This window comes from Misgurnus anguillicaudatus, chromosome 22, assembly GCF_027580225.2.
Source record: "Misgurnus anguillicaudatus chromosome 22, ASM2758022v2, whole genome shotgun sequence".
Taxonomy (NCBI): domain Eukaryota; kingdom Metazoa; phylum Chordata; class Actinopteri; order Cypriniformes; family Cobitidae; genus Misgurnus; species Misgurnus anguillicaudatus.
The window spans coordinates 43,082,132-43,226,310 of NC_073358.2; the positions used below are offsets into that span (position 1 = coordinate 43,082,132).

Consider the following 144,179-nt stretch of genomic DNA (forward strand, 5'->3'; position numbering starts at 1 on the left):
TCTTTGTTTGTGTGCTTCGTCCAGGTGGCGGAGGCCAAGCTGGAGGCAGCCCATAACCGCAGACACTACAGGGCAGCTATGCTGGAATTGAGCGAGATTAAGAAAGAGCTACAGACCAAAGAGGAACTTGTGGAAGCACTGCAGAAAGAGGCTAAGACGCTGGCGTAAGTTCCAAAACGCTACAATTCACACAAAACATTATCCCACTATCTCTGGACAACTTATGATTCCCTGCATGTTCATGTTGTTTACATTATATGCACTTACGCGCCGATTGCCAACAGTTTTACTTAACGCCTGTGCCTCAAGACCCATTTCAACGAAATCCAGTGTCAAACAAACACGCATGCACAACTCTGCTCCTTCCCCAGATAAACAAACTATATACATTGTTTCCACAATATTGGGTTCATTGGGAAGCTGAACAAGCTTAAATTTCCATCACAAACAAAACGCACTTCTTTGGTGAAGTTGATGTCTTGTCAGCACTTGGTTGGTGTGTGTGCCTGTGCTATTCCGGGTCAAGTACCCATATAAGGACTTCCACTGTACTTCCGTCATTGAAATTGCCCATAAAAGAAATAAAGCATTTTTGTCATGTTCGAAAAAATCATTTGAAACTTGTACGACCCCTAGCGGGGTGCATTCGGCACAGAAATACTCTCTCATACGTCCAACTGCTTTTTGACACGTTGCCTATGTTTAGCATGAGGAATGCAACTCTTTAACTGTGTTAATAAGTCAGAATGCCTAAAATAGCTTTAGACTCCCCTTTAAGGATCATCTCTTGCAGTTTAATTCAGGAAAAGTTTTCATTTTTTTTAAATGGCTATTAAGTTATGCTTTGGGATTTCACTTTTTTTTAGCTGTAATTTGTAATGTTTTGGTTAAACGTAAAAATCAGGTTGGGTCCTGTATACATTAAGAATGTTTTCTTTCCCTGGACAGATCTCAAGATGAGAAGCACTCGGAGGAGGTTGCACGTTTCCAAGAGGAGTTAGCCGATGCTCGCGGACAACTCCAGATTCTTCAAAAGCAACTTGACGATGAGCTCAGTAAACAGCCGCTCACCAGTCAAGAGGTAGGGCATGTTTAGGATATCAGCGTTGATGAATTAAACATTAAAAACTTTCAAGTCCCTCTTGGACTCCATGTATCTCCTATGCTGTGTGCCTGCAGGTGGAAGATCTCAAGTGGGAAGTGGAGCAGAGACAGCGGGACATCGAGACACAGAAACAGCAAATGGAGATGGTGGAACAGTGCCACCAGAGAGAGATGGACGCACTTCAAGAAACACTTCAGGTCAGATGCTCCACCACATGGTTTCGCTTTTCTCAGTTCATTGTCAGGGAATGTAACACTGATTTGTTTGATAATAGCTCTTCATATGAGTCTTGTTTTTTTTTCATGCCATGTGTAGAGGATAAAGGTGGAGCTGGAGATTGTACAGGAAGAACTGAATGGCTCACGTAAGGATAAGTTCATGCTGCAGGCTAAAGTTGTGGAGTTGAGGAACAGCATGAAGACTGTTCTTCAGCAAAACAACCAGCTCAAACTGGACCTCAAAAACAGCAGGCTTAGGAAGGTAATGTTGATCCACTGTGGATGTGTAGCTGACCTTTATAACTGGTTAACTATCCACATGCCATCGGAGCTGATGGTTTAGTGGACAGTGCTCCGACATATGGTGCACACACTTTCGGCATCCCAAGGTCCTTTGCCGATCCCATAACCCTCTCTCCACCCTGTACTTTTCTGTTGTCTCTATAAAGGGGACATATTTTGAAAATCTGACTTTTTTTCCATGTTTAAGTGCTATAATTGGGTCGCCAGTGCTTCTATCAACCTAGAAAATGTGAAAGATCAAACCAGTAACTTAGTTTTGGTAAATCATTCTCTGCAAGCATGTGAAAAAATAGGTCATTGAAATTTGGCTCCCCTTGTGATGTCAGAAGGGGATAATACCGCCCTTTAATCTGTACTATTCAACCACAGCACTGCCATTTAGTGCAGAGATCAGCTCTGTTGCATTTAAAAGGACACACCCAAAATGTCACATTTTTGCACATACAAATTGGCAATTTTAACATGTTATAATAAATTACCTATATGGTATTTTGAGCTAGAACTTCATATACATACTCTGGGGACATCAAAGAATAGTTTGACATCCTATAAAAATCTTGTGAAATGTCCCCTTTAAAGGAACAGTATGTAAGAAATTTCAAATACTTATATCACTCACAACAGTGGTCCGGCCAGGATATTGTCATTTTAAAAAGTGGAATTGCAACCCTCAACTGATGTTTATGTTGTCATGTTGTGTATTGGCCACCAGTTGTGTGATTACCAGTTTTGGCCACAATCCTACATACTGTTCCTTTAAATACTGTCTATCAAGTAAAGGCAAAAATGGACCAAAAAATAACCATCCACATGTCAAAAATTTTATGTTTGTCTGTGTAAACTTGAGAACAATCAATAACTTAATGAAATGCCAAATGCGTGTTCTGTTTATATTCTTGCATCCAGCGATTGGAACTAAAGGGGGAGTCGACCCCAGTGACGCCAGTAAAAATCCCAGACTGTCCTGTTCCGGCTTCGCTTTTGGATGAGCTACTAAAGCCCTCGACATCCATCAATAAGGAACCTCTCAATAACCTCCACAACTGTCTGAAACAGCTAAAGTAAGGCTTTCACATGTCTCACAATATCTTTCCATGCTAAATATAAAAAATCATTTAAAGGGACACTCCACTTTTTTTAAAGATATGCTCATTTTCTAGCTCCCCTAGAGTTAAACATTTGATTTTTACTGTTTTGGAATCCATTCAGCCGATCTGGCGATAACACTTTTAGCATAGCTTAGCATAATCTATTGAATCTGATTAGACCATTTAGCATCGTGCTCAAAAGTAACAAAAAAGTTTCAATATTCAAAATGAGAGTATAGTTCCTAGCCATATCGGCCAAAAAAATCTCAACTTTTAATTTTCTGTCTGTGTTAGTTTACGATGTAACTACAGAAGAGTCAAGTTTTAAATAAGAAAAATATCTAAACACTTTTTGGTTATTTTTGAGCGCGATGCTAATGGTCTAATCCGATTCAATGGATTATGCTAAGCTATGCTAAAAGTGGTACCCCCAGACCCGGATATCAGCTGAATGGATTCCAAAACGGTAAAAATCAAATGTTTAACTCTAAAGGAGCTGAACAATTAGAATATTTTCAAAAAAAAGTGGAGTGCCCCTTTAAACATGTTATAAATGTGACGCTTCAACATCCAGAGAGCAGTTGGTGCTTGTCGTCTTTCTTATTTCCCTGATCATCTTTTCTTACAGGCTTGAGATGGACAGCCTTCAGAAGCAGATGGAGGAGCACACGGTCACAGTGACGTCATTGAACAGCGCAGAGGAAGAGCTCAACAAATTAGGACTCCATGACAATAGTAGCAACGAGTCATCTAATAAAGAGGAAAACAATGACGCAAAGCGAGAGATGCAGCCCTCATAATCCCAAAAAATCTTTTAGAGACACTAGCCGGGAGAGTTTAGTTTTATTTTCACGGGCACTTTCTAAAAAATGAGTTTAACTTATCAACTGCCAATATTTGGCTTTCCCAACTGTTTGGGTGGAAAATAGTTTTTTTTTGCACCACGGTTTTATTCTTTCGGGGTAATTTTGGTGTTTGTATGTTTTGTCACTATTTATTGTCAGATTAATTGAGCTGCTCTTTGTTTATCTCTGTTTCACAGTCGTCTCCCGCCGTTTTGATTTTAAATCGTTTCCTTTCTCATCTCACGTGAGGTGCGGAAACGGAACTGTGAGGGCTACTGCTAGGCTGCTAAGTTCTGCAGGAGTGAAATAAGTCTGCAATCAGATGACATCCAGGGCACCAGACGTCCAGTGTTATAGTAACTAGCGACCTGATTGGTCGGCACGTATCTGTCTGGTGGAGATTCTCACTTCCTGCGTTAAGAATTTAGCAGCTGAAATGTTCTTCCATTCCTCTGTGCCTGTGAATGCGCTTATCTCTCATTCAGTCACTGTACAGATTCCTGTTTGAGCTGATCATGATCTGCAATATAATGCATTTTTATCAGCAAAATAATAAGAGGTCCTATATCGATTAAACATCGCAAGCACATATCAGCTTTTCCTTATTCAGAATGATATTAGTGGCAAAAACAGATCCTGGATCAGCACTTGAGGATTTGAGGAATTTTAATAGCAATGCTATTCAACTTTAGTCCTGTGGGGGCGCTGTCCAACCCTAATCAATTTTATTGCAAACCTAAAGACTTTAAATTATGTTTTTGATGGGTTTGGAAGCACACTTGCCCTGTAGTAGTCCTGAAATAAAGTCTATAGCGATGCTGACAACGTCCTGTCTTTAAGCACTAAACTGTGTTTCGCTTCATCTGCGGGATGTTTGTCTCATTGTGAGCATTAATGGGACCTTCATGGTGGTGATTCCAATACTATAATTCTCACCATGGCCTCTTTTTTTTAGTCCTGTTATGCCCACAGCTTCAAACTCAGGACATGAAGCCCCAAGAATGTGTCGATATTTGTGTAAGATTGGGAGAAAGCAGTGGCCCTTTAGTACAGGGTATTAACTCATGTATACATCACAGTACATCAGGTGCTCATCTAATATCAACAGACGTCTGAAAGAGTTTCTGGTTCGCAAATGCGAGATCCTAGATGTACACACTACAGTCAGAAAAAATGGTCAAGATGTGTTCCCCACGTATCTATGGTGCAGTACCCTTTCAAAAAGTACAGCTTTGGACCGAAAAAGTTCATATTTGGTACCTCAAATGTGCATATTGGTACCAAATGTATACATATCTCTACCTAATTAGTACCTTTTTAAAGGGTACTGGCCCAGTGAAGGCTGGGGTATATATTTTGACATTTTTTCAACAGTGTACTGGTCTTGATGCTGTAATAAAACAACAGCTGTTGGTGTGACGTAACTAGTTTTTTTTAGGGCTGCGCCTTAAAATTGAAACTGAATCTTCTTGCTTAAACAAATTGATAAATATTTCTGTTAAAAGATTTTGAGTGAATGTGCTCTTGAAAGTGCTGTCGAGTGTGTGTTACGTTATGTATATATTTATAATATATATGGCAGGTATTGACTTACATTGCACAACTGCTATAAGAAAGCAAACTGACGTTCAGGTATGGACCCGTGTAAAATTGTTACTTTTTGATGCCCTTTTTTTGCCCGTGTTGATACGTTCACTAATTTAAAAAGTTTTCACTTCCAGAATTCTTATGTATGGATGGTTTGCCATTACAGCCTTAAATATTGGAGATGTATGCGCGTGTATATTTTGAATAATGTATTATAATTGGGTAATATTTTTGTCTTTCCCCTGACATCTGTATTTGACATAATCGTTGTCTGTTCATGTGGAGCGGAACTTAACTGTCATTGGCTTGAACTGTTTACGTTTTGAGATATGTAATGATGTTTAAACTGCTTTAAATGACTAAGGCATAATGGGAAATGAAGCTTTGAATGCTAATATGTACATTTATCATAATTCATATACATATTCAACAAACGGAAGGGAACTGTTTTTAATTAATTGAAAATATACTGTGTGTAATTACTGTACTGTCCGTTAAAAGCACGAGTTTCTCTTCAACGTTTCAAAGCAAACCGTTCAATGCTTAATTATTTGCTTGCTCAAGATTTTTATGGAATTTGCCATATTGATAATTCAGTGTAAAATATAAATCATTCTGTAAGTCGATCACTTGTTTCTTTATTTCTGTGCAATGTACTGGAGATGAATGTGATTTCTAAAAATTATCAAAGAAAAGTTAGGTTTAAATCTCTTTTACACTTAAAAATTAAACGCACTAAAAAATGTTGGTTCAAATTGAACTTTAAGAACCCACTACCAATTTTTTGGTTTAACTTGGTTGCCTTAAAATTTGTAATTAATTCAATTTAATAATATTAGTTGACAATTTAGTTAACCTATATTTTTGAATGAATTCCGATAACTTGATAAGTGAAACAACAAAACTTGTGTAGGTGTACACTGTAAAGTTGTTGTTACTATTTTTTACTATTTTTTATCTTCTATAAATCTATAAATTATAAGTTGATATGACAAAAAAATGAAGGCAGCAAAACTTTTTTACAGTGTTATTTGTTCTTCATGCTATAAGAAACATTTTAGTTAAACGATTTTTTATTTCATTTTTACAGTTTTATCATGGTTTTAATTAAAACTATTACAAACAGAAAAGCCATTTTATTTTGAAAGTTTGCTAAATCTACACTAACATTCAACATTTTGCATCTACAAAGGAACACAAATTTTTATATATGAAGAGTTTCGTTGCAAAACGAGATAAATCCTTTTTTTTTTAATTTTTTAGAAATCTCGTTTTATGGTTAGCATTCCAATTAATATCAATTCAACTGCAGTTTTTTTTATTTAAATCTTCATAACTTAAAAAATACAGCTATGTAGCACCATAAAACAAAATAAAAACATGATAACATAATAATAAACATGTTTTGACAAAAATGTTAAAAACGGAGTTATCGCGTTTTGCAACGGAACTCTTATATATTTATAGAGTTTGGTTCCAAAACGAGATAACTCCATTTAAAAAAATAAATCAAAACATGTTTATTATTTTATCATGTTTTTATTGTGTTTTATTATGCGACTTAGCTGTATTTTTTTAGTTATGAAGGCTTAATCCAAAACAAACCAACGGCAGTTTTATATTGTTCGATATTAATTGGTATGCAAAATCAATAAATCATTATTTTTGGAACCAAACTCTTAATATTTTTCACAGATCTCCAAACATTTTTCAAAGGTGTACTTTCTGTAAATCATGAACATTAAGAAAAAAATATAAAATGAGATCTGTTGGATGTTGCATATTTAATGTCCACGTCATGTATGTTTTTTGTTGTTGTTTTGCACCATAATATTTAATTCTGTGTAACTGGAACCTGTTGTACACAAGCATGGACAAATACACTGCTTCATGTTCTAAGAAAAATATTTGGTTGTTATATTTATTGGTTTTTCCTAACCCCTGAAATAGCTGGTAAAAATCTGAAAAAAAGACAAACCAAATCTCTGGTCGTAGGTGGTTAATACATTTTTCCCCAATATTTGAGATAGGTACGATTAATGACTCTTTTAATTTTAGGTTAATTCTTTTTCACAATTCTTTCTAATGAAATACAGTATATACTGTGCAGGATGCATTGCAGCCACTGTCTTGTCATATTTATTAATAAATACATATGGCGACCATTGGGAGCGCTGCTAAAACCCGTTCATATACCAGCAAGTATGCAACGAGTAAGAGACTTCCGGGAAGCACGTTTTATTTAAACGTCAACTTGAAACGACAGTCGTGCTCGGTTAAACCCCATTTGTTATTTTCTGTATGATTATCTTTTATAGAAAGAGTCTTTAGTGGCCATTGTTAAATAATTATTTATTTTCTGCTACATTAATTGTCAGTTTATCTTGCCCGGAAACTAAATATGTGAGGAGCTCTCGGTTTGAATCCCTCCACCTGCATTCTTCATATATTTGCTTGCAGAAGCAAAGGTAATGCTTAGATTTACTTGTCAGGATTGGTGGTTATAGTAGTTTTGTTGTAAATATTTTTATGTTAATGTCATATAAAGCAAGTTAAATTTAGATGTTGGGAATTGTGGTGTAAATTTTGCATATGAATGTATGTGTGTTGCTGCTAAGGTTTATAAAAATATTTTTATATTAAATAACTTACCTAATGTTATTCGTGCAAATAATAAATAATATTTTTCGTTTTTACAGCTCTATTGCAAAAGTCAGAAATCAGCCACATGCAGATTTTTAAATCTTAAAGATAAACTTTAAATACATGCTTACTCTTACTAAATTTACACTTGTGTATACTGGTTTTACTTAAAGTTAACCAGTACCTCTACCCGGCATACACGTACTTGCACATGAACCTGCCCGCGGCACTGCGCAGGCGTAGAGTGTATCGCACGCATGCGCAAACCGAGCTGTAAACAATGCGACCCTTCCAGGTCGTCCGAGCGATTCACTTTTATATAATTAACGTTTAATTAATCGCATTCAGGTCACACATGGCATCGCAGTTCAGCTGATAGATGGTAAGTGCCGCCAAAGCGACGGATGACATTTTTATCACATTTGTTTTGGCCTTTGTCATCACCATTAATTACGATCGTGTTACAGACACAAAACTACAATGGATGGTAGTTGGGCGTGACGCTTCGGTTTCGGTGAACTTTTTAATGTCGAATGGATGATGTGGAGTTGATTTATTGGAGTTTGCTTTAAACGTGACTGGTACCATGAGCAGCTGTACTTTACGTCTTTTAAAAATGAGAAAGAGCTTGACGCTGTCAGTAAGACTGTTGCTGTGACGTCACATCGCATTTTATAAAGATGTAGGAAGTAAATAAATATTTGTCCTACATCGTTATTATGAGTCACTGAAGATCCTGATCACATTCCATTGCATTCTGTCTTTGTTATTGCATTTGTGTTTTAAAGGTCCCCATGAAATCATAATTGACGTTTTTTTTTTGCTTTAAGTATTTATAATGTCAGCTTTTAAAATATTTATAAACTAGTATGCTCCAAAACACTGAAAAATCTGATAACATGATAGGCATTGAGGTAAACTAAATGCTGTTGGATATTTTAAAAGGGGTAGGAGTTACACAAAGTGTCCCCCTGTCAATAAAACAAAGCTACACATTTCAAAGGGTTTTCATCTTTTAAAAATCCACTTTTTGTAACCCCAAGACTGATGTGTGTGTTGCATTAGGTAACAGAAGCATGGACGCTGTCCTGAACAGGTTGAAAGGTCTCAGTGCCGATGAGCTGCGGGAGGAGATCCTTAAAGCCAACCTGAAGTGTGGCCCCATCACTGCCACGACAAGAGCCATATTTGAGCGGAAGCTCGCCAGGGCTTTGGTGGAGAAAGCTGGAGTTACAGAACCTGACAGCAATGGTTCCTCGGTGGGGACGGGCGATTCTGGGAGCGTCACGCCAACCAAACAGCCTACCGGTGCCACATTGGCGGCCCCAGATTCGGATGGGGATTTTGGGTACGGTATGGGTCTTAACCCACCAGAGGAGGAGGCTCTGATGGAGCGGAGTGGAATGGCGTGCTCCTCTAATGTGGAGAACTCGCAGTCTGAAGCACAGACTCCCTCAAAAACTGCACAGGTGTCACCTACCTCTTTTTACGGGGTGTGTCCGTTATGGGAGGATGTCCTGGCGAGGAATGGTAAGGATTTTTGGTTATATTTAATATGCATTTGAAAGATGTTTTATACAAAGGTTACAGTGCATTTGAGATACACAATGTGGGAATCTTTGGGAATCAAACCTATAAACTTGGCATTGCATTGCTAGCGCAGTGTTCGACCAATTGGGAAGCAAGAGCTTTAACATTTTCTGGTTATGGAGCATTTCATGGGCATGGATTTTCAGTTTTCCTGTGTGAAATGTTGCTAGTGCTTAACTTTTTCAAAAACGTACTGTGGCGGTATCATGGCACTGTAATGGTACCAAATGGTAACTGTATGAAACTGAATTGTATTCATATACAATATTGATTTATTTTTTGTTAACTGATCTTAGATTTACAGTTTAATAGACTTCCATGTGTGTATATATGATTTTTAAACCTATCACAGTGTTGTAATAAAGTTGCTTTCTTTGCATCTGTAGAAAGAGCCCACGTGTATACAGATAAGAAAGAGGCTTTGCAGGCTGTTAAAATGATGAAGGGGGCCCGATTTAAAGCTTTCGCCAATCGTGAGGATGCTGAAAAGTTTGCCAAAGGCATTTGTGACTACTACCCTTCACCTAGTAAAAGCACGCCATGTGTATCTCCCATCAAACCCGGTCTGGTGTTTGGTAAAGGTGAGTCAGAGTCTGTGTCTGAAATAGCCCCCTATAGACCATTTCATCGGACGTACGTGATACACGTCTGGATCCGAACCTTACTTCCGGTTCCTTTTTTTTAAGGTCTGGCTAGTTGCTAAACTGCCTCGTCGAAAATAACAAATGTATTGGTTTCCTAGGTAATCTATGCGTTGTTTTTTTGCTTGTTATATAAATAAACTACGTTTAAAGAACTTTGTTGTTATTTATTCTTAGCGGAGTTTACCGGAAGTTACGTGCAGCCGCTTGTTTATGTTGTTACTGCTGAAACGGTCTATACCCTCATTGGCTATTGCTAATATAGTCCACTTGAACAAAATAAAAACCAGTGAGTAAATTTTGAGGCTAAGTGTCGGGTGCCATCTTGTGTCGAGACGTGGGAGTTTATTTGGCTAGCCGTTGCGCGTACATCAGTTGTACACTCATTATTGGGGTTCATTTATAAGGGTACTTGATAATGTCTACTATAATTTCGTACACCACTACAAATGGCTGTTCCCTCAAATAGTGCACCATTTAAGGGTATAAGGAGTTATTTTGGTCTTTACTATCTCAGATGCATGTTTGCTACTGTATGTTGTAGTGTAATTGATTTCAAACTTTAAATGAATCATAAGAAAGTGTAGAAATGTTATTCAATAGACAACTGGCCCATGGATCAAATTGAACTTTTCTTGAATTTCCAAAAAAACAGATCACACATCTTGCGCAGAGTCGGACACGATCAACAGGGAGAAAGCGAACAGTTTCAAAAGCCCTCGGACGCAAGATTTGACTGCCAAACTGAGGAAAGCTGTGGAGAAGGGAGACGAGATAACCTTTTCTGAGCTTGTCTGGAGCAACCCTCGGTACCTCATCGGGTCCGGAGACAACCCTACCGTAGTTCAGGTAAGAGCTGAACCTGCAGTCACTAATGTACTTTACAGTTATATTGACTATGTAATGTGTGGGAAGACTTAATACTAATCAGATTGCATTCAATTGAATTGCCTGAATATGCCGAGCTATTGGCTCCTTAGTGCAACATCTCTTAAATGTTTTTCAGATGATATGTAATATTCAAGTTATTTACGAATTGCAAATACTTTAACCTTCATTCATTTTTATGATTGCAACATCCGTCACTATGCCATAAATCCAGTAACAGACTGTCAGGTCAAAGACTTGTCAAGTTTTCCCACGCCTATAAATTCAGCTAAATTCATTTCTTTTTATCATGTACAAAATCTCTGATGTTTCTGTGTGTCTGCAGGAGGGTTGCAGGTATAATGTGATGCATGTGGCTGCTAAGGAGAACCAGCCGGGCATCGTCCAGCTCCTGCTGGACACCATGGAGAACCCAGATTTCATGCGCCTCATGTACCCGGACGATACGGACAGCATGCTGCAGAAACGCATCCGATACATTGTGGACCTGTATCTCAATACTCCAGACAAAGCTGTAAGGACCTTTTAAAATTTTTATTCTAATGCGTGCATACACAATGTTTAAATGTTGCCACACAAGTAGTGCTCCAAATGCATAAGAAATGGATAAGGCCTTGTGTCCTTCAAAGCGTGTGTACACACTTCTAAAAAAGCAAATGCAAAAAAACGTAAACCCTACGCAGTAGCCTACGGCGTATCCTGACGTGCACCTCTCCCAAAATGTAACGGCGCGTAAATGCTATGCAGACCACAAACGCTGTGATTGGTCTGCTAGAGGTGCATTGATAAATCGTCCGATGATGCTTGCAATGCTTCTCAATGAATTATGGTGAAATGCTGCTACATCCAAAAGCCAGAGGGCGCTCTTGTGCAGAAATTCAATATGCTGGGCAGAAGAAGAACCATAGTATGAATGAAATCCGATGGTAGCCTATGGCGCTGAGGCTACGTTGTAGACCTTATGCAGAAGCATGATTGATATGATACTTTTATTTTGTTTATCAATAATTGTGCGATGCGTCGGTTGGTTGGTGTGGTATTTTTTTCACCCCTCGTTTACTGCGATTGGACGGCTGAGTAAAAAGTGACATTGACAAGACCAGTGTCTTTTCCAAAGTTTAAATTTTTTAAACTCCCTTCACAATTAAACAAAATACACTGGACTTGGGGGAACATGGCCTAATGCTTACATTTTAAATGTTCAGTTTTACAGTGCATTCACACCAACCGCGGAAGAGGCGGCAAGCGCGGATGATTTACATGTTAAGTCAATGCAAACATGCGATTAGGCATCCTGCGGCGCGGTACACGCGGTAGCCGCGGCGCGGAGGGCGCGGAAGGCGCGGGGCGTTCCGCGCGTTCCGCACGAATTGAGCGTTGCCGCGGGAAACGCGCGAGTTCAAAAATCTGAACTTTGGCGGAATTCCGCGCCGCGTTAACCAATCAGGAGCTTGCTGTAGTAGTGACGTGATTACAGGAAGCTAGCGGAGTGGTGTAGTCTCCGGGGAGTCGCAGAAGCCCCTCCCTTGACGCGGATTTCCACGTGAATTTCTCGAATGACTAGAATTTCACCCGCGGCTTTCACGCGAGAATGAAGCGAGTGAACTCAAATATTCAAGCGGCCAACTACGCGCGAATAGCGCGTTTTTGCCGCCTCTTCCGCGGTTGGTGTGGGCCCACAGTTAAACATTTTATAAAACTAACACCTTCAATTATATTGTATCCAAGTGCAAGTATTTTGCTGCCTACAGTTTGTATCATGAGTGTTGATGTGACAAATAAAATGAATAGGAAAACAGTGTGCTTGATTTCAGGACCGCACCATTATATTAACTCATTCACCGCCATTGACGAGTTATCTCTTTTATGAGTCATTTATGAACGAATTTCAAAGTGAAAGTGTACCGCTTTTATCCACCAGATGGCGCCAAATCGAATTTATCAAAAACGGAAGTTAAAAAGAGATTATGATTTATTTTAACTGCCTTTATGTTTGATAGTCATTCTGAGTCTGATCTCTAACATAAATTCCTTTACAAAAACGCAATTTTTTAAGCTTTTTGCTCAAAATGTTGTATTTTTGAAAAGAAATATCCATATTTCAGTGGTTAAATTAAGTAGAACAAGTAAATATATAATGAAAGTTTTTTCCCCATTTTGTTTGTTTGTTTGTTTATTGTTTGTTTGAAAGCGGAGGGTGTGTTCTTTAATTTAATATGATTTGTATGTTTATATATTTATAGAAAATGATTTTTCCTGCAAGGAATTTTGTGAAAATTTTGTTAAAATCACAAAAATGCAGGTGGGCAACTTTTCTCAAAAAGGCTGGCAGTGAATGAGTTCAAATGAATTATATTATTTTAAATAGTTTGCAATCTGTTCTGTATTTCATAGGGGTTTGAGACGCCTCTCCACTTTGCATGTAAGTTTGGTTGCCCAGATGTGGTAAATATACTCTGTTCTCATCCTGACATTGACAAAAACTGCAGGAACAAATACGACCAGAAACCCTCTGAGGTATATTAGCCTTAATATATTTGCTTTTATCAAGATTTTATTGTTTATTAATGCTGAATTGGCAATTATCTAAAATGTTCTTTCAATTAGGTTGTTTGTGAAAGAATGAAAGAAAAGGGTAAAAGTCAAGAAATCAAACAGAAGATAAATGAATATTTAGAAGGTAAGCGAACAGAAGTTCATTAAGTATTTATGTATTAATTGAGTACAAATAAGCTGTATTACATTATTGTGATCGCTCACAGATCGGTTATACATACCGTTATTGAGAGCCACTGATAACTCCTCCCAACCTGTCATTGGTGCTCCTTGGTCCCCTGAGCCAATGGAAAACCTGTCACCGCGGTTACCCAGAAGTCCAAAGGATCCAGTTATGGCAGTAAGGGCCTTTGCTGGGCCTTTAAGTCCATCTAAAGTAAGTTTTACGCAAAGCACATACGTATTACGCAAAGCGTATTGCCTTTCATTAAATTGATTTACATTGTGTTGTCGTAGGCTGATGAGTTCAGACGGGCGTGGAAGACGCCTCCCAGAGAACGAGCGGATCATTTTCACAACATTTTAAAGTCAGATCCAGACCGCGGTGCAGAAAGAGTTGGCCGGTCAGTGTTAAGCAATAACTATAGAATCTGGAAATTATTTACATTATCCAACACATATTTCATGTTATACGTTTGTGATTATATAAATGATTATATGCAGAGACCTGGCCCATGAACTCGGCCACTCCTGGGCAGAATACTGGGATTTCCTGGATAGTTTTGTGGACTTGTCATCTGCTGAAGGCCTCAAAATGCTTGAAGAGTACCTCAGTAAAAAGGACTTTAGGGAGCGCGCTTACCAGGAAGCGGGAGAGAACGAAACTAGCAACAAGTTTAAAACCCCATCTCCAGGTTAGTCCTTTGACCCTTAAAGGGACACTCCAACTTTTTTTGAAAATATGCTAATTTTCCAGCTCCTCTAGAGTTAAACATTTGATTTTTACAGTTTTGGAATCCATTCAGCTGATCTCCGGGTCTGGCGCTACCACTTTTAGCATAGCTTAGCACAATCCATTGAATCTGATTAGACCATTAGCATCGGTCTATAGAAATAACTAAACAGTTTCTATATTTTTCCTATTTAACACTTGACTCTTCTGTAGTTACATCGTGTACTAAGACCGACGGAAAATTAAAGGTTGCAATTTTCTAGGCTGATATGGCTAGGAAGTATACTCTCATTCTGGTGTAATAATCAAGGACTTTGCTGCTGTAACATGGCTGCAGCAGGCGCAATGATATTACGCAGTGCCCGAAAATAGTCCCCAGCTATTGAAAGTTACTAAGTGGACTATTTTCGGCTGCTGCGTAATATCATTACGTGTCCCTTTAAAGGATTAGTCCATTTTCTTAAAAAAATCCAGATTATTTACTCACCACCATATCACGCAAAATGTTGATGTCTTTCTTTGTTCAGTTGAGAAGAAATTATGTTTTTGAGGAAAACATTCCAGAATTTTTCTCATTTTAATGGACTTTAATGGACCCCAACACTTAATAGTTTTAATGCAGTTTAAAATAGCAGTTTCAAAGGACTCTAAACGATCCCAAACGAGGCATAAGGGTCTTATCTAGCAAAAAGATTGTCATTTTTGGCAAGAAAAAAAATTCACTTTTTAACCACAACTTCTTGTCTTCCTCCGGTCCTGTGAGGTGCCAGCGCAACTTCACTATAATACGTTGTTGAAACTACTGTTTCAGTGTTTACGAGTGTGGAGAAAGAGGACCGTTCCGACGTTGTTGTATGTGGAATGATACTAATTAATGTCTTTGTGTCAGTTTATTGTTTAAAATGGTCCGCAAATGTGCGTTTCATATATGTAACACGTGACCTTTCCACAGCATTACGCAATTACGTGAGGTCGCGCTGGCGCGTCACACAGCCGGGGGAGGATGAGAAGTTGTGGTTTAAAAGTGCATATTTTTTATTTTTCTTGTCAAAAATGACAATCGTTTCGCTAGACAAGACCCCCATGCCTCGCCCGGGATCGCCCAGAGTCCCCCGAAACTGCAATTTTAAACTGCATCAAAACTGTTAAGCATTGGGGTCCATCAAAGTCCATTAAAATTAGCAAAATCCTGGAATGTTTTCTTCAAAAAACTTAATTTCTTCTCGACTGAACAAAGAAAGACATCAGCATTTTGGATGGACATGGTGGTGAGTAAATTATGTGGATTTTTTACGAAAATGGACTAATCCTTTAATGGGCATGTTAAGCCTAATTTATACTTCTGCGTCACGTCTACGGCATAGCCTAGGGCTGGGCGATTAATCGAAAAATAACCGAAACCGAAATTCAGAACCTCTAACCGACATTATTTTATCATGTCGGTTATTTCGGTTTTTAATCCTGTTAATACTTTCCCTTTAAAAACAAACTGCTGCGTGTGATGTTGCGTAACTCCGCCCCGTCCTGTCAGTGGCACAGCGAAACATGGAGGAGAACTCAAACACTGTTTAACTGAGCAGCAGGATCATCTAGTGCCCAAAAGAAGCACAGTACTTTTTTTTTAAGAAGTACTCGCGAATGTGCAGGCACCTGTGACAAAAATACGGAATGCGCGATCGGGTTTTTACCGCACACGCGCTCAGTTTAAATTTACCGATGGGTCTCTAAGCAGCCCGGGTAATGTCATCACATCTCACTCACTCAAAACCGCGAAAAGACGCGCCCGCGTGAGTTTAATTAGACACTTCAGAGATGACGGAGAGAGAGAACGGGAGAACTTCTAGTCTACATTAACACCAAAAGCATTACAGATGAGAATAAATGGCTTAGACATCAGTGCCCAGTTAAGAAAAAATGGATTGAATACAAGAAACGTGTAAAGGATACAGTCCAAGTATGTATTTTGCCCTACTCATCTCATTACAATATGCTATCTGGATACAACTTATTATGTATGTATCTTATGTCTATAATTAGTCATGGGGGTTGTATGATTCTTTGGTTCATAACTTCCCATTCTGAAAGTTTCATCAATTGTACATAATGACATGCAACATCTGCATAGAGTTAAGTCTATTTAATATTTTTCAGTAATGCAGTTATTTTGGGAAAAATGTGAATAATTGCATTGCAGGCTGATTTAAGGTGTGCCCTAAACTTTCCAACCTTGTCAGTGAACTATGAGGCAAAAAATAATCGTTTATTAATCGTAACCGATGTCAAATGTTAGATTAACCGAGGTTTTGATTTTAGGTCAAATCGCCCAGCCCTAGCATAGCCTACTATGCACCCTGATGCGCACCTCCCCAAAAAATTTACCAAATTGTCAATTCTACTTGGACACAAGCGCTGTGATTGGTCTGCGATTTATATATATATAGTGTCGCATTTACTCATACGCTTTTCCACTTGTGACGGTAAAAACAAAATTGAAGCAAGTTGATATTAAACAACTCCGGTTGTAATGATAGATGTTACGGCAGATGTCATTGTACGGAATCAAATATCGGTACTCGGCACCAAAATTGAGTATCGTTGTTGTTTCCCTAGCATTATTAATATGCTATGTGCATGACCTGCTGTGTGTGTTTGACTGGTATGGAAGCATTGCATTGTGAGCTTTATGTGTAAGACATCATATCTTCTCCTTAATTTTAGGCAAACTGAAGAAGTTCTGTAACTCCATCTCCGTGGGTGCATTTCTGGACGAGGGTGATGACATCAGTCTGGAAGAGATTAAAAACAGACAGAACGCTGCTCTCACCAGCATCTCTTCGGTCTGCTCCAAAGATGGCCTGCAGGGGGCGGTAGGAGGAATCGAGTTTCACATCCTACCCGTATCGCACAGCGCCGATCTCATAGAGGTTGCGGCGGAGCAGGATCTGCTGCTCTCTGAAAAAACTTTAATCTCCGGCATTAAAAATGGCCTGTGTGAGCACGGCCCCGGAGACGGGACTCCGAACGGGGACAAAATGTCCCCTCGTATCTGCAGTGCCTCCAATTCCTGTATGCTGTCACCCATCTCAAACCTAATGGCGGAGTTTGAGAGGATGTCCCTCCACGATGATCTAGACAGGACCAACCGGGAAAGAAGAAGGAGCGGGGGCAAACGTAACCGGGACGCACAACCCACAGAACTCACTTCCGGGTTGGTCCGCCTCTCGTTGACCTCGGATGATGACTCCGTGTTTGATAAAAACAGGACATCCCTCGTGGAGACGAGAAATGAAGAAGACGGGAGGTCCAGTGCGAGTTCGGATGAATACTATCTAGCCAACGAAAGGCTCGAACTTCTGAACCAACGGATTGCAGAAGCATCGGGGGGAGAGCGCACTTTCTGTGCCAGATCGAAGTCATGGGATCACGGGGGGAGAGACCTCAGCTCCTCGGGGTCCTCCAGTTCTTATAGATCTTTAGATGGCTCTCAGGATTTCATACTGAGGACTCCTCCCAGAGTGACAAATAAACTTTTCATTGAAGGGTGAGTGATGCTTATTTTCATTCTTGTGATACTTAAAAAAAAATCAATTGGGCTTAACTAAGATTCACACTCATTGAACTTTACAGTGCTCCTTTAGAGTTCAGTGGTAGAGCATTGCTTTAGCAGCATAAAAGGTCATGGGTTCGAACCTAGGGAACACTTAGAGGCTGTTTATACCTGGTATTAAGATGCGTTTTGGTCATTTGGATCACAAGTGGACGAGAGACAGAGGCGGCCTTACCTATGTTTTAACCGTTTCAATTGGAACGGGCCCCGCCCTCCAAGGGGGGTCCCGAGCCCTGGCGCAAGAACATTTGAACGGGGGGCTATGATTCCTGCACGGGGGAGCTCATAGTGTCAGTGGGGGTTAACCAATCACATATCTCTCATTTTAAATCAATTAATTTCTGCTCTTTATTTTTTCTCAGATGTTCACACACGCTTTAGCCTACGATAGAAATCGGATTATTAATATGAATGTATTTTATTTAGTCTACAATGAAACTGTAGAACTGCATTAATATTTAATATAGGCCATTTAAATTATGTTTTTTTAAAAGTAAATTCTTTCATTTTTATACATCAATGTGGAATCATTTACAACAGCATCACAGTGCTTCATAAAAACTAGGGATGCTCCGATCCATGCCGATCTCCACTAAAAATACGTGGCCGATCACTATTCTGAATTGGACATCCGATCTTATTCACAGCTATTTCATGTAGTACGGCTTTTGATCAGTAAGTCCTTATCGATCTAAAATCACTGTTAGTTTGAGTCGTTTATAACATACATTTGAAAAAGCAACACTCGTCAAACATAATTATTAAACATATTCTTTGTTATCATGAAAATACCTGAAAAGGTTTGAAGAACAGCAATATAAATATATCCTTAAGCCATTTCCTGGAGCTGTGTGTCATCATAGCTGCGTGTGTATTGTTCTTCGTCTACAACGCATTCTGAGTTTTTGCACGAGAGCGCCCCCTGGCTTTTGGATGTAGCGGCATTTCGCCGTAATTCATTGAAAGGCATAGCAAGCATGATCGATCGGAGCATCCCTAATAAAAACTCTCAGAAAACGTGCACATGTAGATAATTCTAAAAAGTTAAATTATTCTTTAGCATCGGGATCACTAGACGAGCGCTTAATAGCCTTATTTTTGTGAAAAACGACATTTCTTTAATTTTGTTGCATGTCGTAGTTAGCCCGTGGCGCATTCATTCCGACAAATTTTCCATCACAAACGGAGAGAATACCAACTGGAAGTACTCATCCCTATGCCCTATTCATTCCCTTCGAAGATCAGAGCTGTGCAGAGAGTTGCGCAATTGTGTCTCATTGTGTGACCGCTAAAATACAGAGCAATGAAAACATTGTCATTGTCATTTTATCTGGAGTGAGAGTTTAAGCGGCGTTCCCTTCCCGAAGTGCCCTTCAAGGCCGCAAAAACGCAGTTTTGAATTCGACCATGCTCTCTCTCATCAGGCTTGGCTGTGCAGGAGTGATTCTAGGTTTTAAATATTAGGGTTTTTTTAGGGGCTGATTTCAATGGTTTTTTTATAATATGATTGGATTTTATACTAAACTTAATGCAGTATTTCATTGTATTAAAAATATGTGTGCATTTACTGACTGCTTTTTAATATACATTTTGTGCATGATTGCATTTTCCTCTAACGCAACATCCACACCAAGTTCCATTAAATGAACATAATGACCAAGAAATAAAGATAAACAATGGTTGATTTTTTTGGATAGGGAATCGTCTTGTTTTGCTCCCGCATCACAGTATGTAAACTGTTTTTTATAATATTGAACTACATAGCGCCGTCAGCCTTCGCTCAGATTTCAATTGAGCACGAGACAAAATCGCTGGACAAAGATGAACTTATCAGGGCATTCCCAGCACTCAAACACAGAAGGGTGGGTTTCTAAAAAGGGCTCAGGTGAAATCTACCCCCCGCAGCCTGGTGAGCTGTCGACGGTGCTGAAAAAACGCGGAGCCCAGCGTTATTTATAAGTTCATTTCAGTGTCAGTCAGACACTTTCTTCTTTGCTTTTGTTAAATAATTCAAGTTGAGGGGATGTTTGAGCTGTTTTTTTTTTTTAAGTCAGCCCAGACAGCTGAAAATATTCTGCGCAAATCAATTAAGCAGAGAAGTTTGCGTCCATGAAAGGGCGAGGCTTATTACAACTATAATTGTATATAGTTTTAATTAAATAAGGATAATTTCTGTTGAGCTGCCTGTTTGTGAAGCTGAAAGTGCACACAATAAAATAATATACCATTGATGCAAACCAACAGGAATCCTTTCTTTTTTGCTCTATAATGTATTATGTGGGTAGGGCCCCTTGTGCACACTGTGAGATAACAGACATGATTTAGCTGTCTGGGACAAATTTTGGAATTCTAAAAGATGTTCACAAACAGACGATTAGTGACCAGTGCGATCAAAATTATCCTCCGACGCAGACAAATGTCGAAAAGAGCCAGGTGGACTGTACAGCAGGAGGAGAAACTTGTGGAGTTATGGAGGGATAAAAAGTGCTCGTACAACGCGTCATCGCCACTGTATCATGATAGGATAAAAAAAGGAAGAAATTGCCCTGGAAATACGAATGCCAAGTAGTCGTGTCCTTCGTTTTTTCTTCTTTTTATGCTTGAGACAAGTCATCATTAAAGGGGTCATATCGTGAAAATGTTAGCATTGCCACCCTGCAGGTCCGAGCAAAAATGTGTCGTTTTGGGTGTGTCTTTTAAAATGCAAATGAGCTGATGAAGTGCAAACACTAATCACAATGATGGTGGTTTGATGCAATTCAAACTCAATTGTGCTGTGAATTATTTTTTCTCTCTTTCTTTCTCTCAGCACTAAATAGCAGTGCTGTGGTTGGATAGTGTACATTAAGGGGGCGGGATTATTCTAATAAGATATCCTTATGACATCATAAAGAAAGCCAAATTTCAATTACCTATTTTTGCTCACACCTACAAAGTGGCAATGCTAACATTTTCACGATATGACCCCTTTAAAATAAACGCTAGGGGGCGGTTTCCCAGACCAGGATTAGCTTAATCCAAGACTAGGCCTTAGTTTAATTAGGAAATATAACTAGTTTTAACATACATGCCTTACTAAAAACATTACCTGTGTGCATTTTTGAGGTAAAACAAAGGGCACTAATGTATTTTAAAATATGTCAGTGCAAGTTGTTTTCAATTTGGAGAGCTCTTTAAAGTGTTTAAGTCTAGGACTAGTCTAATCCCTGTCCGGGAAACCGCCCCTTGACGTTGTCCGGTTTGTTAGCCTTCCCTTTTAGCGTGTGTTTGTCGCTGATCGATGACGTAAAACTACTGACGGGTTTGTTTGCGTGCGTCCAATTTTTAAAACTCATACAGTCTGACATTGATGAAAACTGAGATCATACATTGTGACATGGACTTAACTACGATCTTGATCCACAATGTGGCAAGCAACAATCCTAAAGGATGATTTAAAATCGCACAGTAGCTGGGCTTAAGTTGACGTGCACTAATATTATGTCAGAGTACGCTGCTTGTGTTGTTAGTAAACATTCGTTTTTTACATTTATATGTAAGAGCTTTCTCTGATATTTCAGAGAAATTTAAGAAATGGGCTCGCGTAACTTCTACACGCTCACAAAATAAAAACAAAAATGAAAGGGGCAGAGAGCCGCTTCCGTTTTATCAATGAAAGCCTAAAGACCTGTCTTTAGCGTCATCCACTTGTGATTCAATCGACCAAAATGCATCTTAATACCAGTTGTAAACAGCCTTTTAATGAAGAAAAACACACCGTTTTAAAATTAAAGTCAGGAAAATGATGACTTTATCCAATTCATATTTTTTTTTTTTTTTTTCAGAGATTCACCCACTAAGCTTGACAGGGAGGTTTTGTTGGCATTAGGATCCACAGATGTTGAATCTCTGAAGTATCCCAGCATTCACAAATGGAAGAGCACAGTTCAGACATACACTCAGTCAGAAATGCAAAGGTATGTATATCTGTAAAACATGCATATTATTTGGATTAAACGCGGTAACCCTTTACAATAAAGATCTTTGCACACTGATCTGAATTTTTCGTATGTGTTTTTTCGTATTCGTCATTCTAAAAATTCGTCACGCAAAGAAACGTTGCACATCGAGTATAATGCTGATGAATTAATCTGTTGCGAAACAAATTCACGAAACAATACAAATGTAGTCTTTTATATTCTGTCTCTTTGTATTCCGGACTTTGTCTGTCATTAACTGTTTGTGCTGCAAGACAAAGTAGATCAACTTGTCAGACACTATTTTGGATTTTGGCTCCGATTTGACACCTCTCAAAATGCTTGCTACTAGGGCTGGGTATCGATTCAGATGTTCCAGATCGATTCGATTTCGATTCCCAAGCTATCAAATCGATTCGATTCCGGTTCTCGGATATGTTTTTATACTCGATTCTCGATTCAACTCAATGAATATAGATTTAATACAAATACTATATTAATAAAAAAAGAACAGTGAACAGCAGTTTACAAGAGGGTAATTAATAAAAAGAAATGAAGAAGACACAACACTATCGTCGTCATCTTGCTTGTGAAATCTAAAATGCTTCTATACTTCTGACTTTTCATGTGAAGGTGGCATCAACGTCGATGAAGCACATGAAACTGCCATTTTAACCACTGAATGAATGAAGAGTGAAGAAGGCTAGTAATTAGATTAACATTAAAGGCGGAGTCCACAATGTTTGAAAAACGCTTTGGAAAAGGAGACGGGCCGACTACCAAAACACACTTATAGCGAATCAGCAGTAAGGAGCGTGTCTACTAACCGACATCCTTGCCGGGTTGCGTATGTGTGGGGCGGGTCTATCAACAGAAGGTCCAGATTCTATTGGGGTAGGGGCGTGTTTGTTTAGGTGATTTCAAATATCAACATTGGCTTTCAAACATCGTGGACTCCGCCTTTAATCTTACGTTTAATGTTTGCGGAAATAAATATGAAAGAAAAAATTGATTCTGCTCTTTGAGAATCAATTTTTAATCTACCACATTGTAAAAAACGATTCATCGAAAAATCATTTTTTTTGCCCAGCCCTACTTGCTACGTATGCGAAAAATTGCAAAAATTGAACACGATCTGAATTTTTTTTCTGATGGAGGAGGCAAAGTTTGTATGTGATCGACACAACATGAGATCGAATTTATTTTGAACATGCACAAATAGCGGACAAGAATTTCGGGTTTAGTGTTCAAAGATATTAAGGTTGTATTTGTTAACATGAACTAACAATGACTAGCATATATTAATCTTTGTTAAAGGAGCTGTTTGTAGGTTTTTGGCTGTACTAAATAAAAAAAAACTATATTCGTAGATATTTAGAAAGCATGCAAAGTTCACGTATTTGTTTCTTTAAAAAACAATGCTGTAGCCAGTTATTCCCTTTTTGAAATGCGGCTTCTGTGTCACAAGGTCTGTTTTTGTCTATGTGATCCTGCCCACTGCCAAATTACCCATTAGTTTGACAGCTCGGTTGCCAGTTATCACGGTTGCTTAAATGAGACCGCAATGGCCCAAAAATATGATAACAATTTTTGCAAGTTATTTTGGCAAAAACTACAAATTCAAGTTTATTTGGCTAGACTTGGGTTACTCATAGCTAGACTATATAGTTAAAGTAATAGTTCACCTAAAAATGAAAATAATGTCATTAATGACTCACTCTCATGTTGTTCCAAACTCGTAAGATCTCTGTTCATCTTCGGAACACAGTTTAAGATGTTAAGATGTACATTATGGTCCAAAAATAACAAAAATTACGACTTTATTCAGCATTGTCTTCTCTTCTGCGTCTGTTGTGAAGCGCATGCGCGAGACTAAAGTCACGTGACTGCAGTAACGCGGATGACGTACGACGTGGCTGACGTGTTATCTGATGCGCTGTTTTTTTTGTGCGCCCAGGCTTTGTTTACAGTCTTAGTTTGAAAAAAAACTTCTGCGTAGAATAAAGTCGTAAATTTAGTTATTTTTGGGCCAAAATGTATTTTCAATGCTTCAACATTCTAACTGACCCACTGATGTCACGACCGTATGTAGATTTTCAATGAAGGGTCAACAAGCTCTCAGACTAAATATAAAACATCTTAAACTGTGTTCCGAAGATGAACAGAGGTCTTACGAGTTTGGAACGACATAAGGGTCGTTAATGACATTATTTTCATTTTTGGGTGAACTATCCCTTTAATCTAGTCTGTGAAATGACTGCTATTGCTTGTTAAGATGTTATAATTGGACTGATGTTTTAAAGAGCTTTGTTTGTGGTACATTTACAGCTGGCAGACTCCTGCTCTGCACAAGACTCATTTCAGGGCTCCGCCCATAACCCCTGGCTCACCAGTGAGCAGTTTGATGTCCCCTGCAAGCCGTTTCAGCCCGGCCCGTCACATGGGCTCACCAGACATCTGCAGCCCTGGACGCTACAGCCCCGCCCAGTCAAACTATAGCCCTGTCAGCTACATCCAACGCATCCGCCTTAAACATTTCGGCGACGCCCCTATTTAATAAACACTCTCTGTTCTGGCCAGCCACACCTTGAATTTCTACCAGTCAATAACTGCCTGAAATAACAAATGTAAGTCCAGCACGGGCCGTTTCAAAGGATGCAATGCCTCGGATGTCATTACGGACGCTAAAGAGAGATTTGTATCTGCTCGGGCTGGGCCGCTAGTGCCGTTCAAACCTCTGGTAGGATCTCACAACAAGCTAGCCTCCAGTTTGTATAGTTAAAGATTATCTGAGTTGTGTTCAGCGCTCGAACATGCACATCATCTCCCAGGGGTGTCCGAATCTCTTTCGGTACTGATGGTCATATAGACTTTTTCTAATATTTTGTGTTTTCTATTTTCTTTCTTATCTGTGTGTGTGTGTATGTATGCTTGGGAAATTTACAAAGCCGTGTTATTAATAAGAGTAACTTAAATCGGGCACACAGTAACCCAGAGCTCAATGAATAATTTGATAGTAAATTAATGAATTATTTTTTTTGTTGTTAATTGTAAGTAGCACAAAATGTACTCAATTTTAATGGGTATTTGTTTTTAAGAGTCAATCGACTGCCAGATGTTTTTATTCTTTAATGGGGGAACTGCCTTAAATTTCTCAAAGGAAAAGACCAAGTGAAGTTTCACAACATTCATGATTTGTTAATAGCAGCCTTAGATGTCGGTGTAAAAAAAGAGGTCTATAATGGAAGGAATGTGAAATATTCCCCGTTTTATTTGTTAAATTCAATAAATGTGATGGTAATTTACAAAAAAGTACATTTTTGTTTTGCACTTTTAATTCTTTTATGGAGTGATGGTGATCATTATACCAAACCAGTTGTCATCTATTGGTTATAAAGACAACGTGAGCTGTACTACATTTAAACACTAAGGGGTGGTTTTCCAGACAGGGCTTAAGTCTTGCTTGTTTGAGTTGTCTTTACTGAAAACACCTTATACTTGCATATCTTAACATACACTCACCTAAAGGATTATTAGGAACACCTGTTCAATTTCTCATTAATGCTGTTATCTAATCAACCAATCACATGGCAGTTGCTTCAATGCATTTAGGGGTGTGGTCCTGGTCAAGACAATCTCCTTAACTCCAAACTGAATGTCAGAATGGGAAAGAAAGGTGATTAAAGCAATTTTGAGCGTGGCATGGTTGTTAGTACCAGACGGGCTGGTCTGAGTATTTCACAGTCTGCTCAGTTACTGGAATTTTCATGCACAACCAATTCTAGGGGTTACAAAGAATGGTGTAAAAAGGGAAAAAATCCAGTATGCGACAGTCCTGTGGGTGAAAATGCCTTGTTGATGCTAGAGGTCAGAGGAGAATGGGCCGACTGATTCAAGCTGATAGAAGAGCAACTTATTTGACTGAAATAACCACGAGGTATGCAGCAAAGCATTTGTAAAGCCACAACACGCACAACCTTGAGGCGGATGGGCTACAACAGCAGAAGACCCCACCGGGTACCACTCATCTCCACTACAAATAGAAAAAAAGAGGCTACAATTTGCTCACCAAAATTGGACAGTTGAAGACTTGAAAATTTTTGCCTTGTCTGAGGAGTCTCGATTTCTGTTAAGACATTCAGATGGTAGAGTCAGAATTCGGCATAAACAGAATGAGAACATGGATCCATCATGCCTTGTTACCACTGTGCAGGGTGGTGGTGTAATGGTGTGGGGGATGTTTTCTTGACACACTTTTGGCCCCTTAGTGCCAATTGGACATCGTTTAAATGCAACGGCCTACCTGAGCATTGTTTCTGACCATGTCTATCCCTTAATGACCACCATGTACCCATCATTGAATCATTTCAAATTGGTTTCCTGAACATGACAATGAGTTCACTGTTCTAAAATGGCCCCCACAGTCACCAGATCTCAACCCAGTAGAGCATCTTTGGGATGTGGTGAAATGGGAGCTTTGTGCCCTGGATGTGCATCCCACAAATCTCCATCAACTGCAAGATGCTATCCTATCAATATGGGCCAACGTTTCTAAAGAATGCTTTCAGCACCTTGTTGAATCAATGCCATGTAGAATTAAGGCAGGTCTGAAGGCGAAAGGGGGTCAAACACAGTATTAGTATGGTGTTCCTAATAATCCTTTAAGTGAGTGTATATCAGTGCCATTGTTTTGTCTTAAGATACACACCCGTATTGTTTTTTTTTTTTGTAAGGTATGTTTGTAAAATCTACCCAAATCATGTCCTAATATAACTAAGGCTTAGTCCTGGATTAATCTAAACCCCATCTGGGAAACCGCCCCAAAGTGACTGATGGTAAGTTAGTATTGACTTGTTACATAAATGTCACAATAGCTGTAAGACCTACATGAATGTGGATTTTGAGTGTTGTAAATGCACCTTACATCGTCTCTTATTTTATAAATAATAACTGATACCTTCACAGATAAATCATGTAATTCTCTTATTGCTTTAAAAAATCGATTTATATACAAGGTGTGAAACAAAGAAACGCATCAGTTTTAGAAAAGTGACCCTAATTTTGTGCATCAAAGTCATTCATTTCGATCTTTGATGTGATCTTACTCAATATTAAAGAAATCAAGGTTATATATTTCCAGAATATTCTTTACATTTAGGATTATTTTATGTAATCACAATAACCAGGGGTGGGTTTTACGTGCAGGGTCACAAATGAAACCATTGCACAGATGTATGGTGATGGATCTTGGTACTTGCACATAAAATTTGTTTATTGGTGTAGTGCTGGCCTGTCGATCTTTGCTTTGTAAAGCTTTAGTGCCTTTTATTATATTCTGGTTGGAAGGGCCCGTGGCGCCCCGGTGTGTTAAACAGACGTTGGCCGCACATACGAGCTCAATAAACCTTTCTCTCTGTTTTCTTGTATAAAATACAGTACAGTAGCATTGGCATATGCAGTGAATACCTCTTGAATAAGATTGTAAGAGAAGATAAACGGTTAGTGTTGTATCAATGCCAGCCTTACTTTGTGTTAAATAATGCTTTGTAGTGCCAATAGTGTGTATTAAAAATGAATTGCTGTGAGTTCCTTTGGTTTTCCTGCCTTACATGTTGCATGCATTTCTAGTCCGATTTTATTACAGTATACGTCAAAGAGAGTATTTGATGTTCTATTGACGAATAAATAAAGTGCACAGTCTTGTAACTGTACTGACTTTCTCTTTTTGTAAAAGGTAACCAAAGCTTTTATTTAAAGAGGACATATCAGAATCACGATTTTTCATTTCCTTTGGTGTGCAAGTGTACAACGACGTTTTAGTGCCACCTATAAAAATATATATTAATACAAATTGACTATAAAGCAAAATCATAATTATGAAAATAAAGTCATAATTATGAGAAAAATTCTGTGCAATCCTTAAAATATTACGAGTTGAATCTTAAAATGTTTTGGCACTTTTTGTTCTCAACACGTTTTGCTGCTTTTTGTTCTAAATATGTTTTGGCTTACACTTAGAGCACATCTGAACATCTGATTCACAGTTTTTCATTTTCTTTAGTGTGCAAGTGTACGACAGCATTTTAGTGCCACCTAGAAAAAAATTAAGTGAATACAATTTCGACAATAAAGAGAAGTCATAATTATGAGAATAAAGTCCTAATTATGAGAATAATTCTGTGCAATCCTTAAAATATTCAAATTAAAATATAAAATTTCAAAATCAAACGAGTTTGATATTGAAATGTTTTGGTGCTTTTTGTTCTCGATACGTTTTGCCGCTTTTTGTTCTCGATACGTTTTGGCGGTTTTTGTTCTTGATACATTTTGACACTTTTTTCTTGATACGTTTTGCCGCTTTTTGTTCTCGATACATTCTGGCTTTTTTCCTTCTCGATACGTTTTGGCTTTCACTTAAAGAGCACATATCTGATTTACGATTTTTTTCATTTCCTTTGGTGTGCAAGTGTACGACAGCATTTTAGTGCTACCTAGAAAATTATACAATTTCGACAATAAAGCCAAGTCATAATTATGAAAATAAAGTCGTACTTATGAGAATAACTCCTTAAAATCCTTAAAATATTACGAGTTTGATCTTAATATGTTTTGGCACTTTTTGTTCTCGGTATGTTTTAGCGCTTTTTTCTCGAAATGTTTTGCCGCTTTTTAATCTCGATAAATTCTGGCTTTTTTGTTGTTGTTCTCGATACGTTTTAGCTTTCACTTAAAGAGCACATATCTAAATTCCGATTTTTTTCGTTTACTTTGATGTGCAATTGTACAACAGCATTTTTGTGCTACCTAGAATTTATTAATACAATTTCGACAATAAAACCAAGTCGTAATTATGAGAATAACTCTGTGCAATCCTTAAAATATTACGAGTTTGATCTTGAAATGTTTTGGCGCTTTTTGTTCTCGATACGTTTTGCTGCTTTTTTTCTTGGTACGTTTTGGCTTTTTTGTTCTCAAAACTGTATTTATTTATTTTTTGCTAGGTGGCACCAAAATGCCGTCGTAGTAAGTGAATGTTAGTACATGTTAACGATATGCAAGTTACAAATCCCATAGTATACAATGAAGCTAGTTATCATCTCTAAAGGTAAACTCTCTTCTTGGACTACAATGAACGCAAGGATTGTAGGCAACAGTTTACTTGCGCAACCCGTTGACGTGGACACAATGAACATTATCATGTAAGTGGCCCATGTTTTCATATTTCAAGAATTTACTACTGACTATTTAAACCATGATTTAAACGCGAGTTTTGAGCGTTGCATAGTAGCGCTTGTTTGTCATTTCTACAATCACAAATGCAGGTATGTGGAAAAAATATTTTTTAACCAAAAACCACGTGAACACATTGCATTCCACCAAATACATAAAATAACGTTCTTTTAGCAACGTAATAGGGGCTCTTTAACAAATGCAAAAACAGTTTATTTATTAGACTTGTTTTTTATGTAAATAGTCGGGCAACAAACTTGAAATGACATGTACAGAAACAACTTACTAATGTTTACAAATTCAGCAAATTCACACTTTTCTTTTAAAACTTTTGGATAATTCCAAGTAAACAGTCCGTGAGACATCAACTGCAACAAATACAAACAGCAAGGCTTTCAGAAATCTGCCTAAATCTCCTGGGAAGAGTTATAAACTAAAGTACACTTGCTGGTTAATAACATCTTCCCATCACGGTTTCAATGGTGATGCCTCATGGCACAGGGGGTGTTTGTGTCAAAATATCAAATATTCCTTTGCTTGCAAGTTTAAAAAATACAAAAAAATTACACTCAAGACACTTATGGACAACTGATTTTCATACCAGCAAATGCAAAGGACTGAAATTTTCACAGTAATGTTCTCTTCAATTGCAGTGATGTATAAGGATTTACAAACCAGCAATAATTTGGTGATGAACTCACTGAAAATTCCAGGACTCCATTTCTGAAATATTGTGAATCTTAAAACCATATGAATAATTCAATACATTTTGAAATAATCCAAACACTTTGCAAATCTGTTCACTGTAAGGAGGCCACGTGCATCTACATTGAGAAGGTCACCGGGTGAGTTTATCTGGAGGCATGAAGCCGGAGTCTCCCAAGGCTCTGAGACCCACGCGACCGCTGGGACGAATTGTGAGCCAGGTGATGCTGCCATTGTTCAGGCCCATCCTCAGCCAGCCCTCTGGAGGAAACTGCAAAGCCCTGAGAAAAACATATTTGGGTTACACTCATAGTACTTGGCTGATGCTTCCTAGGGTTGTTAGAAAGAGCGAATATTGTATAACATGTGCACAAAACGCACACAATAACAAATAACTTCATTAAAACACAGAAGTTGTCAATTCAAGGCATCAATTATATCCATAGCACAAACAGTGCATGGCAGGTTTCAACAACAAGGTTATGGGTTTGATTCCTAAGGAATGCATGTAATATACACTCACCTAAAGGATTATTAGGAACACCATACTAATACTGTGTTCGACCCCCTTTTGCCTTCAGAACTGCCTTAATTCTACGTGGAATTGATTCAACAAGGTGCTGAAAGTATTCTTTAGAAATGTTGGCCCATATTGATAGCATCTTGAAGTTGATGGAGATTTGTGGGATACACATCCAGGACACGAAGCTCCCGTTCCACCACATCCCAAAGATGCCCTATTGGGTTGAGATTTGGTGACTGTGGGGGTCATTTTAGTACAGTGAACTCATTGTCATATTCAAGAAACCAATTTGAAATGATTCAAGCTTTGTGACATGGTGCATTATCCTGCTGGAAGTAGCCATCAGGGAACGGGTACATGGAGATCATAAAGGGATGGACATGGTCAGAAACAATGCTCAGGTAGGCCGTGGCATTTAAACGATGCCCAATTGGCACTAAAGGGCCTAAAGTGTGCCAAGAAAACATCACCCACACCATACCACCACCACCAGCCTGCACAGTAGTAACAAGGCATGATGGATCCATGTTCTCATTCTGTTTACGCCAAATTCTGACTCTACCATCTGAATGCCTCAACAGAAATCGAGACTCATCAGTCCAGGCAACATTTTTCCAGTCTTCAACTGTCCAATTTTGGTAAGCTTGTGCAAATTGTAGCCTCTTTTTTCTAATTGTAGTGGAGGTGAGTGGTACCCAATGGGGTCTGCTGCTGTTGTAGCCCATCCGCCTCAAGGTTGTGAGTGTTGTGGCTTCACAAATGCTTTGCTGCATACCTCAATTGTAACGAGTGCTTATTTCAGTCAAAGTTGCTCTTCTATCAGCTTGAATCAGTCGGCTCATTCTCCTCTGACCTCTAGCATCAACAAGGCATTTTCGCCCACAGGACTGTCGCATACTGGATGTTTTTCCCTTTTCACACCATTCTTTGTAAACCCTAGAAATGGTTGTGCGTGAAAATCTCAGTAATTAAGCAGATTGTGAAATACTCAGACCGGCCCGTCTGGCCCCAACAACCATGCCACGCTGAAAATTGCTTACATCACCTTTCTTTCCCATTCTGACATTCAGTTTGGAGTTCAGGAGATTGTCTTGACCAGGACCACACCCCTAAATGCATTGAAGCAACTGCCATGTGATTGGTTGATAATTGCATTAATGAGAAATTGAACAGGTGTTCCTAATAATCCTTTAGGTGAGTGTATATGATAAAATGGGTTTAAATGCATTGTTTGGATAAAAGCCAAATGCATGAATATAAGTGTGGCAATTTGCTAGAACAATAGTGTTGTTTACCTTTGCATGCACCATTATTGCAGACAACTTTGCATCCCATATTCATGAAATGTCTGTAACTTTTGTTACTATAACGTACCACGGGAAAATCTGAACCACATGCTTTACCAAAAATACAGAAATAAACATCTAAATTAGTGAAGCAATTAATGACTTCCGCACAGTACTGTACACACAAATACAATACAAATGAACAAAGGCATACTTTCGATTACAATGTTTTGAATTGACTATAACCAAACAAGACAAACAAAACACAAAGCCCTGCACACAAAGTAGCGGATGACATTAGCATGACAGACAATAATCTCGTAGCTATCCGCCTTCTGCTTGGCATCAGCTCGATGGATGTACCGACGGAAGGCCGCCTCAATCCGCGCCCCATCCTCGTGATACTGCTGAAACGACACAGGAGTTTCACAACCATTCACGTGAGGAAAAACAAACCTCACTCAAAAATGTCAGTGTTCTCAATGAGACATCAAACGGTTCAGTATTTACAACTGGATTTAAAGGAATAGTCTACTCATTTTCAATATTAAAATATGTTATTACCTTAACTAAGAACTGTTGAATCATCCCTCTATCATCTGTGTGTGTGCACGTAAGCGCTGGAGCGCGCTGCGACGCTACGATAGCATTTAGCTTAGCCCCATTCATTCAATGGTACCATTTAGAGATAAAGTTAGAAGTGACCAAACACATCAACGTTTTTCCTATTTAAGACGAATAGTTATACGAGCAAGTTTGGTGGTACAAAACAAAACGCAGCGCCCCTCCAAGCGGATTTAAAAGAGGAACTATATTTTATGGCGTAACAGCACCTTTGGGAGTACTTCGACTCGCCTGAAAAGTCCGCTCCCCTTCTCACTCTCATAATGGGAGAGGGAGGGTGTTACTGCGCCGAGTCGAAGTACTCCCAAAAGTGCTATTATGCCATAAAATATAGTTACTCTTTCAAATCCGCTTAGAAAAGCGCTATGTTTTATTTTGTACCACCAAACTTGCTCGTATAACTATTCGTCTTAAATAGGAAAAACGTTGATGTGTTTGGTCACTTCTAACTTTATCTCTAAATGGTACCATTGAATGAATGGGGCTAAGCTAAATGCTATCGTAGCGTCGCAGCGCGCTCCAGCGCTTACGTGCACACACACAGATGATAGAGGGATGATTCAACAGTTCTTAGTTAAGGTAATAACATTTTAATATTGAAAATGAGTAGACTATTCCTTTAAGTGTTAAAAAAAACTTTCATTTAATCAAACTCATCATTAAAAAACTCATCATTTAAAGGACAAGTTCGGTATTTTACACTCAAAGCCCTGCCCTCAGATTGGTTATGATGAAATAGAATGGTTTTGACCGAAACTTGGACATATGATGCTGGCCCGAGAACTCTCGGCAAAGGTGGATTACCGTACCTCACAGCACATCTAATACAAGTCAATGGAGTTGGACAAAACTACGATAAAACCTGTTGGAATGCATCTTTTGCAGCGCTTTTTGTGTGAGCATATCAGTGAACACCCCTGACCACTCGGTGAGTTTCACGACTTTGTAAAAGAAAGTTTAATGCATTTTAGGAAGGATTGTTCCTGTGCACCTATATACCCATTGTAGAGGTGGGAAGTGAAACAACAAACACCCGAAAATTCTCGCGGCAGCCGCATATGTCGAAATTTCAGTCAAAGCCGTTCTATTTCATCGTAAATAATCTGAAAACAGGGATTTAAGTGTAAAACACCGAACTTGTCCTTTAATGTTTGCTAAAGAATCTTGGGCTGATTTTGCACACCAGCAGAATTATATATATATATATAAATGCATTTTACTGACCACTGCCTCTGGTTTCCAGTGAGCGACAGGTGGCACTGGTTCAATAGGCGCACCCTCTCGCAATAAATCACAGCTTACAAGCTCCACGTCTAAAACACACACACACAGATAAAAATAAATTTATTGTAATTACGCTTTACATTTACTATGTGCATTTACTAAGCGTAAACCTTCAGGTCTCTCTTGAATCCAACTCCAAAGTGACTTAAACTGCAATTCATCGACTGGCCACCAGAGACAGACTCCCAAAGAGAGTCAATCCCATAGACTAATTTACAGCAGAAATAAATATATTGTCATCTTTGGATTTAACATAAATGTTTCAGCCTGTTAACCATCAGTCTAAATAATAATAATACAACTCTCTCATTATTACATTTTCATCAAATGACCTAAATCGTGGGTGTAGACCAGCACGGGTCTAATAGGTTCATGTTAGTTCAACTTCTCTGAATGAGACCATACCTGGTAAGTATTTGCTGATGATGTTGGCCGTCTCTGTAGCTCTTGTCATAGAGGAATGAATCATCACATCATATTTCAGTCCCAGCGCTGCTAATCTCTGTCCTGTCAGTTCAGCCTGTTCACGACCTATAGCAAAAACACAAACCAACAAGCAAAGTGATGCACTGCTCGATGTTATAATGCAATGTTTAATCTAACAATCTGCAGTGAAGTAGTTAAACTATCTTAACTTAAGATAATAAATTAACGTAGTACCTAAAGGAGTGAGGAACCTTTCTTTGTCTCCATTTCCATTGAGGTTGTATTGAGAGTGTCGGATAAGGAAGATGTGGCGCGTGGCTTTGGGTTTGTTGTTCTCTACATCTGGACTTCCATTGTCACCAGTGCTTTCTTTTCTTCTCCCATTTACCATAGAAGAGGGATCTCGTCTGTAAAAAATTAAAAAAATGTATCAAGCCTCTATTCACATATAAATTTATTGGTGGATGTAATGGTAATTGTATGAATTTTGATGGAAACTATAATGGTCTATTTGGGACTCCACCAGTAACTTGTTAGTTTGAACCAGATGGGAACCAGTAGATCACAATTAGATCATACTGGAACAAGACCCAACACACTACATAAAGGAATTTTGTAATGCTTAACTGATAAACAGATGGCTCATAATGGTATCTGCAATAAAAACCATTAAAAAATGTATTGCTCTTAGCAGTTACGTCAATGTGGATGAACAATTTAAAAAAATTAATTTATTACTAAATTATAAATAGCCCTCACATTACTTACTTGTCCCAGTTATTATCCCAACCGTTTACACTGGGCCACGACGGTGGCTGTGCTGCATGCACGGCACCGGGGGTCTGTCTGAACCGGTAGGGCTCCCCGAAAAACCCGCGCGTGTCCGCCGCGACCGCCGCACACACGAGCACAGCAGATCCGCCCGCGAACCCGCACGCCAACCGGAGCGCTCTTCGAAACGACATGTTTCAAAATGAAATGAAACTACACTGAGGCAAGCGGCTATGACGCACAACGAGTCTCTGTGCTGCGGAAGTTAAACTATTTCTTCCTTCCAAACTAACATACAGCTAAATAATAACGCGCCTCCAGTCATGACACATATGTGATGATGTTTCCAGACCCTGTGCGAGAGCTTATAATATACTTAAAACACGGTTTCAGTATTAAATAAACTTCCAACAGCAGAGTCACGACTACTACATTAATGAAGTAACGTAACAATACAAGTCGTGCAATAAATGCCTTTCAAAATAAAAGTCTTCAAACGTACAAATTATGTCCCGTCTTCTGAACAACAAAGATACTATCTTAAGCGGCTTGTCAAACAAAATGTATTTATTTTATCATTAATCATTTAATAATTATACTTGCCATTAATTAATAATAAATATTATTCTGTATTTTGCTACAGCCCAATAGGTGGCACTGTAGCAGAGTCTGCTCGTTTTGCACTGCAGTGGGGTTTATGTTTTGATCTTGTTTGGTGGAGACGTGTTTTGCAGACTGACATTTGACTTTAAAAAGTGTTGTGTAGTTTTGATTATACATCTTTGTGTTTGACTGTAGTGCAGTAAATATGGACACAGACGAGGAAAATGAAAATGACTGGGATCGCAGCTTAGAGTCCGATATGCTTGAGACAGGTGGGTTCACAAACTTTGCACGCTTGTGATATAAGATTCTTTATGTCAATAAGATTAATACAGAGAGTAAATACGATTGTGGCATTAACTTCATAGACAGTGCTTAGTAGACTCATTTTCAGATGATAATTTATTTTGCAGTCTTGTGTCTCGTAATTTAGTCAAATCAGCACAGCAGCAACAACATAAATAATCGGCTTTTGTGGACTAAACTCAACTTCCGGTAGACTTCGTCGTAGAATTAATAACAACATGTTACAGTAGTTTATTTCTGATAACAAGGGAAATAAATGACAAGTAAATTACATTCGTTCATATATCATATTTAACACGTATCTATTACACTGAGCTAACGTTACTGTGTGTAAAATAAATAAATATGCAATGTTAGCTACAGGTCCTTGCTGCCAAACCTCTCCCACACAGTTGTGAATTATGCTCGTTGTCTCCCCTTGTCTTTAGCAAATCAAAACATTTTATTTTGACAAGCTTTTTCTTCAGATCAGTTTAGCCACTAGCCAGACCGATAAATAAATACAGACCGGAAGTTCACTTCAGTTCAGGCGCGTAATCGGGTGAGCATCCGAAGAAAATGGCTAAAAAAACAACATAAACCAACACAGAAATGCATATTAATGTAATAGTTTTTTAATGGAAACTATAATAGGCTTTGTGGGTCTCTACTGGTATGTATTTTGTTTTACTGGTGTGATGTCATCTGATGGATGGGAACCAATAGAAATCCACTTAATTCTACTGAAATGAGCCCCCACAAACCCACTACATGAAGATGGTTAACAGCTGAGGGTTTATAATGGTATTCATAATGAAACCATTATAATTTATTTTCGATATTTTTCAGCAGGGCAACATCTGTCAAGTAAATATACCTCACCATTGGTGTCTTGTCATTTTAGGACTCCCTGACAAAGTGACAGCCACATCCCAGAGAATAATCCTGCATTTCGACCTGGACTGTTTCTATGCGCAAGTTGAGATGATCCGTAATCCAGCTCTTCGAAATAAACCCCTAGGTAAAAAGCACACAATATCATCTCTATTCTTAAATGCAATGCGTGCAATAATCTCTTCTGTATTTTATTTCTCTCTAAGGTATACAGCAGAAGTATATTATTGTGACTTGTAATTATGTGGCGAGAGAGCAAGGTCTGACAAAGTTGATGTCGGTTACTGATGCATTGGAGAAATGTCCTCAGCTCGTGCTGGTGAAAGGAGAAGATCTCACCCATTACAGAGAAATGTCCTATAAAGTCACAGGTAATTTATTCATTCAATAAAAATAAAAGCTTCTGCAACAAAGATATTGAATGATAAAACAAGATTAAGCACTGCTATTACTATAAATGGGACTAAATGCAACGCTCAATATGTCCGTTCTTGCGATGGAAGTCTTGCCTTTCAGGTAAAAGAACCAATCATCAATCGATAAAGCCTGAAAATTCTCTTAGTAGTCCAAAAACAAAAGTAGTATAAAGTAGCAAATATACTTAAAAGTTTGAAAAGATTTTAATCTAGACTTTGTGTCTGCACCAGAGCTGCTGATGTCATACAGCCCCATGGTGGAGAGGCTCGGGTTTGATGAAAACTTTGTGGACGTTACCGAAATAGTAGAGAGAAGACTGCAGGAGACCCGTATTTCAGATGTCACTTTCATTGGACACATATACAAACATGAACGTGAGTATTCTTCAGAGATGTATAAAGTACTAGGGACCCAGACTTGAGTAAAAGTACAATTGCTCTATCAAAAAAGTGACTTGAGTAGAAGTTGAAGTGCTCTTTAAGCCCAGCACTTGAGTGGAAGTACTAAATTATTAAACATGTTTTGTATACTTAAGTATTGCAAGTAGTTTTTTTAAAAATATACTACTCAAGTACTGAAAGTAAAAGTACAAGTATTGTGTAATGTAGTTATTAAAGAAAACGTCAAAAGTTTGAATATAATATTGTTTATATTATTTCAAATGTTTAAGCTGAAGGACACTCACAATTCCTTTGGCTGCAGCAGGAGTACAAGGACATGAATGTTCAGATAATTAATTTAACTGATATGGAGATAGAGAATTCAGAATTAATGAAATATTAGTCAATATAATGGTAATATGTAAAGATACAAGGTGTTTCAATGTATTTAGGTTTCCTTCTTTCGCGCACACTCGCCCTTTCTCGCGCATTCTCTCTCTCTCTCGGTCTCTCTCGCGCACTTTGGTTCTCTCTTCGCTTCACATTCATTTGTCCACAACCGCGGCTCATATTTGTGAGTGAGAGGGAGGGAGGGGTCCGCCCTTCACTTTCTCTGATTGGTTTAGACCACGATGTGTGTGTGTTTCTAATGTGTATCACCGCTCCGGCAGTGATAATGTGGGTTTGGAATGATTCGTAACATTTGAGTGTAACGAGTAACTATGCAGCATATAAAAATGTATCGGAGTAAAAGTATTAAACTCGTCGAAAATATGTACTGAAGTAAAAGTGGAAGTAGGAGAAAAAATAATACTTCAGTTGAGTACAGATACTGTCTTTTAGTACTTAAGTACAGTAGTGAAGTATTTCCACTTCGTTACTATACATCTCTGGTATTCTTAACATAAATCACTTGCCTCAACTGAATGCAAGGTATTTTGAATAGGAACGTCTCTCTTCTCTCAGCCTCAAGTGTCGCAGTTGGTGAGGAGAACTGCAGGCTGGCCATCGGCTCTGTGATAGCTGCTGAGCTCAGACAAGCCATTTTTAACACGCTGGGGCTAACTGGCTGCGCTGGCATCGCAAACAACAAACTCCTGGCCAAACTGGTGTCAGGCACCTTTAAACCCAACCAACAGACCACGCTTTTACCTTACAGCACTGCTGAGCTTATGAGCAGCCTCACAGGACTGCTTAAAGTGCCCGGTAAGATGATACAATTTTTTAAAAACTTAAGCAGAGACCTTGCATTGATATTTAAGCCACCAAATATTGACAACTGAGATATCAGTACGGGTAAAAACTTTGGTAAGGTTGACATCTGCATGGAATTGCTTTTTAACAGCATGTTTTATTATATGTTTTGTTTCACTGCTTTGACTGTGTTTGCAGGAATCGGGTACAGGACAGGTCAGAAGTTAAAAGCTATGGGTCTGGTTAATGTGAGGGATCTGCAGTTATACCCTTTGTCTGAACTGGTGAAGGAGTTTGGGGAAGTGACCGCTAAAAGGATTCAGAATCTTGCCTGTGGGATCGATGACTCTCCAGTCACTCCAACAGGTCCTCCTCAGGTATTGCCCATATGTACAGTGTTCCTGAAAGTTTATGGATTCCATAACATGGAACACATATACACATATATCTCACCACTAGATGCCGCTAAAATAAATGCTGTAAAATAAATGTTTTGTGTCCCCAGAGTACGTATGTCAAGTTTTAGCTCAAAATACCATATAGATAATTTATTATAACATGTTAAAATAGCCACTTTATAGGTGGGGGCAAAAATGTGTCATTTTGGGTGTGTTCTTTTAAATGCAAATGAGCTGATCTCTGCCTTAAATGTCAGTGCTGTGGTTGGATAGTGCAGATTAAACCAACGCACAACGATAACGAGCCCTCAAGGGGCGGCATTATCACCTTCTGACATCACAGGGGGAGCCGAATTTCAATGACCTATTTTTTCTCAGAATTTACTGGGTTGATCTTTTTCACATTTTCTAGGTTTATAGAAGTACTTAAACATAGGAAAAAGTCAGATTTTTATGATATGTCCCCTTTAGGATGGTATCACTCTTTGCTAATTCTGTGGTGCTCCAAATCAGTTCTTTTAATCTATACATTTCAGTCTCTCAGTGATGAGGACTCGTTCAAGAAAATTTCCACACTAGCAGAAGTAACAAATAAAATTGAGGAGCTTCTCACCAGCCTTACTGAGAGGTAAGTACTGTATATATTATACAACATAAGTCTAAAGTAATAACACCTTTCACGTTTTGTTGGGCATTTTCATCTTTCTAGGATGTACAAAGATGGCAGACAGCCACACACATTCAGATTAACAATTCGTAGATATTCTGCCACTAATCGCTGGTTCAATCGAGAAAGCAGACAGTGTCCTATTCCCAACCAGACCGGGCTCAAGATCACATGTGGTACAGTTACCTTCCCAATCTTGTTATATCCCGTATCTTTGTTTTAACCTCATCAGATTATTGAAATTCATGTTTAGCTCTATTTTCTACATTAGGAAGCAATGAGGCTGTGCCACAGTTATTGTCAATGGCAGTGAAACTCTTTCATAAAATGGTGGACACACGTGAGCCGTTTCACCTGACCTTGCTGAATGTGTGCTTCAGTAACCTGCAGGCCAAATCCTCCAGCAGGTCTTCGATCGTCTCTTTCTTCACGCAGAAGTCTCCCACTAAAACCCAAACAGCATCTCAGCGTCAGGTGAGACTGTATGACACTCACGATTACAGAGGTTTTGTTTAAAATAACACATAATTTATATTTGTATTTTAAAGTATACAATACAACTATCAGCCATAGACTTTCTGGTCTTATTCACATCTAAACATCACTCTTGAAATTAAAGGTGCTTCACAGTGATTCCACTGAAAAAGAATTTTAGGATCCCCCAAGAACCACTCAGTCAAATGATAAAGTCACCATTACGGAAGTAGCGAGTGTTCCCCCAGTGGTGACGTATATTCGAGTGAAACGGCTTCTAAAATGAAAAAAAGGTTGGGCTGGACTTGAATTCGTCCATTGAGAATTGACTGGATCATTGAAAGTTGGGTCTTGTTGCTAATTGCTAATCGCTGCAACCTTTTCCTGGTTTCCGCCCACCTGCCATACCATATGACTTAAAGTAAAGAGAGATCGTTTTGAGGAGGAGATTTGCATTTTTGATTAAAGATCATGAGGGCACATATTTTTTTATAAATAAGTAATGAAACCCACAGATAAGTAATTTGTTAAAAAAATACCACATTATAAAAAATAATTTACATTAAACATTAAAATAAACATTTCTTTCTTACCTTTTTATAGTCTAAAGCAGGGGTCTTCAAACTGTGGGTCTGAACCATAGACTGCAAAAATATGGACGTAGTGTCCGTGACGTCACCCATAGGTTTGTGAATAGCGTTTTTGAGGCCAATAGCAGTGGCTGTCGTCACCAATTTGGCCGTGCGTCACCGTGAACTGTCACTGCTGTCACTACAGTCAAAAAAGCGGGCGTGGTTTCAGCACCCAGCCACCTCAGCTTCACCCACGCCCGCTTTTTTGACTGTAGTGACAGCAGTGACAGTTCACCTGTCACTCAAGTGGCCACGCCCTTAATTATGCAGAATTTTAAGACTTAATATAATTTAAACTGATGAGTTACAAAAACATTATCCACCCTTACAGTTGTCATGAAGGGCAAAATGGCTATAAAGACCAAAATAATTTTTTGTACCAGGCTGTAAACATTATTTTCTACTGTATAGTTGGACATTTTAACATGGAGGTCTATGGGAATTGACTCCCTTTTGGAGACAGCCTCTAGGGGACAGTCGATGAATTGCAGTTTAAGTCACTTCCGTATTGGATTTAGCAGAGAAATCGGAAGGTTGCCCCTAAGTTGCACCTTTATTTTTAAGACTGGTGCCTTTGGCATTTCCATAATCATCTCTGAGCCGCCTGTATCAAAAGTCAAAAGAAATCATTGACTTTAAAGGAAAACACCATGTTTTTCAATATTTTATAGGAATGAATGGGGCTAGGCTAAATGCTAACACATTCACGTAGCGCTGTACAAAGATTAAAAGTGCACGCATTGAAAAAAGATAGGTATGTATTAATTTGTCTAAGTTGAGGTAAGAACATAGTAAAATATTGAAAAACAGTGGTGTTTTCCTTTTAATAAAGAGAATGACTGAATATGGTGTCATTTGTTTAAGTTAATTCTTTACTTTGTCACTAGGTGGAAACTGATCTCTGTGAGCCTGCTGGCAGTTCTCAATTCACCCAGGACGAGGTTTTACAAAAGCAAGAGAAAATATTGAACAGCATGTTAAATTGCACATCAGTATCCCCAACCCAAGAAACACAAACAGAGCCTCTGCAAAACAACCCTGAATCTTCCACATCTCCCAGGCAGTTGCTTTGTAAAGAACAAACACATGTTAACAGCAGAAGCACACAAGACTCTCGTATGACTGACGTTTCCAAAGTAGGAGTGTGTTTCAATCTCCCTCCAAATGTTGACCCGGAAGTCTTCAAACTCTTACCTAAGCACATTCAGATGGAGCTTGTTTCTAGTTTTCAAAATGAAGACTCCCTACAACCTAATTATGGACATGCTGAGACAGCGAATCACTCCATGTTGTGTTTCAACCAATCAAAAACATCAGATCACTGTGAATCAACATCAATGTATAGCAGAAATTCGACCTCTCATTACAGCGAACTCAGCAAGGCCTTTTCCTCACCTCAGTCCTTAACAAATTTAGAGAGTGGCAAATCCACAGAAAGCTGTAGCATCCCACCTCATTCAGATGTCCCTCCAAATGTGGACCCTTGTGTGTTTTCCCAACTCCCCGCTGATGTTCAGAGAGAGTTATTGACCGAATGGAAACAGCAGAAACCTGTTTTAAAAATACCTTCAAAGCAATCACACAAAGCCTCGAGTAACAGAGATAAGAAGTATGTTGCTAAAGGCAACCAATGTAACAAGATAATGAATTATTTTAAACCCAACTAAACAGTTAACTAAAGAGTTATCTTGTTTTGATGTTATAAAATGTTACATATATATCTGTTAATATGCCTTAAAGATGTAAAATGTATATTATGCTTTGTTTATTAAGATTTTTTTATTCATTGAACCTTGATAATAAACCAAGTATATCTTTCACAGGGATGTCGTTGGGGTCATTAAATACTTAATGGCTGAAACCATGATTTTTTTTAAAGGGGACATTTCACAAGACTTTTTAAAGATGTCAAATAAGTATTTGGTGTCCCTTGAGTATGCATGTGAAGTTCCAGCTCAAAATACCATATAAATAATTTATTATAACATATTAAAATTGTCACTTTGTAGGTGTGAGCAAAAATGTGCAGTTTTTGGGTGTGTCATTTTAAATGCAAGTGAGTTTATCTCTGCACTAAATGGAAGTGCCGTGGTTGGATAGTGCAGATTAAGGGCCGGTATTATCCCCTTTTGACATCACAGAGGGAGCCAAATTCAAAGGAACTATGGTTTACCAAAACTAAGTTACTGGGTTGTTCTTTTTCTCATTTTCTAGGTTGATAGAAGCACCCAAACATGGAAAAAGTCAGATTTTCATTATATGTGCCCTTTAAATAGTACTGCACTAACTAGCTATTTCTATTAGCATATGTTAGTTAAAAACTCAGTTATTTTAAGAAACGTTAAGCAAAAAAAAAAAAAAAATATGGAGATCTTACAGAACAAAGTTTTAATGCATTTAAACATTAAAGCATTTGTAATGTTATTTTTTCTTTAAAAAAATGTTTAATTAGAAATTATTATAAAAAAACTTAGACAACCCCAATTGCTTTCTGTCCTCGTTTAAGAGTGGAAAACAACATCAATACATGCAACACATTTTATTTTGGTAAACCTTTATTTTGAAAATAAAGTGTTTCCGGCTTCTCTTCTCAACGTGCGCATCTTCTTCCTCTATCTCTCCGGCGCATCTTCTTCCGGCCGTGTTATACCGCTATATTCAGGCCTCTACCATCTAAAGATTTCCTCCACATCACATCAGCGGGTTGCAGCTGTTATTTTAAGGATGAAGGGAATAAGGTTGGCAGTGTTTTTCAGCGTGATTCTGCTGGCCATTGTCCTTCTGACGGAGGCAGCGCGGAACAGGAAAGACTCCAGCAGTCAGAACAGCTTGAGGAAGGCGGCAAATGGGGTCTATCAAACCCTGAGCAATGTCTTCGGAGAGGAGAATATCAAGGCTCTGTACAAGGTACATATAAGATCCATGCAGATATTTAAATTTAAATTACGTTTTGAAGTTGCATTTGATAAGGGCCTACGATTATCTTTAGCTGTCATTAGCTTTGTCTTAAAATTGATTGATCTTCCTACTCAAGTTAGACAGCAGCACGTTGTGTCTCTGATCAGGAAATATGTCTGTATGGCATTTTACGATATACTTTGATATCGAAATTTAGATATGCACGAATCAAATTTGAAGACTATAATATAGTGCATTGTTAATTTGCATTTTAAGTTAAATATTTTTATCGTTATTTGTCCATTCCTCTTGAGACCGGATAGAAATGCATGAGAAACAAAGACATTATAATGCAAATTAATGTACAATAACAGATAAACCAGGAACCATACTAAGAATACACAAAAAAAAAGTCAAAATAAAGTATGAATAAGAAAAACAGTACACAACTTTATAGCAATAAATAATAAGTAGTGTAAAAAAAATCAGATATTATTTCTAAGGCTGAAAGCATTTGTACTAAATATGCACCACTTTGTATTTGGGTCAGTGACAAAACGGTTTGGCAAGATGAGAATTTTCTTAAAACTTGTTTTAAAAGCACGCATCAGGTTTATTTCAATGCATTTGTATTTGTTAATTTTATGCAATAAAAATTACATTTGCACCATTTTTATGCAAGTTCAGACTGAATGGACCTGAAAATGTCAAATGGTGTAACCGCCAGTTGTGCCAAAGAATGAGAAATATTAAATATTTTATCCACCTTGATGGCAGGTAAGCGTAATCATTAAAAAAATATTATTTTATTAGTTATTTCTAAATGTAAATTTTAATGCGTTTTTGTAATATTTGTCCCGACATTTGCTGAAAACAGCTGTTTTCTAAATAATCTTTGACAAATGATGTAAAAATTGATGTAAAAAAAATCATATTACACTAAACTAGATAATTATATTTTATTCCACATTTTTTATGAATATATTTATATTTCAATTTAAAAAAAATCTAGTTACACTAATTGACACAGACCGTTTACACCATATTTACATTTTTGCAATTATCCCCCAAATAAAATGTCAAAATTAAATAAAACCAGAAATCTTTGACTTGGTCCTCCAAAAAGAGAACTTATGCAAGTAATCTGCAAATTTATTTAGAAATTTTAACCCTTTTACATTTAATTTATCCATACGGACACAAAATAAATAACGTCACGTCATTGACCCATTTAATAAATTGTTTAATGTTTATGTAATGTTTAATAAATATTTAAATAAAAATGTAATACATTTTAATATTTCTTATTTAATAAAAACAATTAATGTTTATTTTATTGCAGTTCTTTTCGAAGACCTCAGAGAGTTTCGTCCATGGAGTTGATTCATTATTGGACACCTTGTGGAAACTATGGGTGGATCTTCTGGATGTTATAGGGATCGACGGTAAGTTGAGTTTTATGCTGCATTCATTAATGTTTTCAAATATGTCAATGGTTGGGTCAAATGTTTTCAATTGCTGGGTAAAAAATGAATCTATGCTGGGTTGTTTCGACCCATAGTTGGGCCAAATATGGACATTTTCTATGTTTGGCTATATATTACCCAACTATAGGTTGGAAACGACCCAGGATTTGTTAGTGTGAAATGCAAAACGTCCTAAAATCCATTTTCTTTCCCTACTCTTTTTCTCTCTCTCTCCTTAGCTTCTAACCTCACTCACTACTTCAGCCTATCCTCCATTTCCAGTTCACCGGCTCGTGCTCTCCTCCTGCTGGCAGCCTTGCTGGTGGCCTACTGGTTCCTGTCTTTGTTCCTCAGCGGCTTCTTTTACGTGCTCCACTTAGTGTTTGGCCGCTTCTTCTGGCTGGCACGCGTGGCACTGTTCGCTCTCTCTTGCCTCTACATTCTGCAGAAGTTCGAGGGTGACCCGGAAAAGGCGGTCCTGCCTCTGTGTTTCATCATGGCTGTGTACTTCATGACTGGACCTGTGGGAGCATACTGGCAGAAAGGGGGCGGATCCGCAACTCTGGAGGAGAAGATCGACCACCTCGATACCCAGATCCGCCTTCTCAGTATTCGCTTGAGCAGAGTGATTGAAAACCTGGAACGCTCGAGTGACCAGTAAAGCAATGGGAATTTTTTCCCAACCTGAGAATTTTCTTTCTTGCCCCTTTTTCTCAGGATTTCATCAATGCAAAGACTTTTAGTCAGGCAAGTTGATCATACGTTTCTTTAATTCACCAGTCAGAAGACTAAAAAGGTTTCATAACATTCATCCTGTCGATGTAGAATAAATCGCTGTCCGTTTTAGACTGCAGCCATCCGAGTAAATGTCAAGACTTTTTGTATGCTGTGGATCTGTGTGTTATAGTAAGTTTGTGCTTTCTTTGTTTATTTGCCTTGAGTGTGTTACTCCATAAGCTTTGTTTTATTAGTGTATTTGCATTTGTATATTTATCAGTCATGAAGGTAAATGTCATAAAGTTAGAAACACTCACAAGTGTGAATGATGGCCAGAATCACTGCATTTTATCTCTTTTCAATGAGGTCACCAGGGGTCACTCTCAATTCAGGACCGTCTAGCGCTATCAATGGTAGAGATGTATGTAGAAATCACTTTCAGAAAGCAACTAGTCAGCAGACCGTGAGGATATCTGACCACTGTTTCTGGCAGAAATTTTACGGTGCTGCAATGCACCCTGGTATCTCTGTCCAAAAGAAATGTGGTTCTCATGTGGTAAGATTACCAAGTACAGGGTAAAACCTGACCATGCACTTTGTTCTCAGCATGTGATCATGAATAACACAAATTTTGGGTGGTTTCAGGTGGGCCGATTGTCCTTTCTTGACCTTAAGAGGTGTCTGTGCTGTGTATACATTGTATTTTAATATACTTGTATAGAAAGGGATTGATTTATTCATCTTTTATCCCACTATTGTAACTAAGATCTTATTTATACTGTAATTATGAAATAGGTTATTGTATTGATAACATCTCTAACTGTAATCGTATTGTTAAATATCAGCCGACCAGCTGACCGCCTGTTTCAGAATGCCTCATTATTGCACGTCCGGCTGTCTTTAAGATCTAACCCGTGTCTTACCTCTAAAGATTTTGATGCAAATTTCACTTTTTGTTTTGCTTTTGCAATTAGATTTTACATCCATGTATAAATGTGCATGCTACTGAAATTTTGCTTGTTTTTATGCATATGTTTTAAACTTTCATTCCCTACTTATAAGGCGGAGTATTTGGATTATTTTATATTTTTGTTTTGTTTCTTTTTTTTACAATATTATCAAGTATTATGTATGGTCAGTATTGAAGTTTCATTCCACACTCTCAAAAATAAAGTTACGAATGCTGTCGCTGGGGCGAACCCTTTCGATAATGACATATTGTGGGTGCATACTAGTACTTTGTAGGTACATATTGGTACATATTGGCTTAAAGTTACTTATCTTTACGTAAATGCCACATATTAGGAACTTTTTAAATGTTACCATCCCAGCGACAGCTTTTGCATTGTTTTTTATTTATTTTTACGTTAGTGACACTGTACTTCAGAAAATCCTTTGGAAGTAGATTATGTTTAAAAACTGGGAATATTTCATATTTGCGTCACCATATTCTGAGTGAATCGTGCAAAAACCAATTATTGTTTTTTTCTAATACACTCTCAGAAATTAAGGTACAAAAGTTGTCACTGGGACGGTACCTTTTAAAACGGTCCTAATGTGTACCATTTTGGTACAGATATGTACTTTTAAGGTACCAGTATGCAGCCCTAAGGTACCAACATGCAACTTTTAAGTATAAAAGTGTATTTTTTTAAAAGGTACCGCCACAGACAACTTTTGTTCGTTCTTGTACTTTTTTTTAAAGCGTACTAAAGATGTACCCAGCCTGTTTAAAGCTACCCAAATTGAATTTGATAGCTGTGTCAATCACTAAAATTACAAACCCTTTTTACTGTGCGTTGAGTGGATGTTACCTTAAAATCATACAATACAAGCACCAGCTTTAGTGTAATTTACCAAATGATAAACACTCGTAATAATAATAATAATGTGTGGATAAGTTAACACTCCCATATATAGATAAATTGTCATGTGTCGATGTGCTTGTGAATGGTTTTACCACAGTAAAACACTGAATTTGTGTACTGTCGATTGTTTTATTACATTGTTGTGAAATCAAACATGCATGAATCTCATTCCAGCAGTGCAGCCGTGATTTATTCTGGGATTGCATTGCATATTTGACCAGCTGTTTTGTTTGACCAACCTCATTATCGCAACACTTTTTAAATCCTCAAACATTTTGAAACATCATGTATGTAATATATTAGTACCTAAGCTTTTTACCTCAAAGATAGAGGTATACTACTGAGTTTACTGCAAAGACCCAGTCAAAGTGTCTCTTAGATCCCGAACAACTGCGCCCGTGCCAACTATTGTGCATTATGTTTTATGTCTAAATTCAAAGCACTGAATATTTGTGAAGTCTAGATCTTAAGTATCTTTGCATACAGTAGTAAACCCCTAGATTTCAATCAGGTTTGTACTGCATAATTTTCATCAAGATTGTCACCTGCAGTGTTGCTTGCTGTGGTATTATTTGCGCTGTCTGTATCATGTTGTGTGTTAATGATACATGTTTTAAAAAAAGTTTTTCTCTAAGATGAAATGGTGGTCCAAAAATGATTGAATAAATGTGATTTGATCAACATACCTTGTGTTTTATTTTCTGCAGGTTTGGCCAACCTGATTTGGATATAGGCCTCCTGTATGGCATCATCGATTATGTTTGCTTAGATTGCATTTTACTTTATTTCATAATGTCGTGTGTGATGCAACACAGAATCGTTTTTGAACATTGCTTCATTTGTCTATTTCAAATGACCTCACATCAGGAGAGGGTAAAGTGTTGTATCCGCTTTAACACACAGACAACCTGAACGTGACCTAATAAGATTTTTTGCTGGCATGCTATGTAAGGGCCAAGGGCTGTCGAGATAGTGATGCGCACAGTTTGGTGATATCCCCAAGGTGAAAGCTTGTGATGTAGCTGAACTTGGCAATTATTGGCACTTTGCTATCTGCATGCATTTTTTGTCCTGAATCACATGAAGCTTTCTAAAATCACATTATACATAGTTTTTCTATTTTTCAGCATGTGTTGTTATATATCTAGGATTAAAACCCAATGCTAATTGTGTCTCATTCAATATTCAGCCAACTGCATCTTATGTGTCCCATTTCGGGGACTCATTCAAATGTTGTCTGAAAAGGCTTATAATATCTAACCAAGGTCCATAACGCATGGCCATTTTGATAAAAACATATTTACATACAAACCTATTACAAATACATGGTCTACTAGATAGATAGATAGATAGATAGATAGATAGATAGATAGATAGATAGATAGATAGATAGATAGATAGATAGATAGATAGATAGATAGATAGATAGATAGATAGATAGATAGATAGATAGATAGATACACTGCAAAAAATGACTTTCTTACTTAGTATTTTTGTCTTGTTTTCAGTAGAAATATTTAAAAATTCTTAAATTAAGATGCTTTTTCTTGATGAGCAAATTGACCTAAGTAAATAAGTCTAGTTTTAAGACAAATAATATACAATTTAAGTGAAATTGTCCTTAAAACAAGCAAAATTATCTGCCAATGGGGTGAGAAAAAAATTGTGAAATAAGATTTCTTTTTTCTTAAACACTTAATTCAAGTAAAATTTTCTCACCCCATTGGCAGTTATTTTTGCTTGTTTCAAGCACAAATTCACTTAAATTGCATATTTTTTGCCAAAAAACCAGTATCATTTTCTTCAAGAAAATACATCTTGATTTAAGAATTTTTAGACACTTCCACTGAAAACAAGACAAAAACACTAAGCAAGAAAGTCATTTTTTGCAGTGTAGGTTTAACTACACTTCATCAATTTACTACTGTTAATACTACCGAATAGTATAATAAATATTAACAATTATATACTTTATTACAGTTTACTATAGTGAATACTTATGTATACTATGGTATTTTTACATGTGGGTAAATTCAAAATTATTCACATTATTGCTCTCTAGACCAAAGACATTTAAATAACCTCCTGTGAAATACACAGACACATCTATGTGACGTAATCCATTATATTTTTCCTTCATGTCAGTTTGCAGACCGAGAGCACAGGATTGGTCACACCTCTAAAATGCTTCATGTACCCCTCGTATTCTATTGGCCAAACGACTTTGTGACCGAATGGGCGAAACGGCTGCCTGACTTCTGATTGGTCTGTTTTTCCGTCTGTCCATGTCGCTTTCTCTCGTGCCGCCGTATCAGCCGATGTGAGGCCAGTCTTAGCAGCCAATAAAATAAAAGACATGATAATTTCAGCGCTGGAAGATATCCCTCCGCCATGCACTGACAATGCTTTATGTCATGATTCAAGAGAGAATATAAGTAGCCATGAATATAAGTAGCCTACATGAACAAGATGTTAAATGCCCTCAAAAGCTTTCAGCTGCAGATTTATTATGCTATTGTAAACAAATTATGCAATTATTATTATAGAATTCCATTTAAATGTACAGCACGGGTACAATCTAAAGTTTTAATGAATTGCACTCGTCTTATCTTATGTGGTCCATTATACCACACTATTAACATATACAATCTATACACTTTTCCCTCAATAAATTAAGCAGTTACATTGATAACTCTTTCCCCTTTGAAAAATAAAATGTTCAATGTATTAACCACGTTTTTGAAGCATTCGTTGCCATTCGTATTACTATGATTTAACCCCCGATATAATGGTAAAACTAATGGTACTTTTTTGCAGACAACAGTAAATTTGTGCTTACTACCATTTTGAAGCTTTGAAGCATACTCAAAATACATATTAAAATACCCATTAGCTGACAAAACTTTGTAAATAAATGATGCACAAATTCTCAAATAATAAAAGATAAGTAAATGCTAAGAACTATATGGAAAGCGGAAGGATATCTAGAATTCGGCAAGGATGACATTCGGCTGCGTGTTGGTGGGCGGGGTTTGAACTGCCGCTTGGTGATTATGTGAAGCTGTCGCTCGGAAGTGATCCATGTGTCTGTTCTGACTCACTGTACTGTGAAGTGCCGATCACCGGACCGGTCCGTCCAACTGCCGTTGATTTATTTGGTCGTCAGAGACTCTTCCGGGCGTGTGTCATCCCATCATGTCTAAAGACACGGAGGCTAAAAGCGAGGAGATTATGGAGTCGAAGGTGCTCTGGTACCCGGACACTAAACGAAACACACAAATGGACCGATTCCGGGCGCAGGTCAACCGGGATTTTGGGCTCAATCTGGGTAAGTAGAGGAATTTGGCCTACAATGAATGTAAATTATCATGTATTACACCCACGAAACCATGCGTTACAGTACAACAAGACACAGTACTGTATAGTATGGGGCTAATCCCATAAATAGCTCATCCTGAGATTGTCATGGGCTACCCACATGAATAAATAATTTAGTATGTACTGTATTTTAGTATAATTCCTACTATATATATATTATTGAAATGTTGATCCTAGTATTCTACAGTATTCACTAGCTAATACTACAGCAAACTATTGTATACATTAACAAAGTGTAGTCATTTCTATAATATACTACAGTTTACTATACAGTTTACTATATATGCTACAGACAGTATACTACAGTATTTTTGTGTCATGTGGCATGGAACATGTAAGCAGATTATTTGTTTATAAGGCCACCTGAAATGTCTTCAGCATAAGTTTCAATTGTCATTTTAATTACATAGAAATGCATGCCTAGCAACATATTTCTAGTAAATTAATGCATGATGTATTACAATGCGTCCCTAAAAAGTATAGCGATTTAATAGGGCAGAATACATGCATTGACATTAAAACTTGTAGAACCTGTATTTGAGATTAAAGATACTATGCATAATGCATAGGGAGTGAATAGACAGTAGATGTCACGCTACAGTAAATGTTGCCATCGTGTCTCCATTTACTAGCATCTTAAGATGTGTGGACCACACTGCTGGTACAATCCAACCCACATTACATCCAGTTCCCAAATGTGGTTTCACTGGTGATTTCAGCATTTCTACTGAAGATTTAACCCATATATTCGGCGTTATGTAGAAATTCAGAAATCCATAAAGCACATATTGGTTGGTAGAAATCAGTATATGGTGGTGAGATGGCACAGGTGTGATTTGGTATTGTGCCTGATGATGCCTTAAATAAATGTCACCTTTATTTTGAAGCCAATTACAATGACCTGTATCAGTGGTCTGTGGACAGTTATCCTGAATTCTGGGCACAAGTGTGGAAATTCTGCGGTATCATCTACTCAAAGATGTATGATGAGGTAGGTTTATTTTTCTCTGCATTTTTTTAATGCATAATTTTAAAGATAATCCCAAAGCACATTCATATATGTTTTTTATTTTTTTGGCATGTCTGTAATGATGTCACTAAATAATGCCATTGAATAGTTCGAAATCGCCTACTATATAATATGGAAGCAGGCGATTTCGGACGCAGCCTAACTATTCAATGCCATTTTTTAAAAGCAGTAGGCGAGACGAGTAGTATGTCAGAATTCATATTGTTAGGAAAAAAATAGAAGTACCCGGATGACCCACTACTACTTCTCTAGATCCCGAAGTGTTCATTCAATGGACGCTTTACTATCCTGTGAGCCTCGGGAGAGATGCTATCCAACAAAGAAGAAGGAGAGGCATTGGTTTATTCAAAAATGTTCAAAAGGATTAAAACGTGGTTCTATTCAAATGCATATATTAACAGCTGTCCCTTGTGGTTAAATTGCGCTTGTTAAACGTCATTCCAGTTAACGCACCTCACTTGCTGAAGAAATTTGATGATGTCATCAAATGATTGTTAAAGAGATCTGTCATCATTTCAAGTTGTTTCAAACCTGTTTAGATTTCTTTGTTCTGCTGAACACAGCCGAAGATATATTGTAAAATGTTAATAACCAAACCGTTCTGGGGCACCATTCACCCAATAGTATAATCTTCATATATTATACTCCATAGTTTAATTTTATCCTACTATGAAAGTCAGTGGTGCCCCAGATCTGCTTGCTTACAAACATTCTTCAAAATATCTATATTTGTGTTTAGCAGAAAAACTTGAGGGCGAGTAAATAACAGATGACAGAATTGAATTTTTCGGTTTCACTTTAATCTTATAGTTTATTAGTTGTATACAGTAGTGGATGTAGATGTGGAACCAATTAGTCATAATGTCATTAAGTCATATGACATAATCCACACTTATAAACATTTATGAGTTTATAACCATTTAGGTCTACTGTCAGTAATATCTTTGCTAATGAGGGTGTGTTAGGGGCATAAAAAATTAGCATATCTAAAGTCTGTATATGGCCCCTTTAAATCTAGTTGCAACCTTCCCAATGTTTATTGTTACTCCACCTTCTCTCAGTTTCCTCATGACTCAAGGTTTATTATTTTATGAGTTGCGCTCGGTCACAAAACGTGCCCACCAAAATGCTAGAGAGCTGTGGGTGGTTGCCAACCCATTGCTTTGTAGTTGCTAAGATGTTCAGAGTCATTTTTAGCATATTGTTGAATTTCCAGGCTTGGTTTTCTCATCCAAAAACTCACTCTCAAATGTCCCCATCAACATACTGTATCTTTTTTACCGGTTTATCATCCATCACACATCACTCGTGAATACCACGGATTGGGAAAGTAACAGTTATACCATACCTAGCATGATAGAGGTATCATTTATGGCTGTGACAGGTTAATATTTGCGCATAAGCATTTGTTTACATTTTTCTAGGCAAGTGCTGAAATGAAGCTTGACACATTCCCTGTCGATGTCTCTGTGTTTCAGGTGGTTGATGTGTCTAAACGGATATCAGATGTACCTGAATGGTTTAAAGGTAGCCGGCTGAATTATGCAGAGAATCTGCTTAAACACAAAGACCAGGACAAAGTGGCTCTTTACGCCGCTAGTAAGTATTTTTGTCCATCCAGCCACACACTTGTGTGTAGTAAATACAAATTGCTCACAAGTCAATGTCCTGTGCACCTAAATGCCACCAAAATGTGATATGGCACCATAAAGTTTATTAATTTAATTAATCCTGCACGGTTCAGGTTGTTTGTATGCTGGGTTTCATATTGTTTATAAATGAAACGGGCTACGTGACAATGCAGAAAATTTACAGGAAGAGGAACTAGTTTTTTATCTGTCCTTATCACTTGCGTGGCAATGATTGATCCTTTGCCAATAACGGCTACTGACACCTGATTTTATGAAACTACAACCATCATAATGAAACCCCATTTAATATCATATCTCCGATAATATTGTAATACATTACATATTTATGAAATCAATCTCTTTGATCTCTATAATGACTAAATGTCAAACAAACATCTCCTGTTTCAAAACACGACTGTCTGCCGATCCCCTTGAGCCGCTGTGATTCTGACCTTAAACATAAATGGATACTTTAAAATAGCAACAGCACTGTTTAGGTATATATTTTATCTTAATAGATTAAGATCTGTCATTGCTGTACTCTGGCTAATGTAACACTAAATGAATTACGTTCTGGATAATTTGATTTGTGGTCTCAGTGTTTGTGTATGGGAAGGACGACTTAGTCATGTCTTTTTACTGTGATGGATGTCCTGGCGCGGTCGGGATGCAATTACCAAAGTGGCAGCGTTGGAATCGTACCTGCGTCATTCGTTCATTTCTCCGAGAAAAGGGGGGTGGGGGAGGGTCATTTACCTGAAAAAGTAGATTACATTGGACTGTGCGGCGTAATATTCAATTTAACACTTTATTTACTGATTACCTACTGTAATGTAAAACATTACCCGCGATGCCTGTGATATATCAGTAGAAACACAGTATGGGGCGGCAGTGAATTTTGCTGTCAGTTATATCCCGATATTTATGTATTTGTACACATGTTGAAAATGTATAGATTTTTTTTTCATTAATCTAAATTTGGAATAATTTTTGTAGCTAGTTACAAAATAATAAAGAGTTATCATTACGTACATTACGTTGAATTTATATATGAATAACGTCTACCTTTGTTTTATACCTGATAATTAATACATTAACTAACAACTAATAAACATGTCACGTTATACTTCATAAGTTTGTGATTAGGAAATGCCTTAACCCGTCGTTAGTTCATATTTGAGTAAGAATAAATTTTGGTTTAAGTGTATTACTGTTATTGTAAAGTTTAATCCGAAGTATAATCACTGATCTATATAAATGACTGGATTGCGCATGACGTCACAACTGTGAAGCCACCGGGCCGCCATGTTGGTATACCCAAACATTCCATAAAATCAATGGACGCGATCAGATTTTAATGATAAAACATCACTTTACAAGTCTTCGTTTTTATATCTGAAGTTACCCTGTACATTATTACAACACAAACGTCCTAAGCATGTACATAGTTATTTACTGAAAGTTGTACATTTTAGTTTTTAATCAGTTATTATACATTCATCTTCATTACATTATCAGATCAGCAGACAGACCGCAGCATTTAGTATTAATGACAAACGTGCTCATTCTGAAATCTATATAAATAATCATACTTTGTACCGTATTTTCATGCAATAATTTGCTGGTTTTATGTTATCTAAACTTACAAGTTACCTAAACTTATTTAGAGAAATAACGCTGACCGTGTAGCTGAATTTAAAAAAAACCTTTATTTATACCCGTGTCATTAACAGAATGCAGCAGACACACTCACCTTAACGGTTTTTTATAAATCCATTTTCCTGCCCGATTAAAGCATAAACATTGAAAATAACACCAGAATTAACAGTTAATTTACGTACACATGTCCTAAAAATAATCTTGCTTCAATGATACGCTGTAAAGCGGGTGAATTTAAAACATGATTTTGAATGGAAGTCAATGACACCCTCTGCCGGTTGGGTATACCAAGATGGCGGGTCGAACTCTGCGCTGGCTTCACCTCACGCTGTTACGTTAAGCGTTCTATGCGCAATCCAGTTATTTATGTGGATCAGTGAGTATAATACAATTTTTAATTGTCAAAGCAATGTTTTTTTTTTTACTAAATTAACAGTAGGAAGTGTGATACATGGTCATTTTCAATTATATTTAACATTTATATTTAAAAATATAACAATGCATAGTAAGTGGGCGTGTACACCAAGGCGTTTACGCCGACGACCGTCGTATGTTTTCTGCGCTTTTTAAAAACGCTAGAAGCTGGCGTTTTTTTTCACGCTTCGCGCTGGACCTCTGTGTTTTTTCAGCACTCAACGCTGAGCTTCCAGGGTTGAACAACGCTCCGCTTGTCAATGTTACTTTTTTCTTGGCCGTCCAATCACAGTGGTGGACGGGCGGGACAAATACCACAACAACCAACCGCCGCAACCACAGCGACTGATAAACAGAAAGTGTCATAGCAACCAAAGCACCCAAAAAAAAAAAAAAACACGTAGCAATATCTACTAGGGGTGGGACAATATATCGATATGGCGATGTATTCTGGTGATAGAGAATCGATATACTGGCTTCAAATATTGATACATTACTTAATAAACAAGATGCTCTAAATAGATTTCCCAGCGCCATTACTTTATGGCTCCTAGGGGTGGCGCTAAACCCATAAATGATTGGAATGAGAGAAACATGAACAAATGCTGAAAGAGATTATGAAAGGATGACGGATGCGCGTAAAATAATAGATGCCTCACTCCCCGGTCACATTAGCTACAAGCGACAGAGACAGAGCGACAGGCACCATTCATTTTCAACGGAAGTGTCCTTTTGCCAGCGACAAGCGACGAGCTCGCTGCTGCGCGAGCAAGATGGGGCCAAAATAGACAAGGCGGCTATTTGTGCAAATGCTGAGCGATGCAACAAAGCGAGTACCAATCGGAGTGAAGGGGCAGCGTGAAGTAGGTCTGTGGCCGAGTCTATGAAAATAATTCAAGATGGCGGAAAATGCGTTTTTTATATATCTGATAAGTTTGGCATTTTATCTAATTTATTTTGTTACTTTTATTGAGAAATAAATACTTTTAGATCCAAAAACACTGTTCTTGTAACTTAACAATACCTCTAAAGTGACTTTTGATACCGCTTTGAGAAACTAGCCAAGGAACGCCCATCAAGCGAGTGCGTGTCGCTCGGTGTCGTTCACTTTTGTAGCTAATGTGACTGTAGGGTTAGTCACGTTTAAGTCCAAATGCTTTTATACCATTGATTGGCTGGTAAAATTAGAGATGTTTATACAAAATACATTTATATGTTGCTATTAGCATTAAATGTAAACTTGAAATGTTGCTAATATGATGTTTATTTACCTCAGGACTTCAGACTGTGTCCAAATGAGACATTTTGTTTTTATAGTTTGGCAGATATCGTTATGTAACGGCAAAGGATTAGCAAGCAATACATCGATTATCAGAGAATTGTTGCACCGTGATACTATTGTTACCGTTAGCCATGTATCGAGTCCATGTATCGTGAGGTACCCTGCTATATTAGGTACCCACCCCTAATATCTACATTGTTACGAGCATGTTCATTTATAAAACTGTAAAATACAACACAATCTCATGGCAAATTCATACATGTTTCTTGATGTGGCTTATTCGTATAAATTGGTACGACCAAATTCGTACGTTTTTGTAAAATTTGACGTTTGGTTTAGGGGTGGGGTTAGAGGTGGGGTATCGTTTTTTTCTCTCTTTTTCGAATATTCGTACGTTTCGTTTCATACAAATTCATACGAAATGTAAAATACGGTTTCCCATGAGATCAGGTGGGTAAAATAAATGTGTCGTTTATTTCCTGTATAGCCGAGGCGAATGAAGAGATTGTCAAGGTGACGTTTGGAGAGTTAAGGCGTGATGTCGCTCTCTTTGCTGCAGCCATGAGGAAGATGGGCATCAAAACTGGAGACAGGGTTGTAGGTGAGCATCCTCGTTCTTAGCTTTTCTCTATCTTCTTATCATTTCCTTGTACATATTATCTACACTGACATCTCTCACACTTGCCTGGTGTGCGACAAGTGATATTTCCTTGCAATAAACACACAAGGCATTTAGTCATTTGGTTCTAATTTTGATACATCACGCTGGTTAGCTCTGCCTACAGCGAAATGGCATGTGGTTCAAAATTTTACTCCACATAAATAAATACTGATTTTGTCACAATTTGTACAACATTTTGCTTTTAGTTTAGACCAAAAAGATACATTGAGAATGTGTCAACATTTTTCTCAGAGTTTCATCTATTTATAGTCTCTATTAAAATCATTATTTTGTGATTTACTGTTTCCTACATAAAATCATCTTACATAATGTAAAGAACATTCTGTGAAAATATAACCTTGAAATCTTTGACATGACCTTACTCAGTCAATATTAATGTTTGAAACCAATAAGAAATCAAACTTTGATGCTCCTAATCTCATAAGTAAGACAGAGTAACATATGTATAACATCATGGACATCACTGCCATATTTATTTATACCATTGTATTTGCACAGCACACACAGAACAAAAAAATGTGTTTTAAAAACACATGGTGCTTAGACTTCTATGGCACATTTCTCATATACAGATTTTTGTATTTGGTTTCGTAACACTGCTTCAAGCTTGACCACTCTAACCTGTTTAACTCGCTTATTTCTATCCTTCTTCATTCGTCAACCTGTTTGTCTTCATGAATGTCTTGCCTCTTTTTCTTCTTTGGTTTTGAGTTTGAGCCAGGGTCAGTCGAGCTGTTATATGGAGAGACAGAGAGGAGGTCACACTGTGACAGGAGTAATCGGTCTTTTCAAGCTGCTGTCCGTGAAAGGATTCAAGTATCGAGTGTACCTCTGCAGTCCTTTGAATTTTATGTATGATGTAGTAGACATTGAATCATTTTAATTTGACTCCACCCTTCATCGTGACAGCTTGTGTGAGTTATGTTGTCTCTAGGCTGGTGACGTAATGGAGAAGGAAGTGTGTGTGTTGGCCTGGGTGACGTCATTAACTGCAGTGCTGATCATCTCTGACTGTCTTCAGTAATGTGTATGAATGTGAGGAGATCAAATTAGTGCCACAATCACAATTATATGAGTCCCTGTGGAGTAATAGAAAGAAATAAGGTCAATGGCATATACTTGGTGTACAGATTGATATCTACATGGTAGAGAGAGAGAGAGAGAGAGAGAGAGATATGGAGAGAGGCACATAATCACATTATTGTACTTTTATGAATATCTTCATAGTTCAAAAGTCAAGTTACGGTGACAGTAGATGTGTGTCTGTTTCTAACAAGCTACACACTTTTAAAGGCGGGGTGCATGATCTTTGAAAGCCAGTGTTGACATTTGAAATCACCTAAACAGCACTCCCCTACCCAATAGAATCTGGACCTTCTTTTGATGGACCCGCCCCACACATACACAACACAGGCAACGATGTCGGTTAGTAGACACACCCCTTACTGCTGACTGGCTACAGGTGTGTTTTGGTACTTGGCCCGACTCCCTTTTCCAAAGTGTTTTTCAAAAATCATGCACCTCGCCTTTAAAAATCAAGGTGGTTCACGATGCCATAGAAGAACCATTTTTGGCTGAATGGTTCCATAAAGAGCCTTTAACATTTCCCAAAGATTTTGTATAGTGAAAAAAGTTTTTTTTTTTTAGATTTTAAAGTGTATAAAAGAAACAGTTTTTCTAAGAATCTTTGACTAAATGGTTCTTTGAGGAACCAAAAAATGGTTCTATGGTATCGGCGTGAATAACTTTTTTAACTCTTTTCCCGCCAGCGTTTTAAAATAAAGTTGCCAGTCAGCGCCAGCATTTTTCATGATTTTCACAAAAGTTGAATGCCTTCCAGAAAATGTTCTTCTTTAAATATATAAACAAAATATATATCAAATGAAAGAACTGACCCTCTACTTAAAAAAAAAACGTTTCATCCTACCTTCATTAGTTGTCTTTTTATCACCTCTCAAATATGGGGAGGTTTCTTCAAAAACACACAATTTTGAGCAAAAAGCTGAGATAATTCCATTTTTGTGAAGGTTGTATAAGTTGCGGAGGTGCGCCACCTGGTGGATAATAGCAGTATTGCGGAAAGCCGGAAATTCTCGTCTTTGGCAAGGAAGCGTTTTCTCTTAATTGACGAGTTATCTCATCAGTGGCTAGGAAAAAGTTAAGCACCTTTATTTTTAAAGGGGAAATATCTTGAAAATCTGTTTGAAAAGTGCTATAATTATGGCGCTTTTCCATTGCATAGTACACCACGGTTTGGTTTGGGTCAAGTCGGGTCAGCTTACTTTTGGTGGCTTTTCCACTGGATGCAGTACGTAGTACCCAATACTTTTTTTAGTATCACCTCGGTAGGGTTTCCAAGTGACGCGAGCTTATACCAAAACGTGATGCGAAAACATTGTAGATCACTGATCAGGGTTTCCCGCAGAAAATTTGTTCGTTAAGGTTGTAGGGTTGGGTGGGGCCGAGGGCGTGGCAATCAAAGGGGCGGGGTATGCGTCATGATGAAAATTAAAATATTTTTATTTAAAACACTCAAATAAAACTTCATTTTGAAGAAACTATGACCAAAAATGAACACATACTAGATTATTAATGAATTAAATGTTTTTACCTCTAACGGGAATAGCTGCGTTGTGAAGTGAAACTAAAGGGTTAATAAACACAAACTAAAGCAGATGTTGTAGAACGTCTGGCGAACGATGATAGAAATAGTAAAAATGTTATCTTAAAGGAGTGTAACTACTGTAGCATGTAAATAATGCACATAAATAAAGTGAGCAAGAGCCCTCAACAATTATATCGAATCAACAGGCACGTGAAACCTAGCTAGCAGTTTGCTCAAACAACAAAATCACTAACTAACTTGCATTTAAATTGCAAGAACTATAGACTAATACAATAACAGGCTTAAATAAACCCAAAACATAAGTCCACTTACAGTTCTCACAGACACGCGTTTTATCAACTGGCTATCCTCCAGACATGACGCACCACGAATCTCATTTCGGCCTTGTGATGCGCGTGCACGCTCGCGGTGTGAAGCGTGTCCGCGCTATTCTCCGAGATGTTTTATCAACTGGCTAGTTATCCTCCAGACAGTGACGGTCTGGACCACGTCTTTCTCATTTCGGCCGTGTGGCGTGCATCCCAGCTCGCGGTATGATTTGCGTACGCGCTATTCTCTGAGATGCACTTGACGGCCTTTTGTGCAACGTTTTTTTTTTTTTTTTTTGGGCGACCTAGTTAAGGCGGTAGGGTTTCCAAGCTTAGGCGGGCCACCTTAACTGAAATGTGCTGCGGGAAACCCTGCTGATTGGTCTGAGAGAATCGTCACTACCAGGTCATGGCTATAAAAAATGAGCTTTACCTTCATGCTAGCTTGTGCTGTCTCAATCAAACATGCTGTCATCTGTGCTCTGCTATAAGTTCCCAAACTCCCTTTTGGTGATGGAAAACATCCACAGCTTGGGAATCAGGGACACCATAACAGGAAGAGAGAGCATTTTCTTAAATTTCATTTTATCCATGACTTTTCTATATTCTGAATGTTTTATGTATCTTTTTGCCTCATGCTTTGTGAAGCACAGTGATCAACGTCTGTTGTGTTTATTTGTGCTATATAAATAAAGGAAGAAGGAGAGAGAGAGCGAGAGAGATTAAACTTTCACTCACTACGATCCATCACACCACTAATGGTTACAAAACAACATTTTATGTATTGCTGTATTTTGTATTTTTTGTATTGCCGTATCAATATTTTGAACACAGCACTGCTGCCAGACAATATTCGAAAGTTTAGTACTTGGAATTAGGGCTTTGCATTAGCATATATTTAGTTTTTTTTTTTTCTGATTCTGGGTAAACTTAAGTGTGTGTGTTTACTTTGCTCTATAATAACATATGTGTGGCGCTCTGACGGGTTTCTCGGCTGAATACCTGCACTGCTGTGCTTTGTCCTTATGTCTACGTGGACGCGAGCACGACTCTGTGTCCACAGGGGTGTGTCTGTTTCGTATAAGTATGTATTTTACAAAGGTTAAACGTGGTACGTTTGCATTGGCAGGGGTTTATTGATTTTGTTAAGGTGGTGGTTATGTGTCTATATCCGTGTGTATGAAATGTGTTTCTTTGTAGGGTGGCCTTAGCTGTCCACTTGATTTAGTGTGTGTGCGTGCACGTGTGTGTATATGGCCACTTCACAGATGAAGCCCAGGGTTTATTGCCGCAGTGTCATTTAGCTAATGGACACTATTTCAATTCTCTGTCTCTCTTCCTATCTCTCTTTTTCTCTATTCTGTTCCATACAGTTCAATATCATTTCCATTTACACCATAAATATTTTGGGCATGTACTTTCTTACCAAAGTGACTTATGGGTATGTATTGTGAGGTAATGATATGCGAGCAGGAAATTGAGATATAAGTCAAAGTGAACCAAGCGTCAAAGCGAATACAAAGCAGATGGTCGCAGATCCATTTTAATGTTTTGTTGTCAAATTTAGTTTGTGCATCATAGTTCCATAAAATGGTAGGGTTCAGACTGTGCTTAAGATTCAAATATTTAGTATTACCATGTTTATTTGTAATCTAGTGTATGAGTAACTTCACAAGGATTGTCATGTTTTTCTGTTTTGTAGGTTTGTGTGGTTCCAGTGTACTCTGTTTATATTTCAGTTTGTAAAATAATGAAACTGAGGAGGTTTGATTCAGGTGATTCATTTGAATCTGTAGAAGATTGTTCATTTTTCCATTTGTGTAATACAGTATATTCAGTGACCCTCTCTTGTGGCAATAAAAGCTAGTTTGTGAAATCACTTAATATATCACATGCTAAGTGCCCATTTAAATAACTTTATTACACATCTTAACAGATTCATATTTTCATGTTCTCTTCTCAAATGATCTATTGCTTTGGTTAATGTCATTTTTCTATCTCTCTCTCTCTCTCTCTGTGTGTCTCTCTCTCTTTCAGGATATCTCCCCAATGGGATTCATGCCGTGGAGGCAATGCTCGCTGCAGCCAGTATAGGTGCCATCTGGAGTTCAACCTCTCCAGATTTTGGTGTGAATGTAAGAGCTTTGCATGCATAATGGTTGCTATTCTACCCAGTCAAAATTCTGTACCTAGTCACTTAAGTTTTTGATTATTTTTCGTGATACTGTCACGAATTTCCGTGGTTTTTCGTGATTGTATCACAAATTTCTGTTTGTGTGACATTGTCACGTATTGGTTACTCAACTGCTTTTTCCTATTTTCAAACCATTTTCGCTTCAGTTTAGGATTAGATTTGTTGTTTGCATTAGAATGTCACTTGAAGTATTGGTTTATACTATTTTTTCTGATTTATTATTTTATTTTTTACATTTTAAAACATTGTCGCCTGGCGTTAGGGTTAGAGTTGGGTTTGGGTACAGATGTCATTTTATGTCAATCTAACCCTATACCGAAGCGAAAATGTTAAGAAATTAGGACAAAACAGTTGAGTAACCAATACGTGACAATGACACATAAACAGAAATTCGTGATACGATCACGAAAAAACGCGGAAATTCGTGACAGTATTACGAAAAAAAATTACGTTACTATAGGTACTGGGCTGTGCTATTATGTCAGGTCACAACATTGTAGCATAGTATATGAAGAGTTTCGTTGCAAAACGAGATAACCACCTTTTTTTTAATTGTTCAGAAATCTCGTTTTTTGGTTGTGCATTCCAATTAATTTCAATTTAACTGCAGTTGGTTTGTTTTGATTTAAACCTTCATAACTTAAAAAATACAGCGAAGTAGCACCATAAAACAAAATAATAACATGATAACATAATAATAAACATGTTTTGACAAAAATGTAAAAAAATGGATTTATCTCGTTTTGCAACGAAACTCTTCATATACAGTATGTGGGTGATTATATAATTGCAGGTACATTGTTGTCCAATATTATTCTTTTTCTCCTTTAAAAAAATGCTTTATGTGACCCTGGACCATAAAACCATAGGTAGCATGGGTATATTTGTAGCATTAGCCAAAAATACATTGTATGGGTCAAAATTATCGATTATTTAAGCCAATAAACATTAGGATATTAAGTAATATAAGATCATGTTCCCTGAAGATATTTTGAAAATGTTCCTACCGTAAATATAGAAAAAAATTATTTGGGTCAGTGACAAAAACAGTTTGGCAAGATGAGAAATATTTAAAAATCTTTTTAAAAACGTGTTAATTGTATGCAATAAAAATGACATTTGCACAATTTTTATGAAAGTTAAGACTGAATGGACCTGAAAATACTTCCAATTGTGCCAAAGAATGAGAAATATAAAATATTTTATACCTTGATGGAATGTAAGCGTAATCATCCAAAAAATAAAAAATCATTTTAAAAATAGCATTTTATTAGTTATTTCTAAATGTAAATTTTTAAGCGTTTTTGTAATATTTGTCCTGACATATGCTGAAAACAGCTCTGTTTTCTAAATAATCTTTGACATATTATGTAAAAATGTATGTAAAAAATCATATTACAGTAAACTAGATGATTATATTTTATTCCACATTTTTTATAAATATATTTATATTTTCATAAAAAAAATAATACTAGTTACACCAATTGACACAGACCGGTTACAACACATTTTTGCAATTATCCCTCAAATATTCTTTCAAATTGAAATAAAACCAGAAATTTTAGACTTGGTCCTCAAAAAAGAGAATGTATGCAAGTAATCTGCAAATTTATTTTGAAATTTTAACCCTTTTACATTTAATTGAACCATACGGACGCAAAATAATTAAGGTCACGTCATTGACCATTTGTCATTAGTAATACATGTTTCTAAAGACTTCATTTGGACAACTTTAAAGGCGATCATTTTTTGCACCATCAGATTACAGATTTTCAAATAGTATCTCGGCCAAATATTGTCTTATCCTAACAAACCATAAATCAATTGAAAGCTTATTTATTAAACTTTCAGACAATGCATAAATCTCGATTTCAGAAAATTGACCCTTATGACTGGTTTTGTGGTCCATGGTCACATATTTTAATTATTTCAATAATTTGGTACTTATTGCCATGGATCACAAGATGTTACAGGCCATATCCCAGCCAAATTTGCTCATTGGCCTATTAATCATTCCCATATATAATTGGCAAAATTACTCTGTCTCCTCTCCACTTATAAGCTGGCGTGTGGTGGGCGTTCTCTGGACGCACAAATAGGGGCATTTTTTACATGCTATTTATATTACATAGTAATATAATATATAGTTATATTACATCTTGTAAAAATTGTCATAATATTGGCCCTTTAAATGCAAATGTACAAGCTTTTTGTGTGTTAAGCTTAGTTTTTATCGGCATAGGTTAGGTCAAGCCAGTTTTTTGCGGATGAAGGTGTGTCGTATATCCATGCTCTGTAAAGTAGGTCATCTGACCATCAATTTTCAGTTCAAATGTGTGTGACCTGTAAGCTATGTTAGACACTCACACGCATTGCTAGATGGTCAACAGTGCCAGGTATATTTCATTGCTGAAATATTAGCCTAATAATTCCCATTCTCTGTCCACCTGTTAACAGTAAATTTAAAGTCAAACATGGCCGTTTTCTAATGAAAAACCTAACCATAGCGCTCATATTTCGTCTCATTTCACATTTATCCCCTGAGCTAAATCTGAGCTAAATACTTTCCATGTGAAGACATTTGGTGTCCACATTACAGGCCCCATCCATACATACATCTCTCTTTCTCTTGCATGCACACATACATACAGTTTTTTGAAGAGATTCAAGTGAATCTATACACCCCTCAGGCCAGTGCTTATGCAGATGAAGCCATTTAACTTTCCATGTACACCGCTGCCCCCTGTGGTTAAAACAAAGAACTACAACTACAATAGTAGTTTAGTATGCTCAATATATAATATGTATTTTCTGTGTCTGTACTCAGGTGTGTCCTGTGTTTTTGTTTCAGGGTGTTTTAGACAGGATCTCTCAGATCCAGCCCAAGCTGATCTTCTCAGTAGCAGCTGTTGTGTATAACGGCAAGCAGCACGACCACATGGAGAAACTTCAGAATGTAGTTAAAGGTACTTTGCACATTCTCAGCTCACCCACGACTAGTTCTCATCATCTTGTCATCTTGTTGGTACGTCTGCATGTCTTGGTGTCGCTTTCATTATAGTTTTTCATGATCTCTCTCAGGTCTCCCTGACCTGAAGAAGGTTGTGGTCATTCCATACGTTCGATCTCGAGAAGAGACGGACCTTTCCAAGATTCCAAACAGGTCTGTGCATCTCACTTTGCTGATGCATACGTTAATAAAACATGATTTTTTTTCTTTAGATTCTCGTATCAGTATTTTTTTGTATCAGTATGTGCGTTGCTGTCATTTCCTTTAAATGAAGAAACAGATATGCATATTGTATTGTGAGATAGTTATTGGTACAGCCTAATGTGTGTTTTTGATCTATAAGTCATGTAGGATAAAAGCATTTGCAAAGTAAATACATTCAAATTATCATTAAAGGTAAAATATGCTTTTTTTGTAAATCAAATTACAAATCACAATTGTCAAAATGAAACACTCCATCTGTCTGCCATTGGTGGGCCACCAGATTATGTCCCACTCCAAACTCAGTTAAACAGTTGGTTTAACTTCTCCATACCCTTTGCTGGAATCAGCCTATGAAAGACTTACTTGTTGTATTTCTCATCAACTCTCTCTGTCTCTCTGCTGTTTCAGTGTTTTCCTGGAGGACTTCTTGGCGACTGGTAAGGAGGGCGATCAGGACCCTCAGCTGGAGTTTGAGCAGTTGCCCTTCTCTCATCCTCTCTTCATCATGTACTCCTCTGGCACCACAGGAGCCCCTAAATGCATGGTGCACTCTGCTGGGGTAAGAGAAAAAGAGAGAGAGATACTTTGTGTTTGTGTTTTTGTGTGTATGTGTATCTAATGCCGATCCTGTGCTTCAAACTGGAATTGTGTAACTCCTACTTTGTATATGTATCTACTTTTCTTTAAATGGACACTATACTTTTTTTGAAGGTATGCTCATTTCCAGCTCCCCTGGAGTAAACATTTGATTTTTATCGTTTTGGAATCCATTTAGCCAATCTCCGGGTCTGGCAGTACCACTTTTATCATAGCTTAGCACAATCCATTGAATCTGATTAGACCATTAGCATTAGCGCTCAAAAATGAATGGGCACTGCGTAATATCATTGTTTTACCAATATTACGCAGTGCCCGAAAATAGGAAAGTTACCTGCTTTTGAAAGTTACCAAGGGGACTATTTTCGGGCGCTGTGTAATATCATTGCGCCTCTTGCAGCCATGTTAAGGCAGCAAAGTCCTTGATTATTACGCCAGAATGAGAGTATAGTTCCTAGCCATATCTGCCTAGAAAATCACAACTTTTAATTTTCCGTCAGTCTTAGTACACGATGTAGCTACAGAGGCGACAAGTTTTAAATAGGAAAAATATTGAAACTCTTTGGTTATTTTTAGCGTGATGCTAATGGTCTAATCAGATTCAATAGATTGTGCTAAGCTATGCTAAAAGTACTACCGCCAGACCCGCAGATCAGCTGAATGGATTCCAAAACAGTAAAAATCAAATGTTTAACTTTAGGGCAGCTGGAAAAAAAGCATATTTTCAAAAACAGTGATGTGTCCCTTTAAAGGTGCCTTAGGGGCTGATCACACCAAAAACGTTTATGGCAGTTGCAGGCGCCTTTTTTGAATGATATTCTATGGGCAGGGAGCGTTTGCGCGCTGTTTATGTGCGCCAAGCGACTTGCGGTTTTTGCCGCCAGCCCCAGCACGCGCTTTGGAAGGAGTGCTGAGAGCGGAAAAGCGCCCAACATCATTTGCGTCTTTCCATTGTCCAATCCAATGAGGGGAGAGGCGGGCCTTACGTTGTGGTGAGGGAAGTTTACAGTTGCTTTGAAGAACGGGACTCCACTCACTCACTCTCTCCTGCCTGTTTGTGCACCTCTCACCTTTAAACAAGGTCAGAGCAAGTGTCCTCTTTTTAAAGTGTCTGCTAATATGACAGTTAACTCTTTCACCGCCAGCGTTTTTTTAAAAAGTTGCCAGCCAGCGCCAGCGTTTTTCATGATTTTCACAAAAGTTGAATACCTTCCAGAAAATGTTCTTCTTCAAATATATAAACATACAATATACCAAATGAAAGAACAGACCCTCTGCTTTCAAACAAAAAAAACGTTTCATCCTACCTTGAGTAGTTCTTTTGTAATCAGCTTTTGAATATGGGTAGGTTTCTGCAAAAAACACCATATTTTGAGCAAAAAGCAGAGATAATTCACTTTTTGTGACGGACTTTTCATAGAGATCCCATTCAGAGCGTTCTTTAATACAGACACGGACATGCAGCAGCTTGCCATAGGGCAATAATTCCGGTTTTAAAAAGTTGCGGAGTTAGCCACCTAGTGGATAATAGCGGTATTGCGGAAAGACGGAAATACTCGTCATTGGCGGGGAAGCGTTTTCTCTTGATTGACGAGATATCTCGTCAATGGTGGGAAAGAGTTAACAGCAAAAGAGCGCTCATGCTTCAAGATTTGATTGACAAGATAGCTGACTTGGTGGTTGCTTAGCAATATAAAAAGCCGCGTCGCACTGCTTTTTAAAAAAAGGCAGTGCATCGCGCCTTGCGTTTCCAAGCGTTTAAAGCGCGTTTGGTGTGATTAGCCCCTTAGAATGAAAAACTGTATTTATCTAGGCATAGATGAATAATAAGAGTTGTGTAATGTAATGACGACATATATCGTTCTTCATATGTAAACCTTGTGTATGCAAAAGATTGTTGGAAAACGGGCCAATCTCAGCATTACACAGACTGTGACGTTACACTCGTGATGTACGCCCCAACATTAAATTACACATTAAATTAAGTGCAATGTTGTTACAGTGCTAAAACCAAGTTGTGCCTGCTGAGTTGGCAGTTACTGCCAAGTTAATGCTTTATGCTAGTGTTTAGGCTGAAGTTTTACTATTGATGTTACAGTTACCTTTTGCAGGTCCATACTGAACAAACACAAACTTACCACTCAGAAACGTCAATTTCCAATCTCCGAATAATTGATTGTTCCTCAAACAGGCTCAATCATAAGTTCTGTTTATACAATCACAGCAGAGCAGTATTATTCATGAGCCTTTCAAAAAAAGTACACATATAGACCATTTTATTCTTAGGGCAAATCCTAAGGTTGTAAATGGACATTTTTGTACTAAATAAAGCCACATACCTCCTATGTAGATATCAGAAAACAATGTAACAGTGGCGGCTGGCGACTACTCATCCGAGGGGCGCAAATTCAAAATATGTGTTCGGAGTGTCTTGTGTGTTGCTCGTGTTTTCAAAGTATGTGTTTGTTGCGTCATGTGAATGATGTGCATCACGTATTTTGTCAAAATATGACTCCTGCACACGCGTCAAAATCGTTTATGATAAACGAGACGCTCACGTTCACAAAATACATGCAAGACTCTCCCTTAACAGTAAACTCTGATTACGCATGAGATTATGCGAGTATCTGGGAAACGCGAGCATCTCTTTTATCATAAACTCTTTAGACACATATTTTGAAATTACGAACCACACACATGATGGGCTACATGCATGTTGTGACGAACTTCGCATCGTGCGCCCTCGCAAAAAGAAGTCACCGGCCGCCACTGGAATGTAAGGTATTGTATCAATGCATTCTTTGGCATCTTTAATGTCAGTGAGTTTATTTCCATTCATTATGTAGAATCCTTTGAACATTTCTATAGGAAGTACATTTTAAACATCTTTTCGAGTCTTCCTTTATTTAATTACACTTTATTCTCGCCATGAATATAGCATTAGAAGCTGGAATGGCATTTTAAAAGAAAAAAACAAAAAAATACTTTGAACCTTTTCAAGAACAAAGAAAATCATTTATTCTTAAAGCATGTTGGTCATTACATGCAGCAACATTGGCCACCAGGTGGCAGCAATCGTCAATTTTTGGGTTTGAAACCTCTTGTTTCAAACCCATCCTGTTCTCAGTGCATTGCCTCTTTAATCCCTTTATGGTAAAAAACATTACAGACACAACAGTCCGTGTTTATATCCATTTTTATTGCACATTCCCAACTTATTACATTTTTAATAATTTCAGGCATCTGTGTATGATTTGGTTAAACACTGCAGGACAGTGGCCCTCCACGAGTACGATTACACGCCCTGTCTTATGTGTTTGGTCTGTGTGCGTGTCTATGTGTGGTGTTTGTCATATTTCACAGCTTTTCCCTCCAGCTTTTGTCTGATGCCTCACTTGTGTGGTAGATAATTAGACTGCTGTGTGTATGAAAACACACAATCACACATATGCAGCCACAACCTTGTCTCTCTCTATGTCTCCCGGTCTCTCTCTTTCTCTGGCTCTGTGTGCTCTTATGACAACAGTAATCGTGTTTGGTTATGGCAGTTAATTAATGAACATGTTCATTATTAATGCTTGCGCTAGGATACGTGTTAGCCACGCATTGTAGCGCTGTCGGGGTACGTGTTCGAAAAAAGGAATGTGCTCCTGAATAGCTCAGTGGTAGAGCATTGTGTTAGCAGCAACTGATTAAAAAGAAATGTATAATGTGTAATGCACTGTAAGTCGCTTTGGATAAATGCATTTGCCAAATGAATAAATGTAAATCTGTTAATAAGTTTCCTGTCTGACAAAATGCCTTTTTTAATGTACAACACAGGAGAAAAATGAGAAAATACAATTGTCATTAAATGTACTTGAAGTTTTGTCATTTCTTATATTGATTTTAAAGGCACCTCATAATACATTTTTCATAGAAAAATGAAATACTAGGCCTTTAAATGACCTTTTTAATTCATTCTTTAGGGTACTCTCATCCAACATCTTAAAGAACACATTCTGCATGGCAACATGACCTACAATGATGTCATCATATATTACACTACGGTATGTATCTGAGATGCATAAATGACAGCACGTTTTCTGTTTATCAAATCATGCTGAACGGGACAGAAATGTTTCTTGTGTGCAGACGGGCTGGATGATGTGGAATTGGCTGATGTCTTCTTTAGCCGTTGGGGCGTCTGTGGTTCTGTACGACGGTTCTCCTCTCGTTCCCACCGCGAATGTTCTCTGGGACCTGGTAGACCGCATCGGGTAAGTTTGTGCATACGTGAGCACTCTATCTACTTGTTTAAGGATTACTCCCGATATTTACTCACCCCCGTGTCATTCAAGATGTTTATGCCTTTTTTGTTTCATTGAAAAGAAATTAGGGAAGCATTCCAGGATTTTTCTCCATATAGTGGACTTTAGTGGACCTCAATAGTTTACAGTTTCAATGCAGCTTCAAAGGGCTCTAAACGATCCCAACTGAGGCATAAGGGTCTTATCTAGTGAAATTATCGTCATTTTTGTCCAAAAAAATTTACTTTTAAACCACAACTCCTCGTCTTGCAGTAGCCGTGTGACGTGCCATCATGACCTTACATATTACGTAATTACGTCGAAAAGTCACGCGTTACACATGGACCCATTTTTTTTTTTACTAATTATTAAAGAAGTAGTCAATTTTCTTTAAAAAAAATCCAGATAATCTACTCACCACCATGTCATCCAAAACGTTGACATCCCTCCTCGCTCACTCGAGAAGAAATTATGTCCCTTAAGGAAAACATTCCAGACCTTTCTCATTTTAATGGACTTTAATGGACCCCAACACTTAACAGTTTTAATGCAGTTTAAAATTGCAGTTTCAAAGGACTCTAAATGACCTCAAACGAGGCTTAAGGGTCTTATCTAGCGAAACGATTGTCATTTTTGGCAAGAAAAATAAAAAATATGCACTTTTAAACCAATCTTATCTTCTTACTCTGGATGTGTGACGTGCCAGCACGACCTCGCGTTATTGCGTAATGACGTTGAAAGGTCACGTGCTACATATATGAAACGGACATTTGCAGACCATTCTAAACAATAAACTGACTCAAAGACAATAAACAGTATCATTTCACATACAACAACATCGGAACGGTCCTCTTTCTCCATACTTGTAAACACTGGAGCAGTAATTTCGCATACTTCATGCGTGACCCTTCGACGTGATTACGTCATATATAAGGTCTCGCTGCCACATCACAAGGCTACTGCAAGACAAGAAATTGTGGTTAAAAAGTATTTTTTATTTTTATGAAAATGACGATGGGTTCGCTATATAAGTCCATTATGCCACAGTTCGGATCATTTAGGATGTCACTTTGAAGCTGCATTGAACTGTAATCTGTTGAGGTCCACTAAAGTCCACTATATGGAGAAAAATCTTGGAATGTTTTCCTCAAAAAACTTAATTTCTTCTTGATTGAACAAATTAAGACATAAACATCTTGGATGACATGGGGGTAAGTAAATTAGAAATTTTTACGTAAGTGACATTTTTCTTTAAGTCTGACGTCATGCACCACTTCATTCACGCTATTATGCACTCGTATCATAATGCAAAACTACCAAAAACACGTCATCCTAATTTTTATATCTATAACAAAATTCGAGGTGACCAGACATGGACTTATGGACCATTTTTTTTTTTACGAATTATTAAAGAAGTAGTCAATTTTCTTAAAAAAATCCAGATAATTTACTCACCACCATGTCATCCAAAATGTTGACGTCTTTCTTTGTTCAGTCGAGAAGAAATTATGTTTTTTTTGAGGAAAACATTCCAGAATTTTTCTTATTTTAATGGACTTTAATGGACCCCAACACTTAACAGTTTTAATGCAGTTTAAAATTGCGGTTTCAAAGGACTCTAAACGACCTCAAACGAGGCATACTGGTCTTATCTAGCGAAACGATTGTCATTTTTGGCAAGAAAAATAAAAAATCTGCACTTTTAAACCAATCTTATCTTCTTCCTCCGGCTGGGTGACGCGCCAGCACGACCTCGCGTAATTGCGTAATGACGTTGAAAGGTCACGTGCTACATTTATGAAACTACATATTTGCAGACCATTCTAAACAATAAATTGACACAAAGACATTAATTAGTATCATTCGACATACAACAATGTTGGAACGGTCCTCTTTCTCCATACTTGTAAACACTGGGGCGTAGTTTCACATACATCATCCGTGACCCCTTGACGTGATGACGTATTACGTGAGGTCGTGCTAGCGCGTCACAGGACCCGGAGGAAGACGAGTAAATGTGGTTTAAAAGTGCATTTTATATTTTTCTTGCCAAGGTTGACGTTCGTTTCGCTAGATGGAACCCTTGTGCCTCTTTTGGGATCGTTTAGAGTCCTTTGAGGCTGCCATTTTTAAAACTGCATTGGAGCTGTTAAGTGTTGGGGTCCATTAAAATGAGTATTTTCCTCAAAAAACGTAATTTCTTCTCGACTGAACAAAGTAAGACATAAACATTTGGGATGACATGGTGGTGAATAAATAATCTGGATTTTTTTTAAGAAAACGGACAAATCCTTTAATATATTGCTGTCTGTGAGTCTTGAGACTGCAGCACACACCTACTTTTTACATTTTGTGCAAAAATGTGTAACATGAATAAGTAGTGCTCATAAACTGCTGCTGTTTATATAGTATCCTCTCTATCTATTGAAATGAGTGAAGGCTTGGACCCGGAAACAGTATTATTTATGTCAAAACTTAACAAGCGGATAATAGAGGTGTCAGAGTCAGAAGGTTCAGGTCTGTCTTTTTCTCATTCTGCACTGTGATTGGTTGAGGTGTGGCAATGCTTATCACCAACATCTGCTCGGCTCTTTGTGTAAACCTGTTTTAAAGTCGCCAGTTTAATTGGCTAATGTGTCACTGCGTTCTTTAGTTTACTTATTATTGATCAGAAGTGAACGAAGTGCAACATACACTGGAGATTATACAGATTTCTGAATGGCACTCATTGTGCTGGTGTATGTGCGTTTGCTCATTTCGTGCTCCCTTGGCTGCTGGTGAAAGTCTCTATTCTTATTCTCATTGTCTCGCCTCTTCCCAAGAGGAAGCAAATAGAGACGTTTTTATAGCAGCTTTGGGAGAGCCGAAACGCACACACATTTCTATTACTTGCCAGATGTGTGTTGCATGGATAGCTTCGGGAACATATGTCTCTTTATATATTTTGATATAACTTTGGTTTGAGCTTTGAGAGTTCTTATACAGACAGAATCTGTGTTTTTTTATTTTGCTAACTGTCTGACTTTCTTTCATTTTAAGTGTAGCTTTGAGTTACAAACTTTTTGGGAACACCAATTAAATTATTCCTCTGGGCCGTATGAATGTATTTAGAACTTGTTCAGGTAATGAAATGAAAATGCTTAATTTAGTCCTTAAAGGATTAGTTAACCCCCCCCCCAAAAATTTTTTTTCCCCACCCTTATGTCATTCAAATCCCTAATGGCTTTTTTTGTTTTTTTGGAACCAAAACTTATTTTATTCAAAAGTTCTTTTCTGTTTACAATGGAAGTGGATTATTATAGGACACAAGGGCAGCGTCATTAAATAAATCAAGACTTCATCAAATAATTATATTTCAGTTCTGCTCATATGCCTTCTGGACAGACACTTGAAATATACAGCACGTGTCGCAAGGGTTGTAACATGTTTACATCTTTTTAACAGGTTACTGTACCTTTAAGCTGCATGTGTTATTATTGACAAACCTTTGCAAGCTGGAATAATCAGTCATCCATCAATCTTCATGTTGTGATCAAGCATGTCTTCAAGAAAAATCCTGTTTTTGTGTCCCATGTAAACATCAATTGCATCTATTTTTAAGTTGTATTGGCACTGGCTTGAGGCAAAGGCTGCTAGTTGATGATTCGAGTTGAACATTTGTAGCCCAAATTTAGGGAAACAGAGCTGTCAGACTATAACTTAAAAGGATAGTTTAGCCAAAAATAAAATGTACCACATGATTTACTCACTCTTAAGCCCCTTATGATATATATGATTTTTTTTACACAAACACAGAGTTATATTAGAATTAAGATTAATGGGCGGTATTATCCCCTTCTGACATCAAAAGAGGAGCCAAATTTTAATTACCTATTTTTTCACATGCTTGCAGTTCCGCAGTCGGTGGAAATCCGGGGTTATCTTGTGCCACTCCCCTACAGATTAATTTTGAATGTTGTTTGTAAAAGATCAATATTCATACGGCGAATGTGATGAGCATTAGGGAAATGGCTTAATTTACACACAAAGGGCTGTTGTAAGACTCTGTCATCCTTGACAATTAGGTCTTTGTCTCATATTGTTGCTCCTGGCCGAAGCTGTTTTGGGAAAGAAAATGGCACTTGTTATTTTCTTCCTAAGATGTGAGGGATGGAACAAAGAATATGTTTAACAAAGAATGGATTGTATTGGAGTTTTAAACTACAGATGCGATACTTTCCCACAAGTTTCAATACTGTCAGATATTATATTAGATATTATAATCTTATTCTCTTCATACAGTCTTTTTTTGCCAAAACATTTGACGTCAAGTTAAGTTTTAGGTACAAACCCTTCACTGTAAAAAAAATAAGTAGGTTCAACAGCTTTAAGTAAGTTACCCTTTTGCCTTAATATTTTGAGTTAATTGAACTAAAAAAAAGTTCAATTAAAAGTTGTAAAACGGTGGTTCTCAAACTGGGGGCTGTGAGATAGTGGCTGGGGTGCTCCAGTTTTATGACATTTCATAAAATACATTCATTTATCATAAATTCTGTATAATTAAACTTCAGAAAATGAAGGCTACTAATCAACAGCAATACATTGTATAATTTAACATGTTTTGTTAAATAAAAGTTTTCGAATGTTTTTATTTTCATAAAAAAAAATTGGGTAACGGGGGCGCCAAGGGATGCGCCCTACACAAGGGGGGCCGCACGCCGAAAAAGTTTGAGAACCACTGGTGTAAAATATGTCTTCAACTAAAATTTTTAAGTTGAATTAACTCAAAATTTTACGGTAACCAGTTAACTTACTGAATTTACTTAATTTTTTACAGTGTATAGATTAAACCTTGGTAGTACATTAAGGGGCGGTTTCACAGACAGGATTAGATTAGTCCTAGACTAAAATAAATGTAAGAGCTGCCCAAACTAAAAACAACCTGCACTGACATATTTTAAAATACATCGGTGCCCTTTGTTTGGCCTCAAACTGCACAAAAGTAATGTTTTAAGTAAGGCATGTATGTTAAAACTAGTTATATTTCCTAATCTAACTAAATCCTAGTCCTGGTTTAAGCTAATCTCTGTCTGGGAAACCGCCCCTAAAGGTTTAAAAGTGATATCTTAAAGGGTTAGGTCATCCAAAAATGAAAATTCTGTCATCATTTACTCACCCTCATGTTGTTACAAACCTTTATACATTTCTTTGTTCTGATAAATACAACAGAAGATATTTTGAGAAATGTTTGTAACCAAACCGTTTGTGGACCGATTTACGTGTATTCCTACTATGGAAGTGAATGGGGTCCATGAACGGTTTGATACAAACATTTCTCAAAATATCTTCCTTTGTGTTCATCAGAACAAATACATTTGTGCAGATTTGTGGCAACGTGGGGGTGAGTAAATGATGACAGAATTCTAATTTTTGGGTAAAATATCCCTTTAAAGTGGTGATAATCAAACTTTTGTGCAAACCCCCTTGTGTTGCATCCCTTTGAACCCCCCAAAGAAAATTAATGACAAAAACATCTCAAATTTAGAATTTGAAATAAACAAAACATATTAAATGCTAAAATTGTAGTGCTGTTGGTTAGTAGACTTATTTTTCTGAGATTTTGTTACACAGGATTTATGATAAATTAATCTCACCACCTCCCAGTTTGAGAACCACTGCCAAGATATCACTTTTAAACCTACAGCATTTTTATTCAAAGCCCAGATTTTTCATCTCTAACTTTACAACTCCTCTATATCTTGTTAATATACCATCTACACCTCTTTATTGTAATTACACTTGTATGAAATGTATTTTGATCATTTCTCCATAATTTGCACCATTCTTAAAGAAGCTTGAATATATAACTTGCTTAAATATTGAAAAATTGACAATCTAGAAATGATTTCAATGGATATATAAGAGACAAGTGTCCCTTGAAGTCACAGACAGCGATGAAGCATACTAGTTGGTCGTATCATTAGATTGCTGTTTTCCCATTTCTCCCTGACTGCTATCTAGCTTGTGAAACCACGTTTCATTTCATTTTATATAGAATTCTCTTCCTACATCCTAAGCAACCAATTACTAACCAGGCCTTGCCAGCTGCCACCAATCACACGAAGGCAGGACGTTGTCATAACACCCACCTACACAAGGGACATCTCTTAAAGGAAATGCAAAGAGAGAATTGGAATAAATGATGGAGAAATATAGATAAGCACTTAATTGCATGTATGCACAGTTTCTTAATATTTTGTGGTCTTGCTTTGTCTTAAAAGCACATTGAAGGAATCACGATCTGTACGACTACACAATGGGAACGAGACGCTGCGTCTCCCTTGCCATATTTCCTGCGTCCCTGTAACGCCGTCTTTGGCAATATTTCAGATAGCGATATACTTCCTGGCTCCCGCGTCGACCTGTCTTTGCAGTAAAGTCTTACCATTGGTTGAATTTGATATACACATTCAGACGCACTTACTCCTGGAGGCGACCCCAGAGTGTCACCGCAGTGATGCAGCGCGAGTTCCCTCGAAAGGGAACTGTAATAATGTATCTTAAAAGGTAACATGATGTAACCTTGCATTCACTTGAAATGTGTCCCCACATTTGGTCCTTGAATTTGAGGGTATTGGACCTGGAAAGTCCTTGAAAGGTCATTGAATTTAAAGTAAACTAAGGTGTGGGAACCCTGAACAGAGCAAAGAAAATCCATGTTCACTATAATATAATCCCATTAACCCTAAAACAAAACTGTTGGTGTTATTCTGGGTCAATCTCATCTACAGTCTTTCTGCATTTACAGTTATGCTCAGATCGCATTTGTGTTGCCAGTTTCACACATTATACTGCCTTTAGTGCCACTCTACTATAAATTCATTGTAAACACGTTGTAAACCCTTTGCGGTAGACAAATGGAGATTACACCAACGCATTCACGCTGACAGCATTTAGCCTACTCTCTGCACTTCAGATATTGCACTGGTGTGACCTTTGCACCCGATTTCTGACCCTGACTGATTCCATCAAGAGATGCCCGACCGAGTCCTCTGCAGGTCAACGCGCCATTTAGATCAATTCCACGTCATTGACACCGAGCGCGTTACACGCTGTGACCTACAGTCAGACTTGAAAGATTAAGAGCGCTGTGGAAATTAGATTTTCGTTTTGTTGGAAATGCAGCCTACTGTGTGCTCGGCGAGTCCAGTTTTTCATTTCTCTGTCTCATTCCCTACTCTCTCCAAAATAATTACAGATGTTGACTTTGACTTTGTTACACTAAATACACTTGAAAAAATAAAAGTTCCTCTTTGTTAGGCTACAGAACATTTGTTTTGTAGTGGTAAAAGGTTTAACAGACTATAACGTGTTAACCCTTCAACTACATCTCAACCAAATGGTTGAGCTCATTTTTAGTCAAAATATTTTATTGAGAGGAGTAGGGGTGGGCGATAAACCGGTAGACATAATTAACCGGTAGAAATGTGTCAACCGGTAGAGATTTTGGACTATTGTTTCTAGCGAGGTTACGCGACCACATCACACTCCTGTGCACGTGGTCGCGAAAACGTAACGTTTGTACACGTATTTAAGCACTGCAGTTTTAAAACAAGTTATTTTAAGCCATTGAAACACAGACAACAGATCTGTATGAGTGCGTTCTTTCTGTGTGTCAGGAGCGGACAAGTCGCGCAACCGCTGCTCTTTCTGTCTGTGAGGAGCGCGCAAGTCGCACGACCGCTGCTCATTAAGCTTGTGAGCATTTTTCCGCTTTATTGGCCTTAAATGGACATATGCGTCAAAATTCCCGTCTTTGCAAGCATCCTCATAAACACGACCAGTAAGGTCTTAAGAGAAAGTAAATGGCTAAAAGAGAAAGCGCGTGTGTAACAGTGTATTGGATCCGGACTTTGGTCTTAAAGGGGAAGTTACCTAATTTTGCTCCTGTCTGTCACTCGTGTTAATCAAACAGCATTGAGAGACATGCATTTTTGTTCATATCTTTAATATTGATTGAATAAGGTCACGTCAAAGATTAAAATCATAATGAAATGAATAGCTAAACCAGATTTTGATTTTCATTATCTTATGATTTGATTTTGAAACTGTAGTATGGTTTTTACAGACTGGGTCACATATAAAATTTTTTTTTTCATAATTGTGCTGCATTTTCTCACATATTTAGACATTTGTATCCATTTATAATTTAACTATGGTTAGATGAGGAATGAATAGTCTAGATACCTGTCTATTATAGACAGATAGAAACAATATCTACTTCAAGTATATAGACAAAATAGTATTGAAATATTTGCCTGCAAACTTAATTTTTTAGCAAGTGTTACAACTAACCCCCTTTAACCCCACCTATAGGGTAAGTTGTAACGTTTGCACTTTAGTCACGTTTGGTGTAATTCTCCAAGAATGGTAAGTGTTGAGCCAAAACCAAAAAACAATCTGCCTTAACGTTTGACGCGTTTATGTTTTACGTGACGCGACAGCATGACGTAACCGAAAAGCTACAAAAAAGCGATCAGACTGAAATGGATTTTCCGGTGGATTACATCGACCTCTGGATGTAGCCTGTAGCGGATTAGAAATAAACGGGTTTCATGTGGTTTTGGGGTGTTTACACGTTCTAAATGTGAATGAAGAAGAAATCACTCCTGCCACGTGAACTGTTCTTGGTGAAATTTTGTTTGCTTTGCCAAACGGTTGATTTGTCACTTTGTGATAAAAGTAGAAAAGCTAAGCTAATGTTTTCAGATCATCCATTTCTGTAGTCAGAATTTACTATTTGCTGAAAAATATACATTTCTGATTATTCACAGATATGCATATGAAACACAGGCAGTTAGAGGGTTAAAGGCGGAGTCCACGATGTTTGAAAAACGCTTTGGAAAAGGAGACAGGCCGACTACCAAAACACACTTATAGCCAATCAGCAGTAAGGAGCGTGTCTACTAACCGTCATCGTTGCCTGGGTTGCGTATGTGTGGGGCGGGGCTATCAACAGAAGGTCCAGATTCTATTGGGGTAGGGGCGTGTTTGTTTAGGTGATTTCAAATATCAACATTGGCTTTCAAACATCGTGGACTCCGCCTTAAGAAAGAAATGGTAGGCAGGGTGCATGATTTCTGAAACCAATGTTGACATTTGGAATCACCTAAACAAACACGCCCCTTCCCCAATAGAATCTGGACCTTCTTTTGATAGACCCGCCGCACACATACGCAACCCAGGCAACGATGTTGGTTAGTAGACACACCCCTTACTGCTGATTGGCTACAATTGTGATTTGGTAATTGGCACTTTTCCAAAGCGTTTTTCAAAAATCATGCACCCCACCTTTAAGAAGGTCCTTTGGTGAACCAAAAATGTTTTTTCTATGGGATCGCAATTCAGCTTTTCTACTATTACTATAAAGTGACAAATCAACCGTTTGGTAAAGCACGTTTTTAAAAAAATAGTTAAAACATACTAAAGTTTTCTTTAATGGCTAAAAGTAACATATTTTTGTAAAGTTACAGTGTAATATGTCAAAAAGATCTTTGTAAGTCGCTTTGGATAAAGCGTCTGCTAAATGCCTAAATAAAAAAGTAATGTAAATGTTTGGGTGAGCTTTTTGGTCATACTACTAGACTCTTTTGGTGCATTCACACCAGCAGCGGTAGAGGCGGAAAAAACTCGCTATTCGCCCGTAGTTGGACACTTGAACATTTTGAGTTTACTCGCTTCATTCACGAGTGAAATGCTAGTCATTTGAGACATTCACGTGGAAATTTGCGTCATGGGAGGGGCTTCTGTACCTGCACTGAGACTGCGCTCGCTTCGTGTAATCACGTCACTACTACAGCAAGGTCCTGATTGGTTAACAATTGTGATTTGGTAATTGGCACTTTTCCAAAGCATTTTTCAAAAATCATGCACCCCACCTTTAAGAAGGTTCTTTGGTGAACCAAAAATGTTTTTTCTATGGGATCACAATGCAGCTTTTCTACTATTACTATAAAGTGACAAATCAACTGTTTGGTAAAGCACGTTTTTAAAAAAATAGTTAAAACATACTAAAGTTTTCTTTAATGGCTAAAAGTAACATATTTTTGTAAAGTTACAGTGTAATATGTCAAAAAGATCTTTGCAAGTCGCTTTGGATAAAGCGTCTGCTAAATGCCTAAATAAAAAAGTAATGTAAATGTTTGGGTGAGCTTTTTGGTCATACTACTAGACTCTTTTGGTGCATTCACACCAGCAGCGGTAGAGGCGGAAAAAACTCGCTATTCGCGCGTAGTTGGACACTTGAACATTTTGAGTTTACTCGCTTCATTCACGAGTGAAATGCTAGTCATTCGAGACATTCACGTGGAAATTTGCGCCATAGGAGGGGCTTCTGCCACTCCGCTGAGACTCCGCTCACTTCCTATAATCACGTCACTACTACAGCAAGGTCCTGATTGGTTAACAATTGTGATTTGGTAATTGGCACTTTTCCAAAGCATTTTTCAAAAATCATGCACCCCACCTTTAAGAAGGTTCTTTGGTGAACCAAAAATGTTTTTTCTATGGGATCACAATGCAGCTTTTCTACTATTACTATAAAGTGACAAATCAACTGTTTGGTAAAGCACGTTTTTAAAAAAATAGTTAAAACATACTAAAGTTTTCTTTAATGGCTAAAAGTAACATATTTTTGTAAAGTTACAGTGTAATATGTCAAAAAGATCTTTGTAAGTGACTTTGGATAAAGCGTCTGCTAAATGCCTGAATAAAAAAGTAATGTAAATGTTTGGGTGAGCTTTTTGGTCATACTACTAGACTCTTTTGGTGCATTCACACCAGCAGCGGTAGAGGCGGAAAAAACTCGCTATTCGCGCGTAGTTGGACACTTGAACATTTTGAGTTTACTCGCTTCATTCACGAGTGAAATGCTAGTCATTCGAGACATTCACGTGGAAATTTGCGTCATGGGAGGGGCTTCTGTACCTGCACTGAGACTGCGCTCGCTTCGTGTAATCACGTCACTACTACAGCAAGGACCTGATTGGTTAACGCGGCCCCTAAATCTGTCAAAGTTACGATTTTTCAACTCAATTCCGCGCTGCAGGATGCCTATTCGCGTCTTTGCATTGACTTAACATGTAAATCACTTGCGCTTGCCGCCTCTACCGTGTTTGGTATGAACTCTGCATTTGTTCGATTGGCTTCCATTTATATACATACATATTGCAGCAGATGAAAAAATCACAGAAAATTTGCATTGTGTTACGTTTCAAAGTTCAAGTTTGACCTGCAAATCAAAAAAAAACTTCATTTTTTTTACGAGGAACAGCATATAACCAATATACATCAAGAATAGTTGACAGGGCTGCAAATGTAAGAACAGAAATGAGAAAGGAAAAGGGGGGGGGGGTGGAGAATGAATAAAGAAGTAGCAGAAACTCAAATCTTTAGATCATGCACAAAAACATACTGTACCAGATTTATAGATACACACATGATCATATGCACATTTCTGCACTGTCCTACATGGTTTGTTATTCTTGAAATTTGGCTACATTCAAACATATTTCACTCAAGTCTAACCTACTTTATTTTTTATGCATTCATACATAACATACTTCTAATTGTTAACTTGATGTTTTTGCCATTCTTTTCATTGTTTACTGACAGAATTACTATTTTTGGGACTGGAGCGAAGTGGCTGTCTGTGTTAGAGGAGAGAAATCTAAAACCAGGTAAACAAAAACAACTGTTAAATTACAATCTCTCGCTTGCTGTCTGTCAACTTCGTGCTCTTTCGTTCCCTCTCTCCCCGTCTGCCTCCCTTATGTTTTTAACTTTTTCTTTCATAGTACGCATTCATTTCCCCTCTTTCCCTTCGGTCTCTGGATACCACTGACTCATTCACTAAACCGTTTGTACGTGCTTATGAATATATAACAATAATGCCGGCAAGTGAAAGTGAATTAAAATGCAATTTACAGCAGAAGGTGGAGGAGTTTGTGCGTAACGACTGCCGGGAGAGCGATTTGAATTAAAAGCCCTTTTTTTGTACAGAATTAGCTACTAGCAATTTGCAGGAAACACCTCTGTATAAGAGATACCCGAGTACAAATTGTTTTCTATGAAGGTTGGGTTTTGAAACAACTTGAAAAAATGTGGATCTTTAACATGACCTTATTCAGTCAATATTAAAGATAACAAGGTATATTTTCACAGAATGTTCTTTACATTATATAGGATGATTTTATGTTCACAACTTAATTGGATGTGTGTGATAGGTTAAATATGTAGTTGTGTGTTGGGGGTCAGATTAGTGTTTCCTGTCCCTCTGCGGCTCGCTTTGGCTGCTTGACATTTCAGAGCGACACCTGTTAGCCTGTGGGGTGTGGCAGTGGCTCTGATAACCGGGGCGAGAGACTCTCTCTACACAGGACCCCAGGCGGGTGGTCTGGCATGGTGCCTGCATGCATTTCAGCATAGTTTAATTCTGATCACTGTGACCCAGACCAGCCTGCCTTATTACAGTGATCTGAGCTTTATTATTTATTAGCTTGAATAAAGACGTAAAGATAAAGTCGCATTTAAAGGTGCAATGTGTACATTTTAGGAGGATCTATTGACAGAAATGCAATGTTTTATACATAACTATGTTTTCAGTTGTGTATAAAGACCTTACAGTAGTCCTAAATGGACATTCTGCTCTAGAGAACGCATTTCATCATCGTTTGTCTTAGAAGATGACGTGTTTGTCTTGTGGCGGCTACTGTAGCTTTTTTAAGTGTTTCGAAAAGGGAGGGTGAGTGGTGGCCTGATCTGTTGGTTGCAATTCGCAATCTCACCACTAGATGCCGCTAAAATCTACACAGTGCACCTTTAAAAGCCTGTTTTGAATAAAGGGGGTTCTTCACAACATTTGGTAACACTTTACTTGAAGGGGTGTTCATAAGACTGACATGACCCCTTCATAATCTTGACATGACACTTGTCAGGAACATGAAGGAGATTTTATGCACATTTATGACAACTGTCATTAAGTGTCATTTGTTCAATTATGTCATTTTTAATGCAAAGATGACATTGTTTGAGATGTCTTTCTTATGACAACTTGACATTAACCAATACCTCATAAATCTGTCATAAACATGACATAGCAGCATAATGTTCAAACTTAAGAAACTACCTAGCTTTATGGGTTAACATAGCATTAAAGTGTCATTCAAATGTCATTAAGTGTTAATACTATGTCAAATCATTTTAAATACCTTAACAAAATGCAACAGACACATCAAAAGATTATACTTAACTTTAATTATATGTGCACAATACATAAATAAATGACAACTAATAGAACGTGTTCTTCCTTACATATAGGGTTCTGAGATTTTCTAACATAGAAGAAAAAACTAACAAAACATTAAATTAATTAATTTATTGTAATTAACTGTTTATCCAGTGATATGGACCCAACACTGCATGGCTTAACCCATTATTGTACCTTTTTCATAAAATTTTAGGGGAATCAGTCTCCATATGCTATAATAAAGCAATAAGCCCCAAGAAGCAGTGGGTTACCAGTGCATTTTATAATGGCTAAGGGGCGTTGTTAGGCACGACGCGAAGCGGAGTGCCTAAAACCCCCTTAGCCGTTATAAAATGCACTGGTAACCCACTGCTTCGCGGGGCTTATTGCGTTTATAAAACGGTTGCTTCAAATTATGTATAGCAGGATTTCATATAATAAAACACAGCAAATAAGTTGTAATTATATTAGTACAGATATTAGTCTTCCGCCAAACAAAGTAGTTCCTCAGACTCAAGTGTGTCTGCAACAGAGCGGTTCCCAAGCAAAACAGACGGAGCAAAGACACAATGAAAATATGATTCATTAAGACTGTGGTGTTTATTTTCATAAATTAACATTCATCTAATTTATACATTAACATTTATATCGTGCAACTGTTGACGTGTGGATCAAATATGCTTGGAAGCATGCTTAACACTTTCCCTGCCAGCGTTTTTTAAAAGAGTTGCCACCCAGCTTTAGTTAAACATTAATGCCTTCCAGAAAAATGTTCTTCTTTAGATATATAAACATACAATATATCAAATGAAAGAACAGACCCTCTACTTTCAAACAACAAAATAAAAACGTTTCACCCTACCTTCAATTGTTCTTTTATCCTCTCAAATTTTGAGCAAAATGTTGGGATAATTCCATTTCTGTGAATGACTTTTGTTAGAGATCCGATTCAGATCGCTGATCAAAAAATACACTTGAGTTTTAAAGTGTTAAGTGAAAGCATCAGTGTTTATGTTGTGTAAGATCGCCACCCAGTGGATAATATACGGTACAACTACTCCTCACGGAAGCATTAATCAACAAGAAAACTCAACAATATTTATTGACACTTATCTGGATATCGCCATTAATTGTTCAATTGTTGAGGATTATAATTAATACAATATAATATAATTAGCCCAGCCAATAAATCAAAATTGACAACAAAATCCGACATTTTGACAGTTATTTTCTACAGTACACAACAACAGTGGCGCAGTGATACAAGCTATGTAATACGGTTTGAGCCGTGGGTTTACCGGTGAGTTTTATCACAGCTGAGAACGCGTTTCAACCAATCAGAATGAAGAACCAGAACTGGCCGTTTTATAAAATTATAGTTTTATAAATATTATTATTATTATTATTATTATTATTATTGGATGATTGATTTTATTTCTTAAACACATGAAGAAAACTAAAAAAAAAAAACATTATGAAGAATATTCATGACCCTGTTATAAAACTATTTGACGGAGTATTAACACTTAATGACATTTTAATGACAAATTATATTTGTATCACTGTAGTTGAGGTCAAGAAAAATATTCATGACGCTGGTATAAAACTATTTGATGGAGTATTAACACTTAATGATATTTTAATGACAAATTATATTTGTATCACTGTAGTTGAGGTCAAGAAAAATATTCATCACGCTTAGGGCTGTCACGATTATGAAATTTGGCGGACGGTTAATTTTCTAATAAGTTGTGGCGGTTATGACAATTAATTGCCTGTTTTAGGGCTTTGACATTTAATTCTCATAAATTTTTTGTTTGTTCATGAAATAATTTTCACACATTGTTGTAATTATTTAAATTAAATATTTTGCAAGGTTAACCTGGCAGTAAATACTAATACACATAACACATATTTAAAAGTAATTATTTAATGAATATATCTTTCAAAAACTGAAAATTCTTCATAAGAAATAAACACAATAAAGTGTCTGAAAAAAATGAAAATAAAAATGCAATCAAAATAAACTATACCAGAACAGGCCTTAAATAGTAGCCAATCATGCTAAGGTCATATTAGTACTGGACCACATGTTCGTTTTTTAGGGAGATGTGAAATCATTGCAGTGATTTGAAATCATTGCAGTAATTTGAAATCATTGCAGTAATTTGAAATCATTGCGATGAGGGCAAACAATCACGATGAGGCGATTATTTAATCATTGTGACAGCCCTAATGACGTTGTTATAAGACTATTTGACAGAGTATTAATGCTTAATGACATTTTAATAACAAATTATCTTTGCACCACTGTAGTTGAGGTCAAGAAAAATATTAATGACGCTGTTATAAGACTATTTGACAGAGTATTAACACTTAATGACATTTAAATTACAGATTATACTTGTACCACTGTAGCTGAGGTCAAGAAAACACTCATGATGCTGCTATAAAACCGTTGACTGAGTACTAACACTCAATGACATTTCAATGACAAATTTAATTTGTATTACTGGTAAAAAGTGGTCAGTTATGTTGTCTTGGTAATGTCAAGTTGTGATGTATGGGTTAATGTCAAGTTGACACTTAATGACAGTTGTCATAAACGTGCATAAAATCTCCTTCATGTTCATGGCACATGTCATGTCATAATTGTTAAGGTGTCATGTCAGTCTTATGAACACGCCTTCAAGAATAGTGTTACCAAACAGTCTTTCTTAGTTGAGACAGTGTTACTTTGTGTTTGAAAAAAAACCCGACAACATAGTTTTAATAGCACCGCACCTTTTTTATTTTCTTTTGTCACAGTTAAGCTATAACATTTGAATTGTTGCTTCAGCTTATCATCATGTATTAAAAATATGTTTTGTCCCACTTTCTCGCCTGTCTGCAGCAAACACACACAACCTGCAGACCCTCCACACCCTGCTGTCTACAGGATCTCCATTGAAACCTCAGAGCTATGAGTATGTGTACAGCTGTATCAAGAATAATATGCTCCTGGGATCCATATCAGGTGGGCTTCATATGACTGTATATAACCCTGTCTGTGAAATCCAGGCTGAAGGCTCATAATCTAATTTTGAGAGCATCAAAGTTCGAATTCAGTCATTGATATTACATTGATTTCAATCTTGGATGTGACCTTACTCAGTCAATATTTAAAAAAAATCAAGGTTATGTTTTAAAAGAACATTATTTATGTTATGTATGATGATTTTATACGGAAAACAGTAAACATTAGTTTAGCCTGGTTTTCACAGACTGTGTTAAACACTATGTATATATTTATATATAAGCTTGTGCATCGTATGCTTGTTTTATTTACTCCAGGTCATTTGCTTTTCTCTCTTTCATTTGTTCAGTTATCTTTCCCCACTTTTATGATGGCACTTTCTTTGCGTGCGTGCGTATGTGTGTGTGGCAGTGTGATCTCATGCCCACCGGGCCCTGCGGAAACAAATTAGCATCAGCGCTAACAGCTGTGGCGGACCGCTGATTTTGTGTGCATGCGTGTGTGTTTGTGACCGGGGTCTCGCAGCATGGCTCTCACACACAGCACCTGTGCCCAGTCTTACCCTGCGGTTTCACCAGATGAGCTTTGCTCTCATGGCAGGTCAGCGACAGCCTGCTACAGTCATGTTTTATCAGCCCGAGCTTTTCAAACCTATTTGTTACTTAACTTCTTATGTGGAGTGCCCTTATTCTGCACAAATCATTAGAGACGAGAAGCAGCATAGGTACTGTTCAGATATAATACAAAATTATTCGGTTTTTAAAACGTAAAACATGTACAATACAATGGGGTTGTATTTGTTAACATGAGTAAATGCATTAGCTAACATGAACTTACAATGAGCAGTATAGTTTTTCAGCATTTATTCATGAAAAGTTCATGGAAGTTAATGCCAGTACAATTGTTCATGCTAGTTAATTGTGCATAAACTAATTTACAACCCATTCTCATTAACTCATTCCCCACCAGCCATTTTTTTTTAAAGTTGCACGCCAGCATTTTTTGTGATTTTCATAAAAGTTTCTCACAAAAATATATAAACATACAAATATATCAAATGAAAGAACAGAACCTCTGCTTTCAAACAAACAAAATGGGGGGAAAAATCTTTAAAAATACAAATTTTAGCAAAAAGCTGAAATAATTGCATTTTTGTGAAGAAATTTTGTTAGAGATCAGATTCATAACGATTATCAAAACATACACAGAGTTTAAAATTATTAAATAACGTTTTGGCTTTAGTTTTTTCATAAATTTGGGAAAGAGTTAAGTGCGTATAAATAGCAGACAGTGAAAAGTGGTGCAATATATACGCCAAATTCCAATTTTGCATGCAAATGATACGCTAGTCCTCGTTCACTTAATACGGCACATCTTTTCGTGTCATTTTATGTATTGGTTTCTCTTTTCTTTTTCAGTTTTTTATACTACAGTTGATAGGGTTAGATTTGGGATTTGCTTAAGGATGTCATTTCATACATATATATATTTTCCTCCACGTTTTTGTCTATTTTTAAACCATGGTCACTTGGAGTCGGGGTTAGAATTGGGGTTTGGATTAGGATGTCATTTTATGTAACAAAAAGTTGTTCTAACCCAAACCCAAGCGACAATGGTAAAAAAAACACAGAAATAAAAGGAGAAATCAAAACATAAAAGGACACAAAAAGATTAAAGGAATAGTCTACTCATTTTCAATATTAAACTATGTTATTACCTTAACTAAGAATTGTTGATACATCCCTCTATCATCTGTGTGCGTGCACGTAAGCGCTGGAGCGCGCTGCGACACTTCGATAGCATTTAGCTTAGCCCCATTCATTCAATGGTATCAAACAGAGATAAAGTTAGACGTGACCAAACACATCAACATTTTTCCTATTTAAGACGAGTACTTATACGAGCAAGTTTGGTGGTACAAAATAAAACCATAGCGCTTTTCTAAGCGGATTTAAAAGAGGAACTATATTGTATGGCGTAATAGCACTTATGGGAGTACTTCGACTCGGCGCAGTTACACCCTCTCTCTCCCATTATGAGAGGGAGAAGGGGAGCGGACTTTTCAGGCAAGTCGAAGTACTCCCAAAAGTGCTATTACGCCATAAAATATAGTTCCTCTTTTAAATCCGCTTAGAAAAGCGCTACGTTTTATTTTGTACCACCAAACTTGCTCGTATAACTACTCGTCTTAAATAGGAAAAACGTTGATGTGTTTGCTAACTTTATCTCTGTTTGATACCATTGAATGAATGGGGCTAAGCTAAATGCTATCGAAGTGTCGCAGCGCGCTCCAGCGCTTACTTGCGCACACACACAGATGATAGAGGGATGTATTAACAATTCTTAGTTAAGGTAATAACATAGTTTAATATTAAAAATGAGTAGACTATTCCTTTAAGGGATCGGGAAGGATTGGCGTATCATATGCACGCAAAATTTGTATTTGTCATATTCCACGACTATTTATACGCAAATCATGAAAATGGGCAAAATGTTAACAATTAAATATTTTAATTTTAAAAATGGTTAGTAAATGCAATTAACATGAACTATAAATGCTATAGAAGTATTGTACTGTACATTGTTAGTTCATGCTAGCTAATGCATGAACTAATGTTAACAAATACAACTTTACTGTAAAGTGTTAGGATTTCTAGTTTTACGGTAGTAATATTAACCAAATGTGATATTTTGTTGGACTATAAGTTACAAAGATAAATGTAGTAAAAATATTTAAATAAGGGCTTCTTGTCTAGAAATGACTCTGAAGTTGTAGGCAATATTCAATGAGTGACAGAGAGATTCGAAAGCCTTCAGAAACCATTTTTGCATAAATCCAACACTAAAGTTAGTTTGATTTGGCATTTGGATAAATTCTGATAGCATGACAGTGATCTCATTGAATTTGACACGTCTGAGGAGCCGTGTGCCTCATAATTTTTCAAAAAAACGCTTTGACTGACGTTTCTTGACTCCAGAGGTTTCTCAAATGTCAAGCAAGCTAAAGAAACTGAAACTGAGAGAAACCGTTCTCCTTGTCCATCGTGAGCCTGCCCGTGAGATGCGTGCCTTCGCCAACCTGAGGCGAATTTGACCTTGACCCCGGTGTCGGGCAGAGCATATGTGACGGGGTCTGTTTCCCGCTGCTCCTGTTACTGAGCCAGTCGGAGTCCAGAGCTCCGAGGGGCAACTGGCAGGAAACTTTAACACTTTCAGCCACCCAGAATCCACCTGAATCCAATAGACACCCCCCGATATCACCCACCATCTGTCACAGACATAGAGAGGTTGCTGGGACGATAGACAGGCTGATGTCTGCGTGTCTGTCTATTTCATCTGCTTATACTTGATTTTTCTTTCCTTTTTATAATCTAACTTTACAGTCATTACATTTTTCAATTACTGGATCTTGTTTTTATTTTTCCCAAAATCGGATCCATCTCCTTCCTGTTTTTCTACTCGAAACCTTATTATTTCAAAGTATTGATTGTCTTGCTTTTTTTGGTTGGAGTATCAAATAGCTCTTTCTCTCTCTCTCTTTTTCATATTTTTCTCTGATTTTCTCCCTGGTTGCATCCTAATAGCTCACACATTTTAAAGATTCGTCCCAATAAAAATACCTGCACTACTTCTATACTATATAGTAGGCAGAAATCAGTATACAAGGCAAGTAGTACGTCCAAATTCATAGTATGTGTGAAGTACCCGGATGACTACTACTTCTTTCGGCAAGGTTTTGAAGTGTTTATGGACACTTTACCCTGAGTCTCTGGGAGAGGAGTCATCCAGCGAAGAAGGAGAGGCGTTGTCAAATTCAAAAGATTTCTGAAAGCGGTAACATGGTTCTATTCAAATGTAAATACGTAAGGAAAACGGTTGTCCCTTGTGGTTAAATTGCTTAACTTCATCCCAGTTAAAGGCTAGTAAAGGCGGTTGTTATGACGATGTAAGTCATGCGATGTATCATAAGCATGATTCCATTTATTATTTTTGGATCCGATTGAGAAAATACTTAGATTCAAACGTTTACATTCATACTTTTCTAATGATGATCAGATCACAGATCGGACTACACCACCCTTTTCAATTTGATTGAACAGTTGGATCGACTTTATTTGGATCGATTAAGGCAGGGTTTTCAAACGTTTTTGTCAGCCTTTTCCTAAAAATCTAATTAAGTAATTATTTAAAAAATGTAATGGCACATTTGTATATTTATTTTCTTTTTTTTATCCATTTGAACAAAAATTCTGTAGTATTTTAAACAGTTATTATTACTATTATTACTTCGACTCACCTGAAAAGTCCGCTCCCCTTCTCACTCTCATAATGGGAGAGGGAGGGTGTTACTGCGCCGAGTCGAAGTACTCCCAAAAGTGCTATTACGCCATAAAATATAGTTCCTCTTTTAAATCCGCTTAGAAAAGCGCTACGTTTTATTTTGTACCACCAAACTTGCTCGTATAACTACTCGTCTTAAATAGGAAAAACGTTGATGTGTTTGGTCACTTCTAACTTTATCTCTGATTGGTAGCATTGAATGAATGGGGCTAAGCTAAATGCTATCGAAGCGTCGCAGTGCGCTCCAGCGCTTACGTGCACGCACACAGATGATAGAGGGATGTATCAACAATTCTTAGTTAAGGTAATAACATATTTTAATATTGAAAATGAGTAGACTATTCCTTTAACTGAAACATTAACTTAAAGACAATGGAGAAAGACTTAACAAACAAATTGCCCCCCAAAAGAATAATAATTTTCTAAATAGATGTGACTTAAAGTCCAGTGTGACTTATGACACATGTTTTTTCCTCTTCATGATGCATTTTTTTGACTGATGTGACTTATACTCCGAAGCGACTATATAGTCCGGAAAATACGGTATTATTATTAGGTATTATTGCCTCCCTTATGACAAATCGCTTTACTGTTTCCTACTCTTTGTAAGTTGCTTTGGATAAAAGCGTCTGCTAAATATCTAAATGTTATCATTTATTGAATGAAATTGTAAGTAATTCATTAACCCATTTGCCGCCAGCCATTTTTTTGAAAAGTTGCCCGCCAACATTTTTTGTGATTTAGACAAAAGTTTCACAAAATGCCTTCCGGGAAAATTTTCATCTAAAAATATATAAACATACAAATATATCAAATGAAAGAACAGATTGTCTGCTTTCAAACAAACAATAAACAAACAAACAAACAAAACGGGAAAAAAAACCGTTTCAACCCATCTGAGTATTTGTCTTTAAATCTTTTTTTTAGCAAAAAGCTTAAATAATTGCATTTTTGTGAAGGAATTTCGTTAGAGATCATATTCAGAGCGATTATCAAAACATAGAGTTTAAAATTAGTAAATAACCTTTTGGCTTCAGTTTTTTCATAAATTGGGTAAGTGCGTCTAGTCGATAGTCGTTGTATTGCAGATTTAAATGAAAATTATTTAGAGACACTTTTTTATGCAAATGTTTTCTCTTAATTGACGAGATAACTCGTCAATGGCAGGGAAAGAGTTAAATGTTTTTCATCATCTCACAAACCCTCTGCAATTACCTCGTGAACCACTAGGGGTTTGTGAACCACAGGTTGGTAAACCCTGGATTTAAGCATTTACATGAAGGCTTTTCAGTCCAAGCCATCAATCTGGATTATTTGGTTCGTCTGTAATAAATTACAAACAGATTTTTCGGTTGCATGTAAATGTAGCCACTCCTCAAAACAATTAACATTTCAGCATCTTTGAAATTGCATCTCAGCATCTTAAATGTTTCCTCAGGTGGCACAGACATTATTTCATGCTTCATGGGTCAGAATATGACCGTGCCAGTGTACAGAGGAGAAATACAGGCCCGAAATCTTGGCATGGCTGTGGAGTCCTGGGACATTGAAGGTGAAAAATGGTTTACGATTATCGCAGATTTTATGGTCAAGTTGGTTTGTTTTTTACTGAAATGGATAGTTAATGATGTTCATGTGCTTCAAAGCATCAAAATGTTTATTGCTCATTGCTTTCACAACCCTGTTGTGTTTGGTGTGTGTCTCAGGTAAACCTGTTTGGGGTGAAAGCGGAGAGCTTGTGTGTTTGAAGCCCATCCCATGCCAGCCCACACATTTCTGGAACGACGAAAACGGCAGCAAATATCACAAAGCCTATTTTTCCACCTTCCCAGGTAAACTTCACCTCACATGTACTCAGATCAGTTCCTATAAAGGTCACGTTCTTCCTGATCCCATTTTTCAAACTTTAGTTAGTGTGTAATGTTGCTGTTAGAGCATAAATAATACCTGTAAAATGATAAAGCTCAAAGTTCACTGCCAGGCGATATATTTTCTTTAACAGAAGTCCCCTTTCAAAGCCTACACCGAACGGCCGGTTAGGACTACAGCCCTCTACTTCCTGCTTTAATGACGTCAATAAAACAGTTTTTTTGACTAAACTCCGCCCACAGGAATACGTCAGTCGCCAGCTTTGGCTCAAACGGCTCTGCTAAGCTAAGCTGCTATCGAATCCCAACACACTAAACAAACTACACAATCAGAACTCGATACGTATTTCTGAAGGAGGGACTTCATAGGACAAGAAAGACATCAGCTCGTTTTTAGGACAGTGAAAACAGCGCTATACAGATAAGTAAATTGTGTAAATACTGTGTTTGTTTTTTTACAAGTGAAACATGAACACGTTATTTTGTGCACTGTAAACACAATAAAAGCTTCAAAAACACAGGAAGAACGGGACCTTTAAGTTGTTAAGGGAGTCACATCTTTACCTGATTTGAAAAACAAACACGGCGCTTAAGTTTGGACTGCAGTTTTTTCACTGTATTGATTAAAAGATTTCTGAGGGTGAAAAGGAAAAGATGTCTGCTGGGTTTTGTAAGCACAAGAAAAGTCTCCTTTATTGCTGTCAGATGCAGGAAAAGGCCAATCAGGACAGTTCAGCCTCATTAAACATTTCAGACATTTCTGCTTAGATACACAGTAGCCGCGTCTGTATCTCACTCATTCTGCAATGTTTATTGTTTATTCATGCATACCTGTACATTTAGGAGTATGGGCTCATGGTGATTACTGCAAGATAAATCCTAAAACAGGAGGTGTCGTCATGTTGGGAAGAAGGTGAGTCTCACTTTATGCAGACCTTATGTGATTTTATTTGTCCTTTTTGTGGAGGATTTTTGGTTAAGTTAAAGGGGTAGTTCACCAAAAAAGGTAAATTCTGTCATTGTTTACTCACCCTCAAGATTTAAATTGCGGGAAAAATATTACTATGGAAGTGAATGGTGCCCTTGATCTGTTTGGTTATTAAAGGCGGGGTGCATGATTTTAAAAAAAAACATTTTGGAAAAGGGAGTCGAGCCGAGTACCAAAACACAGTTGTAGTCAATTGCGTATGTTTGGGGGTCTATCAAAAGAAGGTACAGATTTCATTGGGGTAGTGGTGTGTTTGTTTAGGTGATTTCAAATGTCAACATTGACTTTTTTAGAGATCGTACACCCCGCCTTTAACATTCTTTAAAATATCTTCCTTTGTATTTAGCAGAACAAATTTATACAGGTTTAGAACAACTTGGGGGTCATCTTTTGGTGAACTATCCATTTCATTTGGTGACACTTTATTTCACTAAACTAAAGTGTTCACTTTAGACATTTTCCTAACTATAAGTCACAACTTCTTGTATTAGTGAACTGTCTGCTTTATGCTAATACTTTATTGTGATGATCTCTTAAAACCCTTTCTACTGACTTTAAGTATCTTTGCCATCACATTCATATATATATATGTGTGTGTGTGTGTGTGTATGTGTGTATACATATATATGTATATATACTATATAAATATTGTATATATACTATATAAATATTGTATATATATATAAATATATATATATATATATATATATATATATATATATATATATATATATATATATATATATATATATATATATAAATATAAATAAATAAATAATAATAAAAAAAAATATATATATATATATATATATATATATATATATATATATATATATATATATATATATATAAATAAATAAATAAATAAATAAATATATAAATATATAAATATATATATATATATAAATATATAAATATATATATATATATATATATATTATATATATATAATATATATATATATATATATATATAAATATATAAATATATATATATATATATATATATATATAAATATATAAATATATATATATATATATATATATATATATATATATATATATATATATATATATATATATATATATATTGTAGATAATAGCCTAATTACTCGGATTGAATATTTATTTTAATATATTTATTGCATTTACTTGTTCTATGTCTTACTTCAGGGAGCAAATATTGCTCTTTAATAAAAAGGAATACTAAAAACATTTAGTTTTGTCTGTTTGCATTTTATTTTAGTGATGGAACCTTAAATCCTAATGGTGTACGGTTTGGAAGCTCGGAAATATATAACATTGGTGAGATACATTTTACATTTTTCCTACAAATAAAGAGTTTTAGACCTTTTTGGATCAGCCTGAATTTCAACACGGTTTAACTTGTGTTAGACAGTGGCGGTCCGTGCATTTCACCTTGGCCTTCAGTGGTGTCCTATCTGAATTAATCCATCTGTTAATACCATCATAAAATCACAGCAATAGAAACACATCAATAGTTTAATTGAATAGTAAAATAGAAATTACTGTATTGTACACATCAAGGAATAACAGTCAAATTTTACTTTATTTAAAAAAGACACTAGAAAATGAGACGTAGTGAATATAATACAGAAACTGGTTTGAAAGGTATTTAAAATGAAGTCTCTTTTTTCCCCCCAAAGAAATCGCATAAATGGATTTTAATAAAGCTTACCAAGTGTTTTGAAGAATCAAAAATATAACAAAGTACTTTGTTGACAGTCTATTATTTAAAGAAAATGTATTTTTTACTATTAAAAAAGTGATATTTACTAAACTTACATTTTACAAATATTATTTGCTTACTAAAAAAAATGCATTGAACTCACCAAATTCGCCTGTGGATTATTTGTAAACAAAATCCATACTTCTTTCTTTCCTCAAGAATAGTTTGATCACTGTCCAGTAGTATTTCTGGCATAAGTTTTAATTCGTTGTAGGGCTGAGAATGTCCGTTCGACCAAAGCAGTGGACATCGAAATAGTCATCGCCAAACATGTCAACATGTACAGCTGTCACATGCTCTTACCCAGATTTTGATGCTGAAGGAAATCAAAGATTTCAACAGGATTTTTGCCTTCAAAATCCGTCATGGCATACATTACAGTCCATTTTTCGATTTTTAGCCGGGACAGATCGAATAGTGTTCCGTGACTCTGTGACTGCGTTAAGCTGGAAAAAACTTGTTGGAAATTTTTCTGGTATATTTGAAACTGCTAAGGGTCAATCCAATCAAATGACACAAAAATGCTGACATCATTGTAAGCCAGCTAGATGGCGACAGTGACACTTACTCAAAATCTGATTGGTTAATGCAATTATTTCATTACCATTTTTCTTAAGATGAAGGCGCCTGCACTGTTCGTTCTGAAGGCCTAGGCACATTTCTTTGACCCTGGCAACACATGTCAGCCGCTGGCAGAAATATGATTGGATAAATGCTCTATCATAAATATACACTACTTGGAAGCAGTGCAGCTATGAAATGAAGATAATAGATACACATTCATGGAGGAATATGTTTAGATACTGTATAAATCAGTGATTCAGATAGTGTTTAGGCCAGCAGAGAAGGCTTTGGTGGTCCTGACGACTCACCACTGGTGTTAGATAGGATATTAGCCTGTTATTAACCCAAGCTGGTTATTTTGGAGGTAAATATGCCTGACCATTGAAGCCATGCTGGTTGACCATTTTCATTAATGCATTTGGCAGAGCCAACTGAACTACAGGAACACTAATGCAGACTTCAGTGTCCCTAACATACCTTATACTGGCAACCGAAAAATGTTTTAACTGGTCATTTAAGATGTCCTGGTTGTCTGAAGTTTAAAGCAAAGCTACTGTAATTTTTAACATTAAAGATCATGCCCTATTTTCTACCAGTGGAGGCTTTTGAGGAGGTATCGGACAGCCTTTGTGTCCCTCAGTACAACAGTGATGGAGAAGAGCGGGTGATTCTGTTCTTAAAGATGGGACCCAATAAAACCTTCAGTAAAGAGCTGGTTGGTAAGATCCGGGGGGCTATCAGAGTCGCTCTCTCTGCCCGCCATGTGCCAGCTTTGATACTGGAAACCAAGGACATCCCGGTGAGTGAAGTTGCACTCATTCTTTCTCCCCGTTTCTTCTTTTACTTCTGTTTGCTTTTCAACCATCTCATTTTATCAGTCTTATTGATTTTGCTTCTCCGTTCGTCTGCAGTACACAATCAGCGGTAAGAAAGTTGAAGTTGCAGTAAAGCAGGTGATAGCCGGTAAAGAGGTGACTCAGCGAGGAGCCTTCTCAAACCCAGACTCTTTGGACCTCTACAAGAACTTGCCTGAACTTCAGAACTTCTGATCATGAGAGAAAGGTACAAAATATCAGAATTCCTGACACCAGGGTCCGGCATTTCTAAAGCCCCTTCGGTAGGGTTCAGATTCCCCGGATACCTTTTGGACCATCTGCAGGACCTTTCAAAGCTCTGTAGGATTTAACTACCCGTTCAAACTTGGCTACCTAGTGGAACTGCTTAAATTTGTACATGTAATATTTCCACAAGAGAAGTGTAAGTCAGTTCCTCTTCAGTAGAAAGTGAAGAACGGCATTGAGATTTCCGAGAACTTGCATCTCTGTGAGACATTTTATCTGTTATTGATTCCAACAAATATTCTTTTCAAAGGACGCACCGCAGTCACAAACATTAAATGTCCGTCCCCTTTTCCAAATCATTTTTATCTTCAGCCATGTCAGTCCTGTATTTTAACTCCCCTTGACACTAATTTTGCTCATCTTTATGAGTCAAATGTATGTTACTGAATAATGTCAACTTCCATTATTTCCCAAAGCCTAACCACCTCTCTTGAAACTATGACTATGTTATAGGATTTTTTACCTATGTCCTGTTACTAAGTGAATCTGCTGTATTTTTCAACATGTCATCTCCAAATAAGATTTGATTGAATCTGATATAGCTCATGGACCTAAAAGGTGTACCTGTATTTTTACATGTATAGATTCAGTATGAGCTGCTTGTATTGTGTGTAAAACATAGTGTATGTCCATTAACAGTGACATTGTTTGTTCTCTTGTCTGATAAGCTTTATATTCGATGGGAAAAGTTTTTGTCAACATTTGAAGCTCATCTTTATAACTGGAGTACATTTGTCTGCCTGTCTTATCCATGTTCTTCCCATATTCCCAAACCTGTGAATCTCCTTTTTGCCGTCCATCACATGTAGGGTCAAGGCGTTGCCTATTATTGATTCCTCTGTTAACTTTTTTTTAATATCAACCCCAATATATATTTATCATCTGAACAGTGTTTACTCTCAGAAAACAGGTCAAAAATGGTCCCTGGCTGTTACTGGGCCTTTGCACCTAAAGAGGTCATATTAGTACCTCAGAACTACATCATGGTACTAAAGAGTGCACATTATTACCTTGAAGCGGTGCTTCCCAATCCTGGTCCTCGGGGACCCCTACCAAAAAGTCTCCTTATTTAAAACAACTGATTCAACTTATCAGCCTTCTTCCAAAATGGTAATCATGTCTCCCCAACAACCTGATGAGTTGAATCAGGTGTGTTAAATAAAAAGACATCTAAAACTTTTATGGGAGGGGGTGCCCGAGGACCAGGATTGGGAAGCACTGCCTTAAAGATACATTTTAGCTCCTCAAAGGTACATACTGTTACCAAATGTATGCATATCAGTACTTAAATGGTACAACTTGCAAACAGTATGAAGATTACTGCCCAGATAGGGACCATTTTTCTGACAGTGTACACATTTGAGAAAGCTGCGAGATTCTACAAATTAAAAAGCATGAAAACTTTAACAAATTATATCTAGATAGCCTCTTAAAAAGTAATTACATCCGAAAAATGCTTTGTATAAGAGTAAAAAAAAGTCTGGTGGTCAGTCTAAGTTTCTAAGATATGATTTAAAACCAGAATGGAAAGTATGAGATATAAACTGACTGTTTGACGCAGGGTTGCCAGGTTTTCACAGCAAAACCCCCCAATTGCTACTCGAAACTAGCCCAATCACGTTTCGAAAGGGGGTTCTCCAGTAAAAATCGTGTTCTGTGTTTTTGACCTTTTAGAATGTAATGATAATTTTTACAAGAATTAATAACTTCTATTGATATTGATATTGTTTTCTGTAGACAAATTGTAGTATGAGCTAAATATCACATTATTATAGCTTCAACTCGCAGACATGAAAAACAGCCCGCTGCAAACAGTTTTATTCCATTTTCGTTAAAACAATCCAGATAATTTTCTCACCACCATGTCATACAGAATGTTGATGTTTTTCTTTGTTCAGTCGAGAATAGGTTGTGTTTTTTGAGGAAAACATTCCAGGATTTTTCTCGTTTTAATTGACTTTAATGGACCCCAAAACTTTACAGTTTTAATGCAGTTTAAAATTGCAGTTTCGGGGGACTCTGGGCGATCTCAGGCGAGTCATGGGGGTCTTGTCTTGCGAGGCGATTGTCATTTTTGGCAAGAAAAATAGAGAATATGCACTTTTAAACCACAACTTATTCCTCCGGTCGTGTGACGCGCCAGCGCGACCTCACGTAATACGTTATCACGTCAAGAGGTCACGATGACGTCCCAGTGTTTACAAGTTTGGAGAAAGAGGACCGTTCCGACTTTGTTGTAGGTCGAATTATACGTATTAATGTCTTTGTGTCAGTGTCTAATGTGTGTTTCATATATGTAACACGTGACCTTTCGACGTCATTGCACAATTGCGTGGGGTCGCGCTGGTGCGTCGCAGGACCGGGGGAGGACGAGAATTTGTGGTTTGGAGGTGCATTTTTTTATTTTTCTTGCCAAAAATGACAGTCGTTTCGCTGGATGGGACCCTTGTGACTCGTTTGGGATCGTTTGGAGTCCTTTGAAGCTGCAATTTTAAACTGCATTAAAAATGTTGGGGTCCATTACAGTCCATTGAAATGGGAAGGTTCCTGGAATGTTTTCCTCGAAGGGCATGGTTTCTTCTCGACTGAACGGGGAGGGACATCAACATTTTGGATGACATGGTGGTGAGTAAATTGTCTGGATTTTTTTTAAGAAAATTGACTAATCCTCTAAAGTAGCCCAATTCTGCGGGAAAACCCAGGACTTGGCAACCCTGGTTAGACATGTTCTAGTTCAGTGCTTCACAATCCTGGTCATCAAGCACCCTCTTCCAAAATGTTGATGTTTCCTTATTTAAAACACCCGATTCAACCAATCAGCATCTTTCCAACATGGTAAACACGTCTCCCTAACAAGCTTTCAGGTGTGTTAAATAAGGAGACATCTAAATCTTTTTGGTAGGGGGTCCTCAATTACCAAGATTCGGAAACACTGCTCTAGTTTATAGAAATCATCAAAAAATGTGATTTGGATACAAAAATTGAATTTATAAAGGCACCTTAAAGCAAATGGATGGTTTTGGCTATAAAGCTGAAAGAAATGTTACGCTGCAGCCTCTCCAAAAGCCAAAAAGTATTTGGCATTTTAACAGTTTTAAACTAACTAATTTCGCATTAATTTTGTGTGTGATGCTATTTCAGCATTTGTTTACAACAGAGAAGCCCACAGGCTGTTATTTGAGCATTTCAGTTCGTTATGCATATTTTGGGCTGAAAGTCAACTTGTTTGGTGGAGGCGTGTGTGCATTTAAAATGGTTGTGTTTGGTTCAGGAAATGTCGTGTAATCTGGGTCATGTTGGGAAATAATTTTCAACTATAGTGAGGAAATCATGCAATTGACCTCAATGAGGGTCCCTTTTTAGCAGGCCTGAGGCCTGAGTTACAGACCACATGCTTTGGGAAGCGTTTTTAATATGAGATGGCGAGGTTGTGGAGCTCCTTTTCTTTCAAATTAAAAATATTGGTACAGATGGTAAGCAGTTGCTGCAGTCTGGTTTAGACGAGCAGGGGTGGGTCTGTTTCACCTCATGCCCACCCGTGTGCCACCATATGCCCCATCTCGGATCAGTTTTGCTCAATAAGCTACCAAATACCAAGTATGTTTATACGATTCATCCTCTTTAACCCTTTATTGACATGCAATGCACTAGAAATTATTTTTCCATACTCTCATCAATTCCATGAACGATGTCTGTTTCATTTTTATTATGATGTTATTTTTTCTTTTTGATACATGGAATACGGGAGGTAATTTAAGGTTTTGTTTGGGGTCCTTTATATTGTATTACATTAAATTAAATGTAATTGGTACAACTAGTAATCAAAAGGTGCTGCTGTCATAATGTACAAGCTTTTGAAATAATATTGCACATAGGTGAATGTGAATAATGGATACTAATATAGTTGAGAATATATTTGTGTAAATATATTATGACTATACATCAATGGACCACTTCAGCAGAGTCCACCGGGAACCTATTTAATGTATAAAGTTGCTTATTAATCTCTGTATAATTGAAAACTTACTGTATAATTAAAAAAAACGCTGAAGAACTCAATGTGATGTGCACTTATTTTATATTCAGGTGATTTTAACCCACTTTTGTTATAAAATAAAATCAGAGCATGATCATGCCGAATAAGGATCATCTCATTCTATTACCTCCGGAAACCGGTTGAAGGTTTATTTCTGTACACCCGGACACAAAGTAAAAATGAAGTGTACGTTTTTCGAAGCATGTCACAGCAGGAGTCCAGAAGACCTTTTGAAAATAAAAAGGACAGCGAGGCGCTTCGGTCGTCTCATTTCGAACCAGATTCATCTTTCCACCCTGATGTTTTCAATGTGATGATCAAAATGAAATCCTATTTCTGAAAGAGAGGGAGACCGGAGAGAGCAAGAGGCGGCCTGAACTTAAATGAGAGGTTTCAGAGATCAGACAACACCATCCCCATATGAATGCCGTCATTTGTAGTAGTAAAAGACGAGGCAAATTTGTGCAGGTTCAATTTTGAGGTACGTCGATGGAGGATGGGTCAGGTGCACAAGTGCGTCTGTGTGTGTGTGTGTGATGTATTGTCACCCGTCTTTCTCGACATGATTGAAACGTTCAGGCTTGTCTGTCTGCAAATTGCCTCCGCTCAACATGTAATCTGCCGACCGGCCGCTTGTATAGACCATTTTACATCTGAGCGCGAGTGTGTGTTTAAATGGAAGGGTAGGGGGTATTCATTTCGGAACAGAAGGAAGACAGCGGACAGGTTCTGATAGAGACATTAACACAGAGGGGTGGGTGGTGGGCTGATGTGGGATGTTCCTGCTTCCCATTAAGTCATCTATTAATATTTCTGGTTTCTGCGACAAACTACAGCATACTAAAAAATACTGGTGTGATGTGGTTTCTGATCATTAGCACAATGAAACATGCAATTATTTTTTAGAGATTTGCATTTATTGTTTATTTAAAATGTTTATAATTTTATAATAATGTGTTTGATAATAATACCATCTGTGCCAAAATCAGCCATGAATAAAGAATGGTACGAAAACATCTTTCAACAGCAACTTTTACCAACCATCCAAGAACAGTTTGGTGACGATCAATAAGGCAGTGGTTCTCAAACTGGGTGGCGGACCCCCTTGGGGGTGTGAGATGGTACGAGTGAGGCCCCAGTTTTACGACATTGGATAAAATACATTAATTTATCATACATTTTTTGCCATTAAACCTCAGATAAATAAGGCTACTAACCAACAGCACTACATTGTATAATGTTAATTCTAATGTCATGAATTTTATGAAATGAAAATAAACCTTATGCAAGGGACCCACATCCCAAAATATATAATTTATATTTGAAGAGTTTTGTTGCAAAACGAGATAACCACCATTTTTTAAATTGTTCAGAAATCTTGTTTTTTGGTTGTGCATTCCAATTAATTTCAATGCCACTGCAGTTGGTTTGTTTTGATTTAAACCTTCATAACTTAAAAAATACAGCTAAGTAGCACCATAAAACAAAATAATAACATGATAACATAATAATGTTTTGACAAAAATGTAAAAAAATGGATTTATCTCGTTTTGCAACGAAACTCTTCATTTATTCATAGATTTTTTGAATGCAAACATTTAAACTATTGAATAAATAGTAAGTTTGATATTATAAGGACAGCATATTATTTCCAAATAACTGGCTATAGTAGTTTTTTTTTTTAATGGGAAATGTCCTGAAAATCTGACTTTACGTGCTATAATTGGGTCCCAAGTGCTTCTATCAACCTAGAGAGTGAGAAAAATATCAACCCAGTAACTTAATTTTGGTAAACCATTCTGCAAGCATGTGTAAAAGAAGGGTATTGAAATTTGGCTCCCCTTGTGATGTCAGAATGGGATAATACCACCCTCAATCTGTACTATTCAACCACGGCACTGCCATTTAGTGCAGAGATCAGCTCATTTGCATTTAAAAGGACACATTCAAAAATGGCACATTCTGACGGAGCCGATGGTGTAGTGGGTAGCGCGCCGACATGTGGTGCTTCCGCAATTTCGGCGACCCGAGTTCGATTCCCGACTGAAATGTTTGATGACGTATGCGGTCGACCAACGCGACTTCCGGAGAACGAACCCGAAAACATGTTCGGGATGTGTCCGGCGGAACTGGCACGAATGGCCACCCTAGGTGTGTTTGATTAGGGTTGGAACTAAACTCTGCAGGACAGTGGCCCTCCAGGACCCAGGGTTCCCCACTCCTGCATTAATAGGTAGATTCATTACATAACCTCAGTTGTTGAGCTGCTGAATTAGTAATTTGGTAGTTTGTTTTTGTATTTCTGTCGGTAACGATTTGGTCTTCTAAAAGTGCTAACAACTTAGCAAGTTATTAACAACAAAATATCCACTTTCTTAGAATTACAGTACAGTACAGTACTAATCAAAGTAATGTACCCGATGTGATTTAATATAAGTAACAACAAATTTGCTGTTGCTGGCACACTTTGTAGACAAAAATAAAAACAATGCTTTAAAAAAGAAAAGAAAACAGAGTAGAAAGGGGGGTTGCAAAGGCAGTTCAACATTGCAAACTCCAGCATGTAAATCATTTTGGGGTCCCCAGACTGTCAAAAAGCACCGTCCTTTGGATGAGAAGTTAATCCGAGGTCCTGCCTCTCTGTGGTTGTTAAAAATCCTAGGATGTCTTTCGAAAAAGAGTAGTGGTGTGCCCCGGCATCCTGGCCAAACTTGCCCATTGGCCTACTAATCATCCTCTCATATACTAATTGGCTATATCACTCTGTCTCTTTTCCACTAATTTGGTGGGTGTTCTGGCACAATATGGCTGCCGTCGCATCATCCAGGTGGATGCTGCACGTTGGTTGTGGTTGAGAAGAATCCCCCTTTCATATGTTAAGGGCTTTGAGTGCTGCAGAAAAGCACTATATAAATTTTACGAATTGTAAATTAATTATCATCATCATCAGAAGCATTGCTATTTCAGGCTATATAGGCTTTGGGCAGGTGGTGTAGTTCATATGTCAGATAAAAGTAAAGCATTGCCAGATGTTACTTACACTGGATCCTTACGGTACAACAACAAGCATGTTATTGTCAATATCACATATGTACATGCATGCACATGGGGATGATTACTGTCAAACCATTTAGCTAACTTCAGATGGTTGTGGGTTAAGCTTAGGACGTAGGCCACTCGGAGGACCGCTGTGAGGGTACCATTTTAAATACAAAATATTAAAACTATGTTTTCAGAGGTCCAATGAGAGCTGTGTTTAACATGTAACCTGTCATGAAATAGGTCAGTAATGAAAGAAAAATAGTTTTTTTTGTTATGAGAATGTTGCCAATCTTCCTATAGTTACTTTTCTTGTGTACTTTCCAATTTGATTTTATTATGCAATTAAACCACTTACATCTAAAGACACCGGGAAATACCATTTACAAACCATTTGACTTCCATAAACGTTTTCAAGTCAAGAAGGAATGAAATGTGATTAGGAATTTATTGGATCATGAAAAGTGGAAGATCCTTGGAGCCAAGACTTAAATCCCAGTCTGCAGTCAATCAGTTTCGAAAAGGCCTTTTGACCGTAATGTGAAGGTTTATTTTTCAAACCAGTCTTCATTTAGTGGTATTGCCATAATCTAAAATTGACCACATTTAAAATACTTTGCTTTTCAAAATAATTTTCAATATTTAGAAATCTGCAAAACGTAAACTTTTTTGCCAATAAAAATTGTAGGTGGCCATATATTTGATTTCAGCAGTTTTGCCTTTTTTCAAATGAACCTTTTTTTGCCTTTCAACATCTTTTCACTGCTATCTGTTCATTTGATTTGTTGGAAAAGCTTAAATAAACGAAGTCGCCCTTTGCTGGTGGAATTGGGAAATGATTAGTAAATCCTCTTTGCTTTGGTGATGTTGCAGCTAGCAGCGTAATCCTCTCTGACAGACCTACGCATGGCAAAGCCAAGCTGCTGAGGCCACAAACCTTCAGACATTAACATACATGCACACTCGCTCATAAGTGTAGGTACCTGCAAAGAACTTCACTGTGCTACAGACCAACAAGCACCTACACACTATAAACTTCAACTGGAACCTAGTGATTTAAGAATTAGAAAAAATACTAAGGTTTACTAATAAAGTACTTATTAACCAATCAACTAACCAAAAATGATATTTTTAATAAAGAGGAAAGCAAATTAACCAACCAATCAACTTATCAACTAACCAACAGGAATGTTTGGTAATGAAGAAAGGGAACTAACTAACCAACCAATCAACAAACCAACATACCAACCAACCAATCAACTTATCAACTAAACAACAGGAATGTTTGATAATAAAGAAAAAATGGATCTAACTACCCAACCAATCAACAAACTAACATACCAACCAACCAACCAACAGGAATGTTTCATAATAAAGAGAAAATGGAATTAAACAATAACCAACCAAACAACCTTCAAGAATGTTCAACAATAAAGAGGAAATTTCATTAAATTACTAATCAACCAAACAGCAGGAATGTTTGATAATAAAATTGGAACTAACATATTAACCAACCAACCAACAAACCAACCAACCAACCAGCCAACATGATGATTGATACATAATGTTGCTAATAAAGAGAAAATTTAACTAAACAACTAACAACCAACAGGAATTTTTGATAATAATTGGAACAGGAAGAAATAACTAACTAACTAACTAACCAACAGGAATGTTTCATAATAAAGAGAAAATGGAACTAAACAATAACCAACCAACCAAACAACGTACAAGAATGTTCAGCAATAAAGAGGAAATTTAATTAAATAACTAATCAACCAAACAGCAGGAATGTTTGATAATAAAATTGGAACTAACGTATTAACTAACCAACCAACCAACATGATTATTGGTACGTACTTTTGATAATAAAGAGAAAATTTAACTAAATAACTAACAACCAACATGAATGTTTGATAATAATTGGAACAGGAAAGAAATAACTAACTAACCAAGCAATCATCAAAGCAACTTACCAACCAACTAATCAACTTATCAACTAACCAACATGAATGTTTGATAATAAAGAAAAAATGGATCTAACCAACCAACCAATCAACAAACTAACATACCAACCAATCAACAAACTAACATACCAACCAACCAACCAACCAACCAACAGGATTGTTTCACAATAAAGAGAAAATGGAAGTAAACAATAACCAACCAAACAACCTCCAAGAATGTTCAACAATAAAGAGGAAATTTAATTAAATAACGAATTAACTAAACCACAGGAATGTTTGATAATAAAATTGGAACTAACTTATTACTAACCAACCAACCAACCAACCAACATGATTATTGGTACATAATTTTGATAATAAAGAGAACGTTGAACTAAATAAATAACAACCAACAGGAAAGTTTAATAATAATTAGAACAGGAAACAAATAACTAACTAACTAACCAAAATGAATGTTTGATAAGAAAGAGGAAAGGGGACTACATATCTAAAACAACCAACTAACAGGATAATTTCATAATAAAGAGGAAAGGAAGCTAAATAACCAACCAAATAACATCGTTTGATAATAAAAAAATTGAACTAAATAACTAACAACCAACCAACAGAAATGTTTGATAATAACTGGAACAGGAAAGAAATAACTAACTAACCAACATGAATGTTTGAAATAGGAAAGGGAACTACATATCTAAAACAACCATCTAACAGGATAATTTCATAATAAAGAAGAAATGAAGCTAAATAACTAACTACAGCATTGTTTGATAATAAAGAGGAAAGGAAACTATATAACAAACAAGTCAACAGGAAAAAAGAGAGGGAACTAACTAACCAACCATATCAACCAACTATCTAGCAAAGTAAATGACGTACTAACTAGCTAACTTACCATTTTATCTTTTGATATGATATAGCTTGTATTGTAGATTAATTGCCTACTATATGCTCGTTTTATTCTCATTTGTATTAGAACAAGACTCTTTGGATGAAAAATTTCTGTAAATTATGCACATTTGTTGTAAGTAAACAATTAAATACAGCTCCTACTCATAGAAAATAGGCTTTAGTGATTGTAGTTTACAGACTAATAAATCAACCATAAGCTCTTTTATACTTGCACATACTGTATAAATGTAAACATGTCTGTTGTTCTCATGGCTGAGAAACAAGCACTGAAAACAAATAAAAAATGACATGCCACTTCAAACGTGTGCCAAGCCAGCGGATGTTAAAGCTCAATGACTGCGGAGCTTGTTCACAACATCAGCTGTAGCATTTGAATGTTTTCTTCTCACGCTGTGAGATTCTCTTTGTTTGCGGTCCAGCCGGGTGTTCTTGGAAGCATCGCTGAGGTGTTGCAGTTGTAAAACCGGCCTGGATTAGAAAGATAACATTCAGAGTCTTGTATGCCTCTTCAAACTGCTCACGAGGTTCTCGAGTGCGTTTTATATGCAAAGCAGTTTCTGCAAACGGTGTAGCCGTAGCGCATGCAGATGCATGCATACACAATGTATGCTAATAGCAAGGTTTAGATAGCACTCCTGGTTCATAAGAAACGGGATTTGGGTCAGGTAAATGCAGGACTTCAGGGTGAAGTTTGCTGTCTTATCATTTTATAGGGCGCTTTCCCGGACAGGGCTTAACCAACCAAAGTCCCAGACTAAAATGCATGTTTGAGCTGCCTTCATTTACAAAGACCTTGTACTAAAGTATCTTAAAGGGGCCATAACATGAGAATCTGACTTTTTCCATGTTTAAGTGCTATAATAGAGTCCCCAGTGCTTCTAACAACCTAGAAAAAGAACTCAGTAACTTAATTTTGGTAAACCATTGGATGATTCTCACGAAACCATTGAAACACCACGGCACTAATGATTTTAGCTTTAAAATGTGTAATATAGTAACATTAAAAAGCATCAGAATTAACACAATACTGTGTTCTACCTTGCACAATGTGTGATTTCAACATAAGAATTTATAATTGGAAATTTTATCTCATTTTCTGCTGAAATTCTCATTACCGCAATGTCTCCGGCTGTGTTTGAACATGCGTTATGTTGTAATTTAATCAAATTAACACAAAAATATTAAGAAAAAAAATAAATGCATGTTTTGCTAGACTACTTTAGATGACAGAAAAAATATTTACTGAATATTCATGTATAATAATAAGAGAAAAATTAGGAAAATGATGTGTCCATGCCTGATGTTCTCATCCTCCGCAACACTTTTTGAGAACAGTTTAAGCACACATACAGAATTTTAATAAAGTTTGATTTTGAGTGACCAAGCACATGGACCAGTTACTTCAAGATCATTTTTTACAGTTAATTTGAAATATTGTCTTGTCAGAATGCTTACACGACATTTTGATTATCATTACCGCAACAGATGCTTATTAAATGTTAATTTAATTAATAGAAGCATAATACTTTGATTTTAAATGCATGTGCAGAATCTCCAAATTATGTTCTTTCAGGTTTGTCATGTCATTTTGAAAATATGTCAGTGTTGATGTTTTCTGACTGTTGCGGTAATGAGATTTTTTAGGACAAATTTTTTAAATTATGTTACAAAAAGTGTTAAATGATAAGTAAAAGTTTTTAAATTAATGTTCCCATTTACTCCAGACTTTGTTTTTCAATGTCTGGTGGGAAAAAAAGTAAATTTAAGCAATTTTTACATTTTCATGCTTGACATTTTTAAAACCAAGTATTCGTGAGAATCACCCCATTATCTGCAAGCAAGGTCATTGAAATTTGGCTCCCCTTATGATGTCACAAGGGGAACTTATTATAAAGATACCACCGCCTTAATCTGCACTATCCAACCACGGCACTGGAAACAGCTGCCAGTAAAACTGTAATTTTTTCAGACATTTTTAACGGTGTGGTGCTGGATTAATCTTAACTCTGTTCGCGGATCCGCCCCTTTAGGTTTTAAATATTATATACAACATGCACGGTGGTTTATATATATAAATGATACCATTCTTATATTTCCTCTAGTATGAAAGAAAGATTATTGGAATTTTCCTCCCAACTTTGTGTTCTCCGAGACCCATTGGTGTGGAAACTCAGCACTGTCAGCCTTAATGAAGACATCTGGAGTTTTCACCCAAGGTTTCCACCATAACAAACCCCGCAGTCCCCGTGTCAATATTTCAGCCCAGAAAAGTACAGTAAGTACATAATTGGGTTTCTCTCAAATAATCTTTGGAAAAATTCACTCTAAAGTGTCAATCATTGTCCTTCAGGTGCGTTATGATCACCAAGAATGACAACATTGTGATTCAGCAGAGAGAGGGACATTTTAATTGGCCTAAAAATACGGGAGGTTGCGACTGTTTGGTCTTACCTGTGAAGATGTCGACAGCGTCCGCATGCTTGTTGTTTGCAGTAAATTGGCTGAAGCCGAGAGAAACGGACTGATTCATGATAGACTGATTCAGCTAAATTAGGTTTGGTGAGAACAACAACGAACATCTCTCAAAGCTGTATCTGCTGTATTTGTGATTTATGGGTAAAACAGGACTAGAGGACTAGTCCAATGCATAACAGAATTAAATCAATGAGCTCTGCATCTCTGAAGATAACACTAGGAAACAAATGGTGTGTGTGTGTGTCTGTTGTGATTTTGTCTCTGTCATGTTCTGTTCGGTTTCATGATCTAAGGAGACCTTCACTGAGTTGAGTTATGATACTGTAGTTCAAGACACATCTGTGATATGCTGTTGCGTTGCTAACTGAATCGATTTTGATGTGAGATGAGAAAAATTGATAGCACATCACATACATAATACGCCAGGCTGTTGTCACTTTTCTGTCGTACTTGTGTGTATATGAAAAACTAGCGTGCTGAGATTTTGAGGATATAAAACATACAGTATGAAGAATTGACAATACGCTTTAGTAAGCACCTACTTAAAGGAAAAAAAACATAGTTTTTCAATATTTTACTATGTTCTTACCTCAACTTAGCTGAATTAATACATACCTATCTTTTTTCAATGTGTGTTTTAATCTTTGTACAGCGCCTCATGAATATGTTAGCATTTAGCCTAGCCCCATTCATTCCTATGGCTCCAAACAGGGATGAATTTAGAAGCCACCAAGCACTTCCATGTTTTCTCTATTTAAAGACTGTTATGCTGCGTTTACACCAGCCGCGGTAGAGGCGTCAAGCGCGAGTGATTTCAATGTTGAGTCACTTGCCCCTCCCACAAGAAGCGGATTTCGCTTCTGACTAGTGATCGACCGCTATGGATTTTTTTAGTGCCGATTTTTGTTTCATCAGCCTTAGCCGATGACCGATACAGCCTGACGATTTTCTTGAGCCAATATTTGGGGCCGATACTGCTTTTTCTCACTCAATTTACATCATAAAAATGACACAATGATGCCAATTGTTACAAGTCTCAATTAAAAAAAGTAACATTTATTGAACTTAAAAACCTATATTTAACAATCAGCAAAAACAGGTGAGGGTGCTATGGAACCATGAACTGCACTCTCCACAATGACGAGGAACTATCAGCAAAGGATATTGATTTTTAGCACTTTACTACTACATATATATATGTATATATATATATATATATATATATATATATATATATGTATGTATATATATATATATATATATATAAAAAACCGCTTCGTACAGCTATGATCAGCCGATGGGCCGAGCTTTCGATGTTGTCATGGAAAGGTTGGTTGTTTTTAGTCACATGACCTGCAATCGCTTGCGGCTTCCAGCACTATGTCTGTAAATAATGGCGGAAAAAATCGGCGAACACAGCAGCCACATATCGGCCAATGCCGATACACATAAAACTCGCAAAACATCGGCCTGATATATCAGCCGGCCGATATATCGGTCTATCACTACTTCTGACACGCGTCAAATGCTTGCTTTTTCCGCGAGTCTACTTCGCGCGCGTCAAATGCATTCAAACTGTTCAAGCGGCAAACTAGGCGTGGTAGACGTGATTTTGATCTCAAACGTGGCTGGTGTAAACGCAGTATTACATGAGTAGTTACGCGGGTAAGTATGGTGGCACAAAATAAAACTTTTGTTTGGAGCCATAGAAATGAATGGGGTTAGGCTAAATGCTAACACATTCACGAAGCGCTGTACAAAGATTAAAAGTGCACGCATTGAAAAAAGATAGGTATGTATTAATTCATCTAAGTTGAGGTAAGAACATAGTAAAATATGGAAAAACTGTTTTGTTTTCCTTTAATGCACCTCCAATAAATTTTTTAAAAGATGAATTGTACGTTTCTTAAATTTTATATAATTGATTCTTGGTGGTACCCTTTCAAAAATAAAGGCTATAAAATGATTTGGTTTAATCAGTTTTTACACATATACCCTGTACTCGAGAAGTATTTTTATGCCTCATGTAAACAGTGACTTCATGCCTCTCCCAGTCTGTCCTCAAAATGGCCACCTGCACGGACCCCTCAGATGATCCCATTTATCCCATTAGGAATCCGAGCCATATTCGGTCTCGCGCTCTCAGACACACGGGAAACACTATATGTTGAATATTCATGACAACCTGCCACTTACCGGATGCTCGTCCAACAACTGACAGCCAGAGAGAAAACGTTTCCGTGCTCCGTGAAGACTGGGGTGTGTCTGCCGGGCTGAAATATTCCTGTGGGTGTTGTTGCATCCAAAAATGTCAGGGGCACATTTGGCTTGTAAAACTGAGCTTATTTTTGCTCAGACGTGGCAGCTTAATGGCTATTACCTGGATTAGATGGCAATCTGTGCGAGGAGGGAAACTGCAGACGAGCACAGATAACAGTAGAGAGATTTTAGTAAACACAAGCTTTTATTTAGGGCATCTTAAAATTAAAAAATGCGCTTTGCACAAATATTGCACTACAAAAATCATGCTGCCTTAAATTTTTAACAATAAAGTTGGCTTTACGAATTATTTTAACTTACTATGTATTTTTTATGTTTTTACTTTATTTTAAATCCTCAAATTAAGTTAAGCAATTTCAACTTATTTTTTAAAAAGCACCAATGGTCCGATTCACTTTTTACATTTTCTTTGCAAAAGGTACAAAGCAAACAATGACACGAGTTATCGTCTCCAACGTAAATCTCTTTTCTTGGACTACAACAAACACACAGATTGTAGGCAACAGTTTACTTCCTGGGATTGATGATGTGGACAAGACCGACATTATCATAATTCCTCCCGGTTCGGACTCATAGCCTGTAAGTTAACTTCTGTTAGCATTGGATTGTGACCGAATCTTTCAAACATGGTAAGGAGCGTCACTTTTCCAGCTGACATCAGAGGTATTCAGACCAATCACAATGTACAGATTAGCTGGCCAATCAGGGACACAGAGCTTTTCAAATTCGTGTGTTTCAGGAAGAGAGTGAAATCCGGAGCTACAAAAAAGTACGGTTTGTGGGAAATATTGTGTTTTTTAACCATTAACAAACACATTGTATTATACCAAATACACAAAATAGCGTTGTTTTTTAGCAATAAAATAGTCAAAAAAATTGTGTGTATTTTATTTTACTGATATAACACCAGGACTGCTTTAAAAAAAAAGCATCAGGGATGTTTTTCTAACAGTGAGGCTGTCAGGTGAGAGACAAGTGATGGGCTGTGGCCGTGCTTTTTATCCAGGTGTATGATACTGTAGCCCTATACTGTATAAATCTCCCATGCAATCCTCAGACCATCCCCTGCTTTGCCCATGCTGATAGTGTAATAATGATCAGTAAAACAGGCACCATCTGCCTGCGGCGTGTGGCACCCAGGTCATTACACCAGATGGCATGAACTGTGCCAGCTGATGTGATTGTGTTAATAAACAGAAGTTTATTAACTGTCCTCTACCTCTCTCTCTAACTCTCGGTTCTCACCGTCTTGCTTTATCTCACACGTCGTCATCCATCAGTCACCCCCTGCTTTCTTGTCTTACCACTCTTTTCCTCTTTCCACTCGGCCTCCTCTGTGATGAGCAAAGCATTTGGGGGATGACAGCTTGTTAGCTCTCCCGTCCGGTTCATTGTGACTCCAGTAAACGGCTTGGTGACAGTAACTTGTGGCGTGTTGAGTGCACAGCCCTCATCAGCTTAGATGTCCTCATGGACACACGAATCTGCAAAGATGCTACATCAGCATCAGTGACTGTGAGGTGTGTAACACTGCTCTGTATAAAGGGGCTTGACAATTCTTTTGACCTGCTTTTTTGAAATTCCTGTACTGTTTGATGTAGATTTTTTTGTCGTAATCATAAAAGCCACATGAATTTCACATATATGCCAAAACACTTTGGTGCATGTTAACATGATTTTTGTGTGTGAATCCTATGTAAATTCCCATGTGATTTCACAATTTTTCACATTTTCTCTTACTCATATATTCAAACAGGGATGTTTAAAGGTGAACACCACAGTTTTCAATATTTTACTATGTTCTTACCTCAAATTATAAGCATTTATACATACCTATCTTTTATCAATGCGTGCACTTCATCTTTGCACAGCGCATCCTGAATGTGTTAGCATTTAGCTTAGCCCCATTCATTCCTTAGGATCCAAACAGGGATGAATTTAGAAGCCACCAAACACTTCCATGTTTTCCCTATTTAAAGACTGTTACATGAGTAGTTACACAAGTAAGTGTAACAAAATAAAAATAAGGTGTAACAAAAGTGGAACAAAATAAAACGTGGCGAATTTAAGTGGATAAAAAATGAGAACTATATTGTATGGTGGAAGAGCACTTAGTTTGCAGCACTTCGACCTAGCAGTAGCACAGTAACACATCGCAGTAACAAGCTCGCCGACTTCCGTCGACACGAGCGATAGTGATTGTTGGCGACTGAATGGTCGTGTCAGTTGCGTGACAAAGTTGAGAAAAGTTGAACTTTATGCAAACGATGAACGACTTTTTCGAGCGACTACCAATAAGAGCGAAGCAGTGGAGGTCACGTCAACCGTTTCTCATCAGTTACTGGAGTGGACGTTGCTCATTTGTTTATGACAACCAGATTTAGAAACGCCCCTTAACGTCCTTGTTGAAAGAGATGAGCGAAACACAGCGACAAAATCACTTATTATGCGAATGTACCTTCATACACCATATGTTGTATGACCCCTTTAACACTCTAAATGCACTGGGGCGGTACCCTTTCAAAAAGTACACCTTTGTACCTAAAGGGTTTATATTAGTACCTTAAAGACTCGTACGTCAGATCGCGCATGTCGGTACCTAAATGGTACATATTAGGACCTTTAAAAAGGGTACTTGACCCAGTAACAATTTTATTTGACCTTTCTTCTGACGGTGCACGTATGAAATGAGTAACTTAAGTACGTGTCTTTATTTTCAAAACAATTTGCACTGTTCCAAAAGCCTCTTTGCAAAGCTTAAATTACGTTGTGAAATACTGAAATTACTTTGTTATTGCAAGCTATTAGGCTGGAATAAAATAATTCTGACCATTAAATAGCCAATTGTAAATTATAGTGGTTATGTGAAAGTCTTTATCTTTTTGACATCAGCCAGTTAGGAAATGTAAAAATATGTTTGTCTTTTACAGCTCAGTTAATACAAAATGACCTTGTAGACTGTGGGAGGGAATTTTGACATTTGTATTATGTTCAAAGTATACATAAAAAACTAGATTTTCTTGATAATGTGTTACCTTTTTGACCCGATGATAAAATGGACATTAAATTGATAGTTGTTCAAACTTGACCAGCTTCTTAAACTTAATACATAGCAATTATTACAAAAAAATAATAACATTTTAGTGGGGTGTATGTCACTTGTTCAGTCTTGCATTGGATGTGGTTTGGTGGACATCAATTTGTCACCCACCAGCCAAGCTCTGCATGCAACAGATTGTACTGGCTTTGTATTATCAAATCAGTTATTATTCTCTTCTATACTACAGACTCCAAAAAGCGTGCTTCTTTATGTACAAGCTGCAATTGACATATAAAGTACAGAGATCTATGCGTTTATTTCACTTCAATCCAAAATCCAAGTTTCATGCATACTGAACAGGCTAGGATTACAATTTTTAGATGTTTTAAAGCAGGGGTGGGCAACAGTTTTAGCCTGAGGGCCACAGTTACTTTGGCAAAGTAAGCGGAGGGCCACACTTGGGAAAATTGCAATCAAACATAGTTACATGATTAAATGGTAAAAATTAATTCAATGCAAATATGTATAAGGCTACTCTGCAGTTACTTTGTCAGCCTATTTTAAGGCCTGATATTTATTTTTGCTAGGCCTGTCTGTCCTAGGCTACTCTAACATTACAACAACTGGATTTACTTTCAAGGATTAATTTCCTACCCTGCATATTGTTCAACTGTCATTCATACTACAGCAATATGCCCACGTGCAAACAATCATAACACACACACCATACGAACACACAAGACATGAGAAGATGATTTATTATTATTATTATTATTATTATTATGTATTTTTTATTTTTTATTTTATTTTGTATTGACAACCATGACAGTTTCATCCAAATTGCAAGTGCATCGTGGGGGCCAGATTGAAGCACTATGCAGGCCGGATCCGGCCCTCGGGCCGTATATTGCCCATGTATGTTTTAAAGGGACAGACCAAAAGTCCCAGAGTTGTTTCTCCAATATTGAAGTTTGATGTTGAGATTTTTGCAGATTTCTGCCGGATTTTAACTAACATACTATGACAGTTTCCAAAAGTTATAAATGATTGGTTGTCTTAACTCATTGTTAGGTAAAATATGTAAGGAATAATTGACAAAGAGCCGTTAAATTATTCGGAAATAATGCACACCCAAAAGCTGCATTATCGGGTGTGCATTATTTTTAATTATACCACAGAATGCTTTATTCTGATTGGCTGAGAAATGTTCCATGGGTGTTGATTATTTTTCTGTAAACCGCACACCTAACATTTTAAATATCTTTTAAAAAACCATGTTTGTGGTAACTGTGGTATAAGAGGAATAATTGACTTCGTTCCTTTGAATTATTTGAACCAATCAAAATAAAGCATTCAACAGTTCTGTGGTAAAAGGACATTTAACCTACTGAAAATGTCCAACCAGGGGTCATAACAACCCAGCATAGGTTATTTAAGTCCACATTTGGTAACATTTAACAGTATTTGAATTAGGTAATGCATTAGGTAACATGAACTAACAATGGAAATACTTGTACAGCATTTATAAATCTTTATTGATAGTTGGGTAACAACAACACAGTATAGGGTTATTTATAACCCAACAGTTGGGTTTGTCCATATTTGTCCATATTTGACCCAAAAAAATAGATTTTAATGCATATAATAATGTACACTTATACAACCGTGTTGTAAAGTGTTAACAATAAATCCAGAAAATGTTTATTTTTGACCCAGCAAACCTAGCATTTTGGGTTAAAACAACTCAGCATACGTTAAATTGAAACCCATTGGGTTGGGTGCGTCCCTTTTGGACCCAGCAATGGTTGAAAATAACCCAGGATATTTTAGAGTTGAGTGGTTGGGATTGTCCATACATTCTAAAAAATGCTGGCGTTGGATCAAAAAGTGACAAACCTAGCCAATGGGTTAAATTAACCCAGAAAATGTTCATATTTGACCCAACAATGTGTTAAAACAACTCATTAAATTAAATCCCAATGGGTTGGATTCTTCCCTTTTTGACCCAATGTTGGGTTGAAAATTGCCCAGCATATTTTAGATTGTATAGCTTACCTTACCTTATAGCTTGCCTTTATGGTAATAAAATAGCCTTTTCTCATTATAAACGAGTAAACTTAAGCTATTTTTAATCTTGGCTTGTGTGGGCTGTATACTGTGCAAGCTAAAAAATATGTTTTTTTCAACCCAGGGTTGGATCAAAAAAGGAAAAACCCAGCTTTGGGTTAAAATCCAGAAAATGTTTATATTTGCATACATTTACATTTAGTCATTTAGCAGACGCTTTTATCCAAGTGACTTACAAATGAGGTAAACAATAGAAGCAATTAGAACAACACAAGAACAGCAATATATATGTGCAATAAAACTAGTCTCATCAAGCCATACAGTATACGGTTTTTTAACAGTAAAGAAAAAAGATAAAAAATAGAAATATTTGACCTATGGGTTAATACAACCCAGGATTTTGGGTTGTAACATAGGTTAAATTAATCCCCCGATTTTGGGCTTGTCCCTATTTGATCCAGTGCTGGATTGAATAACCCAATAAGAAAACTCCATTTAACCACATTTATTCAATTTACACATTTTTTCCCACCAAGTATCTGCAGATTCATGGTTTGGATTTTGGGTAATATACTGCATATAACACACTGCCTCATAAATAAGATGTATCTTTTGCATACCGAGACCTAGTTTGAGCATAATTGCATGTGTCCACCCATATACATTAATCTATTTGATAAGCCCGCCTGAACCTGTTCAAATACAGCGATCTATAGCTTTCATAGCATCGGCCCTTCATTCTGTAATTGCAGTTCGTCGCAGCCATCTGTCACACTATGGTCTGCGTCTCATCCCTCCTTTTTGTTCATTAGCACAATTATTCTCCCTCCGATTGTGAGCGCAACTCCTTCTGGTCATCCAACAGTCATATAACATTCCTGGCACCCACTAATGGGTCTTTGTGTGCTGTGAATAAATGTGTGAAGGCTGTTTCTGGATTAGGCCTCAATGTGCTTTTTCTTCAGTATTACGGGTGTTAAATTCGGCTTATTAATCAAACAGCTCTACTGGCCAAAGTCCACGTGTCAATAAGGTGTTTTCATGGATGTTGCTGCTCCGTTGAAATCCATTTTGTCTACTGTCAGAATGGGATTCGGTTGGCAGAAAGAGAGAGAGAGGCATTTTCCAGACCGAGCATCATTGATTTTATTGTACGTTACAGTGAGTGTGTGTCAGGTGAATGAAGGCTTGTCTAGATACGAATATTGTTTGGGATTTCAAAGGAAGTTTAATAGCTTGAGAAATATACTTAACATTAAAGTATAAGGTTCATTCTTCATAACCTTTCTTATTGTAATAAACTCAATAACTGTCATGCATGAAAGATTTTATGATACATATGTTAAGAGAAACATATATATAAATGAATTTTCAAAGTTTGATGCTCTCTGATGTGCACTGTAAAAACAGGCAGTTATTTTGTTTTTTTCTGCAATGTTTTTTTGCAGGAAATATGTCCCTAAACTACATTTCACAAAATTACAGTGATACAGCTTCAATAATACCTGCTAATGGGTTTTGATTAAGTTTAATGAGATTTCATTAGGCTAAAGGTAGTTTATAAGAAAGAAATTTAAATTAAGAGATTCATTTTGATATTTCTATTACCTTAAGAGAAATCATTGGTCTCTAGGATTTCACATACTGTAATAGGATTCACATAGTTTCTTGGCACTGTAGTTTATACACTGTCAGAAAAAATTGTAAAAATCATCCTGTCACTGGGACAGTTCCATTTAAAAAGGTCCCAGTATGAATAGGTGCAGATATGTATATTTCTAGTACTAATAAGTATTATGTACCTTACTAATAATATGCACATTTTTGTAACAATATGGGTCACTGAGGTACTAATATGCATCCTTTGCTAATATTATGGGGCTTTGAGGTACTGATATGCACCCTTTGTTACCAATATGGGTCTCTGAGGTAATGCACTTTTTGGTACCAATATGGGACTCTGAGGTGCTAATATGCACCCTTTGCTACCAATATGGGACTCTGAGGTACTAATGCACTCTTGGTACCAATATGGGACTCTGAGGAACTCATATGCACCCTTTGCTACCAATATGGGGCTCTGAGGTACAATGCACTCTTTGGTACCAATATGGGCTCTGAGGTACTAATATGCACCCTTTGCTACCAATATGGGGCTCTGAGGTACTAATATGCACTCTTTGCTACCAATATGGCACTCTGAGGTACTAATGCACTCTTTGGTACCAATATGGGGCTCTGACGTACTAATATGCACTCTTTGGTACCAAAATGGGACTCTAAGGTACTAATGCACTCTTTGGTACAGTACCAATATGGGGCCCTGAGGTAACGCGCACTCTTTGCTACCAATATGGGGCTCTGAGGTACTAATGCACTCTTTTGTACCAATATGGGGCTCTGAGGTACTAATATGCACTCTTTGCTACCAATATGGGGCTCTGAGGAACTCATATGCACCCTTTGGTACCAATATGGGGGTCTGAGGTACTAATGTGCACTCTTTGGTACCAATATGGGGCTCTGATGAACTCATATGCACCCTTTGGTACCAATATGGGGCTCTGAGGTACTAATATGCACTCTTTGGTACCAATATAGGACTTTGAGGTAATGCACTTTTTGGTACAAATATGGGGCTCTAAGGTACTAATGTACTCTCTGGTACTGTACCAATATGAGGCCCTGAGGTAATGCACTTTTTGGTACCAATATGGGGCTCTGAGGTACTAATATGCACTATTTGCTACCAAAATGGAGCTCTGAGGTACTAATGCACTCTTTGGTACCAATTTGGGGCTCTGCGGTACTAATATGCACCCTTTGCTACCAATATGGGGCTCTGATGTAATGCACTGTTTGGTACCAATATGGGGCTCTAAGGTACTAATATGCACCCTTTGCTACCAATATGGGGCTCTGAGGTACTAATATGCACTCTTTGATACCAATATGGCACTCTGAGGTACTAATGCACTCTTTGGTACCAATATGGGGCTCTGATGTACTAATATGCACTCTTTGGTACCAAAATGGGACTCTGAGGTAATGCACTTTTGGTACAAACATGGGGCTCTTAGGTACTAATGCACTCTTTGGTACAGTACCAATATGGGGCCCTGAGGTAATGCACTTTTTGGTACCAATATGGGGCTCTGAGGTACTAATATGCACTCTTTGCTACCAATATGGGGCTCTGAGGTACTTATGCATTCTTTGGTACCAATACGGGGCTCTGCGGTACTAAAATGCACCCTTTGTTACCAATATGGGGCTCTGAGGTAGTAATATGCACTGTTTGGTACTAATATGGGACTCTGAGGTAATGCACTTTTTGGTACCAATATAGGGCTCTAAAGTACTAATGCACTCTTTGATACAGTACCAATATGGGGCCCTGAGGTAATGCACTTTTTGGTACCAATATGGTGCTCTGAGGTACTAATATGCACTCTTTGCTACCAATATGGGGCTCTGAGGCACTCTTTGGTACCAATATGGGGCCCTGCGGTACTAATATGCACCCTTTGCTACCAATATGGTGCTCTGAGGTAGTAGTATGCACTCTTTGGTACCAATATGGGACTCTGAGATAATGCACTTTTTGGATTCCAATATAGGGCTCTAAAGTACTAATGCACTCTTTGGTACAGTACCAATATGGGGCCCTGAGGTATGCACCCTTTGCTACCAAAATGGGGCTCAGATGTACTAATGCACTCTTTGCTACCAATATGGGGCTCTGAGGTACTAATGTGAACTTTTTTGTAACAGTATGTGCCTCTGAGGTTCAAATATGAACTCTTTAGTAAAAATATAGTACCTTTGAGGTACTATTATGCACCCTTTGGTACCAATATGGGGGTCTGAGGTACTAATATGCACTGTTTGGTACCAATATGTGCCTTTAAGTCACTAATATAAACTATTTAGGTGCATTTTTGAGTATTTTCTCTGACAGTGTTCTAAAGTATGCTTACTATTTGCTCTTTGGGAAAATGTTGCATGCACCTTCATTTGTGTGTTGCATTGGATAAAAGTGCTAAATAAATACATGTGTAAATGTGAATGTACCACATGCAATTGAAGAAAGCTACATGTGCAAAGTATAGCAGTAAACACGGTAAATGAAAATAGCAAATGTTTGTTAATCCTGAGTAAATAAATAAGCAAGTTATACATCTACATGATAATCCTGAGGCGTTTTATGCACCCAGAAAAGTTTGAGAACACACCGGTGATTCAGAGACTGAATGCATGTAAATAACCAAAGCAGCAAATTGTCATTTTGATTGCAAGATTGCCCAGCCAGTTTTAGATGTATTCACAATCACCGTATTTACATAATTCACTCTAACTTACCACTGCTTTGCTAATCAGCACCTGCCACGCTGGAGCTGCCACGGGACAGAAGGTGAACGGGCTGGCTTCCATTGCAATTCGTCTATGTGTACTGAGCATGCTCAGTCAGATGCCTCCCGTACGTCTCGTCGCGCTGCGAGGTTTAACCGAACTGATGAGCAACAGCGACCAAAACAACGTCTCGCTCTGTGAATAAAGCCTCGCGGGCCATCCCACGGGACACAATTATATGCAAATGAGGGCAATTAAGTCCTTGCACACCACGAGACGAGATCAAAATTAATATTTACACTCTTCCTAATAAATCCGTCTATCTCCCCATCCTTTCTGCAGGTGGCATGCTTTCTCTAGGGTAATCTACGCTGGCAAGTGAGATGTTTGCTTGAATCACGCTTCGCTGACATTCCCCCCTAACAGCAGAATCATGAAAATGTGTCATTACTGTTATTATTTCTCGTTTGTAATTCGCATTATCCTCATTGCGATGATTGGCACTTGGATTAGGGGTCGTGTTTATTGTTCGGCTCACTTTATTTTGTTGAATTAGAACCAAAAGCCCAACAGGGCGTTAAATTTTGATTATATCGGATAAATTATCACTGGGAAACGAAACTGTGACTCATGGAAGAAACTACGTTTTATTTGACACCCATGAAATGTATGTTCTGATTTTGTAAGACACACGTATAAAACGTCTGGTGAATTTAAATGGATTGCTGCTATTTTTGAGTCACCGGTGCAGTTTTTTTGACTGTCAAAGTGTCCCAATCTACCTGAATTCACACTATATGCTAACCAAATGCTAATCTCTTATGGTTCATGTTCATGGTTCCCACAAGTCCTTGAAATCCTTGAAAGTTTTTGAATCTGGGGGAAAAAAATCAAGGCCCTGAGAAGTTTTTGAAAATATACATACATAAAATACAGGTCATTGAAAGTGCTTGAATCTATTTTATGCAAGAAGATTTCTGGAAAAAAATCCATATTATTCCCTGTGTAATGTAGGATAATATCATAAAAATTCTAGACTTTTTAAGCACACATGCTAAACTATTTGCGTTAAATGTTTATATCTTCTGTATGCGAATGCTGATTCATACCAAAATGCTTTTTTGCATAGTTGTGTTTGACACATTAAAACGTCTCGGGTTACGTATGTAACTGTTGTTCCCTGAGAAGGGAACGAGACGCTGCGTCTCCCTTGCCATACTTCCTGTGTCCCTTTAACGCCGTCTTTGGAAACATTTCAGATAGCGATATACTTCCTGACTCCCGCGTCACCCTGTCTTTGTCGTTAAGCCTCACCATTGGTTGAATTTGATATACATATTCAGACGCACTTACCCCTGAAGGCGTCCCCAAAGCGTCACAGCAGTGATGCAGCGCGAGTTCCCTCGAAAGGGAACTGTAACAATGTATCTTAAAAGGTAACACGATGTAACCTTGCTCTCACTTGAAATGAGTCCCCACATTTAGTCCTTGAATTTGAGGGTATAAAACCTTGAAAGTCTTTGAAAGGTCCTTAAATTTAAAGTTAACTAAGGTGTGGGAACCCTGCATGTTGCTAAGTTGGTAGAAGATTGCATTAGTAACGCAAAGTAAACATCAAATACCTTAACCATATTGTTAGAATTTGTCGCAAGTCGCAAGTATTATCATCTGACTTGGTATAAATAATCATTTACACCAAAGATAACTGTCAAATTAAAAAGGATTTAATGTTAAATGCAATCGTATCTTTTTATGGGGCAGTATTTCCATATTGCATTACCCATTGTCAGGGCCTCTTTTAAATCTTACCTCCTTAACCTTTGATCTTTCACCTCTGCTCACACGAATTCTGTGATTTATGGGGACAGATACGTTTTAATGCATCAGGGTCAAAGAGAAACTGCAGCTTATGTAGGGACCCTTAAAATTTCAAGATGCTTATAAAACACTTGGCATCTACAGTAACCAATTCCATATTACTGGAAAACTCTAACTGTGCTGTATTAGATAACACACACATGGTAGTTTAATGGTTTTTAACTGGTTCTTAACTCATTTTCCTCTCTTTTTATGATTATGGCTCTTAAAAGATTGGGTATAACAGATTGGCGCAGAAAATGGGCATAAAATGAATTTGGCCGCGCTTCCCGGACACTATGAGATGAACGTTCCCTTGTGACATGCCGGAGCGTTTCGAATCTCTCTGAATACGTTATCCAGTTTGATAAAACGTTCACACCTCTGGTCCCGTGAAGAGTGATGACTCGTGGTGCTCTTATTTCATCTAAAGAGGCTTGTAAACAAATGAGGCCGGACAGGCGCAATATGGAAACATGCCCCTGATGTCTGCAGCACCGAGGAAGTTATGACTACACACGCTTTGTGGCTCTGTTCCGGGTAATATACTCCCAACACATTCAGTCATTATAAACGGACCACGGTCAGGGCCAAATTGACATCAAATGAGGGCTTTGAATTAGCCCTTCTCGTCACCATTGATTTATACTCAGTGGTAAATTGCATCTCCTGAGGAGGAGCGCTTTTAAACAACAGCTTTTCAAGAGCGTAATTGATCTCAGTGTAAGAGATCCTGAAAGGACTGCAGGCCTGTTCAGGAAAACATTCATTTCTTTGCTACCTAAAGAGAAGGATCTATTTCATCTATTTCAAAGAACTTCAAAGTGCTTTGTTGTAGGTATTGCGTTTTAATTGAAGTACTGTTTACTTGCTGTAACATGGCAGATTTACATAATAAAATGTTATGGACATAACTTGTATTATTCAGCTTTACTGTATTTCTGTATTACGTGATACAGGAAAGCAAAAAGTTTCATGCATTACAAATAGAATCAGTGTGATGGTAAACATAATACACAGCCGCAGTGTTATTTTACATCAAATAATAATTTAATTGACTCTGCCTTGCCTTCTTAATTGGAACATTGGCTGTGTAATTGGGATGTTGGTGTCATTTGTGTTTACGCTTTGTTATGCAAACTAATGAACAGTATTTCTTAAGAGATTTGCGGTGTTGCTTGAGTGTCCGTCCCAGCGATGTGCCTGCTAGCATGCCCTCTGAGCCCTGCAATTCACCCACTGTTAATGAGATTCTAATGTATGCAGTACGGTTCAACAAGCACGAAGATGCCTTTCTGCACCAGGTCTCATGTTCAGTGTGTCATGGGTGTGTGTATCACTGATAATTGTGTGTGTGTGCGGTTATTCTAATGAAAATCATTGTCGTTTTTGCTGACCCCTGTCTTCTTTAAAGCCAGGTGAACGTTCTACAGTACTGGCCATATTGTGCCTTTATTATTGTAAGACATCATTGTTGTCGCCCAAAACAGCTCGAATAAAAGCTATTCTTTTTGCAAACTACTTATTCATTGTACTATGCTAAGATGTAGAGGTTTAAACAGTTTTATCTGTCCGGAATGTTTCTTTGCCTTTGTCCTGAAATGCTGGGGGTCCTGGGACCCTGCAGAGGACAAGGGGTTTTGGAGAATGGATGGATGGATGAATGAATGGTTCACACTGTTTGCTATTAGGCATGAGGGTTATTATTGAGATATATGACTAGTAATGCAAAGGACTGAAATATGAAATGATCGCGATCTTGGTATTGTTGCAATGACACATATTGTTTATATGTCAGGATTCTTACATTTTAAGATATAAAATAAGTGCTTGTGTATGTATGTCACAAAAACAGAGACGGGGCAAGAAGACAAAAAGTGAGACAAAGAGATACAAAAAGAGGGTCAATTGTATTTTTCTTCCAAATGCACTGTGCACCCAAAAATGTGGGTCAAAAACATTGATTCCCCAAAGCTGAGTACGGCAATTCGCCTCAAAAGGAAACAAAATGAGATTCACTCACTGCATTGATCATTCACAATAGAGTTTGAAATATTTTGCCCTCCTGAAGGATTTAATGAGGATGTTGGAAGTAAACACCTCATCCACAATGCTAAAAGCGGTTAGATAACAGGCCTCCAAAACTAATTACATTTGCATTTTACGAAAAGGAGGTAGTGGATAAAGGCAATATTGGAAACTAGTGGTGAAACTGTATAATCAAGATCACCAATCACCTTTTGTGATGCATATTCTTTTTTAGATAATAGACTTGTGGTTTGGTTTAAACGATGCAACTGAGACATCCCTCAAACGATGCATTGCTTGAGCCACACACAGACATATGCTATTTAGGTTGGACTCACTGGGGGTCGCTATTACTCCTTTATTGGAGAAACCATGCACAGAGATGTCTAGTTACACATCACGCTTAACTCGCTCTGGATAGCATGGATACTAAATATATTTTCCCCTCAAACTTTAAATATATCCTGAAATTTTTAATAATTCGTATTTATAGCTCGGTTAAGGAGCATGGAGCTTATAACAGGGTTGTGGGTTTGATTTTTAAGGAAACCACGTACCGAGAAAACATATTAAAGTCTGCCAAGCGTAAATGTAAAATCTAAATGTATTTTCAGCTAAACCTGCTCATATCAATCAAAGTCATATTTGTATAGACAAACAACACTAGGTTAACTGTCTTGTTTATTATTGCAATACTAAACCTTATTTTTACGTTAACGTTTTAATTACTCTATAACAGTGATAAAGGCACTTAAATATATTTATTGTTTTTAATAACAAAAACAAAACACTAAAACAGCATGCGTAAAAATTTTGCGTAGGTATTCTTTGTTCAGTTTTTGGTTTATCTTTCGCCTCCCTGTACGCAGGCTGAGAGTTTTTCCTGCATGCGATTGGCTGGCCTCTCAGTGCACCTGTTCTGTCCGAGCACTCCATTGGCTACTTCAGACGTCAATCATTCCCTCCTCTTCTTCACGCGCTTCCCTCTCCTTGCGCTGGAGTACCAGCTTGACTGTTGGCCTTTCTGTCTCTGGAGAACTACGCGACCAAGTTCGTTGAGGTAAAGCGCAGATAAAACTCAGACATGTCAACGCAAAACCTGCCTCAGCGGAGCGATGGGAACATTTCAGAGAGAGTTAGCGGCGACCGACGGTGGTTTTGCGCTCCTTTGCGCCAAGATACGGATTCATAGGACGCGCGTCTTTTCCTCCCCGCGAGCTCGCTGTCGCGCGGAGAACGCCAACTTCTGCGGCGCGTGATTCCTGCTACACCGCCACCGGTCTGGAGCTCTGTACTTGTGTTTATAAACTTCACGTAGAAGGGAATATCAGCCTCAGAGGAGCAGTAGAGTGACTTTTACAGTGTTTTAATACGGCTTTACCACTTACATGCGACGCGCAAGTCTCGTTTTAACGGAATTTTGGTGACATTTAACAGACAACAATTTTGGGGGACCCGAACGGCACGAATCTGCTGCTTGACAAATTACATTCTCCAATGAGGAATATATTATTTATTGAACAACTTGTCAAACTAGACTATTCATAATGTTGTTTTTGAACAATAATCTACTAGCCAGAAAGCCAAAGATGATCGCTGTTAGGATGACGTTACTTCACGCGCTCCTCGTCGCCTCATCTCTCCACCGAGGTAAGAACCATTTACGCACATCCAGAACTTGTTGCAAAACTGCTCGTTTACTTATATAAACTCTCTCTTTTGCTCAATGCATAACCATAGAAAAAACACTACCTATTTATTTAACCAAACTAAAAACAATGATAGTGCGCTTTCATGTTTTACGCGTGCCATAAAGGCAAAGTTGCGGTATTTCACGAGTTTCTGAGCTGTCTCCTGTTTAACTTGATCCATTTGGACATCTTAATACTCTTAAAATATTTATAAAGAAATGCACACTTTTCTTTGATACAGTAAGTGGACTGTGTGTGTGTTTGGTGTTTGGGACGCTGTGGTGCGCTATGACAGCGGCTGTGTGGTTTTGTATTGCCAAGCATAGTAAATAATAGAAATGTTAGTTTCTCACCTTGTTGTTTTGCACTCTTTCATTAATTATGTATGTTTGTATTTAGCTAGCAAGACAGATGTAGCCTTTTAACCAAAGGATGCACAGTTGCAGGCTATCAGAGTTTATTTTCTACCTTAAATTGAGAAAGAACGCGTGCTGTTTTATATTAAAATGTTTAATTTTCATTATGCACATGAGGAGAATATACAATTAAACAGCATTTTATTCACGTCAAAAACGTTATCGTAATGTGCAAATGAAAGTAAATTCTGAAAGTGTGGCTTAAGCGTCCCATTGCGCACTATTTTCTCCTGTTATTCATTTATAATTAAGCATGTTAAATGAGATGGTTTGTTGAGTACCAGTCAAAGCAAGATTAGCAGATGCTGCATAAAACTAATGCTTTTCATTAAACCTTAATTTATTTCTTGTTACCACCAGGAGTCTTTATCTGTGGTTTTGTCCGTGAAGTCATATGATCTACCTTGTTAAGTGGCTAACTCACTCTTTCCGCTTTGTTTTTTCCCAGCCTTTTAAAATACAGTTTACCATGCAATGCAATTAGTGCTTTTAAATCCCAAAGGAGGTTGAATAAATAGGTCGATTTCTGCTGTAGTTAAGGTGAGCCACCTTATTTTCACCCTTCGCAGATGCAGAGACAGTGATAAAAATGTCCAGACTCGTGTCCCAGCAGCGTGCTGTTTCTATTCATCCTGTCCACCTGAGGAAGCCCACAGTGGCCTTCACATCTATTTTTACTTGCACTATCCCAGCAAGTCTGGAACTGGACATGTCATACAAACAAACAATTAGGGGTGTGTGGAAGGAGAGAGACATGGAGAGGAAGTCACGAGTGTAGGGCACTGCAAAATTAGAAACTGTGTGTTGAAGATCTTGTTTAAGGCAGAACATGAGGGATGTCAAGTTTGTCTGAGTGTGTTTGTGTGTGGGTTTAGATGGTATCAGAGAGGTTGACTCTGGAGACAGCACTTGCTGATCTAAGCACCGAAACTGTCATCATCATCATTACTGTTCTTCAGCCTCCGCAGCTAAGGTGGCCTCAGACCACCGTGAGTAATAAACTGCAGGTAAAAAATACATAATTTGCACGTTCAGAGAGTATGTGGTTTAAATGCATGGATTTGTGTCTGCTGAGCCGTACTACATCCACACGAACACCTGGCAGGTTTGTCAGTATTATTATAATAGTGCCAGTTTGTTTTTTTTAAGTTTGCAAACCTGCTCACATGTTCAGGATTGACTATATGCGTACTATAGCAAGAGGAATAGAAGCAAATGCTAGAAAGAAATGCAACTGTATAATGTTTATATGTGTGTGTGTGTGGTAGCAGGGTGGGGTGCATGTGAGCCAAATTTTGACGACTGTAGGGGAGACAGATCTGTGAGTGAATTACACCAATTTTGCTGTTTGTCTGCTGAAGGCCGGAATGCGCACCTGCTCCCTGTGACGGCATCGATAAATCATGGGATGAAAGGTTTTCGTTGCTTCTGGGAATTTTAGGATCTTAATTGACGAAAGCAGATGGATGTTTACAGAAGGACAGTCTTACAAGTGAGGCTTTAGGCTGTATGATTGTAAAACATATCTCCGCCTTTCTTATCTTTAGCATCCTTCCCTTCAGCATCTTCAGATCCTTATGTGTTTCAGGGCTCTGCTGCAGGTCTGAGCAGTTGTAACAAAACCAGAGGTGTGATTAAAACTGTCAGACTATCAGGCTGTCAAACACAGTTGCCCTGCCGCACGCACACATGCACGCAGGCAACACACTGGCCGTGCTTGCGAGCCGAGCCGGGGACCCATATGTTGGAGGGTTGGCTGACACCAGGGAGATGATTTGCTCTAGGGAGACTGTGAAGCCTAAATCTTGTTCTCCACTAACTCGCATACCGTTTACGCACAGGCACACACACAGCCATGCCGGCATTCAGGCATGCTTTTTACGCACAAACACCCATTCGTTGTTTTTCTTGCTGACAAGTTTTCTAAAAAAGCAATATAAATAGTTTCTTATATTCATCAGATCAAATTTAAGCCACAGCTAGAAGAAGTGTGAGTGTGGCGCATACGCATGTGTGTGCTTTTAATAATCTATATTCAAAGAGGGGTAATCAAGAATATATTTCCCCACAGATTGGCATCCAGAGAGAAAAAAAATGAGAGCGAGCAGAGGAGGGCTGCAGATGAGTGAAAGTAATGACTGTGATCATTATCTCCTATGTTTTTATTTGAGATAATGACCCAGAGGAAGATAATAAAACTCCCAAAGGATAGATTTCTATTTTTTTCTCTCTATGTCTCTCCCCTTTCCGATATCTCTTTTCCCCCTTTCATTTTCCTAGAAATGACTGGGAAATTTCACCAGTTTATATATCCGCACTTCCAAAATGACTCTAAAATTCGGAACACAGGAACATTTTTATTTGCGAGTTTAAAGGTAAATGTTTAGTTTAATAAACTACGTTGTGTTCCCATACAGTACAAAGTCTGTAAACGTTATTTTGCCACTCCTAACCTTCAGAGCCGAAGTGAAAGAAGTATGCGAAGACGGAAATGATTTTCCATTACTGCAGAAAGACCAGTTAGCAGGTTCCCATTTTGCAAGCGTAATAAAATTGAAAACTTTCATCTCAGCAAATTGATTTCAGTCGGATTCAGGAAGAATAAATGAAGAGAAAAAAAATCATTAGATCACTGGAGCGTGGCTGTACCGGGGAAACTTTTGAAATACGCATAGACGGACTATGTATAGACTACATACTGTAGCATGTTTAATGTGGGCATACATACGTTTTACTTTTATTCATTCACTCATTCAGAGGATGTAACCTGTAAAGGTGATTTCTGTTTTAGGGAAGGACAGAAAGATCAATTTAAAGGATTAGTCAATTTTCTTAAAAAATTAAAATCTGATAATTTACTCACCACCAAGTCATCCAAAATGTGGATGTCTTTCTTTGTTCAGTTGAGAAGAAGTTATGTTTTTTGAGGAAAACCTTCCAGGATTTTTCTCATTTTAATGGACCTCAACACTTAACAGTTTTAATGCGGTTTAAAATTGCAGTTTCAAAGGACTCTAAACGATCTCAAACGAGCATACGGGTCTTATCTACCGAAACGATTGTCATTTTTGGCAAGAAAAATAAAAAATATGTACTTTTACACCACAACTTCTCTTCTTCCTCCGGCTGTGTGACGAGCCAGCGCGACCTCACGTAATTGCGTAATGACGTTGAAAGGTCACGTGTTACATTTGCAGACCATTTTAAACAATAAACTGACACAAAGACATTAATTAGTATCATTCGACATACAACAACGTCAGAACGGTCCTCTTTCTCCACCCTTGTAAACACTGGGGCGTAGTTTTGCATACGTCATCCGTGACCTCTTGACGTGATGACGTATTATGTGAGGTCGTGCTGGCGCGTTATATGACCGGAGGAAGATGAGAAGATGTGGTTGAAAAGTGCATATTTTTTATTTTTCTTGCAAAAAATGACAATTGTTTAGCTAAATAAGACCACTATGCCTCTTTGAGATCGTTTAGAGTCCTTTGAAACTGCAATTTTAAACTGGATTGGAGTGTTGGGTCCCATTAAAGTCCATTAAAATGAGGAAAATCCTGGAATGTTTTCCGCAAAAAACTATTTCTTCTCGACTGAACAAAGAAAGACATCAACATTTTGGATGACATGGTGGTGAGTAAATTATCTAGATTTTTTAAGAAAATTGACTAATCCTTTAAAGCTGACTATTACATATTATAAAACAAAGCAGAATAAAAAGTGATGCATCTGAAGGCTAGACAAAATGTTTTTTTTACAGCATTAATCTATTTCATTCCTATGCTTTTAAAAGAAAGCATTCACTATATTTACAGGCTGCTGGAAGGTATTTCTCTATTCATAATGTCTTCCAGTTCATTTAACAGGTACATGCCCTCACAAAGCCTGCGAAATTATTGGCATTATCGTCAGCTCCACACACGCTGGCACTTTCTTTTGGATGTATTGTAGTCATACGGTATTGGCTGTTGAAATTAAAGTTGCACTTCTGTGTTACTATTAGGCCATCATTCCCTTCTTTCTTCTCACTATGGCCATTCTCTGTATCGATTGGGCAGGGCTCTCTCTTCCCTGTGATGTAGAGACGGGAGGGAGATGAAAATGAGAGGATACTGGAGATGTTAGAGGTGCTTCTTGTTTGTGTAGATGGAATAATTAACGCTCATTAAGAGGGTGATGAGCGGCTTAGGGGTGGTGCTACTTGTTAGGATAATTAGAGTCAAGTAGGCCTCATTATGCAAATTGGGAGGAAGTGCGATGCTGTCAGTGTTTACCTGAACTCTGCCGTATCGATGACCTCAGATTGAGAAAATGACAGAGAGGCGCAGAGCAGCTAAAGAAAAGAGGGATAATGGGGTGATCTGGAGAGAGAGAGGAAATTGAAATAGTCGCAATCCGTTTTTAGAGCTGCGAAGAGGAGTGCAAGTAATTGTATAACAAAAACGAGAGATGATGAATGAAATTTATAATGTGTAATTAAATATAAGCCCAGACCGCAATAAAGAGGCCGCTCCATTTTGAAGACGGAAATGAAATGTTTCCAGATTTATTTTACTGTAGAGAGATACGTGGGTGAGCCTGACTTTCAGGGCACTGTGCTGCAAAAGAAAAACAACTCTTTAGCATTATGGGTAAAAAAAACGCAGTGTAAAAGTTGACACTGTGAAGTCATTGTGCCATGGTGAAGAACACTTGATGTGTCAGTATTCTCACTGTTTCTCTAGAGAGCACTTTTGTAGCGGTCTGCAGAGGGGCTTAAAGTGCTAAAAGTCGAGATTGTGTGAAATGTGTTCAGGTATAGGATTTTATGTATTTATGAGTGTGTGTTTTGCGCACACCTCCAGAGTTGTCTACGTGTCCGCTGACCTCTAATGGGCTGCGACTTGTGTGTGATGAATCGAGGCTTTCGTTAACCGCAGGCCTCGGAGAGTGATTAGTCCTCAACATGTTGCCTGTCCGGCTGAGTTTTGGCACCGTGACACGTACACACACACAGATGATGAGACCCAAATGACTTTGCTCAGAGTTGGGTGGGGTGCCTACACAGTGCTGTGTGTGGCCAATCTTGGCATCAGATCACTCCATCACTTTGCCTGGCATAAGTTCTGTCATATGGTCTGTCTGCTTGGCGTGACCTTACTGCTCTCTGTACGCCTGTGATGCAGTAATAGATAAAAAATGCTTCTGGTCACAACAAAAAAAGCCTCCTCTGCAAAACAACTTATGAAAGGAAACTAGAAATAAACAAATTAGTGTCCCACTTGGCGCAGGAATCAGATCTAAATGTTTTGCAATGTCTGAGAATTTCAATTTCCTTTCCTCTCTGCTGGTGGCTAGATGAACGAACCGGTGTATATTTGTCTGCTTAATAGTTACACTAATAAGAAAATAAACTATTTTCTACAAGTAATAAGGAATGAATCACTAGTAACAGATTTGATACGGTCAAATCAATGCTTATTTATTACGTGCACAGTACCGCATGCAGCAGCAATTGTGGGCAATGAAAAGTAGTTAAAATCATTCAAAGGAAAGACAGAAAGCAAAACGTTTTTAAAAACGGTGATATACTTGTGAATAAAAAAAAAGGAGAAATAGTAAAGATTTCACTAATACTAAGAGCCGATTATTTAGACTATGTATACAGTATACCGGGGGTCTCCAACCTTTTTTGTAATCAAGGGCTACCACAATGGATTAAACTCTGGAGAGCTCATTTTTACTAAAAATTTTTTTGGTTTACTTGTTTATTTTATTTTATTTTATTTGATATGTTTTAGTATTGTTTAAATTGTTATCGTGCATAAACCAAGCGAAGATAATATTAAATATAAGTAATAAATAAATATTACAATTGAGACTAGTATTAGAATGTGCTTTAGCACCACGTTGGAGACCCCTGCGGTATATGATACAGATGCCAATAGTTTGGTGGTTATATTGCCGTCCATTAACTAAATTCTGAAGATTACATTTTCTGAATGTTATTCATGATGCATAACGATTAATCACGATTATTTTATAGCATAATAAAAGTTTTTGATTACATCAAATATGTGTGTGAACTGTGTATAATAACTTTGATAAATGCACACACATGCATGTGTATATATTTAAGAAATGTTTACATGTGTGTGTGTGTATATACATTTGTATATTTATGTATAATTTATATTATATATAAATATAAATACTCAATATATAAATATATATATTTTTCTTAAAATTATACATGCATATGTGCATATTTATATACACACATTTATTATACATAGTTCACACACATATATGATGTAAACAAAACTTTTATTCTGCTATAGAATAATCGCGATTAATCATTATGCATCCCTAATTTATATAAAGACCATTAACATTGAACACTAATCTAGTGATGTGTCTTTACATTTTCTTTACACAAAGCTTAAATTCATTGCATTTTCTGTTCTCATTTGATTGACAGGATATATCGGCCATGAATATTGGCTGTTTTTAAACTATCAGCCGATAGTGTGAAAAAATGCTTTTATTGACCGTTACAGATTATCGGCCCATATATCTCTAATAAATAGTCCTAGACCTACACTTTGAAACATTTAAAAACAGAGATGCTTTTCATCTGTATCTCTATATCTGCACCTTGTATCCTTTGCTTTGAGTCATTTGCTTTTCTTATCTACCTCATAACCTTACGCTCCACAAAATACATCTTGTTAGATGCTAACTGAATTTCATTGGCCATGTACTTGTACTTTGCCCAATGAAAATAAAGTTGAATATAATCTAGTTTACTACTGTACCAAGACTACCAACTAAAAATGTAAACTACATCATGTACCTACAGCATGGACTTACAATACAGCTTCAGCTTGTTTGTAAAGGGTGAATAATGATAATAAATATGCGGATGTGTGCTCTGTGCCTTATTTTTTCTTAAACTGTTGGCATTTCCACTGACTGTACTCTACTTCCCTGACATCACAAGTGACATCCTTGTGTATTTGTTTGTGTACCTAATAATACCCCTCAACACCTTCAGTATGTCAGTGCATCACACACATTCTCTCAATGATATTGATGCACGTCTGACATTTCGAGGCTCCATTCGTCACGAAAGGGAGGATGAGGGTAGGCGTTGGGGTGGGGCTGGTGACATTTCATGCAGCCATAATGTTATTCATTATGGCAGAGGGGCACTGGAGAGGGTACAGCGGGTGCTGCCTGTGTGCGCCACAACCCATCTGTCTCTTTGCCCTCTTCTCTCTGTCTCTCACTTCCTCTTTTACTCTGGGTGAAATGGCAGGAGCGTTTTTCCCTCTACCCCGAGGCCTCAGAGATATCCCTGCCTGCTTTCCCCTGATAAGACAAACCTACACCACTTACCTTTCCCTCTCTTCTTCCTCTCTCTCCTCTTCAAAGTTTGCTTTAGGGTGAGAGAGTGCTGTGATTTTTAGGAAATGCAGTAGGAGAGACCTATGATATTTGCTTTCACAGAGAATTCTGCCGTCACTTTTATACAATTTTACCTCTTTAAAGTGTCGCTTGTTTAGTGATGTTGTAAGCAGTGCTTTTGATATGTAGCCAAGATAATTGATCAAACAGCAAATGTTGCATTAATTATTTACCTTGTGGAACGACTAATTTTCTTTTTTGCCTTTTATAAAAAAGAATTTAAAGAAGGGTTCCCGCGGGGTCTTGAAAAGTCTTAAAAAGACTAAAATTCAGAAAGTTAAATTTTAAGGCCTTAAAAAGTCTTAAAAACGCAAATTTTCATCATCCCAGGTCTTAAATTTAATATACCGAAGACTTACATTTCTTATTCCGTTCATTCCCGAAAAGGGTTGTCCACAGAAAATAAAATAGTAATTTGAAATGCTGTAGAAGTAATTAGTGGCGGAGGCAGAAAGTGTATGATGGGCAGACCTCTAAAAATCTGGACACAAAAAGAAAAGTACCGATCGCACTTCAGTCCAGTTAATCATTATTATTATTTTAAAGAGGATACACATGTAGCCTATTATAATCTACGCAAATCGTGCCATAAGCTATATTTCAGGTGCTGTGATCTGACTGTACACTGTGGGTTTGATAAGAAACAAACTTAGTTTAAAGTTTTCTGGGTAAATTTAACAGGGTTCCCACGGGTCCCTGAAATCCTTGAAAGTTTGTGATTCTGGGGAAAATAATTCAAGGCCCTGAGATGTTTTTGAAAATATACATGCATAGATACAGGTCATTGAAAGTGCTTTAATCTATTTTATTCACGTTTTCTGGAAAAAAATCCATATAATTTCCCTGTGTAGTATAGGAGAATATCATTAAATTTCTAGCCTTTTAAGCACACATGCTAAACTGTTCGCTTCAAATGCTTATATCTTCTGTATGCGAATGTTAATTCATACCAAAATGCTTTTTTGCATAGTTGTGTTTGACACATGAAAATGTCTCGGGTTACGTATGTAACTGTTCTTCCCTGAAAAGGGAACGAGACGCTGCGTCTCCCCAACATACTTCCTGCATCCCTGTAACTGCGTCTTTGGCAATATTTCAAATAGCGATATACTTCCTGGCTCTCGCGTCCCCCTGTCTTTGTCGTTACGCCTCACCATTGGTTGAATTTGATATACACATTCATACGCACTTACCCCTGGAAGTGTCCCCATCCCCAAAGTGTCACCGCAGTGATGCAGCGCGAGCTCCCTCAAAGGGAACTGTAACGATGTATCTTAAAAGGTAACACGATGTAACCTTGCTCTCACTTGAAATGTGTCCCCACATTTAGTCCTTGAATTTGAGGGTATTGGACCTGGAAAGTCCTTGAAAGTTAACTAAGGTGTGGGAACCCTGATTTAACTCTATTTAACTAAATGCCTGTGGCTTCCTGTACTGAAACATAGAGGACCAAGAAGCAAAAAAATCTACACTGCTTTATTGAAAATCAACTAAAATAGTCAGGCTGTCGAGTCACCAACAGCGAGTTAACTTTAGTGTTACTGGTGTACAGATTTTATTTAGGAGGCTTTTCTTTACCTCACTGCTCCATGCGTCTTTACTCCCTTTACTTTAATCTGCTCCCTGCTGCACTGCAAACTAACACGCTCCCCCCTTCAGCTCTCCACAAAACGGCAGCAATTAACAGACAGAAAGCTAGAAATTATTGTAATAAACCAAAGGTGCAGTTTGTCTTCTTTTGGGAACTTTTTTGATAGGGCAAATGGTTGAGGAGTTACGGTTAAATAGTGGATAACGTTAGCAACGCATAACAAAACATGAAGAGCCTTTTTAATGGTAAATTTCGTTTTCAGATTCATCAATTATTGTGTAAATGAAAAGACATGCTATTAAACGTGATGGCAGTACATTGTTCATATTTGTGCATAAAAACGTATGGGTGGAGTGTTTTGGCTTTTGCTGGTTATTTAAATTAAATGCAATAAATAATTTATTAATAACTTGAATTTATAAAACGCATACACTGAAAAAAATGATTCATTGAATTTAATAAGTTTTTTTAAGGTAAGTGGTTGCAATCAATTTATTTAAGCTACATTTAAACAAAAAGATTAGTAAAATTAAATATAAAACTTTTGTTTAAATGTAGCTTAAATAAATTGATTGCAACCACCTTAAAAAATAGATTAAATTAAATGAATCATTTTTTTCAGTGTACATTATTGCAATCAGTGATTAACAATAATTGAAACTGATGAAGATGGCATCTTCCATCAGATGTTCATATTAACAACAAAAAGAAAACGACACTGAGCCAGGGGTATTATTATAATGTACAATAAATTGAACGTGCCTTGAGTCTAGAAAGATATTTGTGCTTATAATTTGATTTTATATACATTTAATTCATTTCATTAATTGTATCTATTTTTAGATTATAACTGTGCTTATGTGTGTTATGTGTAACATTATGTAAAATTAGAGTTAATTTAATTGCAGCCATTTGATGTATCTATTCATATATTGTAAACGTATACATGGGCACTTTAGAAATTTGGGCTTATTGTTGCGCTGCTGTAGCATTATTGGCCAGTTGCGTCTCGGCATATGCTTACCAACTCTGTTTCTCAATCCACGAGGTGTTAAACTGCTCCCAGTCTCTGTCTCTCTTTCTATTTCTCCCAGCTGACTGTTTAAGTGCTGTTTACTCGTTTGCCATTCCTGCGAGAGGTAATTAAGGATGGTACAAAGAAGAGAGCGAATGAACGCTGGAAAAAAGAGAGACGGTTTTATTACCTCTGAGTTCTGCTCAAACCCGAACGCTCGAGTTGTCTGTCCTCCTTTATTTTTTTCCACCTGCCTCCATTTCATCTCTTCTTCTCACTCGCTGGCTGTCATTTTCTGTCATACAGTTCTTCCACATGCATTCACTCTCAATGTTACTCCCTGTCTTCCTCACCGTCTCTCATCTCTGCCTCTCTGTTAAACCTGTTCCCTTATGTTGGAGAGGAAAAGATATCCAGAACGGTGTGGAAGTGTAGAGTTTAGCCTAGGGCTTAACCCAAAAGTATCCCTACAAGCTGATAGAAGATTGAAGATAGAAGATCAGTCTGTGTGGCTCTCTCTCTCTTGAGAGACTGAAACATGAGCAAATCATTGTTCGGGAATCATTCACTTCTTTGTAGATGAGAGTCAAAATCTTTTACGGCGTAAACTTTTCTGTTTCTCTTTTCTCTGAAAACTTGCACATGAAGTTGATACATATTAGCCTCTACTCGCATTCTTTCACATTCCTCTCATCATTGATGAAACAGCTCTGCTTCCTGTGCGTCGCAGATTTAAAAAGAAACAAGTTACTTTTCAAACTGAAACGAACACATACCTGTACGAAACAGGCTCTCTAACAGTGTGATTACAGCTTGTTCCCTTTCAAGTGATTTTGTATGTTTGTATTTTTGGATGTTGAGGTTGGAAGGTGTGTGTGAAAGATGTATTGGAGGTTGCATGCATCTCCTCTATTTGCGCACAACACACATTCTGCGAAATCATTAGAATGATGTAATAAGTGTAATATATAATGTATAAATGTATAAAAAGAATGCACCGATATATTGACTAAGGCTGCATAACGATTACCAGAGATTAATTGTTATGCAGCCCTAATATTGGCTGGTAATCAGTATTGACAGAAAGCTTTTTTCTCACTACAGGACATTGGCTAATTATTTAAAAACTGCAGAGGATCAGGACAGATTGTATCCTGTGTAGCTCAATAGTAGAGCATTGCATTTACAGCGCAAAAGGTCATGGGAACACACATACTGTTAAAACCTATACTGTATACCTTGTAATGCACTGTAAGTCACTTTGGATAAAAGCGTTTGCCAAATGCATAAATATAATTATACAACTGTTCTTTCTGGTTCTCGAATCTGATTGGCTAAGAGCTCTTTCCAGGCGTGCGATATAGTTCTCATAACATAACAGTAACCGCTTAACCGTTTGTATCATTCCGCCGCCACCTACTGGTCATTTTAGAATTAGTGAGGGAGGCTTCTTTAAACATGTGAGTCATTCGCTCACGTCACACATCTCTGACGGGAACAGTGCTCTTGGATGTAAACTTTCGGGGATTTAACACAATTATGTCACATCGTGTGGACGAGTAACATAAACTTTGAATAAAGCAATAAAAACAATAATTTTCTCTGGAGCGATCTCTCTCCTCCAATATTATAAGGACGCAAAAACAGCAGGTAAGAATACTGGCTCTTACATTGGGACACTTGATCATTTATTTTCGTGTGACGTGACTATTAAAACATGTGAAATATCACCAATGATATTTATAATCGGCACGCAGAAACATCTTTCTGACTTATAAAAAACTTGTTAAAACAGAATAATTAAGTGTTTTATATTGTATGTATAACTGGACTTTTTTTTGTCAGTGCTAAAGCGAGTGCTGTACCATATATAGCAATAGTATATAAATATAGTTTTACTAACTTTTAACTCTCGCCAAAACGATAACAACACAAAAGACACTTAGCCCTATTCGGATGGGATTAGTTTTACAGGGGGACCTCTGAGAAAATCGTGCTTCTCAGAGGTCCTCTGTGTTTTTAATCCCGTCCGAATCAGCCATGTCTGTGTTTTTCTCTGACAACCTCCGTAAGAATTCCAGAGCAATTTACCTACTGTTTTTCGCTGAACTCAGATGTTCTCTGAGAAATGCAATCCCGTCCGGATGCAAATGTTTGTGTTTGCGCGCAATATCTTTCGAAAATGGGGTTCATTACGTGTTTTGGCCAACGTGATCTGCCGTAAGGTCTTACTAACGTGCGTATATTGTATTTCCTGGGTAAAAACTTCACTTTGTAACCAAGAAACGGTAATATTAAGAAACAGCTATTCAGTCTATTTGCGTTCCCAAACGTCCAACTATATCATCACAGTGGCGAAACAGACTTAACCTAAAGAAAATGAGTGACTAACAAGAAGTTAGAGGACCTTAATCACCTCCTCCATCTGTTCATCTTTCTGCCAGCTTCCTCCGTAGGTTCTTTCTGTTTTTGACCTTTGAATTCTGCAAAAGGGATGTGTGTTTGAGTAATTAGCCTTTATGCGAATCTGATACTGAAGATAGAGCTAGTCTGGCATAGCAAGCATCTCTGTTTACAGCGCTAGAGTGAAAGGAAGGTGGGCATCAATTTCCTCCTCAACATCTTCATGTTTCCCTCAACTGAAACATGTTTAATAATTAGTTTTGGCTGGTAATGCTACCATTGCTGCTATAGTTAGGTTTAAGTTTTTCTAAACTTCTACAAAGTTTTGGCATGCACCCACACTGTTTGAGATAAATGATGATTCAAATGCATGTGTGTTGTTGTACAAAGGTGTATTTTTACTTTTTAAAAATGATAAGCTCTGCAATTCTTGTCTGGTTGATGATAAAAGTTGAAAAAATCCCATAGATCACTAACAGGTGGACCACTGTCCAGGTCCAGACCGAGAAGTTGTCCCATACAGCCAAAACAGAAGGTTATGATTTAAAACCCGATAGGGCAAGACTAATTCTAACGGTAGTGGTTTAACGGAGTTGAAGGGAGAAAGGGAAAGAAAAAGATGGAGAAAGTTGCGAAAAATAGAAGTGAAACAGAAAAAGAAAAATTCAAGCTTTTCTTCCCTTTATTTTATTTTTCTGAAATTAAGCACAAACAGTTTTCACATTTTATGTATTTTCTGTTATTTTGAAATGCAGCCCTACTTTTATTTAGTTAATGAGAGGACATTGTACATGTCTATAGTCATATACACTCACCTAAAGGATTATTAGGAACATCTGTTCAATTTCTCATTAAAGGGATAGTTCACTTTAAAATAAAAATTCTGTCATCATTTACTCATCCTCATGTTGTTCTAAACCTGTATGAATTTCTTTTTTCTGATGAACAAAAAAGAAGATATTTTGAAAAATTATAGTAAACACACAGCAGTAAGTGACCATTGACTTCCATAGTAGGAAATATATTTTGGAAGTATTGTGATAAATGACTAAGAAAATAGTTTGACAAATGATGGTAAGCACAAAGTTGACGATACCCATTAAATTCCATCATATTTTTTTATTCCTGCTATGGAATCCTGCTAAGTCTATGGTCACTTACTGCTGTGTGTTTACGATCATTTATCAAAATATATTCTTTTGTGTTCATCAGAAAAAAGAAATTCATACAGGTTTAGAACAACATGAGGATGAGTAAATGATGACAGAATTTTCATTTTAATGTGAACTATCCCTTTAATGCAATTATCTAATCAACCAATCACATGGTAGTTGCTTCAATGCAATCTCCTGAACTCCAAACTGAATGTCAGAATGGGAAAGAAAGGTGATTTAAGCGATTTTGAGCATGGCATGGTTGTTGGTGAATGGTGTGAAAAGGGAAAAACATCCAATATGTGGCAGTCCTGTGGGCGAAAATGTCTTGTTGATGCTAGAGGTCAGAAGAGAATGGGAAGACTAATTCAAGCTGATAGAAGAGCAACTTTGACTGAAATAACCACTCTTTACAACCGAGGTATGCAGCAAAGCATTTGTGAAGCCACAACACGCACAACCTTGAGGTGGATGGGCTACAACAGCAGAAGACCCCACCGGGTACCACTCATCTCCACTACAAATAGGAAAAAGTTTAGTTGAATACCCCTGCCATAGACTTTAGTCCTGAACTAAGCCATATCTAGGGCCCACAGTATCATAGCTTGTGTTTAAGTGTTGTCATTGTGCCAAGCCTAGTTGTTAAAATGTCAGGGTCCACAATATACGGTGGTTCTTTGAATTGTCTGCAATCTTTTAGGACACAGAAAAACAGTTTCTTCATATCTCCTATCTCATCTGCCTGCACACCCATCTTATGCTACAGAACCAGCAAACAGTTTGAGAGATCAAAAATGAGTGGCTGTGTCCTTTTTAAACATCAGTCCCTCATGTTATCAAAAGCTCTGTTTGTAAAAGTCAGTGCATGTAAAAAAAGAGATCTATCTATCAAGACACTCAGGAAAGATTACCGAAGGTCTGTGGGATAAAAATGAATTTACGTCCATAATCAAAGGTTAGAAATCATCACCACTACATTTGTATTATTTCAGATTGGCGTGAGAGCATGTGCACCTGTTTGCGTTTGCACATTTGCCAAAGTGTATTTCGGGGCCAGACTGGTTGTGTCTCCGATGTGCGTGTGTATGGGAGAGAAAATCAGTCGTGGGTTATAAGATTATGTGTCAGTGGCACACTTTGAATTTGAGTTTTTATTTCAACAGCCAACAAACAGACTAAAGCACTTCGATTGTATGAAGACAAACATGGCTCCTCTGAGAGCTGTTACCAGGCAGGGGAATAAATAGCACGGATATCGGCATAATGGCTTTGGAGGCGACAGAGGGAGGCAAGCATTTCAGCAGTAAAAAAAAACACAGTAAATCCCAAATTCAGTCGTTCCCGTTCTCCCAAAGCTAACTGTGCTGTGATGCGGAGTCGCTGAGCTAATGTGCCTCTCTGTCTATCTAATTCTTTTCATGTTTGTGGCTCTTTTATATTTTCGTTCTTGCATAATGTGGTGCCTCAGATATTTGGAGCAGCAATCAAATTAAAAACACATCAGAGAATTCTGGGTAGTGCAGTTCAGGCTGGATGAGTAAGCACGTTTTCTAGATTTGGAGCTTAACCAGCGAGGACCCTGATGACTGCCCATTTAGTTGAATGCATTTTTATAGATCTTTTTTCTTTTTTGCCTGTGTGTCTGTGTGTGTGTGTTTATACAATATACAGCCACAGAAATCAGTACAGTTTATTATTAAAAGGTTGAATGTAAATTAATGGCACCTAACTTTCATCATACAGGTTTGAAATGACACAGGGGCAATACATAATGGCAGAATTGTCCCTTTTGTTTGAATTATATCTTTCAATCATGCTTTAATTTAGTGTTTCCCAAAGATCAGGATTACCTTTTATAAAAAGAATAGATGTTTGCTTTAGAGGTCTTCACGGGTCAACTTACAGTAGATCCGAAAACCTGAGGTCTAAAAGTTTTATGTGTGCCTCGGACATGGGTCAGGTGTAATATTAGCCGCATCGAGTCTTGGGTAATTTAAAGGTGCATTGTGTAACTTTTTAAAGGACAAGTTTGGTATTTTACACTTAAACAATCTGAAAACAGGGCTTTATGATGAAATAGAATGGTTTTGAATGAAATTTGGACATATGATGCTGACCCGAGAATTTTCGGGTGTTTCTTTTGCAGTGATTTTTGTGTGAGCATATCAGCGAACACCCCTGACCACTCGGGGAGTTTCACGTCTTTGTAAACGAAAGTTTAATGCATTTTAGGAAGAATTGTTCCTGTGCACCTATACACCCATTGTAGAGGTGGGAGGTGATACAAGAAACACCCGAAAATTCTTGGGGCAGCCGCATATATCGAAATTTCAGTCAAAACCGTTCTATTTCATCATAAACAATCTGAAAACAGGGCTTTAAGTGTTAAATACCGAACTTGTCCTTTTAAAGGATCTCTTGACAAAATGCAATATTATATACATATACTATTTTATCACTGGTGTAAGACCTTACATGTTCAACTGTATTGTTTTTATTACCTCAG

At 37.5% G+C, this 144,179-nt stretch overlaps 7 protein-coding genes across 12 annotated transcripts in view; 6 read left to right on the forward strand and 1 right to left on the reverse strand.

Moving 5' to 3' along the window:
- Positions 1-5,772, forward strand: part of golga3 (golgin A3) — a 34,107-nt gene extending 28,335 nt beyond the window's left edge. For both annotated transcript variants that reach the window (XM_055198628.2, XM_055198629.2), the window contains exons 19-24: positions 25-164; positions 949-1,081; positions 1,180-1,302; positions 1,421-1,585; positions 2,533-2,687; positions 3,343-5,772. In XM_055198628.2, the coding sequence (XP_055054603.2) occupies positions 25-164; positions 949-1,081; positions 1,180-1,302; positions 1,421-1,585; positions 2,533-2,687; positions 3,343-3,514 (888 nt within the window). In that variant the 3' untranslated portion in view covers positions 3,515-5,772. The remainder of the gene's footprint in view (positions 1-24; positions 165-948; positions 1,082-1,179; positions 1,303-1,420; positions 1,586-2,532; positions 2,688-3,342) is intronic.
- Positions 5,773-7,353: 1,581 nt separating this feature from the next.
- Positions 7,354-25,234, forward strand: ankle2 (ankyrin repeat and LEM domain containing 2). Of its 2 annotated transcripts, none has more exons than XM_055198618.2 (13): positions 7,354-7,614; positions 8,855-9,319; positions 9,766-9,960; positions 10,676-10,869; positions 11,234-11,422; positions 13,303-13,425; positions 13,516-13,588; positions 13,671-13,840; positions 13,921-14,027; positions 14,128-14,318; positions 17,075-17,897; positions 21,788-21,919; positions 24,248-25,234. In XM_055198618.2, the coding sequence occupies exons 2-13, from the start codon at positions 8,866-8,868 to the stop codon at positions 24,474-24,476; spliced, it is 2,880 nt and encodes a 959-aa protein (XP_055054593.2). In that variant the 5' UTR covers positions 7,354-7,614; positions 8,855-8,865; the 3' UTR covers positions 24,477-25,234. The 2 variants fall into 2 exon arrangements, with proteins under 2 accessions (XP_055054593.2, XP_055054594.2); XM_055198619.2 differs by lacking the exon at positions 7,354-7,614 and adding an exon at positions 8,018-8,171.
- Positions 25,235-29,340: 4,106 nt separating this feature from the next.
- On the reverse strand, positions 29,341-35,002 carry pgam5 (PGAM family member 5, serine/threonine protein phosphatase, mitochondrial). 2 transcript variants are annotated; one of them, XM_073860262.1, is made up of 6 exons: positions 34,766-35,002; positions 34,232-34,404; positions 33,977-34,102; positions 33,512-33,600; positions 31,930-32,067; positions 29,341-30,128 (listed from the first exon to the last, which is right to left on the reverse strand). In XM_073860262.1, exons 1-6 carry the CDS (start codon positions 34,960-34,962, stop codon positions 29,988-29,990), a joined length of 864 nt encoding a protein of 287 aa, XP_073716363.1. In that variant the 5' UTR covers positions 34,963-35,002; the 3' UTR covers positions 29,341-29,987. The 2 variants fall into 2 exon arrangements, with proteins under 2 accessions (XP_073716363.1, XP_073716362.1); XM_073860261.1 differs by having other exon boundaries at positions 31,930-32,070.
- Positions 35,003-35,196: 194 nt separating this feature from the next.
- poli (polymerase (DNA directed) iota) lies at positions 35,197-42,529 on the forward strand. Of its 2 annotated transcripts, none has more exons than XM_055198614.2 (11): positions 35,197-35,331; positions 35,567-35,643; positions 36,561-36,677; positions 36,757-36,921; positions 37,198-37,341; positions 38,314-38,553; positions 38,740-38,918; positions 39,476-39,567; positions 39,649-39,782; positions 39,860-40,080; positions 41,600-42,529. In XM_055198614.2, the coding sequence occupies exons 1-11, from the start codon at positions 35,276-35,278 to the stop codon at positions 42,377-42,379; spliced, it is 2,205 nt and encodes a 734-aa protein (XP_055054589.2). In that variant the 5' UTR covers positions 35,197-35,275; the 3' UTR covers positions 42,380-42,529. The 2 variants fall into 2 exon arrangements, with proteins under 2 accessions (XP_055054589.2, XP_055054590.2); XM_055198615.2 differs by having other exon boundaries at positions 39,878-40,080.
- A 763-nt stretch (positions 42,530-43,292) lies between these two features.
- Positions 43,293-48,344, forward strand: bri3bp (bri3 binding protein). Its single transcript, XM_073860361.1, has 3 exons — positions 43,293-43,619; positions 44,953-45,055; positions 45,316-48,344. The coding sequence occupies exons 1-3, from the start codon at positions 43,437-43,439 to the stop codon at positions 45,735-45,737; spliced, it is 708 nt and encodes a 235-aa protein (XP_073716462.1). The 5' UTR covers positions 43,293-43,436; the 3' UTR covers positions 45,738-48,344.
- Positions 48,345-50,671: 2,327 nt separating this feature from the next.
- On the forward strand, positions 50,672-101,956 carry aacs (acetoacetyl-CoA synthetase). Its single transcript, XM_055198610.2, has 18 exons — positions 50,672-50,989; positions 51,927-52,030; positions 53,548-53,668; positions 57,543-57,656; positions 62,709-62,806; positions 65,717-65,831; positions 65,947-66,028; positions 66,488-66,638; positions 70,645-70,725; positions 70,811-70,935; positions 82,618-82,682; positions 87,144-87,266; positions 93,046-93,159; positions 93,314-93,439; positions 94,319-94,388; positions 95,709-95,767; positions 97,373-97,575; positions 97,688-101,956. The coding sequence occupies exons 1-18, from the start codon at positions 50,857-50,859 to the stop codon at positions 97,823-97,825; spliced, it is 2,022 nt and encodes a 673-aa protein (XP_055054585.2). The 5' UTR covers positions 50,672-50,856; the 3' UTR covers positions 97,826-101,956.
- Positions 101,957-126,902: 24,946 nt separating this feature from the next.
- LOC129439794 (transmembrane protein 132C) overlaps positions 126,903-144,179 on the forward strand; it is a 281,641-nt gene continuing 264,364 nt past the window's right edge. Inside the window, exon 1 of one of the 2 annotated variants that reach the window (XM_055198605.2) lies at positions 126,903-127,598. In XM_055198605.2, coding sequence (XP_055054580.2) covers positions 127,496-127,598 — 103 coding nt within the window. In that variant the 5' untranslated portion in view covers positions 126,903-127,495. The remainder of the gene's footprint in view (positions 127,599-144,179) is intronic. The other variant, XM_073861061.1, reaches the window with a different exon arrangement.

Bases quoted from the DNA above. Each gene is read 5' to 3' on its own strand.
- bri3bp (XM_073860361.1), top strand. From the start codon at position 43,437: ATGAAGGGAATAAGGTTGGCAGTGTTTTTCAGCGTGATTCTGCTGGCC. The intron at 43,620-44,952 runs GTACATATAAGA...ATTTTATTGCAG, and splicing joins ATATCAAGGCTCTGTACAAG to TTCTTTTCGAAGACCTCAGA. The intron at 45,056-45,315 runs GTAAGTTGAGTT...CTCTCTCCTTAG, and splicing joins GGATGTTATAGGGATCGACG to CTTCTAACCTCACTCACTAC.
- poli (XM_055198614.2), top strand. From the start codon at position 35,276: ATGTCCCGTCTTCTGAACAACAAAGATACTATCTTAAGCGGCTTGTCA. The intron at 35,332-35,566 runs GTATTTATTTTA...GTTTGACTGTAG, and splicing joins AGCGGCTTGTCAAACAAAAT to TGCAGTAAATATGGACACAG. The intron at 39,568-39,648 runs GTAAGTACTGTA...TCATCTTTCTAG, and splicing joins CTCACCAGCCTTACTGAGAG to GATGTACAAAGATGGCAGAC.
- aacs (XM_055198610.2), top strand. From the start codon at position 50,857: ATGTCTAAAGACACGGAGGCTAAAAGCGAGGAGATTATGGAGTCGAAG. The intron at 52,031-53,547 runs GTAGGTTTATTT...TCTGTGTTTCAG, and splicing joins ACTCAAAGATGTATGATGAG to GTGGTTGATGTGTCTAAACG. The intron at 57,657-62,708 runs GTGAGCATCCTC...TCTCTCTTTCAG, and splicing joins AACTGGAGACAGGGTTGTAG to GATATCTCCCCAATGGGATT.
- ankle2 (XM_055198618.2), top strand. From the start codon at position 8,866: ATGGACGCTGTCCTGAACAGGTTGAAAGGTCTCAGTGCCGATGAGCTG. The intron at 11,423-13,302 runs GTAAGGACCTTT...TGTATTTCATAG, and splicing joins TCAATACTCCAGACAAAGCT to GGGTTTGAGACGCCTCTCCA. The intron at 13,426-13,515 runs GTATATTAGCCT...TCTTTCAATTAG, and splicing joins ACGACCAGAAACCCTCTGAG to GTTGTTTGTGAAAGAATGAA.
- pgam5 (XM_073860261.1), bottom strand. From the start codon at position 34,962: ATGTCGTTTCGAAGAGCGCTCCGGTTGGCGTGCGGGTTCGCGGGCGGA. The intron at 33,601-33,976 runs GTATGGTCTCAT...TGTGTGTTTTAG, and splicing joins CATCAGCAAATACTTACCAG to ACGTGGAGCTTGTAAGCTGT. The intron at 30,129-31,929 runs TGTTTTGTTTGT...CTCAGGGCTTTG, and splicing joins ACTTTGTGTGCAGGGCTTTG to CAGTTTCCTCCAGAGGGCTG.